Source organism: Phodopus roborovskii, unplaced genomic scaffold, assembly GCF_943737965.1.
Source record: "Phodopus roborovskii unplaced genomic scaffold, PHOROB, whole genome shotgun sequence".
NCBI lineage: Eukaryota > Metazoa > Chordata > Mammalia > Rodentia > Cricetidae > Phodopus > Phodopus roborovskii.
This window is the reverse complement of record NW_026126418.1, coordinates 76,104,873-76,249,051: the sequence shown is the minus strand read 5'-3', so window position 1 is coordinate 76,249,051 and position 144,179 is coordinate 76,104,873. Positions and strand designations below refer to the sequence as shown.

Sequence of the window (144,179 nt, the reverse complement as noted above, 5' to 3'; positions counted from 1 at the left end):
TGCTTTGATCATGTTTATGACTGCCCTTTTAAAGTCTGTGTGCTGAATTGTATTGGTAATTGTATTGGAGAACATTTCTATACACTAGAGGGTGCAAGAAGACTACAGTGTTGTTCTTTGCTATTATTATCGTTTTTCTGACATGACCTGGTCATGTGGGTTTCTTTCATTAGCTGTATGTCTGCTAAGAGATTCTTCCTTGCCTCTGTTGAGTGGAAATTCAGGTTTGTTTTTGTTGTACAAGCTGGTTTGATTTTAGTTAGATAGAGTTGATAAGTCAATCCTTCACATACTCAGCGTTGATTGTTTTTTATTGGAAAGTCAGGGGTGATTCTAATTCAATGGTAACCAAGGAAACGTAGAGTTGTGACATGTGACTATGTTGGCCTGGGCTGGTGCACAACCTGAACTACACCTGGCGGTGTGGGCACTGGGAGACAGAGGAGTAAGGAAGATTCTGCACAACCTGACTAGGTTCCCTGAGAGTACAGGGACAGCATGGGAGGAGGGCTAGGGTATGGGCAACTCACCAAGCTAGATTGGTGCTTGAGATACAAGACCAAACAAACCCTGGAATATAGGAACAACGGGGTGACAAGGAGGGACACTCAGAGAACAAGCCCTCTGCATTTCTTTTCATCCCAACTGGGACCCAAGAAGCACATGAAAATGAACACTAGATGGCACAAAATAGAAAGTAACTGATTGTCACTTCTGAGATGTTGTTATCCTGGCGATAATGAACTTGAATGTTACTGACTAATGCCTTCCGTGTGGTGATTCTGCTCTCCCACATATCCCCATTCTCCTTCGTTCCAGCAAAGCTGGTCAAATTCTTTTTCTCTATCCCCACTTCCAACTTGTCACCATCTGAAAAGTCACCAATGCACCAAGGCTGCTACTCTGTTGAAGGAGTCTCTACACCACACTCAATTCTTAGTCACAGATACACAGGGCAGGGCTTTCACACCTCACTTTAAATCTACTCTCCCTGGAATGCTAGACTCATCTACTGTGGTGTGGACCTGAATGGCAGTCACCATGCAACAACATTAAAAAATACTATTTCCACGTCGGGTGGTAGTACACACCTTTAATCCCAGCACTTGGGAGGCAGAGGCAGGTGGGTTCCAGGACAGCCAGAGGTACACAGAGAAACCCTGTCTCAAAAAAACTACGGGGGGGAGGGGGTTTCCTTGTCCCACTAAATATCCTTTTACTGGGTCCTAGTCATTAGAAATATTTTGGGGCACAGAAATAAGCTCTGTCACTAAATTATCCACCAGTTCACATTAGACTATGGTGTCCATCTTGTCTCAGTTATAGTGTCGAAAGTCTCAAATCCCAAATAAGCAGTATCTAGAGCAAAACTGCTCTACAGTAGACCTAGATCCTCCTGTCCCCATGTAAACTCAGACCAGGGGGCTGGAGAGATGGCTTAGGAGTTATGAGCACTGGCTGCTACTCCAGAGGAACCAGGTTCAGTTCCCAGAACCTCAGAGGCTTCTCATAATCCTGCTACTCCAGTTCCAGGGGAATCTGACACCCCCTTCTGGTCTCTGCAGGTACTGCATGCATGTGGTGCACAGACATTGCTGGCAAAACACCCACACACATAAAATACTAAAATTATTTTTAAAAATTTAAACTCAAACCAGGCTTTTGACATATAAATAAAAACATTTTAAATAATTTAAAAATTAATGTATATTCATTGTAAAATAAGGTTTCATTATATTTTCATACATAGATACTGTGTGTTTTTCTCACAGCTCTCTTTCCCAAATAGTCCCTGCCTATTGGTCCTTTTGCTTTTTCCAAAATGAATCCCCTTTCTCCTTTTAAATATGTGTATTCAGTACGGACTAATTTTTAAAGTTCTCATTTTCTGTCATTACTATTTCCAAACTTGATATTGATTTGTTTATTCATTTGTTCACTTGCTTAAATAGGAGTATGTTCTATAAGTCACAGCACTATACAAGACATTAATACATGCATAGACAGATGCATGTATTTAAATCTAAGTTATGCATATGAAAGGAAAAGAGATACTCATCTTTCTGGTTCTGGCCTATTTCACTTATCACGGTGGATGATCTCCAGTTCTATCTTCCTAAAATAACATAATCCGGTTTTCCTTTGTGGCCAGGTAAACTCATTATATATTATGTGTACCATATTTTCTCCATCTGTGCATATATAGATGGGCATATAGGCTGATCTCACAGTGGCTGCTGTGAATTCTGCTACTATAAACACAGATATGCAGGAGTCTCTGTGTGTACTTTTGATTTCCCCAGATATACACCTAGAAGTTTTATAGTTGGGTCTATTTTTAATTACTTTTTTTTCTTTTTTGGTTTTTTGAGACAGGGTTTCTCTGTGTAACAGACTGTCCTGGAACTCTATTTGTAGACCAGGCTGGCCTTGAACTCACAGAGACGAGACTGACTCTACCTCCAGAGTGCTGGGATTAAAGAAGTGCACCACCACCGATGGCTTTTTTACTTTTTAACTTGAATTTTGTATAGGGTGAAGTGTAAGGATTCAGGCATTATTTTGGCCTGCCCCCGTTACCTGGCAGAATGCACTCAGGCAGTACTCTGGTCAGCCCAGGGTTCCATGAGTACTAGTCTGCCTGCAGGTGTAAAGGACCCCTTTAAAAGCCAGACCCACCCACTTACGCTCTCTTGCTCTCTTTCAGGCTCTTCTCTCTCCCTACTCTTTTCTCTTCCTGCTCTCCCTGCTCTCTCCTTGCTGCTGTTCCCCTGGGGCAAACAGGACTTTTCCTGTCTCCCTCTTCTCTTCTGTCTTCTCTCCATCTCTGTCTCTTTACCTCTTTTCTCTTTCCTCCCCCCTTTTCTAATGAAACTTCTCACTTAAGCTCTGTCTGCCTGGTGTGTTTGTCGTCCGCCTCAGTCACTCTCGCTGCCATGGAATCTGCCATGATCCCCCACGTGGGAGCCCCTTCAAACTTCATGCTAACAGAGAGTCTTCTACACATGGACAGCATGTTTTCCTAGTACCATTTGTGGGAAAGGCTGCCTTCCAATGCATATTTTTGTTTTTATAATCAGACGGCTATAGCTGTGTGGGTTGATTTCGGCGTCTTCTGCTCTGTCTCACTAGTCTACATATCTTCGTTCCAGTACTGCACTGCTTTTGCTACGGTTCTGTAAGATAAATTTGAAATCAGGTAACTGATGTCTTCAACTTTGCTCTTTCCCAGTAGGATCAATTTGGCTAAGTTTGGGACCTTTTGCACTTCTCTATGAATTTTAAGGTTATTTTTTCCAGTTCTGTGAAAAAAAAACATTGGAATTTTGATGAAGTTTGTGTTATATCTCTAGAACACTTTTAGCGCTGTGCCCATTTTCATAGTACAGAAATGCAACTCCAACATCATGAGAGGTCTTTCCACCTTCTGTCTTCCTCAGACTCTTTCTTCAGGGTTTTAAAGTCTGTGTTACAGAAAGCTTTTACCTCCCTGCTAAGTTTATTCAAAGCCTTTTCTCTTTCCCTGATTATTTCATGTTCTTTTTCCTTTGAGCTAGCATCTGCAAAATGATACAATCCAATCCATCATTCCTGAATGGTTAAATCTCACTACTATAGTTTGCCCTTAACCTTGATTATCGTCAGTGGGATATCCAGTTATCCTCAGAGAGTTTTCCTACTCTCACTTTTCAACAGCAACCTGTTTTTCTTTTAACTGACCAGATCAATCTCCCTACAAACCACAATTCAGTGAGATTCTGGTGGGGTGGGGGAATAGAAAATATGAATGAAGTAAGTTACTTTCTCTTCAACTACTTAACAGTGGACCTGTGTTATGGTAGGGAAGCACCACACATTAATAATTCAAACATATTCACCAATTCTGTAACTGAGTTTTCAGTAGACTGTACAACTATCAGGCTAGCTGGTTTTGGATGATGGGTGTACATGATCAGATTAATGGTTTCCATAGCTCAGAAATTTTAGTTATATTCTCTTGATAGATGTTCACCTTGTTCAGAAGCTTTGTAAATAGAATGGCAGTGGACAGGGATTTGTGGCTGTACTTGCATAAACACAACTGAGCTATAAAAGTGAATTTATACTTAATGGCTTGTCTGTTACATACATACATACATACATACATACATACATACATATATATATATATATATATATATTCCCATGGAGGGAAGGATGCACTACTCAATCTATCAGCAAAGGATTGCCTAGTCTCCTTGATAAATGGTGCTACACATCGGAAACTCAAAGTTTAGATTCTGCTCTTAGTAATTTAGCCACTCGACAGCACCAACAGACACATTAACTCAATAGGGGGAGTCCATGTTGTTGAGTTTGTGCTTCTGTCTTAGCTAGGGTTCTCTATTGCTGTGAAGAGACATCCTGACCATGGCAACTCTTATAAAGAAAATGTTTAATTGGGGTGTCAGCTTACAGTTCAGAGGTTCACTCATTATCATTTTGGGGAGCATGGCAGCATGCAGGCAGAGGTGGTGCTGGAGCTGAGAGTCCTAATCTTGCAGGCAACAGAAAGTTAACTGACTGTCATACTGAGGGAAGCTTGAGCAAAAGAGACCTCAAAAGCCCACCCCAACAATGACACACTTCCTACAACACTTTCTAGTAGTGCCACTCCCTTTGGAGGCCATTTTCTGATGGGAGAGGTCATTCTATATATATGCTTCTCATACTGGTTAATGAATAAAGCACGGATGGCCAATAGGAAAGGAGATAGGAGGGACTAGGAGACAAGGAGGAAAGAGGAAGTAGGAAGGAGAGTCAAGATGGTGAGTCTGGAGAAAGCAGAATGCCGGCCGGCTCCCCGGTAAGAGAAATACATAGATCAGCAGAAATGGGTTAATAATTAAGACAGAGCTAGCCAATAAGAAACTAGTAACAGGCCAACAGATTATATCAAATACAGAGTCTCGGTGTGTTACTTGGGGCTGGTGCGGCAGTGGACAAGACTAGGTGGCGGGCAGAAAAACCATACTCCTTACAATTTTCTTTCAAACCACCACAGCTTCTATTCCTGCCATTGTGGACATTTTTGTGCACAGACCCACTAAACACTAGTGTGTGGAAAGATGAAGAATGACAGCCACAGGACAAGCCATCTTGTCCATCTCTATTCCAAGGCCTCTCCCAGGTTATCTGTGCTTGGTTAAGTATTCATGCTAGTTCCTTTGTGCTCATTTCTGAAAGATCCATCCAAGAATCTCTTCTTCAAGCTCCCTTGTGTCTTTCAAATATGTTCAAGTTTGTGACTAATGACTAAAGATCTGACTCCCGTAGTAAATGCATCCCTGTGTCACAGGCCACCTCAGCTTCCTGGCCATGGTGACAGCAATATACTCTGCTTGAGGTCCTAAGTCCTATTTTCTAGGACTTGTCTTGACTATTCCTCTTCAATGGCATCCCCAAGTGAATATGCTTGTGAATGAATGTAGAGAGCCACCGGTGCCATTCCTGAAGATGGCGCCGGTTTCCTGTCCATAAGCCAGCAAGGCGCGGATGCGCGATCCACGTCATGGGGTGACCGTTACGAGCACTGCGGGCTGCACCTGTCAGTAATGGACATGACTCCTCTGAGCATATATAAGCAGAGCCCTTTTTCCTCCTCGGGGTCTTCCCTCAACTTGCTGTAATGAGCCGCGCAATAAACATAGCTGCAGAAGAATCCTGTTGTTGAGCGTCGTTCTTGCAGGCAAGGCGAAAGCGCTTGACAAATAAAGTTCAAACTTTTATTCTTCCTTCAATGTGTTATACGGTGCTCCTCATAACACTGTTAAGTAGAAGGTAGGAAAAGACCACAAGGCAGCAAAAGTATATGCTACAGCCAGTAGGTGCCAGAACAATGCACATATTCATGTAAAACCTTGTGTCTTCTGGACTCACTTGAGTCTGAACTTACAAATAATTTCCGTTTGATGATAGATAGCTGTTGTACATGTCCAGCTTTGGCACAACATTTAATGTATTGCCCAAACAATTATTGTTCATAATAGGCAGTGACAGTAACCATTTAGAATCCCATCCTAATCATTCCATTTCTAGCAGGGCACAACAGAGCAAGCTATGAACTTCTCAAAAGGAGAATCAAGGTTTTATCAGTAGAAATAGGCATAGTTGCAAGTTCAGATATTTGTTCAGTAATTTTTCTGTTAAGTCTTGCTTAAAGAAGCCATGCAACATTCTTAACCACTGACACTTTGGGCACCACTGGACAGAATTAGAGTGGCCTAGTGACTCACAACATCCCTGCAGAGACTTCTCTTGCCCCTGGGCAATTCTCAGAAGTAGCAATCAGATGTGCCATGGTATAGATGAGTCAGACTAGTGCTTATGAACAGGCTTTTTGTTGTTCCTAATGAAGGAACCTCAGGACTGACATTCTGGGGATCCTGAACTAGGAAAAGATTCCACTTTACTTTTTGATAGTGTGACAGGACATGAATGGCTGCTACCTTGTCATCTGTGTTTGAACATAAAATAGCACATTTTGTTACTCAGGAACATTTTTAGGCTTGTATTATGGTAAGAAAGTGTGTGTGGGTCCAGTCTACAAAAGGGGGCAGAGTTGAATTGAGTCTTCCCTACCTTTCTTGTCTACATGGAGGGCTTTACCAAAAACTCCCTTTCCACTTTCAATATTTCTGATGAGAACTTATTGGATAGATGTCAGTCTAGAAACAGAACTACAGAAGCAAAGGCCTATTATGTGTTATGGGTTTTGACTGAAGCCATTAGTTCATTGTAGCATTAATGAAGGAAGTAGCATTATGGGTGGAGAAATGAGAGAAACTGGAAAGGTCAGGTAGGGATGTACAGTGGGGTTTATGTGTTATGCTAGGAACATGGACAGCATTCTGTGGGATGAGGGAATGTAGTGATGAGTTTCTACAGGCTGTGGATTGAATTGCATCTCTCATCACAGTTTTTACAGAATATAACAATGGCCTGAAACAAATGCTATTTGGGGATTATACCTATGGCAGAATTAAGACAATATTAATCACAAATCATCAACAATTTGAGTGATCAAAGAGTGTTTCTCCCAAAATGTTTATCTCCCAGATAAAGATGCCAGGTTAAACATAACAATACAATATCACTGCTTCTGAAACCCCACTAAAACACAGTAAGTGGATTTTTAAATCCCACAAACCTATCAGCACACAAAGAGGAGATAGTAGCAAAATTTTAGAAGTCATCCTCAAGGAAAATGACTTGTAATACTATTGGAAAAGCCAAGATCTGAAATGACATACACTAAAGATTTTTATAAAGATGTCCTCCAGGCTGACCTGTAGTCCTCAAAGTGTCTAAGGTAGAGAAAAAGACAGACCAAAGAGCTGGCATAGGTTGGAGACTAGGGAGACATGATAACAGGTGCAGTGCAAGTTTCTAAAACAGAAAAAGAACATCAGTGGGGAACCGGTGACATCCAAATGAAGTCTGGCTTACTTAACAGCGGCATTTGCCATCCTTTCTTAGTTTTGATAAATATGCCATGATTGTGTACAATGTCAATTATGAGAGAAGACCTGGTGAAAAGTATATGGGGACTATCTGTTCAAATCTTAAGACTCTTTTGTAAACAGAATAATTTCAAGATTAAGCTTTAAAGGTACAAGCATTGTTGAAAGAAGAGAGAGAGAGAGAGCTCAAGTTTCCCTCTCACTCAGGGCACTTCCTGGAACTGATGATCTCCAGAGCACAGACAGACAGACAGAAACAGGTGTGAGTGGCTGTGGTCCTGGGAAACAAGAACACGAGCTGAGTATGTACGCACACTTTGGTGAAGCTGACCTTAGAGGTATTTGCCGGTGCTGCACATGCTGTATGGCCCTACACGTCAGAGAGGAAGAGAATACAAGAGGGTCTCCACCAGTCTCCCCCCAGCAGCCAGGGCTAATAGAAATTGCATCTTTGCTCTTAACTTAAAATTCCACTTGTTTATTGATGATATTTCAGAAAGCCACAGACTCTTTCATGCCTACTAAACTATTCCTGCCATTTTGCCACAATCACTCATTAGAGAAGTCTTGTATCAATTCCTTGAGATTTTTCTATATAAAGTTGTGTTGTCTGTGATTTTGTTTTCTTCCTTCTCAAACTGAATGCCTTCATTTTCCTTTCTGCATTAGTTACTTTTTTTTTTTTTTTTGTCATAGTGACTTGACAGAAACTACTTAAAGAAGGGGAGATCTACATTGGGTTCCTGGAGACACAGCCCATTACCACAGGGAAAACATGACTCCTGCATTGGTTTAGTCTATGGAGGCAGGACATGGACAGCAGACAGGGAGCAGAAAGTTGGAGGAGTGAGGCCTCCAGTCCACTATGCACAAAGTGCATGGCTTATCTCAATTGCACCCTGTCTGTGTGTGAGCCTAACTTGTCCACATCTTTATTTTGCTTACTTTTGAGACAGGCCTGGAACACAGGCACAGTGTGCTTGAGGATGACTTTGAATTCCTGATCCTCTGCTCCCAAATTCTGGGACTGAGGCAGGCCTGACTTTTGTCCAAACTTCAGACATGTCATTCTTCTTTCCCTGACAAACATTCTCCTACTTCACCTTTTATTTCTCCCTCCTCACTCCAATCCTTGTTGGAGGTGGTAGGAACCACTACACCAAAGCCTGGCTATTAGGCTATCTTGAAATTTCCTTCACCAAACACATTAGCCCATTCCTGTAGAACTCATCGTAACACATGAACTTCAAGCCTCTAGAACAATGGATATCAACCTGCGCATTGCAACCTCCTTGTGGAGCTAGAACTGTAAGGATGAAAAAAAAAAATACAGCCTAACTCTCCAATGACCCCAGGAAGCTAGAAGTTTAAACCTTAAATTCCAAACCTGGTTCCCTGGCAGCAACTAGGCAAAAGGTCACACATTCTTTGCTGTCTACGACAGGGCCTGTGAGTACAGTGAGCTTTGTCACCCCACCGGGGAGCCCAAGCAAGTGCAGACCCCTGGGGCTATAGAAAACTGATTGGTCTATAAAATGCACCAAATGGTTGGATGGTTTAAATTGATTGGTCTGCACCAAGTGGGCTCTGGATGCTATGAGATGATTGGTTTATGATGCGCAGGCTTTGTTGTAACCCTATAAAAACTACCTCAATTCTGTACTCAGGGTTCTCAATCCTCTACCCCTGCATGGCGCATGACTGTGGACCCCAGTGCACTTGGAATATAAAAGACCTCATGCTTTTACATCAAGACCACTTCTCGTGAGTGATTTGGGGTGTCACCTTTCCTGAGTCGTGGTGTGAGGGTCCATGCTCTGCGGGTCTTTCATTTGGTGCATTGGCCAGGAAACTGTGACCACCCCTCTCACCCAAGAACCAACTTGGAGGGATGGGGATCCCCTCTGATGTGTGTGTATGTTTGTGTGTCAGCCGGCGTCTCTGTTCTGAGTATCTGTTTTCTGGTGTCTGTATTCTGGAACGTGTGTTTTCGGTTTCGGTTTGCAGCTGTCCTCTTTGGCCATAAGGACCAGAGGACCATGATCAGAAGACGTGCTAGGAGAGTCACAATCTGTTGTCCTGGAGGAATCCCCAGGGGAGAGAGAATAGGAGGCCTGGGGATGCCCAGTTGTTAGCTTCCATCTGTGGGTCGATAGGACTGAGCTCTGTTGTTGAAGCGGAGGCTTCCTCCGCGGCCGTTTGATTCTTTTGCCTGATGGTGGAAGACATACGGGTCACCTGTGTCTGGATCTGTTAGTTTCTGTGTCGTGCATTTTCATTCTGTGTGTCTTTGGTGTCTGTCTGTAGTTTTATCATAGGACTGACTGATGGACGACTCCCCTTAGTTTAACTCTTGACCACTGGACTGAAGTTTTGGATGAGACTGTGAGTGCATATGTCCCCTGCCCCCTGGAGTGTGCTGCCACCGCCACCCAGGCTACCAGGGCTGAGCTTCAATGGAGCAGCCATGGGCTGGGGCGGCAGGGGTGGAGCCATGCCGGAATGGACGGGCTGGGTTATGACCCAGCCCCTGTGCACGTTTGGCCCCAAAGTGTCAGGTGGCCAGATTGCAGCCTCCAGTGCTGGCCCTTCTCCTCAGATCTTTGTAAGTGGAAAACTAACCACCCCCTTTTCTCAGAGGATCCCCAAGGCCTTACGGGGTTGGTGGAGTCCCTTATGTTCTCTCACCACCTATTGAGATGATTGTCACCAGCTGCTGCTAGAAAAAAATTGTTCCTGGGGCCCATGGGCAGCCCTCACAGCCCTCACAGCTGAAAAAACAAGATTGTCATGCAGGATTCCCCTTGACACCCCAGTTGGGACTTCAACACCGCTGAAGGTAGGGAGAGCTTAAAAAAAATCTATCGCCAGGCTCTGGTGGCAGGTCTCTGAGGTGCCGCGAGACAGCCCACCAATTTGGCTAAGGTAAAGAGAGCATTCCTTTTGACCCTACCTCAGAAGCCCAGAGAGCTTTCATGACTCTGGCCTTTATAGGGCAATCAGCTCTGGATATTAGAAAGAAATTCCAGAGACTGGAAGGGTTACAAAAAGCTGAGAGAAAGAAAAGGAACAGAGAAAAGAAAAGGAGAAAGAAGAGAGAGAGGACAGGCGTGACAGAAGACAGGAAAAAAATTTGAAAATCTTGGCCGCAGTGGTTAAAAGAAGAAATGGGAGAGAGAGAGAGAGAGAGAGAGAGAGAGAGAGAGAGAGAGAGAGAGAGAGAGAGAGAAATTTAAAAAAATTTAGAACAGGCCCTAGACAGTCTGAAAACCTGGGCAACAAGACCCCACTCGATAAGGACCAATGTGCATATTGTAAAGAAAGAGGGCATTGGGCAAAGGACGGCCCGAAGAAGAAAAATAAGGGATCGAAGGTATTAGCCCTGGGGGAAGATGAAGATTAAAAACAGGGTTCATACCCCCTCCCCGAGCCCAGGGTAACTTTGAAAGTGGATGGGAGACCAGTTAAAATAGGTGCCACAGGGCAACGGCAGTATTCATGGACTACCTGAAGAGCAGTGGACCTTGGCGTGGGCCGGGTATCCCACTCATTCCTGGTTATCCCAGAATGCCCTTACCCTCTGTTAGGAAGAGACATCCTGACACAAGTAGGAGCCCAGATTCATTTTGACTCTGAACAGCCATCAGTAACCAATAAACAGGGAAGGAGCTTGATCCTGTAGCCACTGGATGGTCTGGCTCTCTAAAAGCTATGGTGGCCATGGCTGTACTGGTCAAAGATGCTGAAAAGTTGACTTTGGGGCAGAAAGTAACTATAATAGCCCCCCCCCCATGCACTGGAGAGCATTGTCCGGCAGCCCCCAGACCGATGGAGACTGGGGTTCGCAACACAGGCAGTAGGTATGCTTTTGCAACTGCACATGTGCAAGGGGCTATCTGTAAACAAAAGGGGCTGCCTCAACTGTGGTGGCTAAAAATTACTGCAAAAAAATTTTCCAGATTTAAAATACCTAAGGTAGTAAGATCAGACAATGGTCCAGGTTTTGTTGCCCAGGTAAGTCAGTAACTGGCCAAGACATTGGGAGTTGATTGGAAATTACATTGTGCACACAGACCCCAAAGCTCAGGGCAGGTAAAAAGGATAAATAAAACCATTAAAGAGACCCTCACTAAATTGACCGCAGAGACTTGCATTAATGACTGGATAGCTCTCCTACCCTCTGTGCTTTTCAGGGTTAAAAACATCCCTGGACCATTTGGGCTGACCCCCTATAAATGGCTCTATGGGGGGGCACTCCACTGGTGGAAATTGCCTCTGTACATAGTGCTGATGTGCTGTTTCCCAAGCCTCTATTTGCTAGGCTTAAACTAGGTGCTCAGACAGCAAGCATGGAAGCAGATCAGGGAGGTCTACTTGGCGGAAGGAGACTTGGAAGTTCCACATCACTTCCAAGTTGGAGATTTAGTCTACGTTAGATGTCACCACACAGGAAATCTTGAAACTCCGTGAAAAGGCCCACTTTGTGGCCATTCCAGAATATGTCCTATTCTCCTGGACCCACCCCCACACACCAAATATTTACCATTCTTAACACTAACAAATTACAGTTATGAAGTAGCAACAAAAATAACTTTATGGTTGGGAATCACAACAACATGAACTGTATTAAAGGGCCACAGCTTTAGAAAGGTTGAGAACCACTGCTCTAGAATAAGAAAGGCAAATTTCTGGTGCTTAAGTCTGTGAGACTTTGTTATAGAAACTCTAACAACTAATATGTGCAAAATAGAATACTAGATCAATAAGGACAGGAATGGTTGTTATTTTGTTTATTGATACACTGTGAACACGTAGATAGATCTTCAATAAGCATTGGCTAAGTGAACTTACAAAGCAAATTAGTAAGAGTGGTCCTTAGACAAATCTATTAAATACCAACAATGCTATCATAGTAATGGCCCACCAAATAAGCTCCTAAAGCTGGACTCTGGTGTCTTACCACATACTGTGATGTAACAGATCTGCGGCCACACCCCAAATGAACAAAATCCCCCAGTGCCGACTCACGTCCTGGAGCAATTTCCTGAGACAAAGAAAAGACAAAAAAGTCTTACTGTAATGCAGTGAATTAGAACTAACTCACCCAGAGAAATATGTCAGATTTGCCTTCTTGGACAGAATGACACAAACATGCTGCTTGTTATTCCTGTTTCTGCAAGGAGTTTAATTGGTTGAGAGCATCAGTGGAAATGAGCACAGCCTGGATCAGCAGTTTAAAGTCCTCGATAATTAAGAACTTCCCCTTCTTTCTGAAGCATTTCTTACAAGCACAGGAAAAAGACTGATTCAATTTCCTTAGGATTCATTCAATTATGAATTCATAGCACAACTTCCAACCCCATCTCCAAGTCCTAATGTTATCATTATCATTGTGATCAATCAGTATTTAATTAGGTGACCTGAATATGCTAATCAATTACCAGCAACATAAAAAGAAAAAGCAATGAATATCTATGTATATATATTCATATATATTCTTTTTAGCCACAAATGTCCTTTTCTTTTTTTCTTTTGTAGAGTCAGTGAGGGAGAGCAGGAGACGCACACAACCTGAGGGTGAATCTGGTTCAGCTCATCTATTGAAGATGAAAGCACTTTTAAACTCTATAGTTGCACATAGGAGTAAATTGGAGTAAGGAGGCATGTGAGCTGGGGTGTGGCTTGAGATCAGGGGTTGAGGAAGCTAGCATTGACTGGTGCCTAACAAAGGACAAGAGGGACCAGTCATATGTTAACGAAAGGGCCTCAAGTTCCTCTTGCCAGAGTTAAGAATTTGTCTCCATTTTAGCAAGCAGGAACTTTCTTTAAGCTCCTGGTGGAATGGGAACTTGTTTAAATGCCTGACTTTGGGGCGGGGGACTTTTGTGGGGGAGCGAACATAAAATATTGAAGTTTCTTGTGTGGCTTAGTTTATCCAACTAGCTAAGACTGTGGGGCTCAGAACAGCTTGGGCACCCTGCTTCCATGGCAAGCTTAATAAAAACCAGCTAAAATTGGGCCCGAGATTCATTTTACTGGCAGGTAGCACTGGGCTCCAGGAAAAGACCCAGAGAGGGCCCAGAGAGGGCCAGCATCTAAGGAGATTTCAAACATCCCAACCTTTAGATAAGATTAGGTAAGACCACCAGACTTCCCTGAGCCCTATATGCACCTATGCACCTATCCCTTTCACCAGACCCAGACAAATGTCAGCCAGTCAGGGTCTTAAGCCTTTGATCTGGCCATGCTGGGATCCTACCCTCCCTCTCCACCAGCAACAGAGCTGCTTTTCCCAGTCTGCTGTTCCACTCTAAACTTCATAGATGTCCCGTGGGAGGAGCCACAGTGGAGATGTGAGCTGCTGCGAGCCGGGAACACACCTGTTCTCCCTCAGAGCATCTTAAGGGCTAACCTTCAGTGAGGTATGTGGGCACCATTTGTCTATGGGATTTGATCCCATATTCTAGAGTTTTATTCTTCAGCTGCTGCTACCCCTCTGCCCTACATTACCATCCAGGTGGGCACACGTGTGCTTGCGGCAGCCTGTGAGCCCACAGCTTCCCGTCTTCCTGCAGAGATTCAGATTTTATTACAACAGCCCACCCTCAGTACAAATCAATGGCCAAAATTGGCAAATGGTTTCTCACAAATTGGTAACTGCTACTGCCACAAACAAATGATCCCCAAATGTCTTATACCTAAACTTGCTTTGCTACACTTCTAAAGTCCCTTACCTCTATGGCTTTACCCTCCCCCCACCAAAACAAAAACAAAAACTTTTATCTCTATGATTTCTTTACACTCTGTTCTATACCTTAAAATTATACTGCCAACTCTTGTCTCAGGAATTTTATAAATTGCTCATCTGGCATGGTTTAAAATTTATATAATTTGTAACAAACTTTCCCTTGGAAAGTTTTTGTCAATTTTGTATGTATGTATTCATCTGTACATGTAAGGCGTTTTGCACACATAGAGCCACACAAAATTATGTCAGGCTCAATTAAATGTACAAATGTATGTGGCCATTGCATGTTTGTTTCTGACTGGTTTTGGATGTGTGCGTTTACTGTGTTCTGTATGTCTTGGTGATGAAGGGACCAGACCCTCATCCAGCCCCCTACTTTAGCAGCCAGGACAGGCTGCAGAAAAGACCCAGCAAGATGCAGGCCTCTGACTCAGCACATGTTGCTGAGTTTCCGGCCTTCTGACCTTGCCGGATCTGCTCTAGTTACTAGGAAGTCAGATTCCTTCCGTGTGGCAAGAAACCAATTAGAAGTTAACTCCCTGGCTCTGGATGTGCTTTAAGATAGCAGTGACCTACAGAGCATAGCAACCGCCCTGGGAGGGCCTGTAGGTCATAGCAACCAGTTTGACCAATCAACTCGGGATAGATCATCCAAGCCTGGAAGTGCACTATTTCTTACCCCTAGACTCTCCCCTTGCTCTGCCCCGATAAATTCCCTACCTCTCAGGCCCTCCAGGTCCTTCTCACTCTACCAACCATGTCTGATGGACAGAGGAATCGAGTTAATGAGTTAACTTGTTAAATTTAATTAAAGACTTTTTGCTTTTGCCTCAGAACGGGTCTCTTAGTGATTCGGGGGTTCAGAATTTGGGCACAAAATTAATAGTTCAGCTGCTACTGTTGCAACTATCCACCTAAGCTCAGAATTTGCCTCTGGGCTTTCTGGCCACTGAATTTGAAGTAATAACAGAGATTCATATGTCATTTGGGTGTAAATAATATTAAAGTTGTTAAAAATCTGTAACAAAATGTTAACTTAAAACTGGTAACCCTGAATTGGAGCTATTCTGGGAAATAACACGAGTTTCCCACTATCTTAACTAAAGTGGGCAGTCACCAACTTGACTAGGATTGAGGGAAAACATGTGACTTTGTCACCAACTTGATTAAAGGATACCAGCCACATGGAGCAGGCCTACCAAGGCGGCAACAACAGTTCTCCAAGATATTTTGGATTAGGGTGGATTTTTGTATGGTATCTCCTGTCCTGATCTGAAAACAAGGTTTATAAAAGATAGTATTTAAATAATGCTGGTTTAATGCGGTATTAAAACTATAGCTCTGTGGGTTCATGTGGTAACATATCACTTATGATTTATTAAAGCCACTGGAGATCAAATAGCAAAGCAGTTATACTAGTTAGCCATAGAGGCCAGGCAGAGGTGGCACATACCTTTAATCCCACAACTCAGGAGACAAAGGTAGGTGGATCTTTCTGAGTTCAAAGCCACCCAAGGCTACACAAGATTGAATCTGTCTAAAAGAGAAACAGAGCTCACATCTCTGATGCCAGGACTCATGAGAGGTGTCCTAAAGAGAAGCAGATCTCACACAAAAGTGATCTCAGCACTTGGGATCCCACACCATTAATCCCAGCACTAGAGAGGTATAAAAGGAAGAAGCAAAGGGTCTCATGGGGAGATTTAATTTCCAGGCAGAGACAGCTATTGCCTCTGAGGATTCGTGGAGACAGGATCACCTATTTTGGTCTGAGGTAGAAGTTAAGAGCTAGTGGCTGCTTTGCTTTTCTGATCTTCAGCTTAAAACCCAATATCTATCTCTATATTTTTAATTTTTCCTGTTACAACATTCCTCTCATCCATTTTTCATACCAAATACAATTTCCCCTCCCCTCTCTTCTCTTCATTCTCCCAACTCCTGTCCACCCCTCTCCCCCTCTACTACTCTTCTGTCTGTATTCAGAAAGGGGCAGGCCTCCCATGGGCCCAAACAAAGCATGGCATACCAAGTTGAGGCAGGACCAAGCCCACACACTCCCCTACACCCCTGTGCCAAGACTGGGCAAGGCACTCCCCATGGGGAATATAAGGATTCAGGCATTATGCTGGCCTGCCCCTGTCACCTGGCAGAATGCACTCAGGCAGTACCCTGGTCAGCTCTGTGTTCCATGGAGTGTGTAGGCAGGTACAAAGGACCCCTTTAAAGGACAGACCCTGTCCACTTAGTGGTCCTTTTGCCTGCTCACCTCTTTCTGCTATTTCTCTTTCCCATGCTCCTCCCTTTCCGGCTGTTCCCCTGGGGCAGACAGGACTTTTCCTGTCTCCCTCTTCTCTCCTGTCCTCTCTCTGTGTCTGTGTCTCTTTACCTCTATTCTCTTCCCCCTTCCATCTCTGTTCCTGGTTGGCCAACACCTACCCCTCCCTTCACTCTCTTTCCCAATAAACTCCTTGTGGGTTTGTTGAGTTTTGTGGTTCATGTTTCATTGCCCACAGCTGCAGTAAAACAACAGCAGAGAACAGGTTTCCAAAAGCCAGGTCCTGTCTCCTGTCAGGAGCCCTACAAAGAGATCAAGCTACACAACTGTCACCAACTCTTGGTTCATTGATTCTTTGTATTGTTCTGTTTTTTGTTTTTCTAATTTATTTCATCCCTGAGTTTATTTCCTGCCATCTACTCCTCCTGGGTGAGTTTGTTTCCTTTTGTTCTAGAGTTTTTAGGTGGGCTGTTAAGACATTAGTGTGAGATTTTCTAAATTCTTTATATAGGCATTTAGTGCTGTGAACTTTCCTCTCAGCGCTGCTTTCATTTTGTCCCATAAGTTTGGGTATGATGTGCTGTCATTTTCAGTGAGTTCTAGGAAGGCTTTAATTTCCTTGACCCAGTGGTAATTCACTTGAATGTTGTTCAGTTTCCATGAGTTTGTAGCTTTCTGTAGTTGTTGAATTCTAACTTTATCCCAAGGTGATCCAATAAGAAACAGGGGGTTATTCTGATATTTTTTTAATCTATTGAGATTTGCTTTGCGACCAAGCAAGTATGTGGTCCATTTTAGAGAAGGTTCCATGAGGCGCTGAAAAGAAAGTATATTCTTTTGTGTTTGGGTGAAATGTTCTGTAGATGTCCGTTGAGTCCATTTGAATCATAGCATATGTTAGTTTCCTTATTTCTCTGTTAAGTTTCTGTCTGGCAGAACTGTCCATTAGTGAGAGTGGGTTGTTAATGTCTCCCAGTATTGGTGTGTGAGGTTGGATGTGTGATTTAAGCTTTAGTATTGTTTCTTTTACAAATGTAAATGCCCTTGTATTTGAGGCATAAATGTTCAGAGTTGAGACTTTATCTTGGATTTTTCCTGTGATGAATATGAAATGTCCTTCATCGCTTTTGATTAACTTTATTTTGAAGTCTTTTTTGTTAGGTATTAGGATAGCTACATCAGCTTGCTTCTTAGGTCCATTTGATTGGAAAATCTTTTCCCAAAACTTTACTATGAGGTAACACCTGTCTTTGAAGTTGAGGTGTGTTGACAAAAGTTTCTGTCCCTCCAGGTCCCACCACCCTTTAGAACCAAATAAACACACAGATACAATATTAATTATAAAACTGTTGGCCGATGGCTAGGGCTTCTTACTGACTAGCTCTCTCTTAATTATTAACCGATAACTACCAATCTATGTATTTCTTATCTTTTCTTACATGGCTTTCTTTATCTTATCAAAGAACGCCTTGGACATCCTATCTTCCTGGTTCTCTACATGGCATCTCTTCCTGGGCCTCTCTCTCCTCTCTCCCCAGCATTCTCCTCATCTCCTAGTCCTGCTTCTTCCTGACTCTACTAGCCAATCGGCATTTTATTCATCAACAAATATGAGAAACATATATACAGAAGAACATCCCCCCTCATCTCCTCTTTTCTGTCTAAACAAAAAGAAAGGTTTTAACTTTAACATAATAAAATTACATATAATAAAACAGTTACCAAGTAAGAGCTATAGTTAACAATATTTAGTCCATTAACATTTAGCAAAATTTAAAGAAAATATTCTATCTTCTTTCCTATCTTTGTGAGTCTAAAGTTTTATATGCAGCTTATCTTTTATTATAACTAAGGAAACCCATAACAATAATTATCTGTCTTCAACTCCATCAAAGACCTCAGAAGGATGATATATAAGCTCTAGAATTGACATTTTACTGCCTGAACAATCACCTAATGTTCTTCTGTAATGTTGGAGCATCCATCTTCAGCCCATAGGGCATGGTGTATCTGACAGACTTGTCAGTGAAGCAGGAAATTTGAAACTGTCCACCTGTATTGGCAGTTTGTCAGTCATTTTTCTCTGTGACCTGCAGAATGTCTGGCAGACTCTTCTGTGAAGTAGGAATCCTGAAGGACTGTCCCATCTTGCTTTGGCAAATTCAGCAGTCACTTTCCTGTGGGTCCTATATGTCCAGTTTAGACAACATATATTCAAACAGTCCAGGCAAGAGCAGTTTCTTGCCCAAGTGGCTAGTCTTACCATGTTGAAGACAAATTCCATAACGAGTTTCTTCGATGCCCATCTTCCTCTCTGAAATAATTGGTGTTGCCAGGAGCAATTGTGAAATGTCATGAAAACCCTAAAACATATTAAATGCCATATTTGATAGGTCTTTGACAGGTTTGAAGAGTATCTGTCCATTTGAAATATATATCTAGAAAATCTAACCAATATAACTATAAATTTTGACTGTTATAGGTGACTACAGTCTGTATTTAATTATACATTACATTCTTAAAAGAGCCGTATAAACATAATACCCAAACAAGAGGAGTACATAGTACCTATAACAAACTGAACTTAAATTTGTATTAATAAATCAAAATCCATACCAATGTAAAGTATTCGTTTCTATATCATATTCCCTTTTTTTTCTTTAAAAAGAGATTGACTGTGATCATTAACCATTTATAAGCAATCCCATTTAAATGAAAACAAACATTTATAATCAATATTTGGGAATTTGGGCATTGTTATCTCCAAACTGCTTCCTGCTTTTGGAGGCACTGTCAATACCATGGGATTCTGAGAAAACCCAGAACCCCGCCCAATCAAATCTGGCTGAGGCTACATTGTTTCAGTTGTTTTGGATGTTGGATCACCTGGATCACAGTTTCAGGGAGTCTTGCTTAAGCAAACCATACTAGTCTGGAAGGAATCCACAGCTTTTCATTTTCTGCGGAAACTAAAACAAAATCTATTTCACAAAGTAAAATAGCCTTAGACTTAAATTCTGAAGTCAATTCATTTTCAAAATGTATAGGTTGGATTAATTCAGCAGCTTTTATAATAAAATATCTGTTAGCAGTTGTTGCTCCTTCCCCAGCAAACAATTTAAAGACAACACAATAACACAGAGTATCCAGACTCTCTGTGTATTTTCCATCTTAACATGGTGTTTTAAAAATTATTACTCTGTTTCTTTTACTTTTATTTTTCCTTTTTTGAGATAGAGTTTCCTTTGTGTAACTTTGGCTGCCCTTGAACTAACTCTGTACACCAGACTGGCCTTGAAATAACAGAGATCTGCTTGCGTCTGCCTCCCTAGGGCTGGGATTAAGGCATGGGCCACCACACCCAGCTACCCTATTTCTTTTTTAACCACTTTATTCTTTTTCTCTCCCAAGTCTTTGTATCTTTTTATACACACTATGAACCCTTTAGAGGTTTTTCTTCATCTGAATCTGTCTGTACTGTATATCTCTATCTTTTTCTGGCCATGTGTCTTTTATCTGCTAAACAGCATTGCTAAACTAAAATTAAAGTGGACATTTTAGCTGCTGTCTTTCCCACATGGCAGGGGTACATTTACTGCCAGCATTGGGAGCCATGCTCACCACCTCAACTCTTAAACCTTTTTTGTCTGTGTGAGTAAAAGCTAAATCTGCTATGCAGCATGCTGTGCAGCTTGGAGATGTGGTCACTGCTGCCGCCTGTGGCTTGCACACACCATTTACTTGTTTGGCAGCAGGCGTTGTAAAAGAGCCCTTCACTTTTTGGCACCAATGCTGAGTCAGAAAGCCTCCTGTAAAGGAGCCTTGAGTCTCTGCTTGTCTCTAGCAAAACAGAGCCCACCCAAGAAAATGCTGCTGCCTAGAAGTTTGACTTTGTTCTTGTTCTTTTTTTTTTTTTTTTTTTTTTTATCCCTCTTAAAGCTTTTGTCAGGTTTTATGTGGAAATTCTTGAAACCCACATTGGTGACACCATTTTGTTAATGAAAGTTTCTGTCCCTCCAGGCCCCACCACCCATCAGCCCCAAATAAACACACAGATGCTATATTAATTATAAAACTGTTGGCCAATGGCTAGAGGTTTTTACTGTCTAGATCTCTCTTAATCATTAATTCATAAATAAATATATATATATATATATATATATATATATATATATATATATATATAAAATTTCTACATGGCCTTACCCTATCAGAGAACACCTGGAGCATCCTAGAGATATGTTTCTTCTATGAAGCAGAAGGATGGGTCTTGTTTTCATACCCATTCTGTTAGCCTATGTCTTTCTATATACAATTTGAGTCTATAGATATTAAGGGATATTAATGATCAGGGATTGCTAATTCCTGGTTGGGGGAGGTGTTTGTTTGTTTGTTTTTTGTTTTTGTTGGTGGTGGTAGGGTTGTGTGTTTCTTTTTTTGGGTTTTACTGATGTGAGATTCTCTATTACCTGTGTTTTCATGGGTGCAGCTAATTTTCTTGGGTTGGAATTTTCTGTAGGGCTGGAATTATGGATAGGTATTGTTTCAGTCGGTTTTGTCATGGAATATCTTGCTTCCTCCATCTATTTTGCTGGGTATAGTAATCTGAACTGGCATCTGTGGTCTCTTAGTGTCTGCAAAACATCTGTCCAAGACCTTCTGGCCTTTAGAGCCTCCAATGAGAAGTCTGGTATAATTCTGACAAGTCTGCCTTTATAAGTTACTTGCAGCCAGACTTTGTAACATAAATCCACTTGGTATTGATTTTAGAGACACTTAATTGCTTATACTTTTCAAACTTGGTTTTGAGTTCTACAAATTATGCCCTTTGCCTTCATTCTTGAAATAAAAAGGCACTTTAGTTGGATAGTACCAGAACACACAGTTGAAAGATCTTAGACTTCTCTAAAAGAAAATTTTAGAGTTTCTCAGAAAGTTTAAATAAATCAGATATTTTTAAGAAACAGTTTGTAAAATGCTTAAATTTATAAGGCTATAGGGTATATTAAGTTTGTTAGACATTTTATAGGAATTCCTTTGTTAATCTATGATCTTGATAAATAGGTAAATAAAAACTAAAACTCAGGACCATATTTAAACATCAGAGATTGAGGTATTCCTATCTTATCAGCAAGATGATGACCTAAGTAGTCTGGCAAAGGATCTCTCCTTACCTGAGTTCTAGTCAGGCTTACAGAGATCAATTTAGGAATGCATGCCTAACCTCCTTGCTTTTACTAATATTGCTAAGCCATAGCTAGTTTGGTAAACTAAGGTCTGTAATGGTAAAGTATTAAAGGGTCAGGAAATTTCCAGTCTCTTTGTGGACTGTATTTTGAGTTGAAAGTCTTAACTTGATATTAAAAGAACATTAATTCAGAAATTGTTATTTTCTAAGCTCAAACTTAGCAGGGATAAAGCTATAAAATCCTAATCTCACAAGACAGAAGTTTATAGTCACCTCATAAAGGATCAAATTCTTGATATGTTCAGATTTAGCTTTTCATATATGTTCTCAAAGTTAAGCCTAAAACAAATTAGAAAGAAACCTTTGTCCAGTTTAGATATACTTAACAGGTAATGGTCCTCAAATGATTTATAGATCGGAGAGTATGGCATTTGAAATATTTAATAAAAAATCTTTTGTAAAAGACATTCCAGCTTCTGGCAGCACCCCTATCTCCTCCAAAGAAGATGTTGGACACAGAAAAACTTCTACCTGGAGCTTGCTGTAAATGGGACAAAGCCAGCTACTGGGTGGCCTTTAACCTCAACTGCTGCCAAGACCCTGTCCAGAGTGTGGATGACCAGGACACTGTGTAATTGATTGCCCGGCTTTGCCTAGACAAGGTAGGCTAGTCCCCCCCAAATTCCTACTCCACAAGAAGGTCTTCCAGATCTTCTGGGCATGGCAGTCAAAGCCTGATGCTGCCCTGGGACCTCTGTACCCAATGATCATGGAGGAACCTGAGGTAGCGGTCTAAGTAGCCAGTAAGTCTCTGTCATTTCTTATAGATCCAGAAGCTTGCATATTCTGAGACCAACATCATTTTTAGAGAGAGGAGTCCACATTCAGCTGGCTGGGGCAGAGCATAGAGTTTCCTGACCAACTCAGAGAGAGACAGAAGGACACATGAAGAAGCAAGAGGGACCTAGGGTTGCACAGTCCTATTGATCTGGGAAGTGGAGAGAGGAAGATCCTGTCTCGGTCATCCTGTGGATTTCTCAGGCTTATTCCCTAATATTTACTCCCAAGGTTTTGTTTTGTTTTTTAATAAAATGATAAAAGAAATCACTGTATCTGGTATCCAATGTATGGCCTTAGATAGTTTCAAAACATCTCAGAGCTGCCACTGCCTCAGCAGCAATTTCTCAGCAGAGGGCTCAGTCCCCTTCCATGCTGTGTCCCAACCATGCAGGGTTTCTCTTACTCATTTCCCTACGTTAGTTCTTCAGACAGCTCACCCCACCCCCCTCATGGCATGGCACTTGAGCAGTCACATTGGCCTCCAGCTCAGGCATACAGTTAGCATGACTGGTGCAGGGCACCCCACTACCATCACCACAGGTGTCCCCTGGCACAGAGCTCCTCTGTGCCTGATTGGTTCTCACATCCCCAGTTCTGAGCCAGAGCCCTTGGCTGCTCTTACACTTGGCTCCGCCTTTTATAACAGCTGTGCCTACATGCCCTGCTGGCACAGGCGAACGTCATTACTGCTGTTAATTAGCCATCCCCACAAAGCTCCACCTATCCTGTCGTCGTTAGCAGATCTAGTGAGACACTTGGGAATTCTTAAGAGGGAAATTAGGTTTGGGGGGAGGGGGCTCTTACCTATGTAAGTAGAAATATCACAATGCAGGAAGTAAATGGAAAAAATAAATGAGGGGATAAATAACTTAGCTGGAATTGACATAATGCCAATCACAATTATTATCAGGTTGGTAATTCATATTTTAATCTTTAAAAGGTAGTTTGATAACTGTGCCAAATATCATAATTTGGCTGATAAGACACAAGCTTTAGACGTACTTATTATTGATAAGATATAAGCTTCGGAAAGAATTGCTGCTGATAAGATATAAGCCTTAAAAAGACCTAACAACAAAAATAAGGAAAATATTCAAACATAAAGGAATTTAGAGCAGAACCTACCACAACATTGCATTACGAAATTGAAGAGGAGTAGCCTAAGGTTATTAGAAAAATCAAGGTTAATTTATCCAGCTCCCACACAAGAATGACTACCAGGTGACAGGCATCACCAAGGCAATGCAGAAGTTAACTGGAATCCTGCCAAAATATTAGATTTGAAGAGATTTAAGGAAGCAATAGTTTCATATGGTATGCAGTCCCCTGTTATGAGCAGTTTTTCCCTCCAGCCTCCAGGGGGCTGAACTAGGCCCTCCAAATGTGGGAGGCAGTTGCAAAACTTGAACTATCAGAAGGGCCCCTGGCAGTAGGACCACAATACAAACCTGGTACATGAGCTAGCTTGTTAGAGCCCATTCCCTTATGGTAGGATGCTGTGCTCAGTGGCAGTAGGACCATGATATAATCTCAGTATTTGAGCTAGCTTGTTAGCCCATTCCCTATGATGGGATGCTATGCTCAGCCTTAATGCATGGGAGAGGGGCCTGGCCCTGCCCTAAGCTATTGTGTCAGACTTTGTTGACTCCTCCTGGGAGCTCTTACCCAAGAAAAGCAGTGGACTGCAGGTGGGCTGGAGGGGAGGGGAGGGGAGGGGACATAAGAGGAGGGGTGGGAGGGAGAACTGTGGTTGGAATGTAAAATGAAATTTAAAAGAATAAATAAATTATTTAAAAAAGAAGTCTGGTAAAAGGAGAATGTTAATAGATTTAAGGTGATTCAGCCAATAGACTTTTTACACCCTGGAATTCCCTTGCCTTCTTTATTACCTAAAGGATGATCTATTATGGTGATTGATTTAAAAGACTGTTTCTTCATTATACCTTTACAAGAACAGGATAGAGAAAATTTTCCCTTCATGGTACCTACTTATAATAATTGCCAGTCTGTTATAAAATTATCAGTGGAAAATTCTTCCACAAGGGATATACAATAGTCATTGAAAATAATTCATAATCCATTTCCTCAATCTATAATTTATCATTATATGAATGATATTTTACTGGCTGATTCAGATGCAGGCACCTTAGGGAAAAAAAGTGTTTGAAGAAGTAAAGAAAATTTTACCTTATTGGGGATTACAAATTGTTCCTGAAAATAAAAAAATTACCTAGGATATAAGATAGGTTTACAAAATATTCAACCACAAAAAGGACAAATCAGGAGAGATCAATTATGAACTCTTAATGATTTTCAAAAATTGAAGGGAAATATTAACTGGTTACATCCCACAATTGGACAGACAACTCAAGAGAATTAAGGAATCTATTTCAAACCTTAAAAGCTGCTAAGGAGTTAGATGGTCCAAAAGAATTATCAGCTGAGGCTGAGAGGATTGGCTTTGGTAGAGAGGAAATGATGGGCTGTACACATGGGTCGCTCGGATCCAGAGCTGGATTGTATTCTGGTTATTTTATCTTCTCCACATTCTCACGTGGGAATTCTAATGCAGAGAGAAGATAATGTTTTAGAATGGATATTTCTGCCACACAAACACATCAAAAAAATTAAAGACCTATGAAGAAAATGTTTCTGAATTTATTTTGAAAGGAAAGTTGAAACTGTCAATTAACAGGAATTGAATCAGAAGAAATTGTGGTAACTTTTACTAACACTGACATTGCTTCATTATGGACACAAAATGAACATTTGGCAAAGAGCTCACAGCAATATTTTGGGAGAGATTAGCAACAAATACCCCCAAAGCAAGAGACTTCAATTTATAAAGAGAACTAATTGGATCCGTCCTTACTTTGTGTGGGGAACACCAATTTCTGGAGCTCCTATATTTTACACTGATGCAAACAAATCAGGAAAGGCAGGTTAAAAGTCAGGAAATATAGGTAAAGTGGCTCAAAGCCCTTACGATTCTGCTCAAAAATCAAAATTATATGCTATTCTCATGGTATTATTAGATTTTCCAGAACCTTTTAATATAGTTACTGATTCTCAATATACAGAAAGACTTGTTTTACATAAAGAAATCACTGAACTTATTTCAGATGATTTAAAATTAAATTCATTATTTATTCAATTACAAGAAAAATCAGAAACAGACATCTCTTGTATATAACACATATACAAGATCCCATACAAGTCTACCAGGCCCTCTAGCACAACGTAATGATGAAATAGATTAGCGATTTGTAGGAAATGTGCTAGAAGCCTCAGAATTTCATAAGAAACATCATGTCAATAGCAAAGGTTTAAAGAAAGAATTTTCTATCACTTGGCAACAAGCCAAGGAAATTACAATTGAATGTCCTACTTGCTCTTTGTATAACCAAACTCTACTACTTGCAGGAAGTAACCCAAAAGGTACTCAAAGAAATGAAACTTGGCAAATGGAGGTGTTTCATATTATGGAATTTGGAAAATTAAAGTATGTGCATCCTACCATAGAGATGTAGGATTTCAATGAGCAAATGCTCTGAGTTCTGTAAAGTATGATTCTGTAATCACACATTTATGAAGTTCTGAATATCATGGGATAACTACACAAATTAAGACTGATGCTGCTCCATCATGTGTCTCTAGTAAAATGAAACTACTTTTTTGCATATTACAATATAAAGCACATCACAGGTGTACCACACAATTGTATAGGACAAGTAGATATAGAAAGGTCTAATCATACTTTAAAAGATATGCTTAATAAACAGAAGGGTGTAATAAAGATCCCCAGAAACAGATTGCACAATGCCTTATTAACTTTAAATGTTTAAATACTAATGAGAAAGAAATGACAGATGATGACATTGGATAGAAAAAAAAAACTGTTGTATTAAGTCATTCTGTATACTTTAAAGATGCGTTGACCTCAAAAATGAAACCAGGATATGTGTTATGTTGGGGACGAGGTTTTACTTTTGTTTCCACAGAAGAAAAGCTATGGACCCCGTCAAGATTGATAAAGATTATAGTTGAACAGGAGAGATCTCTTGCTTAGAAGTGATAGTTCATTAAACTGCATGGTCATTGAATTAACTTATAAGACTAATAAATGTCTTTCATTTGATCAGACATAACCTATCAAAAAGGGACACTCCCAAAGTTAGAGTTGAGGGAGAGCTTTGTTTGGTCTTCCTGGAGAATAAAACATCTGACTGAGGAATCTGAAGAAGGGAGAATCATCCAGAGAAAATGCCCCAAGAATAGGAGTAAATTGGCCTAATGGTATAAATCTTTCAAAATGTTTGTTTCTAGTGTTCTCAAAAGACATGTTAAGCATATGGTCTGTATGTAGTCCCAACTTTAAAAATTAAAGTTGGCTTTGGAGTTGGAGTATGGCTCTCTCCTTTAACTAGCATGCTTGTTAAAGAAAAATTCAAAGTCTCTGTCTCATGTCAGAGGAACTACTAGAAAATAACCAAAAATCTAGGGACTATTATATTGTCTCTAATCTCACCTCTCTTGGGTTTATTTTGACATTTTAAAACTTTTCTTAAGGTATAAATGTTAGCTCAAAATTTATGAGATTAATATATGTGTATATATATATATATATATTTAAACTTTCTGTTGTGATATTAATGGTCATATAGAATACTAAATAATTCTAGATCTAGGCTTTATCTAGCTTCCTGTATGTGATATCAGGCTTAAGTCTGAAGCAGATAATTTGGAATTAAGCCTGTGTGTCCCAAGTGTATTGAAATAAATTATGGTCCTTTAACCTCTCCGAGATGTCATATGACATTTGAAATGTTTAAGTTTGCTGCAATAAACCATGAACATTCCTAACAGCAATCTTTGGAAGTCTCCAAAAAGAATATGGGGCCCCACAAAGATGATTTCTACCTAGATTTCTATAATGCCACTAAGCTGACAAACACCATCCAAAGATCAGCTTTGGACTACAAACTGCTCTGAACAATTTCAAAGCAGTTAGCTAAGATGGTCCATCTTGATAGACTATTCAGACAGGACTTCAAATAAGCCTTGTATTTAACCATTATCTTCATTTTCTCAGTGTTCCATAAAGATACCATAACCCCAGACAACAGACAGTAATTTTAAGAACACAACACCCATATTCCCAAAAGATGGGGTAGATGGTTTTTGGTCGGTAGGTAGGTAGGTTATGGATGTTTATCATTGTTTAAGGGTTCTGTTGCAAGTTGTTATTGGTCATGGTCAAGGAAGAAACTAAGCAAGGGAGGCTGGATTCAAGGAAAGAAAAAAAGGGTATAGGAATATAGGATAAAAGGGCAGATTCTGAATCTACTTTAAACTTAAATGCAACTATTCATATCAAATATTTTACATTGGTATGAATTCTTGTATATTGATACAAATTTAAGGTTGTTTTTGTTAGAACATACTTTATACATGTTTAAGATAGTTTTGTATATTGATACAAATTTAAGGTTATTTTTGTTGTACTGTATTATATGTTTCTATGTCTTGTCTAATGTATTTTACCTATGCAGCTCATTCAAAATGTTAAGTTCTACTCCTTGAAAGCTATTTAGGATAATAAAGAAATAGTAGTTATTCATCTATACCAATCCAATTAAAAGTCATGTTAGTTATATTTTCAAGGTCAATCAATCTATCTATTTTAAATAGATAAATGATCCCCCAAACACATCAGAGATTTGCAGAATATGGCACTTTAATGTTTTAATAACTAGGCTTTTCATGATAGTGAGACATGTCTGTTCCTGGCAGCACAAATTTACTCCAAAAGAGGATGATAGGCATGGAAACTCTCCATACAGAGTTTGCTTTCATCTGTGGCAAAGTTAGTCTCTGAGTGAAGAAACTGTCCTCGCCTCCACTGCTAACATGTGCTGTCCAAGTTGGAGGAGCAGGACGCAAAAGAAGGCGACTGCTGAGTCCTTGCTATGACAAGGTTAGGCAGTCCTTCAAAATTCCTGTTTCATGGTAGGGCAAAAATGGATGTCCAACATTGCAGAGGAAGCTTGGGTATTTGATGACTAGGTTAGCAATAGCTTTGTCAGTTTAACAACTCCTTCCCCAAAAGGTTACAAACAACTTGGCAGTTCATTAGTCAGGTTTGCTTTGTTCACAGGCCTCATAAAAAGGATAAACATGTTTTAGGTGTAACTTTCCACTAAAGAAACACAGAAAATGATTTAAGTGTGATAAATGCAACTTGTAAAGGTACAACTAAATGACTTAAAGTATGTAAAGATGTTTTGGACTTCTGCTCCCTTTCCATGCGGTTGTTACACTGGGATTTCAGCAGTTCAGAGATTTAGCCCTGATGAATGGAGTTCTGAGAAGCTGACAAGAGCAATGAATACTCACTATTCAGTCATAAGCTCAAGATCTTAAACTTCCTTTGGTTGTCTTCTAAGAATAGACTTAAAGCTGTGTTTCATCAGGCTAAAACCAGGCTCTCTAGACAAAGGGAAAATGTTCATTCCTTTTAACCCAAACCCACTGTCTTTGCTATGACACCAAGGTATGAATCTGTTCCAGTTATTTTATAGACATCTGCATGTTTCTGGGGAAAGAGTGCTGCTATCGTATCAACAAACCTGGCCTGGCGTAAACCACTATTGAGTCATTCTACAAACTATCTGACAAACTCCACCAGTACAACCAGGGCACATCCCTGTTCCACTCTTTCTGGCAGTCTTCATTCTTCCCATGGCTAGCCCCATTCATATGGCTGGTGGCAATAATCTGTACTCTCTTCTAGCACCTTCCGTCTCCGCTTCCTCTAGGAACAGATCCATGAGATCTCCAGGGTGGCAGTTAACCAAATGCTTCTTTACCCATGCCTCCTGCTGAGCACTAGCCCACTGACTCTCAACACCCCCTTCCCACCTTGTTCCATGCCAACAGAAAGTAGCCAGATTTGAATTGGTGTGCATTAACCCTAAAAGGTTGGGATGTTTGGTTGATACCTCCAGCCTGCCCTTACACTGTCTGGGAAGCACCATTCCCCCCCTCTCTCTCTCCAAACTCTGCCTGCCTAGAGAGCCTCTGGACAAAGGGAAGACACCAAAAGGCCCAGTTCTGCATTCTTGGTGGCTACTGCAGTTTCCTCCCCTGAAGTTGCCAACCACCCAAGTCCCCTCTAAAGCTCTGAGCTTTTGGCCACATGTGGGCACAAACCCAGCTTATGGCAAATACGACATCACCTTTGCCCTACAACCTATATAATCTCTTTGCTTTAGTTCAGATAGGTAGACTGTCTGGCTTTGAACCCTGGGACTGGAGAATTCACCCAGGAGTTGCTTTGCTCAAATAAACCTGTTGTTATACTTTTTCAATTTGGCATGATCTGGCTTATGTATCTGCAGAGAGATTTACTTTGGAAGCAGAAAACCTATTACATACTACTGTGAACCCGAGTAGATGTTAGGAACTTATAAATCTTGATTATCAAATATCAAGCATATGTTACTTATCTAAACTTTCTAGCAGCTTGGTGTTAACTTGGATAGGAGTAGACAGAGTTATCATGCTAAATGGTTCCACAGTGGCAGGGATTTTGTTCAAATAATCATTTTGTTTATTTAGAGAAGCTGCCATCATACCCATTTTCATCCTTCACCAGAGGGAAAGGCATAAGGGAACTCCTAGAGTATATAGTGAGATTCATTAAAAACCAAAGTTAAAAGGTACTGGAGAACTGTAATCTGAACTGTAACCAAGCAACAATGGTCCATGCCAAAAAAGGGCAGAGTAACCAAAATGTCTGGATTATAGGGAAAGGCAGATGGGGGTAGGAAAGCCCAGGCCCTGGGCTGGGAAAGTTTAGGGTAGGCGGTGGGGTATGCCAAACATTCCCTATAACAGGTAGAAACTGAAAGATGCTGGGAGAACCTGGAAGCTAGGTCTGCTTTGATATGCTAGATAGGCACCTCAGTTGCCTGAATTTGAGACTGAACAAAATACACATAATTAAAAATAATTTTTTTAAAATTCATCAAAATCATAAAGGGGGCTGAAGACTATATCTTTGCAGAGGACTGGGTTCAGTTCCCAGTGCTCACATGCTGGTTTATGACCAGCTCTAGATCCAAGGCATCTAACACCTCTTCCTGAACCCTACAGGCACCAAGGCATGCATGTAGTACATAGGCATCCAAAGCCAAACACTAACATATAAAATTAGGGGGGATTCTAGGCAGGATTTCTTTGTAGCTTTGGAGGCTGTCCTGCAACTCATTCTGTAGATCAGGCTGGCCTCAAACTCACAGAGATTCACCTGCCTCTGCCTCCCAAATGCTTGGATTAAAGGTGTGTGCCACCATTGCCCAGTCATATAAATCATATAATAATAATCTTATAATAATAGATTTATTAGAGGTGATAAAATTGCAAGCATTTTCTTTTCTACTTAACCATAACTTACCTGAGTTTCCATTTTTAAAGCCTCAAGTTTGTAAAAATAAGTTCTTAATTGCTCTCAATAATGAAAACTCAGGATCAGATATAGAGGAAAATGCTGAGAGATTACAGAGAAAAAGGAGCCAGCCAAAGCCACCATTACCTCCTTAGTATCTCAGGGTTCAAGAGAGCAAGTTCCTGTTTCCTCCCGCTTACATAATCTCTCCACCCAGCCTTCTGACTTCCTATCTGCCTATACAGACCTCCAGACCTGTATAGTTAGCTGGTGGCAAGATCCATCCTCTGATCTTCAGACAAGCTTTATTTGTGCAAGCAAGGTATCACCACATGCCCCCCTTTTTTTGTCTAATTTTTAAAAAAAGTTATAACTAATATAAGAAAAACTATATATAACAAGTATATACAATATATACAGGCATGCCAAGTGGTGGTGGCACACACCTTTAATCCCAGCACTTGGGAGGCAGAAACAGGTAGATCTCTGTGAGTTTGAGACCAGCCTGGCCTGGTCTACAAGAGCAAGTTCCAGGACAGCCTCCAAAGCCACATAGAAACCCTGTCTCAAAAAAAAAGGGGGAAAAAAACCCAAACAATATATACAGGCACTAACTATATTAACAATGTCTAGTCCATTAGCATTTGACAAATTCAGAGAAAATATTCTATTATCTATTCCTTCTTGATGAGTTCAAAGTCTTGCACCTAATTCACATTCTCTATCCTAATTCCCATTATCACATTATTATCCTTTAATGTCTTTCGAAACTATTATACTTACCACATCTTTAGTGGGATTCTTTACTGAGTCTGGAAAACAAGGAAAACTATAACTATACTATCTAGTCTCCAACTCCCTCAAGAAACCAAGAAGGAAATAATATTAACTGAGTACGCAGGAAGTACAAGCAAATGACTTCCAAAAGATGTGAGAAATGACAGAAATAGCTGGCTGCCTGGACAGTCACCCAAGGTTGCTCTGCAATATTGGGGCATCCATCTTTAGCCTATAGGTCTAACAGACTTCTGTGAAGCAGGATAATCTGAAGAACTGTCCCTCCTTGTCCTGGCAAGGTTTGCAGTCACCCTTTTGGTGTCCTCTTTGTCCAATTTGGACAACATAACTGTCAGCCGTTGAGGCAAGGGCACTTTCTTGCCCAGTAGCTTACCTTTGCCACTAAGAAAATAAACTCCATTTTTCTTTGATGCCCATCATCTTCTCTGACTTATATTGGTGCTGCCAGGAGCAGGCACATCTCATTGTCATTAAAAAAAACCCTAAGTTATTAAAACATGTTGAAAGTCATATTCTGTAGATCTCTGAAGTGTTTGAAGATGACCTGTCTTTCTAAAATAACTGTTTGATCTTGTAAACATACCTAATGTGACTACAAGTTTGATTGTAATAGTTGATTAATTACTGAACTACATTTCCTTATTATCCTATATAGCTGATAATAATAACTGATGGGGGATGTCCTTCTGGATGCTGTAGAAATACCTTATATTGGTATGGATTTTGGTTTATTGATACAAATTGGTTTATTGATACAAATTTTGTTTTATGTACTACTCTTGTTTAGGTATTGTGTTTATACAACTCTTTTAAAAATGTAACGTATAATTAAATACAGATTACAGATAGTCACCTAAAATAGTCAAAACTTGTAGTTATGTTAGTTAGGTTTTCTAGATATACAGAAATATGTTTCAAATGGGTAGTTATTCATCAAAACCTTTCAAAGACTTACAGAATATGACATTTAAAATGGTTTATCAGGATTTTTCATGACAATGAGATACAACCATTCCTGGCAACACCAATTACATCAGAGGGGAAGATGGGCATCAAAGAAACTCATTATGGAGTTTGTGTTTAATTTGACAAAACTGGCCTGTTAGGCAAAGAACTGCCCTTGTCTTGCCTGCTGACAATAAGCACACTGTCTAAACCGGACAAGCAGGTTACAAAGGAAATTGACTGCTGAACTTGCCAAGAGACAGGATGGTCCTTCAGGTTTCCTGCTTTACAGAAGAAAGCAACTGATGAACTTTGCCAACATAAGACAGAACAGATCTTCAAATTTCCTACTGCATTAAAAAGTCTGCCAGACACTTTTGGGTGACTGTCCAGACAGTGAGATGTCTCTGTTAATTTTAGTAATATTATCTTTCTGAGGTCTTTGGTGGAGTTGAAGACAGATAGTTATGGTTATTGTTTTCATAAGTTATGATAAAAGATAAGTTAGAAATAAAACTTAGATTCACAAAGATAGATTTTCTTTAAATTTTGCCAAATTATAATGGACTAAATGTTGTTAACTGTAGGTAGCTCTTGTTTGATAACTATTTTATTATATATAATTTTACTATGTTAAAGTTAAAACCTTCTTTTTTATTTAGACAGAAAAGAGATGATGGGGATGTCTTTCTGTATTCTGTGTATGTTTCTCTTATTAGTTGATGAATAAAGCTGTTTCAGCCAATGGACAGGCAGGATGTAGCCAGGTAGGAAGTATAGGAAGGGCTACCAGAGCAGGAGAATTCTGGGAAGAGGAACACATAGAAGCAGTCATGAGGGAGACATCATGTAGCTACTGGGAACATAGGACACCAGGCAATCTTCAACAAGCCAAGACCATGTGGAGATACATGGATTAATAGAAATAGGTTAATAATTAAGAGAGAGTTAGCCAATAGAAAGCCTGAGTCATCAGCCAACCAGTTCGTAATTAATATAAGCCTTTGTGTATTTATTTGGGACTAAATGGCTGTGGGACAGAAACTTCCATCTACACACAACACTTTGTCTTTGCTTCAGTGGTCCACAGCATCACTGGGATCTAAACTCCCATTCTTATGACTGGGAAGCAAGCCACCTCTCCAGTCCTCTTAGGAAATTCTTACTTCTAATCATCCTGGAAATTTTAAAAGGAGATATTTGTGGTGTGTGTGTGTGTGTGTGTGTGTGTGTGTGTGTGTGTGTGTGTGCGCGCGTGCGTGCGCATGTGCATATGTGATTTGCTTGTGTGTATGTAAGTGCTTTGCATGTGAGCCTGCTCTTCTCGGAGGCCTAAAGAGAGCAGATACATCCCTTGGAGCTGAAGTTACAGGTGGCTGTGAACTGCCCAGTATGGGTGCTGAGAACTTAACTCAGGTCCTCTGAAAGGACAGGAAGTACTCCTAACCACTGAACCCCTTAAAATCTATTTTTAAAGTCTATTTAAACCAGGCATTCACAGAGAATTTGTGATGGTCAAATTACAACAGTATTACTGGTAAGTGTCAGTCAAAATATTTAACTCAGATTTAGAAACTCTCATCTATTCCCAAAAGTTTGTTCTTCATCTGGGACCCAGAATTAATGCTAGAACTGATGCAACCTGAATTAAGTGCCAGCAAATGTTTACCAAAAGCCTCTGTCCCAAAGGGCGGTGCTTCAGAAATGACGCTGGCTGGGATTGCCTTGAGAGTTCAGTTTCATAGCAGGAGCAATACAGACAAATACACTTTGAAATGCCATTTTCCTTTCCAGTAAAAAACTGTGAAACCTAAATACCTTATCACAATATGCAAGGTGGTTTAATTTCTTATTTGCTCTGCTTCCCTGAGAAACACAGCACCTACAGGAAGTTCATGCCTCTGGGCCTTACTTATGGTAGAATGGAAAAATAAATGAAGCTATGGATTTTATCAAGGATGATTCCAAGAGAACAGACCATTAAACTACTATAGCTCCTTCCTTGTCTACTAAACAGCTTATCTGTAAAAGGCTAGTAATGTTATTACATGAGCTGTGACACCATCCCCAGGACTATAAACAGTTCTTTGCAAGTATGTGATCTATTTTATGGGAAGTCAATTCGGAAGAGCTGAATCACAAGGTTTAAAAGTCTAGAACTTTCACCCTCAAGCAAAGATAGTCTTGATCCCTCTCAACTGTTACGTGTTTCTGTTTTCTTCAGGACAACAACAGCTGTAAGGAACATTTATCATTTCATGAAAGAAAAGCCATTGCACAGCATCTGAACTTACACAGCCAACACTGATTACAGTGAAAAAAGAAAGTGTTTCCAAGAGGAAGATCCAGGCAGATGAAATAGCTCTGCATCTGTATAGCTATGGTAATAGGAAATACCTGTGTGGTAAAATGGCATATCTATATACTTTTTTATTTATGTCAGGATTAATTTCCTGTTTTGAGACTACACCTAAATATGACAACTACAGCAGTGGCGTGAGTAGAGGGCCCTTCTGACCTCTGTTTTTCAGTTTCCTGTGTTTTTTCAAAATAAAATGATTTTAAAAGTTTATTTTTGTGTACCTTGACATTTCCCTGAACACTTTGCATTAGGACCAACCAAAGAGAATAAAATGGCAGTGGTTTTTCATTTTTGGTTTTGGTTTTTCAAGATAGAGTTTCTCTGTAGCTTTAGAGCCTGTCCTAAAACTCTACTTATAGACCAAGCTGGCCTCGAACTCACAGAGATCTGCTCTCCTCTGCCTCCCGAGTGCTGGGATTAAAGGCGCGCACCGAACCCCAAGGGAGGCAACTGGAGGCTGGGGGTGTTCTGGCAAAAGGTTCTTCCACAGCCTAGACACTGTAAACATGTAATATTGGAATGCAGGCCTTTCTCACGAACAAAAATGCAGAATTCCCAGGGTTGGCTCTTTGTCAGGGGGCGCCCAAGGGCCACATCAGTATTTATAAAAGCCGTCATGTTCTGTTAACCAAAGTGGATTCTCTGTGCTGTTGCTCTGCAACCCCCTAGCTTGTTTATTTGTGGCATAATATAAACTTCTAGCTTGTTTATTTGTGGCATAATATAAACTTCACGAGATAGACCCCTTCCCCTCAGCACCCTGCTACACCAGGGGGCTCATTTCTCCTCGCTGGTGCCTGCGACCGCAGGCGGCTTTGGTTTAGAATCGCTCCTAGACAATGCCCTGTCCCGGAATCTTTTCCGATCATCCCTCTAGAAGCTGAGACCAGATCTTGGCGAGGTCCGAAGCGTTCCAGCCTCCTAGACGCGGCCTCGCAGACACCGCCCTTTAGGCCACGCCCCTCGGGCCACGCCCATTAGCGCGAGCTGGGGGGGAAGCGCGGAGGGGCGTGTCCTCTCCATTCCCGGGCGCCTATTGGGAGGTTGCCCGGCGGAAGGCGGGGCTATCCCGGAGCTCAAGCCTGGTGGTTGTTAACGGCTTTTGGTCTCTGGCTTTTGGCACTGACATGGTGAAGAGCGACTCCGACTCAAGCAATATGTCTGAGAAACGACATTCCCAACACGGAGGACCTCAGCGGCTCCCCGAGTCCTTCAGGGGTGAGTCCCTCCTCCCTGGCACAGCCGCCCTGAGCCCGCCCTGGGTACTAGCCCCCCAGCCTGCGGCGAGAACCCCACTGACAGCTGGGTTCCGAAAGGCGCTTCTCCCTGCACTGTGTGCACGTCTCAGAGCCGCCTCTTCTCCTTTACCCCTGGGTTCTCGGGCTGCTGGATGATGATTTCGGGGTGCTGGGGTGAAACTTGTATGACAGCCAAGAGGGCGCACCGTTGGCATTGCGTGTATCCATTGCTCAGGACCCTAGCAGGCAGGGGCTCACTTACCCTTTGGGTTCTGGATGACACGCCAGGTGCCTGCCCTTCCTTATCTCCCGCCATGAACGAAGACCAGGGCAGTCTCTGGCAATCACGATGGTAGAGGCGACTCTCCCGCGGGTTCAGCCTCGCTTATTCTCCTTTCTTTACTGCCCCAGCGCCTCATAAGGGAAGCCGTCCCGCCAAGCTTCCATCATCTACCCATAGGTGATCCCCACACCTCTGGACCAGGGAAGAACTCCCACCTGCTTCCCTCCGTCCCCAGCTTCGGGAAACTAATAAGTTTTATGGGAAAGAGGTAGGCGTGTACGCAGAAGAAAGGAAGACTCTGGCTTTCCTTCCGTTTTCTGCCTTATTCTAGCCTCTTTTGTCTTAGAGATCTCGCCTTCCAGGTAAATAACCCACCTTCCAGGCAAATAACCCGGTGCCCACCACCCTACCGAGTCTTTCCTTCCTAGTCTTGAAGACAAGAACTGTAAAAAGGCCCCATCCTGTTCCCTGTGAAGAAATTAGTCCTTGAGCAAACTACCTATTTGAGCCTTTAAATTGGCTAACTCCTTGGGGTCGGAAATGCCCTGTAAGATGATAAACCTCGCAGGAGTTCTGCTATCCTCTCAGGAGCTTTACTGATCCAAAGAAATTATTTCTGAAGGTGGAATTTCAGTGAGGACTACACAGTGGAAGAGATTTAGGGGGCTGGGTGGGCTTTTTCAGCAGCCATTCTTGCAGATTGTTTGCAAAGCTAGCCCCTAAGCCAGGAACACCTCCCTTGATTCTCAGGAGTATCACAAGAATTTCAGGGTCTCCAGAGTGTAGGAGTAGAGCACCCAGCAAAAGTTCCTGGGTTCCATTCTCAGTATGGGTATGTGAATCTTTCTCTATGCTCTCCCTCCCAAGTTGGGAGTATAATAAAATTAAAGAGAATAATAGCAAAAACCCCACACTTAATAGGCTAAGCCAAGCCCAGACAAAAGTGTGTGTATTCTGTGAGACTCAGAAGTGGGAAATGGATTTGGAGCAGCATCCTGCGAACAAACATGATCTCTGTGCTCAAAGATTGCTCCATTTTCTTGGTCACAGTGCATTTTGGGTTTTAGTTGTAAATCCCTTTTCTTGGTTCTACATTTAGCTGTTTTAGACAGAAATCTTTTAGAACTGGGTGAAAATGAATGTGCTCTTTCTGAAGTATGTATACAAATGAAATTTTGCTTGGTTTCTGTCATTTTTTTTATCTTAAAACCTTTACATTGTGTGTGTGTGTGTTTGCCTTGTGGAGGTCGGAAGAGTCAATCTCCTTCAGACATGCAAAGTCCAGGGGTCAGATCCAGACTATCCTTGCTGACAAGCTAGCACTTTGCATGCTGAGGCATCCCTTCTTCCAACTTTCTAGTTTGTTTGTTTTTAATGGTACTCCTCAGAGATTTAACATTAGGAAGAAATCTGTCACTATAACATATTAGAGTTTCTCAAATGTATGTCACATGCCACATCACTAAATGCTTTAAAAACATCCAATTACAGGAAATGTCTTTATTCCCCATCATTCAGTAAGGAAACTCAGATAAAATTACAGATAGTCCAAAAAATTCAGAACCAAGTTTCCAACCCAGGCTCTGACTTTCCGAGCCATTTTCCTGATCCTACAGCTCGCAATCCATAAAGCAGGTACCATCGAATTTATAGTCTGGTCCAACTTGAGAACTTCACTGAGTGTAAGAGACAATAAACAAAGGAAGCCCAGAGGAGCCAAGCGTGAGTAGTCAGGACCTCTTGGATAAAGTCACTCCAAAGAATGGCTCCTGATGGAAGCAATGGAATTACAGAGCCCCAACTCTACCTCATTGTACCTTTGTAGAGAATTTGTTCTGGAGTGACAAATGTCCAAAGCTAGGAGGAATGAAGGAAGTTTACCTAAAGCCAGTGAGTTCGGTTTCCAATGGAACAGTGTAGGGGATTGCAGAGATGTTGTAATGAAGAGCCTTGTCAACAAGATAAGTCCCTTAGGGAGGATCTCTTGAAAATAAGCAGAATCATGGGACTGGTGTGTTTATTTCAGTTGTTACAGTTGATCAGATTGGGGACAACTGCGTAACTTCAATAATTGACCCAAATTAAACCATCAGAGGTAATAAATGAACTCAAACTGAAGACCAAAACTACAGAAGCTGTTGTGTATATGTTGTTTATGATAGTAAATTTCAGTGTTCCTGAACAGTGTAAGTTTTACACTATAAAAGATAGAGTAACTGACTATCTAGTCTGCTTTGGAAAATGTAAAGTGTTGGTAAAGTGATGCAGAGTGTTTGAAAGATGAGTTTTTAAAGAGGTCACAGAAAAGCAATTTCCTGTAAGCTGTTTTAACCACATAGCAGGAACTTCATAGAGGCCTGTACATACTTCTGACATAATGTTTATTGAATGGTATTGTAATTTATCAGTTGGGTTCATCTGGTACCCTCTCATTTTTAGCCTCACTGTAAGAACTCAGTATGAGTCAGGTGTGGTTGCACACACCTTTAATCTCACCACTCAGGAGGCAGGGGCAGGTGGATCTCTATGAGTTGGAGGCCAGCCTGACCTACAGACTGAGTTCTAGGAGAGCTAAAGTTACACAGAGAAACCCTGGCTGTGGGGGAAGAACTCAGTATGAAGTAGTTGAACAAAATGTTTGCTGAAAAAAAGGGGGGGAGTGGAAAGGGCTAAATCATGTTATCAAGTGTTGATGGACAGCTTCTTTTATTGTTCATTGATTTTAGGATATTATATATTCTTACTATAGACAGACTACTTATCTAGGTTTGTGTTAACAATAAAGGAACTATAATTGGCAAGAAAATATATTGTACCTAGTAAGGAGCCTCACTCATGAAAACAAGTTGAGGATCAAGAAGAAAAAGGTATGCACCAGTGCATTACACAATAGTTCCTTCTTTTTCTGGCTCTCATCTGCATTCTGGGACTACTAAAGAAACCTGAACCTCAGGCTTTGCTATTTTAGTAGGTGGAGCCTTGAAAATACAACCAAGAAAATGCCTTCAGGTATGAGACAGTAAGAATGGTGCTCACTGGAGTGAGCACTTATGGGAAGATGGAGTGGTGAAAGGAAGTGAGTGCATTAGAGTGAGAAGGCTGGGCTATGGGTACCGCACCATCACTACCTGGGTCACTCAGGCAAGTTCCTCAAGTTGCAGAGTCATCATTCAGCTAGGCATACCCTCACTTCCCTGTCTCCCAGGATTATCAAATAAGAAGATAGATGTGCTTGAAGCACTAGGGGAATCAGGAATGCTAGCACGAAGGGCCAGTATTCAAAGAGAGATGGAAAATGTGTTTTCCACTCAGAAGGCTGAGAGAGAGGTGGCTAAAAGCTTGATGGCTTTTGCACTATCCGTGTGGCAGAGACCACACCAGATCCCCCAGGCCTTACCATGAACTTGTTTTTCTCAGTCAGTCTACTGGCCCCGTCTTTATGGACTATGTCACATGTATTTTACAAAGAACTTTGATGTCTTAAGCTTTATTGTCACACAGAATTGAGTTAATTATCATCAGGAAATTTTCTTCACCAAATTAAAAGTTTGAGCCAACACTGGCTACTAAGTTGAGCTAACCAAACTGCCTTCTTATCTCTCATGGATCAATCCTCTGCTGGCCATGGTTGTCACAGAGACACCCCCCCCGACCCAGATATATATGAATTTTCTTTTGAAATTTTAAAAATTATTACGGCAGTACTTCATGGAGAAATAAAAGAATAAAGAGATTAATGACAGCTGTCTCACAGAAATACACTCATTCCCCATTCAATTTACATTTAGGGGAAAGTATAAGAGGTATATTACAGATGGCCTGACAAAGTTTAAAACTAATTTACTGCCCCATATATGATCTGTTCCTCTCCCCTGAGATAGAATCCCCAAGCAGATTGTTAGTTTTGATATTTTCTCCATGGTATGTAGGTCCCAGAAGGCAATCCACCCAGTAAAACACTTATTCCTTATAAGCTATTAAATAGTGGCCTTAAAGTGCCAAGTATTTTATATATTTTCTCATTTGGTCTTTGTAACACTGTGAAATTCTGCTCTTTCTGATAAGAAAATGGAGTGGTAGGATTGGAATCAGGCACTAAATTGGCAACACCTTACATGTATATTAGCAATTCATCTGAGGAAAGAATTAGGAGTCTAATGATAAAGTGTCCTAGGCTTTTAATTTCCATCTTAAATTAACATAATGTTTCACTCCAAAGAGTTTTTTTTTTTTTTTTTTTTTTTTTTTTTTTTGAGACAGAGTCTCTACTGTAGTCCTGACTGTTCTGGAACCCTGTAGGTCTGACAGACTCACCTCCTACTCACAGAGATCCACCTGCCTCTGCCTCCTGAGCACTGGTTAAAGGCATGGCCACCATGCTGGGCAAAGATTCACGAGAGTTTCGTTACTATGGATATTTTTAAGATGTCTAAATAAAAGAGCTTTGAGGAGAAGGAACCACAATAAAAGGAGTGTGCCTGTCCTGTCAGTGTGAATCAGTGCTGCCCTCTTTTGCTGAAGGCCCTTGTGTTTCTCCACAGGGGTCATGCTTAGCCCTTCTTGAGAGGAAAACATCTGTGACCTGTTTTGTTTTGTTTTTGTTTTTGTTTTTTTAAGAATAATCACTAGAGGAAAGCAGCTGATGATTCCTTTAGGACAGAATGGCCTAAAGCTGGCATGAGGCCTCAGACTGGTTCATGTAAGAGGTTCCCTTTCTCTTCCCAGAAAAGAATGCAATTGCTTCACTCAGTCACCGACTCTTCTTTGGTGTCTCTCTTACTCCACAGCCACTTCCAGGGACATCAGCCTACTAGCTCTCTTTTTAGGTGAACAGCCTTTTGGGATTTTTTTAGGTTTTTAAATTTTGTTTGATGTGCATGAGTGTTTTGTCTACATGTATCTGTGTGTACTACATGTGTGCCAGGTGCGTGTTATGGCAGATCCCCTGAAACTGGGTTATGGATGATTGTGAGCTGCCATATGGGTGCTGGGAACCAAATGCAGGTCCTCTACCTGAGCAATAGGAGCCCTCTCTTCAGCCTCTGTAAATAGCTTTTATGTTTAAAAACATCCCTTCATTTTTATGCATTTTAAAGGGTGAATGTTTTGCTACATATGAAAGTCAGATTTTTGTGTACATAGTGGGTTTTGTTGGAATGCAACCATGATCCTTACACATACCTGTGTGCTGTGCTGCCCATGGCTATTTTTATATTGCCATGGTAGACTGGAGCATTTGTTCAGACTCTGTGGGCTACAAAGCCTGTTTCCTCTTTGCCCCTCTCAAGGAAAAGCTTGCTAAATTCTAACAGTCTGCTGTGGAATGCTGGTGTTTAAAAAGGAGGAACAAGAGGTCAGTTGTATCTTAAATATAAATGCTTTAAGAAGAAAATAAAAATTTGCCAAGACTTTCACTGACCATTTACTCCTAAAAAACAGTGCTAGTCGACACAAATAGCATGTGTTTTTAAGGTAAAATTCTCAGAGTCCTATCTGTCTCTACCCAGACATTACTGTTTATGATACTTTACAACATAAAGTGTTTCACCCACATTCTGGGTAAGGAAAGGGAAAGAATTGCCTCTAAGTACTGCAACTCAGATGGTTTCAGCAACTCTTCAGCCCATCCCTCTCCCTTTGCTCAGTGCTGCACGTGATGGAGTCCTAATCTTAGATATGAGACAGGTCTCTGGCCTTTCTCAGCAGACAAGTGCAATGCATTTTGAACTTTAGAGTAATTAGATCTCAGTGGTGAATGGGATTCATTACTCCCAAGGACTTTTAGTCATACCAGCTCCAGTTCATCTTAAAATAACCCAGCTGGCACACGATGGATAGCAGCATACACTTCTCTGAACATTGGTCTAAGAGCTTACAGGGGAGGTACTTCTACTTTCCCTATGGCCAGGTAACAGCAGTTACTGTATAACTGTACCTTTTCTTCTTTCTTTTTTCTTTCTTTCTTTCTTTCTTTCTTTCTTTTTTTTTTTTTTTTGAGACAGGGTTTCTCTGTGTAGCTCTGTAGACCAGGCTGACCTCAAACTCAGAGAAATCCACCTGCCTCTGTCTCTGCCTCCCAAGTGCTGGGAACAAAGGTGTGCGCCACCACCCCTAACTTGTACCTCTTTATATTTTGGTTTGGTTTTATATTAGTTTCTTGAGGTAAATTCAATCTGAATAATAATAAATTTAAATGTATAGATATATGTTATCTTAGGTCCTTTTTGAAATAGTTTAATTTATTATCATTATTATTAGTGGTTAGATACAGGGCTTCTCTGTGTAGCTTTGGCTGCCCTGGAACTTGCTCTGTAGACCAGGCTGGCCTTGATCTCAGAGCTCTGCCTCTGTCTCCCAAGTGCTAAGATTAAAGTTGTGCACCACTACACCTGGCTCATTTAAAAGTTTATTTTTAATGCAGTTTTCAGGAAAGTTTCACAGTGAAAAAAGAATGCATAAAGGCATGGCAAAGCAAAGTTTACAACCAAGTATGGTGGGATCCTGATCTTTCAAAGCCTTCCCCCAGTGAAGCATTGACAAGTATTTAAGGGAAAACATCTCAAGAATGATGGTTGCATGTTACTTGTCATTTACCTCAGAAGCTGACAGGAGACAACCCAAAACTAGTAACTCTGAGGGAATGAGGCTCATGGTGGGTAACTGAGAGTTTTTCTTACTTGCCCAACAATTATGACTGACTTAGATTCATTTATGAGCCCAGCAGAACCTCACCTCCAAGAAATGTAGTTTATACACCTTGTAGCCAGATGGGAGAGACTCTTGGTGGTTTCACTGAAAAGGGAGTAAGAACATATATGTAATGGTGCTGGCACAGAGCTGCTTCAGTATTTGTAGCCATGCTTTAGATATGGATAAGACCTTGTGAAAAGTTCCTGCATCCTGGTAAGCCTCTCTGCCAATGCAGCAATCCAAATCAGACCAAATGAAACCAAATTAGAAAGAGTCCACATTTAATGGATACAATGCTCCCAGATGGCCTTCCAGCCCCCCCCCCAACCCAGGGAAGAGATGGGAAAAGAAAACAAGAAAAACCACAAGCCTATTTTCTGGGGGGCAGTTTAAATACCCTGTGGGAGTAGTCTTCAGCATCTCTGGGGGAGGGATTATCATTTACTGGGCTTCTGAGATGCCTCAGGGTTTGGAAGGAGATGGGGAAGGGGGAATTGGGTTGAAGCTTCCACTCTTTGGGTGTCTGGATGCCAGGAGCTGGGGTGAAGCCTCACCCATTACATCGTGTCCAGTTTCCAGAGCACACACCTAACTCCCTGGTCTTCATCTCTGATGCCATGTACTTATCTGAGCTTTGAAGAATCTCAGTGTAATGATGCGAACTGCATTTTTTTTTTGTATTAACTTGTAGAACTATTTAATTTTTTAAAAAAATGTGTTTCTCTGTGTGTGCATTCATGCATGCCCTAGCACCATAGCACACATGCCACACTACCAGTATGACAGCATGTGTGTGGTGGACAGAGGACAATTTGCAAGAATCAGTCCTCTTTCACCATGTGGCTTCCAAGGATCAAACTCAAGTTTCCCCATTTTGGAAGCAAGCACCTTTACCTGTTGAGCCATCAGTAGCATAACAACTTTGATTTTTTTTTTTTGAGGCTAATAAAGATGTAAAAGAACAATAGCTAGAGGCGGGAAATATGCTACTAACTTTATTTATTTGAATTTTAAAATATAGTGTGAGCCAGGAAAGAGGTTGGGAGGATGTATTGAAATACTCACTGCTTCTGGGTTTAAAGTAATTTCCCCCTCCTTTTTATATACTTTCTACATGGTTTTGCAGCAGGGTGTATGTGTATTACATCTGTAATCAGACAAAAGCACTATTTATTTGCAGAAGAGGGAGGAAGACCAAGTACAATGATATTCATGGAAGCATTGTTTTTAATAGCAAGAAACCAGACACAGCCTTTTTACTAATCAGGAAATGGGCGGTGGTGCGTGAGTCAGGGCAAGAGTATGCAGAAGCAATTTGTATAAAGACACTGTAATGGGATTATGTGCCTGTGTCGTGGTTTTCGTCATGAGTCACGCTGCTCCATGAACCAGAATACCCATTCTCTCTCTCTCTCTCTCTCTTTCTCTCTCTCTCTCTCTCTCTCTCTCTCTCTCTCTCTCTCTCTCTCTCTCTCTCTCTCTCTCTCTCTCTCTCTCTCTCTCTCTCTCCCCTCTCTGCCTTTTTGTTGGCATTTTCCTTGCTGACAGGAAGATGATGATGGCTGTGACCTACCCACTCCACTCCACTCTGGCCTCCATCTTGATGTGTCGCTCTCCTTCTTTATGTTTGTAAAGCTTCCCAGCAGACACTGTGCCTTTATTTCCCACCTGGTTTGTAACTCTCTTTATTCCTCGCTATCTCTTTAGAAGCTGAGCATTCTTTGTTTTTGTTATTTCACATCACAAGTCAAAATAAATAAGTAGCATTTGAAAAGTGTTTGCTTGGTAAAGTGAGAAATGAGTAGGTACTCATATTTCAGGACTGTGTGAGAATTAGACAGGAAACCCAGGTAAAGCAGCCAGCAAAATGGCAAGCACAGAAAGGTGGGGCTTAAGTGACGGTGCCCATAACAGGCTGTATGGTTTTGTTTCAACAGATAACCCCAAGGCAGAACTGGGACCTTGTGGATGGATTTTGGTGGCTTTCTCATTCTTGTTCGTACTGATAACCTTCCCCATATCAATATGGATTTGCATAAAGGTAAAGAGCATTTCTCCCACTTCTGGAACAGGGCCAGCTCCTACCTCCACTTGATCTATGGGTCAGATGGGGATACCACACTGGCCTGTGGTTCTTTTTCTTCCATCTGTCTTTTGGAAAACATGTTCTGCTGATGAATTATAGTCGATACTAAAACTCCATTCCCTCACTATTCACTCAGTCCTTGCCACAGGCAAAGTGAGGATTACCATGCAACAGTTTTCTCTGTCAAGATGTGAGACCAGCCACTACAGCTAGGATGGCAGGGCTGGGCAGTATCACCCAGCACCATTGCCGAGTTTCCTCACTTGTAAAACTGGGGAGAACAGCATTCATGCTTAGGGTGATGGTAGGGATTAAGGGAATGCCTGATTCCACATACTGACTGCAGAGCCTGGCATGGAGCCAACACTGCCCAGCACAGTGCTTTCCTACAAAGTCACTGATCCATACCAAATAACTGTCATTTGCATATTTCTGAAATAACAAATATGCTGCCTGCATTTTCTGACCAATTTTATTGTAATTAATGGACTCAGAAGAAGAGCTATAAGCTTTTCTGAGCAAACAAAACATAAATGAACAGCATGGATGCTGATGGCCAGGAGTGAGCCTGGTGATGGATTTCCCCTACTTTGCCCTGATCCCTAGTGTTCCATAACCAGTGTGCTTGTTCTGTGTTTGGGGCAGGGGCTTTAGGCTGGCCTTGAACTCACTTTGTAGTGCAGGTGGTCCCATACTCATACTCATCACCCTCCAGCTTCTACTTATAGAGCCCTGGGATTAGAGGCATGTGTCACAACTTCCAGTGTCTATTGCTTTTATGAGAAGTATAAAAGAAGGTGTATAATAAATAAACACTGTGTTTGGAAAGAGCAAACACCAGATGGTTGTTTATGGACACTATCAGGAAATGGAGAAAATGCCAGGAGGCTGTGAACCTGATCACAGCAGAGACACATTAAAGACGATGTGCCCATAAATGTGTATGCTCATCACAGTGACTTCATTCCTGTGTTTATTCCAGATTGTAAAGGAATATGAACGAGTCATCATCTTCAGACTGGGTCGAATTTTGCAAGGAGGCGCCAAAGGACCTGGTCAGTACTAGGTTTCCGTCTGGAAACTAAAGTGTTGTGGGTTTTTAAAAACCTATTTGTATATATGTGGCTGGGGGAAGGGTGGCTATCTGCACATGAGTGCTGGTGCCCACAGAGGCCAGATGTATGGGATCCCTGTATCTGGAATTACAGAATTTGGGAGGCACCCGGAGTGGGTGATGGGGATCAAGCACTGGTCTTCTGGAAGACCATTAAGTGCTTGTAACTGCTGAGCCCTCTCCACTCTAGGAGACTGGAATGTCTTACTGATGTGAGGCCCCAGTGAGGCTTGCTGCAGAAGCTGTGTAGCAGTCAGTGGCCCTGGACAGTCTGGGTGCTGCCCCACCCTTCCCATTACTATCTGCTTAGAGCGATTAGGCTATCATTGGCCTTGGCCATAGCTGTGGGAGCTGGGCATGAGCATCCCAACCCAGGAAAAACTTAATTGCTCAGATGCTGAGCTTGCAGGAGTATATTGCCATGCTCAGAGAACAGAAGACAGTTCTTTTATCAAAGGGCTTGCTGTCCAACAACTGGACACCAACAAAGAATCAGATAGCTATGCCCTGCATTTAGCGATCTCATACAGCAACCACAGAACCCTGAAAGAAAGTTCACAGAAGACACAGAGAAGAGTGACTGACCTGAAGTAATAGATAGGCAAAGCTTTCCCATCATTTGTTATTTGTTTTATTTTTATTAGTTTAAAATTATAAGTTACCCAGGCGTGGTGGTGCATGCCTTTGATCCAAGCACTTGACAGGCAGAGGCAGGTAGATCTCTGAGTTCAAGACCAGCCTGGTCTACAGAACAAGTTTCAGGACAACCAGGCTACACAAGGAAACCTCTATTAAAAAAACCTAAAAATAAAAAATAAATAAAATTATATGTGGATGAGTGCAGGTGCCTTTGGAATCCAGAAGAGAGTGGGAGCCCTTGGAGCTGGAGTTACAGGCAGTTGTGAGCTGTCTATAGGGTCCCAGGAACTGAACTTGGGTAATTTGGAAAGAACAGTAAGCACTCTTGACCACTGAACCATCTCAGCCCCTCTGGTTTTTTTCTTTTTTGTTTTCCTTTTCTTTCTGATGCAGTATCCCACAGCCTGACTGAAACTCACTGTGTACCCTAAGCTGGCTTCAAACTCTCAGCATCCTCCTGCCTCAGCCTTCTGAGTATTGTAACTATCTGCATGCACAACTGTGGCTGGCCTGTGTGATTGTTGAGGCATACAGAAGTGTCAGCCACAGAGAGGTATCCCTATATGCAGAGCCATGAAGGGAGAGAATAGCAGAGTAAGGTGCTGTGGGAACTTGCGTGCCCGATGAGGGTGCACGCCTGAAGATAGGGAACGAGACTAGAGAGGCAGGGTGAGTCCTGTGAGACCCTAAGTTCTTAGGTGAGAAGTGAGCAAGAGGTGAAACAGCAGTCGGGACTGTGTCCCTTAGAACCCGTCAAGAGCAAGCTGAAGCTAATGGTGTCTCTCTGATGCTGTGTGTTTTACAGGCTTGTTTTTTATCCTGCCATGCACTGACAGCTTCATCAAAGTGGACATGAGGACCATCTCCTTCGATATTCCACCTCAGGAGGTGAGCAGTTCTCACTGCGGCTGAGGGCCACACACATACATACACATACACAAACACACACACACAGACACTCACACACACAAACACACACTCACACAGACATGCACACTCACACAGACTCACACACAGTCACACAGACACTCTCATACACACACACACTCACTCACGCACAGACACACACACTCACACACAGAGATATACACTCACACAGTCAGACACACACTCACACGCTCACACAGACACACACACTCACACACAGATACACACTCACCCACACAGACACACTCACACACACACTCACACAGACTCACATACAGACACACACATTCATAGACACTCATTCACACATACACACTCACACTCACACACAGGCATTCTCACACTCACTCATACACACTCATACACACACACTCACAGACACACTCACAGACCCTCACTCACACAGACACACACACTCACAGACACACTCACACAGACCCTTACTCACACACATACTCACACACGCAGACACACACTCACACAGACACACGCACTCATACACTCACACACTCACACCCCCCCCCCCCCCCCCCACCCCCCCCCCCCCCCCCCCCCCACAGACACACAGCTTCCTGACCCTGGGAGGCCAGAGCTGGCAGCCCTGACTGCCTTATTTTTTCCCAGCTCTCTGACCTTTAAGCAGGTCCTGAAATTCTCTGTGTCTCCATGTCCTCAACTGTGAAATGGAGGTTGTAGTGGTGAGACCTACTTAGTGGGGTGTTGTAAGGAGTGAGTGAGATACTGCATGGGAACCGTTTAGCACAGTACCTGAGGCTGAAGTGCTATGTGCACTTGCTGCTGTTATTAGAAACTCAGAGTGATGCTCAAGGACACTGAGTTAGCATCATTGTTGTTCTGACCACAACTCTCTTCCATAGGTTTCTAACAGAAAAAAAAAATCAATCTAGCTCAGCATTCTTAGGGGCTTCATTTTTATTCCAGATAAATTGGTTAGAAGCCAAAGAATTAGAAACTGCTCATTTGGCATTTTAGGAATCTCTGTGGTCATTTCATGCCTTTTCAGTCTCCTTCACAAACAGCTCACAGCTGACATTCGAAGCCTGTTTCTGGAAGGATGCAGTCACAGTCAGACATCCTTGAAGCCCCACTCTTGGGATTCTCTGTTGCTTCCCCCTCAGCTCAGGGCTCACTGCACTGGACATCAGCTCCGTCATGACCGTTTGGTACCCATATGTTAGGAGACAGGAACCCCCAGGGGCCAGCTGTGGGTGCAGGAAGAGCAGTGTTCCCTGGGCATGGGCTGGGTACTCAGCATGATGTTGGAGCCTAGATTTCTCTTACATAAATCACAAAATCCAGAATGGGAACCTTACTGGTACTGATCCAAGCATTTGGTACAGGTGGACTTCTCAGCCCACACATCTCCAGATTCTCTGCATGTTTTCCTGTCACTCAGGAAGATGGGCTCCCCAGAGCCCCTTGGAGGGCTGGGAATTGTGTGGCATTTTCTTGTGTAAACACTGCAGGCATCTGGCATGGGGGCATCTGGCATGTCGCTATGAGCTTCTGCCTTTTGCTGCTCCCTTTCCCCTGTAAGCTGCCAAACCCAAAGTGGATTGGAACTTGGCAAGCAACTCTTTCTCATGCCCTGTGATCTTGCTGCAAAGGGAGATAAACACTGCCCACAGTAAACTGAGCAGAGACACCGCAGCTCCGAATGCAGCTGTGGCAGCCACAATGGCAAAATCTGTGAGTGACATTCATTTTCCCATCATGGTATGAGCAGTTGTCACACAAGATGGTGTTTCCCTGTCACTCAGGAAGATGGGCTCTCCAGAGCCCCTTGGAGAGCTGGGAATTGTGTGGCATTTTCTTGTGTAAACACTGCAGGCATCTGGCAAGGGGCCATCATGGTATGAGCGGTTGTCACACAAGAGGCTCCCCTCTTCTCCAACTTAGAGGTATTTTTAGATTACTAAATAACTAAAGAAGGTTGCTTCCTGGCAGAGCTATGAGGCTGTTTAGCTGTTGCTATTACTTTCCATTGACATAGCTGGGGTCAGCTTCCTTCATGACACCTCCTCCCTTGATCATCATAAAAATATGGATTGGAGGCAACAGATGAGGGGCTGCCAGGTCACATGGCTTACAGCCAGATATGGCCCACCCCACTGGACCCCACTCTTGCATGGCTCATCACTCATTTTCTACGATGTCATTTCAGTTCATCTCTCATTTAGGGACCCTCTGCCATGTGTCAGTCACACTGTCTGATAGAGAAACAAAGAGAAACTGCCCCCAAGAAACTCACAGTCACCCGGTGGTGGCACATGCCTATAATCCCAGCACTTGGAGGCAGAGACAGGAGGATCTCTGTGACTTCAAGGACAGCCTGGTCTACAGAGTGAGTGCCAGGACAGCCAGGGCTACACAGAAATATTGTCTCAAAAGGACAACAACAACAAAAAAAGGAGAAACAGAGGCATCCATGCACCCTACTCAGAGCGTCCCTCCACAGACGTCCCTCCACAGACGTCCAGGGGATGTGAACAGGAGGTGTGCCTGACCATGAGAGTCAGGAAGTCCACTGAGAAGACATTGAGTGGTGGGAAGAAGTGGGCCAGAACAATGCCAGCCATGAGTGGAATCTCCAAATTGTTATGTGATTGAATGAATCTGTGAAGTGGAACAAATATTATTAAATCTCTATGGATATCATTAACCTTTTGATGCCTTGCTCCAGAGAATCAGCTATTGCCTGAGGGTTAATAGAAGGGTGTTTGTAGGGACAATAGACAAGCTGTGGCTAGTGTATGATTGCCTTTTTCCTCCTGTAGGTCCTCACGAAGGATTCAGTGACAATCAGTGTGGATGGTGTGGTCTATTACCGTGTTCAGAATGCAACCCTGGCAGTGGCAAATATCACCAATGCAGATTCAGCAACTCGCCTTTTGGCACAAACCACACTGAGGAATGCCCTGGGCACCAAGAACCTGTCTCAGATCCTGTCTGACAGGGAGGAGATTGCACACCACATGCAGGTGAGGAAGGCATCCATGCCCGGAGAGAAAACCAAGCTGAGTCCATGACCCTCGAGGGAGTTGACTCACCAGACAGGGGTGGATGCCATTTTCTTTTTTAGGTTTTCAGACATTATAGAAATGTTTTCAGACAAACACCCATGGGTTCATGGCACTCAGGTGCATGCTATTTTTTAATTCCTTTCAGTGTTTTATTTTTCCTGGAATCCATATGATCCTCATCATAGATCATAACAGTTTGGAGGTTATGCTGCAAGAATACTGTAAAGCTCTGGCCTGTGGACAAATCTATCAATCCCTGCATAACCTCCATGCTTTCCAGCCTTGACTGGGAGTAGATATTACAATAGTAAGACTGGCTTGTTCAAAAAGGATACCGTGCTATCAGTGTGAATTCTTGCCTTTCACAGATGCTTCATTGCTGTTAAGTCTGTGGCTTGTTTTGGTTGAGGAGACTGTCCCTACAGCTCAGAGTGCCCTGTAACCTGCTCGCTGGTCTAGGTTGGCCTTGCAGTTCTGCTTAGCATTACTGCCACCTCCCAGCTAAAGACAGATGGCCTGTGTGATGCCATTACAACCTCATGAAATAGCAAGTGTGGTTCATTCCTGCCCTTCTAAAGAGGGGCATGAAGCAGGGCTTACATGCTGCCACATTAACTCGGGTAGGCAGACTACTAATACAGGAATCTTAGACAATAGTGTTTCCCTGGAATACAGTTCAACTGTTCACTTATGTATTACCCATACTACTCTTGACCTATGAGGGCAGGGCACAATAATTGCCGTGGAGATTGCAAATAAACAGTTCCTTTATGGCCCCTTAAAAGTTTGCCAACACCTGCATTAGCTCATTAGTAATAGAATCGGGGCAGTTTCTTGCTCTCCAGCCCCTGCTTCAGCCTTCCAGATGTGTGTTTCTCTGCCACTGGCATGAAACCGTATGGGCATCACACACCAGCGAACGCAGCTGCTCTTGGCATCTGGACAGGAGCGTTGGTGCCTCACTTGCTGTCTCTTCTCCTTCCAGAGTACACTGGATGATGCCACTGATGACTGGGGAATAAAGGTGGAGCGTGTGGAGATTAAGGATGTGAAACTCCCAGTCCAGCTCCAGAGAGCCATGGCTGCAGAGGCAGAAGCCGCCCGGGAGGCAAGAGCCAAGGTAATATTTCCTATTTATTTAGGTTCTGTTCTGTTTCATTTTAGTTTGATTTCCTTTTTAAATTCCATAGTAATAAAACATTCTCATTGGAAAAGAGTAAAACATCCCTGAATGTTTAGTATAGAAGCTCTTTCTGTCATTTCAAATCCCATTTCCTCAGAGGCTACTACTCTAAATGTGTGTGTATGTGTGTGTGTACATGTGTGCATTCCTGTATGTGTGTATGCAAGTGCATCATGAACGTGTGTGTGTCTGTGAGAGTGTGTGCGTGCGTGCATGCCTGCGTGTATGCCTGCGTGAATGGGTGTGTGTGTGTGTGTGTGTGTGTGTGTGTGTGTGTGTGTGTGTGCGTGCATTTTGAGACAAGGCCTCTCTGAACCTGGACCTCACCATCTGGCAAGCAGGACCCTAGGACCCACCTGCCTCTGCTCCTCCTCCGGTACTGAAGTTACAGAGGTGTGCCACCACGCCTTGCATTTATGTGAGTGCTGGGGAATCCAAACTCTGGTTCTCATGGCTGCAGAAAGCACTTTATCTTATGAGCTATCTCACAGTTCTATACTTGCGTTTTATTTAACCCGGTTGCTGGGTTATTGGCACAAGTTGTCCCTATACCTTGGCCTTATCACTTAGGTCTCACGGGAATATTGGCCTGTTATGGTTGTATCATTGTCAGGATTGTGAGTGAGCCGTATGCTTTATTTCCTCAGTTCATTAACAAAGGCAGATTGACATTCAGAGTACAGACCAGTCGCCTCGTCTTGCTGCCGCCGCCCCTCACTTGTTCTCAGTGTTTTCACTCCCTCTTTCCCAGGGACCCTTTCCTTCATACTGCCTCTCCTTTTTCCTGTTCCCACAGTTCCCTCTCTTTCTGTGTCTTCCCTTTCTTTTCATTTAATCTTGCCTTTGTCTTAAGCCTACATGAGTGACCCTTCTAATAGAGCTGAGGAAATGTTTGTTAAGCTAACCTCAAAAAGAAATGTATCTTTTAAGAAGATAATGTATCAAAATATGAATGTATCTCACCAAACCCAAAGACTGAAATAGAGGCAGGCCTCTCCAGAGATGGACCAGGCTTCCTCTCACTGTAAGTAGCCCATGGTGGAGGATGTCTCACTCCCAAGTTCACAGTATTCCTAAGGGGACAGTAAAGGACAAAAGCTTCCTGTGTAGAAGGGGGTTCTCTCTGGCACAACAGGGTGGCGGCCACACCCCAGCATGACCACACAGCCCTCCCTGTGAACACTGAGATCAGTTTTCATAGGAGGGTTTGCTGTGCCTTTGACATGTCTCCTAAACACAGGAGCAAGCCAGTTTCTCATCACTAGAAAGCAGTAGAGTGCCCTGTCCATCTCATAGGATACAGATTCAGCCACAGACTGGCCATTATAATTTCTTAGCCAGCCTGTACCAAATAGTGGAGTAGCCTATTAACATGCTGCCTCAGCCAGAGTCTTCATGTCTTTTGGGGATGTTCATGGATACTCATTACATTGAAGAACTCTCAAGTGCTTTCTTGTAAAAAAAAAACCATCGCTTTCAGGGACTAAAACACATAAATAAAATTGTACATACAGTGTTATTAAGTTTCCTTTACCATCCAGTTATTTGAAAATTATGAGTTGCTTTTACCTTATTATCTGTCATTAGCTAAAAGCCCACTTTTATAACATGTAGAAAAATAATTTCTTGTCCACAGAATATTGGACTTAAAGGGCCCAAAGGTGACAATGCCTTGCCCCCAACCTGTGCCTTCTATTCCCATGTCAGTAATTAGCAGCAGCACTGTTCCCCTGAGCTTAGACTTGGTATCAGAGCCCTTTGGTGGTGCTCTAGATAACAACCCCCAACTGCTTGGAGTTGGGCCTCAAAATGAAACTTGTTTGCCACCTTAGTCAGTGAAAGCTGAAACCCAGAAGAGCAGAGTGATTTCCTCAAGGTCCTGCAGTTGATTAGTGATGGGAACTCTCTACTCCCCTCCTACCCTTCCTGCCTCCCCTGGGCCTCCCACAGCATTCTCAACAATGCCTGTCCTCCTTCATAAAGAGGAGCAAAGATAAAGGAGTTAGAACTCTGGCTGCCATGCTCTCCCTTGGGTGAGGCTATCAGGTTAGCCTGACAACTGTGACATGAACCTGTCCTCAAGGTTGGGGTTTACACAGTGGGCCTACTTCTGAAAAGTATGCCACTGACATAAATAACTCTGTAGTAGCTATGATCTTGCTTACCCTCAAGATCTCATGGCAGGCAGAAGGCACCACCTCTTCAGTAGCAGGTTCCAGAAGAGAGAGCTCAGATGTGAGAGGACTCATAGACACAGACTGTAGAATGAAAGCCCCCAAGTTAATTAGCCACAGGGAAATTCATATTCAAGTCACAGGCAGATGCCACTCTAGATATCCATCAGGATGGCTTGGAAACACAGCAAGGGAGGAGGAGCTGGTACCCTCGTGTTCTGCTGTGGGAATGAATGCCTGTTGGTACCATCACTCTGGAAGGCAGTATAACTGGATGTTTGCAGGGCCTGCTGCCAGAAGCTCCACTCCTTGGTGTATATCTTACAGATGCACGCTCATGTTTACCAGGGGTGTGCCACAGTGACACTTCACCCCAACCTGGAAATGTTCCAAACATCCATCCTGAGTCAGATGGATAAAGACATGGTTCACAGGCAGTAACCATGTGGAGCAAAAATGAACATGGAGCTGCTCCCAAACATAATTTGAGAGAAGGAAGCCACTCAAAGGTATCCACACAGAAAGACACACAACAACAGATTCTCCAGCCCTGTTACTAAATGCCAACTAAATCTTGCTTTAAAGTGTGTGGACCATGGGTTCCGTCTCCAGCACAGCAGGACAAATGATAACAATTAATGTGGGGTGTGAACATGAAGGGCTGATTTACATGGAATTGCTGCACATTTGGCCAGAGACCACATCACACTCCCAGAGCTTGCTTTGCTCTGAGGTGCTGTCTACACAGTGTTCTTGTCTATATCTAGACAAAGCCTGCAGTGTCATGGTCCTGTCTTTGGTAGCTTTCTCAGAGTAGCTTTTTGATGAACTAAATGTGTGCCCATCATAGTGGGTCTGACTTCCTGGTTTATTGATTGGAGGTGAGAAGTGGAATATCTGTGGTCCATGTCCAGAGTAAAATGTGCCTAATTGGATGCATGAGATGACATGGAAGAGAGTCTGACCTCCCACTCATAGTGGGGTGTATTTATGCTTTCTCCAGGGGTTGCCTCAGAACCCCCTTGCCCAGTTCTCTGAGTGTATGTGAGACTCATCTCATAGTCCAAGGTGGGACATGGTGTTTTGTCTCAGTAAACTGAAGGTTTAATCCTATAAATTAGATAATTTCTTCAGAGAGTATAGCATTTGGTACCCTCTATCATTTAATGATACCATTCATGCAAATGGAATTTGGGAACTTGGGACTCAGATGCTGACTTCTCCCCTTCCATACCCATCACTGAGTTTGAAGCCAGATTGGTCAACATAGTGAGTACCAAGCCAGCCAGAGCTACATAGTGAGACCCTGTCCCAAAAACGGAAAAGGAAAAACAGAACGCATATGTATTTACCAGGTCTGGGCTTGCTCCTCACTGTTCTTCTCTAACAGTCAGCACTTGATTCCCCTGCTCTGTCTGTCTGCCATCACAATGATGCCAGGAAATGCTGTCCCATTTCTAGAGGAGTGGATTACCTACTTTTCTATTGCTGTGCTGATACACCACGACCAAGCAATGTGTTTAGGATGGGCTGGAATGAAGGCTTCCTGTAGGTCTGAAGAGGGCTTTGAAATGTTTCAGACTTTCTCCTAAATGAGTCCTCTCCTAGATATGCTCCTCTGAGCACAGTGTGAGGGGCTGCTTATATGTGTGTGGATGGTTAGTCCCCGTTACTATAGAGCTAATAAACTTAGCTTATATACGTAGATGGAGCTTCTGTTTGTTGGCATGCACTTCCTATCATGCACACAACTTAGTGTGCTAAAACTCATGCTGCCATGTTTTATCAAACAAGATCTGTTAGGTTTTGGTTCATATAAGTCTTTCCTTTCTTTGATTTCCACCTGACAGTCAGTCTGTCAGTCGCTTGCCCCTTTGCTGTAGACTATTCAAAGCCATGTTCAATGGGAGACAGGCGGTAGTAAAAGAGAGTGTCTTGACCAGCCACATCTTAAGCAATTCAGTTTCAGGAGAAGGAATGTCTGGCCCAGAGTGTCCTGTCTGCTGCTGGATGCAAAGACTGCTGGGTGGCACCATGCTATTTGCCAACTCACCTTTTTTCCCCTCTGTAGGTGATTGCAGCTGAGGGGGAAATGAATGCGTCCAGAGCCTTGAAAGAAGCTTCCATCGTTATCACTGAGTCTCCTGCTGCCCTTCAGCTCCGGTACCTTCAAACACTGACCACTATCGCTGCAGAGAAAAACTCCACCATTGTCTTCCCTCTGCCCATCGATATGTTGCAGGGTCTCATGAACTCTAAACAGAACAAGTAGTGCTGTAGAACTGTGCTGAACCCCTGCCAGGGTAAAGTGGGGACCAAATTAGCCTTTCACTTGCAGGGAGATTAGCGGAAGCTTGACTTGACTGTCCCCGTTTCTGTATGTAGAGTGAGGGTCTCTTAGAAGGGACAGGAGTCCTAAGAGCAGCTGAGAGACCCACTTTGAAGCTATGAGCTCAGTAGTAGAGTACTTGCTTAGCATGCCCAAGGCTCTGAATTTCACTGGCTTGTAAATACTGAGAGAAATGGTGATTTATGTATGATAGATAACCTTTCTCTTTACCTACAACTGCCTTTATTCTGTGGTAGGCTGGAGCCCTCTTCTAACTTTAAGTCATTCCAAGGCCTATGTGAGCAGTCAAGCCAGGGCAAGGGACACAGCCTAGACATGCCACCCACCCCACTGGGTAAATGCTCTGCACAGTGAAGACTTCTGTCACCCCTCTTCTCTGGGCCACCTGTGCCTTCCCTTCAGGGAATCTTAAAAGAAGGATATTTCCCCAGTGTCCATCCACCTGACCTAAGCTGTGTTTTGGAATAACCCTATCCTCTTTTGTGACCCTGTCAAAACCTGAGAAAATGGTCAGAGTCAAGGAAGAGACTTGGCTGGCCACCCCGGGACCGTGCTTCCCCACTGTGGGGTCCTTTTGAAAATAGAATGTGCAGTTTTTACAAACCCTTTGAGCCGCCCCCCCCCACCGCCACTTGATGATCCCTTTCTGTGTTGCCTTTAAAAGCAGCTAAATTCTTGTCACAGAAGTGCTTTTTCTCACTCTTTCCTATTTCATGTATCAGGTTTTTAAATCATTTTGATTTTTTAAAAATAACTTTCTACGTTCTATAAATAATGGTTATATGCCCATTTGAATAGCTTTAAGTACCGAAGCACTTTTTAAAAAGTCTTAAGACAACCATTATATTTTTCTCTCTGCACACTATTAACTGTTATATACTGTGAAATAGTGTGATTAGTAATCCCACTTAAGTAGTTTAAGGAATTCCTAGCACATGGAGCATCTCATCCCTGATCTTGGGCAGACACCCATGCTGAGCTCTCAGTGCAGAGGGAGCATACTTGTGTTTGACTAGGTTTTTTGTTTTTGTTGTTTTCATACAAAACACTGATGACTGATGCCAGTAGAGGAAGTGGTCAGTCCCTCTGAACCATAATTTCTGACTGTGACATCTTTCCCTTGGTCTGGAAAGCTTGGTGAGGACTTTTGCAGCATCTTTGAGGCTCTTGATTCACCCGGGGAAGCCTGAAGCATGGCTACCTGTGGTGGGAGCAGCTCTGTTCTCTTCTCCTAGCTGTGTATGTCAGGCCCACGTGGAGCCCGCCTCCCTCCCTTCCCTCCCTCCCTCCCTCCTACCCACCCACCCTGATTCTGAGCTGTTTTCTGAGGTGTATGGAGCATTTCCACCCAGTACTCAAGTTGCATTTGCATTTTGAACTTAAAATGGTGGCTTCATCTGTTTGGAGAAGGGACGCGCCCTGCACTAATGCCCAAGAAACCCCCGTGTCCTGGTGAAAACACTTTCTCAGAGGTGGAAAATGTATTATACACTTGTCTAAATTTCTCCCTCCAGACACCAACTGGCCTTTTCTTCTGTGCCTAGTGAATTAGTAGCCCTGTATGCTGAAGTTCAGTCACACTGAGGGGTGGAGAAAATCTAGCTATGGGAAGTGGTGATGGTGTGAGGGTTTTCCTAAGTCCTCACCTTCAGCTGTGTACAATAAAGTGTGTACCCTGTAATGTTTTCCTCTGTGAGAGTCTCGTTTCCCTCTGCACTGTTGCTTTGAAGAAGTTCATTTGACTTTGCATTTACACTTGAGGGACCCTTAAACATTAACTTCAGTTTTAGGTTCTCAAACCTTACTGATTTAGGGCAAAGAGAGTTGTTGATTGACCATTTGTAACACGTTCAAACCACAGGCCTGAATAGAAAACATAAAATACAAAACACATGGTTAATGTGCTTGCAAGTACATTGTTTCTTGTGAGTCCCCACACTGTCTATTTCCCCATACCTGGCCACCACCTGTGAGTCCCCACACTGTCTTCTCATGCCTGGCCACCACCTTTTAGTGGTAAACCTTTATTTCTTCCCAGCACTTAAAACAGGGAGGCTGTTAATTGGCTACAGAAGGCGGGGTTCTCCACTAAGCTGTGCTTCTTAGCATCGGGTTTTCTTACCACTTAAATGGAGTTTGAATCCTGTTTGTAAGATCACAGAAGGCCTCATAGGACTCTACAGATTCCCAGCTCAAAAATCATGCAACTGAGGGTTTCTCCCCTGCACCAGTCTGCACCACAACCTTGGATGGTTCTATCTGCTGTGCTTTTGGGGGTGTGTTAAAAGCTACAGAGCATCTTTGAAAAGGGCACACATAGGGGATCACACAAACTTGTGTATTTAAGGAGGGGAACACCAATCCAGCTACCGTGTCTCTGGGGACATCAGAACTCCTGGACAACCTTATTCCTATATCATAACTCTACAAATACCCAGTTACCTAAAACAGCTTTGCACCAGCTAAAGATTACAGTCAGGGAACAGTCATTTTATCCAGTGCCAAGTGCTGTGTGCAGCGCAGCAGGCTGCCATCTTTCACTTGAATTCATAATCCTACCTGGTGTGTGGACCAGGTCAAGGGGAATCTCTGGATTCATCAGGACTATTTGCCTCTTACAATAATGCCCATGACATCAAGTGTAGAGCAGCTCCAGGCTCAGATGAGGCTCAGATTTGTCTAAAGGGGGCACTAAAAAGATGCATGCAGCTGTTTTTGGATCTGCCCTGTAACCAGAAGGGTTCTGTGAGAGAAGGCTGAAAGCCATGGTTAAAACTGAGGTTCTAGGAATCTAGAGACTTAGCACTCATAACAGAAGTTGAGGATCTTCCCTAAAGGGAAGGGTTCTGGGGGGAGGGAAACTAAGGTGGCTCAGTGAGGTGGCACCTGAGTTCAAGTCGCAGGACACACATGGTGGAGAGAATCAACTCCCACAGGTTGTCCTCTGATCTCCACAGATCTGCCGTGCAATGCACCCACACATACAAAACAAGGTATAATATTTTTTTAAAGATTGTTGCATAAGGGACTAGAGCAATAACTCTTGCAAAGAAAGCTGGGCTCCCTTCCAACAACCACATAGTTAGGGGGTATTCACCACAGATGACTACTCAGGCACAGCTTATAACCAGCTGAAAGTCTTTAGTCTAGCTTTCTGGGACAGGTATTTGGGGCCCAGATGTGTCCCTGAGTGTCCAGAGCATGAGTTTTCTGGAGGCCAAAACCACGTTCAGGCAGCCTGCTCAGGCTTTGGGGAGCAGGCTTTGCAAAAACAAGCAATTGGACAGAAGCTGTAACAGTTAGTTCAAGGAGGTTCTGTACAAGCAGGCAGCTAGCTTGTACACTAAGATGACTTAGCCGGGATATCCTGACCTTGGGTTCCTAGACTAGAGCTGGGTAATGTCCATAGGCTTCTCCATCAAGGACACCAAATTCTAGTTAAAGCTGAAATGGCCTCAGCAAGAATACAAGATGGAGGAACCTCTGCACTGTTTGATCTGTTATGATGAAAGACCCACAGAGTGCGTGGACCCTCACGCCCTGACTCAGGAAAGGTGGCCCCCCAAATCACTCACGAGAAGCAGTCTTGATGCAAAAGCATGAGGTCTTTTATATTCCAGTGCACTGGAGTTCACAGCCATACTCCACGTGGGGTAGAGGACTGGGAACCCTGGGTATAGGGTTCAGACAGCTTTTATAGGGTTACAACAAAGCCCGCACATCATAAACCAATCATCTCACAGCATCCAGTGTGTACCAATTAATTTGAACTATCCAAGCCTGCACTTAGCCCAGGAAGTCTGCTTTTGCCTGGGCTTCTGCATGGGATGACAAGGCTCATTTCCTGTGTTCACTCACTCACAGGTGCTATCCTAAACAGCCCTGTCATAAACAGTCAAGAATGTGACCTTTTGCCTACTCACTGCTAGAGGACAGGGTCTGGGGAAAGTTAAGCTAAATTTTTCCATCCTTACAATGACAGACTCTCACACCAGCAGCAACTCAGTTCTAGGGGACTCAACTCTGACTTCCTTAGGTACAGGCACACATGTGGTTCACATATGTACATACAAATGCTCAACAATGCAAGTAAACAAATCCTTAAGGTTTTTCTGGGGGAGAGAGAAACAGGCTGGAAATTGAACCCTCTGGGAATGACTGACTATACACCACAAAGAATAGGAGTTTACTGTTAAGCTTTTTATTCTTAACATCTGACCCCCCAAAAAAGTCAACAAAATAGCCATCCACTGTGTCAACTTGCCTTCTCCTCCTCCTCAGAACCCCTGCCTTGTTCTCTGGGATCCCACTAAGAATGCTCAGGAGAGGAAAAATTCACCCAGCAGCCAGATGGACCTCACTGACTATGATCTCACCAGGAATGGACATGAGGGTTCCTGAGAACCGAAGAAAGGGTTTCCTGTGGTCTTGGAAGCAGCTCATTCTCTTTCTCTCCAGGGAAAACATTTACAATCAACAAATTTGTCCTTCCCTCAGCTTGCTGATCCTTAGTTGAGAGCCAAAATGCCTGTAGACACTTCATTACCTTGGTGATGCCCAAAGCCAACAGAGCCGGTGGGGAACCTAGACCTGTAGCGGCTTGAGTCAGACACCAAAGCCCCTAGACTCTGGATTCTCACAGATGCTCCTGAGGCAACTTGATTCAGGCTGGTTCTTCATCCACTTCAAACCAGCACAGGGTAGGCTTACTCCCACAATGCACTAGGCTTTGTACATGTAATTTTCCACCACTTAGCAGGAATTCTATCCCAGATAGAGAGCCAACTCTGCAGGAGACCATCGAAGTTCAACTCGATGAACCGAATGGGTTTACTGGGGTCACTAACAGGGGCAGAAATGACTCGGAGACCAATGCATCACCAATGCTCACCCTAGCATAGGTGACAGGAAAGCTGGGAACCTGGAGCTCACAGAGCTGACCACCTAACAGGTGGGAGAGTTGTCTGTTCCAGGCTTGGAATATTGAGCATCTCTGGGGCAGCCTGGCTTCTCTGAGCATGTCTCCCAGCAAACCTGAACAGCTTACATGAACTTGGGCAGGGAGAGACCTAATGGATCTGGTCAGCTTCAGGGACTTTCTGCAACTTTTGTGTTGTCTACTTCTGGAGCTTAATGGGTGGAGCTTCCTGAGTTTCCCTCCAAGATGAGCTGTTTTATCTCTGGGAGAAAACTGTTCCCAGGCCCTAGGAGCAGTCTCCCCTTCTGCTAAGTGTTTTCAGGGTGTTATCCCTGCTGAGTCAATTGTTTTACTACCAAGAGGCACCCTTTGGAAGTAAGCAAGACAGGCATAGAATCAAGTCCAACTCCTTGGCACAGTGTCAAGGCTCCTGCCCACCCCCAGCTGCTCTGCCACATGCCTGCCCCATGCACCACTCTCCCAACAGCACCCACCCACCTTTGTCTCTGCTAGACCCCTGCTATGATGACCTGCCTCCACCCCACCCTGCTATGATGACCTGACTCCACCCTACCCATCTCCTCTTCCACTTGGAGAATTCCTCCTCTGTTGCCCTCATCGCTCTGGCAATGACTCAGAGTCTCTGGAGACAGAGCCCCATGGGAGCCATGCCTCTAAAAAGCTCCCTAGACAGTTTCTGGGCCCAGCCAGAGCTGGGAACAACAGTGTAAATACAACTCTCACAGGCTTCCTGGCATCCAAACCTCACCCTGGGCTCTGTTCTGTAGCCCACATACAGAAGCTCCATTCTGTAACATGAAGTGGCATGGACCAAGACGGGAAAAGGTGGCCAAAAGAATCCAGAAGGAAGGAGGGGAAGGCACAGCCCTGTCCTCGAGTCCCTTGCACTGGCCGGGCACCTCCAGGAAGAAAAGCTTCTGAAGCAGTTCATGGGAGTGCCCAAGAGGGAGATTTGATGTTCTGAACACCAGCAGAGATTCATGCCTAGAGGGACCACACTGGACACCAAGGAATACCTACCTCCCCTGTGTTCCAAAGGCTACAAACTGGGGCAGGTCCAGGAGCTTCTCTGGCTATGGCAGTTGCCAAGGCAGAGATCTCACGAAGAGAGTTTTGAGTAATAGAATGAACAGAAGGGACCACCTGTAGAAAACTGGTAGAGGCAGACACCACAGGAGATGTCTCTAGACAACACACCTTGTCCACTTCCTACTCTGTCCAGGCCAAGTCTCCTCCTAATGACAGTACGCAGGATCAGGGAGGCAAAACTCACACGCTCTTAAGAGAGATACAACTCATTTGACAGCTGGCTCAGAACACAAAGAAAATATTTTTGTGCCCTACATTCACAACAGCATTGTACACAACAGTCAAAAGGTGGAATAATCCCACCACCCATGGTGGATGAATGGACAAATGACATATGTATATATGACAGATTAGTATTCACCCATCATTGTAGACCAAAGGTTGCTTTTAAAAGCCTAATTTTAAGTTAAATAAGCAAAAAAAAAAAAAAAGACAATAAATATTGCATGACTCCTCTTAGGTGTGAGGCCGAAAGAAAAATAGAGATTTCCCAGGGTGATGGAAAAAGAGAAGGGGGGATTATTAGTTAATAATAAGCACTTAGAAGCAAGGGGTAGTAGTGCATGCCTTTAATCCCAGCATGTGGGAAGCAGAGGCAGGTAAATCACTTTGAGTTTAAGGCCAACCTGGTCTTCAGGGCTAGTTCTAGGTCAGCCAGGACTACACAATGAAACCCTGTCTTGAAAAAAAAAGTATTATTATAACTTATTATTATTAAGCATTTAGGTTGAGGGTTATAAATATGTTTGCACTGGGCTGGAGAGACATCGAGGACCCAGGTTAGATTCCCAGCATTCACAAGGCAGCTCCTAAGTATCTATAACCCAGTTCCAGAAGTTAGATTTCCTTTCTCTCACCTGCTCAGACACTACACACACGATGCACAAATATACACACAGGCAAACATGTTTACATATAAAATTAAACACCTTTCAAAAATGTTTTTAAAGTTTAGGTACAGGTAGTGGTTGGTTACAGCTTACATCACATTATATATCTGTGTAAGACACTGAATTGTGTGTCTCAGACTGATTAAAATTACTCTGTCAAACACAGCTTACTATCCAAAAAAATAAAAAATAAACAAAAACCAAAAAACTGGACTTTGTGGTACATGCCTAGAATCTCAGCCTCAGGAAGGCTAAGGATATTTGTAACTCAAATAAAACCTGGACAATGTAGTGAGACCCTTTCTCAAAGTAAAATAGAACAGGGTTGGGGGGGGTGAAGCTGCTCAAAGGGTAAAGGCACCTACAGCTCAAGCCTGGTGACCTGAGTTCCATCCCGAGAACCCACATATTGTAGGCGAGAAAGTTATGCTCTGACACACTCATACACACATACAGAGAGAGAAAGAGAGAGAGAGCAGGAGAGGGGGAGAATGAGTTGGGAGTGTAGCATTTGTCTAACTTGCACAGGATCTGGGATTCAATACTGAAAAATGAAACAAAAGCAGACCATCCCATGGAATTAAAACAAAACAAACACTGCAGGACTAAACGGTGAGCAGGACACTTCCACATGGCCTCTTTCTTTCCTGCCCTCTCTTGGTCAGCCTGACTCTGGGTTCCAGCTTCCCATTTTTGGTTTGTTTTTGTCTACTAGATAGGAGCCAGGGTCATGTGGGAAAAGGGAACCTCAGCCTGTATTGGAGGGCCTGTGGAGACATTTTCCTGACTGGGGAGCAAGCTGGTAAGCAGCACCCTCCATGGCCTCTTCTTCCATTCCTGCCTCCAGGTTCCTGCCTGGACCTCCGGTCCTGACCACCAGGACAGACTATAAGCTAGAAGTGAAAGAAGCCACTTCCTCCCTCATTGCTTTTGGTCAGGGTTTTTTATCACAACAATAGAAGCAAACCAGGCCACTCCCCAGTAGTGTGCCCTCAGCTTCTCAAGGTCCAAGGTGCACACACGGGTGGGTGAAGTTCATCTGCTGGCTCACAGCCCACGAGCACCTACCTGGGCACCTCAGAATCACCAGGGTTAGGGGCAGGTTCAGAGACTACGACTGTTGAGTGGGTAGGGCCATGGAATGAGGAAAACAGTGACACACACACACCTTGGGAGAACGCACTTCAAAGGGCTTTATTGAATTTAATTTCCAAAGCAGGGATACTTGAGGCAATTTTGTAAAGACCCTGACTTTTCCCAGGGCTGGTTTTGGCTACTGTAAAAAAAAACAAACACACACACATACACTCAACATAGTTTTCCAGCTTGCCATATGATCTCTTTGGGAGGTGGACAATTCTCAAAGGCACTGACTGGTGACATTGGTGGCTCTGGTCCTTTACTCAGGCAGACAGCTCAGCCAAGGCCCTGTCCAAGGGATCCACGGACCAGTAGTTGTCATCCCAGCCGAGGAACCAGCCCACAAAGGATGGAGGCTCAAAGCCCTGCTTCACAACAGTGATGGGGGTCCGCCTGTCCCGATTAGCCGGGTCTGTCTCAATGTACCGTTTAGCTGCAGACACACATGGAAAAGAAACCCAAGGACTCTTAGTGTTACCTCCTCAAGAGAGCAGGAACTGCCGGAGACCGTGGTCTCAGGCTACCAACCACCACCATGCAAAGACCTTACATGGACTGCGCCAACACAGGAAGAACAGGGACTTCCACCTAAATTCCTGCTTCACAAAGTTCCCTGCCCATCCTTAGTGTATCATTTTCCCCTGGTGGTGAAGAGATTAAATAAAGAAACTAGTCTTGGAGTTCAGCCTCTAGATTAGCTACCAAGATTCTGCTTTCCCACATAGGGACCTTAACACGGGAGTCCCTGGGCATGCTGGGAATTGGACATGGGCTGGCCTCTGTCCCTTCCTTCCCCCCCAGGAAACCCTCAGGCATTCTGAGGGGACACATTTATCTCTTCACCCCTGCTATAGCTTAGACCCGGAATGTCCCTCAAAGCCCTGGTCCTCAGCCTAGGGGCAGTGAGAACTCTAAGAGGTGGTGTCCTCTGCTCCTTGAGGCATGCCCTTGAGAGTGACAAGACACTCCACCCTTTCATCTCCCTCTCAAAGTCCCTATGGCCTTACTCTGTACACACTCCCCACCTCAATGCCTCACCACAGGCTCAAAGTCACCACAGTCAATAGACCTGGGCCGAAACTTACAAAATAAACCTTCATTATGAACTGATTGCCTCAGGTAGTCACAAGAAGCCACTGGAACAATACCCCAAGCAGGGCTCCAGAAGGTCAGAATATGAGCACAAAGTCCCCATCCCCATGGATGCTAACTTCTAGAACAGTACCAGAAGCTGCTCCCACCTACCCACAGCCAGAGACCCCACCCACAGCCAGAGACCCCAGCCCCCAAGGGTCCTCACCAGAGGCCAAGGCTTCTGTCTTTTCCTCTTCCAGTGAGTCCTTTCCAACCCAGACAAAGACCTGGAGGTGAGAGGTGAAATGAAAATCACATGAGAGGCGCTAGTGACAGTCACTGCCAGATAAAGAACAAGGGTGCAGGTGGCCTGGGTGTCAGAAAAAGACAGTGGCCTGAAAACATGTTTGCCATTAACATGTGTCGGTCTAGAATAACACCGTGTTTGAATGTATGATAGCATAAGAGTCTGGGTTTCCAACTTCTCCTAAATCAAAAGTGTTGGGGGATATTTGGTCATACTGAGAACTTCAAGTTAGCGTTTTAATGAAATAAAATTGACCTTGGGTCAGGAGGCTGAGTTACCAACTAGTTGACAGAAAGTAACCATAGAGTTTCAGAGGGCATCTGGAAGGGAGAGATGAAAGCAGGAGGGCGGGATTCTGAGTGGCACAGCTTTTTTATTTTGGCAGAGCAAAAAGACAGGCTTTCCAGGAGAGGCCAGCAAGGAGAGAAGATTAGCTAGTGGATACTTAACCTCTCTAAGCTGGCAGATTTTTTACCCCAGCCTTTGAATCTCAAGTCTTATTTATAAATAGATAGAGCTACCTCTACCTGGGGGAACAGGCTCCCACCAGGCTGCCAGAGAGGCAGGACAATGACTGCAGAGTTGTAATTGCTGGCTGAAATAGGTGTAGATTAAGTCACGGCCACAGTGCTAAAGATAAAACAACACAGGAGGATCTGGAAGCTGGAATGAAGCTGAGAGGTGGGCCTCTTCGGTGGGCAGGTCCAATTTGCTGCAGGCCACGCCATTTCCCATGTCTCCTCACCGCAGCCTGCTTCCTTCACTCATAATCATTGCAATGTAAGGGCAGAGTTGGAAAACCCAAATGGGTAGACAGACAGGTGTTCTTACTCATCCAACAAATGCATGCTAAAGGCGACCCATCTCTGCATCTTGACTAACACGCGTCTAAAGCATGATTTAAAAAGCCCATGTCACTGTGAGCCTTATTATAACAAGTTTGGTCATAAAGTCATAAAAACCTACTTTGCTCATTTTTACATATCATATATTTTTTAAATCGTGTGTGTGTGTGTGTGTGTGTGTGTGTGTGTGTGTGTGTGTGTGTGTGTGCCACAGTGCACATGTGAGGCTCAAAGGACAACCTTGGATGTGGGCCCTCACCTTACGCTTTGTTTGAGGTCAGATCTTTTTGTTGTTCATAGTGTTGTAACCAGACCAGCTGGCCTGTGAGCTTCTGATGAGCCTGTCTGATTCCTCATCCCCATGTCACCTCAGGAGCTTGGGATTGAGGACACACCTGATCACTCTCAGCTTTTCCTTGAGTTCTGGGGACCTGAACTCAGGTCCTTATGCTTGTGTGGCAAGTGCCTTACCTACTGGGACATCTTCTCAGCTCTGCCATCTATTTTTTAAGCATCTATCAAGATAATCACATTCAAGAGCAATTGCCATTTATCAATGACAATGGATTTTGTCAAATGCCTTAGACAAGAAAACTCCAGGCTTGATAACTTTTCATTATTTACAAAGTGCTCCTAACAGAACCGGAAAACCCTCTGAGTCAGGGCTGGCTCTGAGCCCATTTGGCTTGTCTCGGGATTCCCAGCACTTAACATTTTCCCTGGAAGATGATGATGCTAAGGGATACTGGCCAAGGGACTGTCAAGGAGATGCAGGTGAGGTCACCAAAGGCTCAGTCAAGGATGGCAGCCAGATGGCTCAAGCTATAACACTGATCCTCCCACTGAGCTGCCCAAAACTGCCCCAGGGAAGAAAGACAGGCTTGGGCCTTTGTGCCCAGGCATTCTACAGCCTGGAGGACGCTTGGAGCAGGCACCTGATAGGAGTTATTAAGTTGATGTTCCCATGGGAACAGACCCAGAGGGAGCAGAGGAGATCAACTTGATGCAATACTTCATTCCCAGCATTTCCACAGAGCACTGTTCATATGTGCAACTGATACTGGGTGAATGAATGAGTGAGTGAGTGAGTGAGTGAGTGAGTGAGTGAGTGAGTGAGTGAGTGAATAAGTGAATGTCATCCCTGCTGGGTCTTTCACAGAAGCTACCCTAACAGAAGACATGAGTGAGCCCAGTGCTGGGGAGTGACAAGCCTTAATGCACTGGGAAGCTTATACCTGCACATGCCATACTGCTAAGTTCAGCTTTCTTTACACAGACTTAACACACTCCCCTGAGGCTAAGGGGAGAAGGGGGCGATGCAGGTTTATGTGACCTGGGTTTCTAAGGCACTTTACAGTTTCCAATGGCCATGACCTGCCAGGCATAATCCAGCACTTCCATCTCACATCTGAGGGGATGGCAGCTCAGCGAGAAGGGCCATTCAGGGCCTCCCTGGAAATACCTCTCCCTCTACTTTCGCCTTCTCCTTCTCTCTTTCACTCACCTGGTCCCAGGTGTCCAGGAGCATGACATCATCTGTAGCCAGGTCTTCCTGCATAAGTTCACCAGGAACCTCTTCGATCTGAGAAGGGTCAGAGGAGGTCAAGGAAGAAGCATCAGCTCCCAGGATGAGTACACAGAACTGGCCACGCCTTCAGGGCCCTTCCCCTGAACTGGGCCATCAGACTGTTTCTCCAAGCTCTGAGGTTTGTTGAACCCTCAAACCCACCTACTTCCCTAGGCACAAGCAGAGGTGTCGCCTCCAGACTCACCACAAAGCGCCCAATCCTGTTGGAGCAGGCAAAGAGGCGAGGAGGATGGGCATCCATCTTCTTGTCCTTCAGTCTTGGGGATGTGCGGTAGACAGTCTTTCCGCCTAGAGCCTCCCAGAAGCCATCTATGAGGGGAGATCACATCAGTTGACAAGGGAAACCATGGCCCATGAGCACATCTCACCAGACCAGCTGGCTACTCTCTACTTTAAGATTCCCAGGGGCTCAAGACAGAAGGGAAGAGAAAGACCCAGAGAGGGCAAGCTGACATGAGAGACATGGCAGAGACAACAGCCCTGCAGGATGGGCTAATTATCTCCACCCAGAACATAGAGGCCCAGACATAGCAATTCACCTAATTCACACAGCCTGGGAATAGGAAAGCCAGGATGCAAATCTTTTCTAATTCCAATTTTCATTCTTTCTACAATACTTGCCATTTCCTCATGTCCACTCATTCCCACCAGTCACATTTCAAGTATTTAAAAGCCACAGTGAGCATCAGCCACCAACCTGAGGCTGTAAGGCACAGAACATCTATCCTAATAGCAGTTTCTCTTGGGCAGAGAGGCTGCAGACCAAGCTACCCTTCACTGCTTTCATGGGACGCCAAGAAAAAGGGGGTGGGTTCTGAACGGCAACAGAAAAGACAGTGAGGGCTAATGCCTTCCTCTCTGTAGTTCTAAAGGTGAGGAGAACCCCTCTGTCATCACCTCCTGAGGACTTCTTGGACCATCCATGCCAAGTTCTCCTTCCTTCAGTGTCCGGGGTTACCCTGTCATTGGCCATCATGCTCATTTAATCCTCCTGCTCCCTTTTAACACACTCGAGGGTGAAGGTACCAGAGAAGGGCATGGAGGGAAATGCATGGCCCCAGCTCTTACCTGGCTCACTGCCTTCCTCCACCCGCACAGGCTGGGCTCGCAGCACCCTCAGCAGCTCCTGAGCCCCTGTCTTCTCTGCCTCACTGGCTCCAGCACCCACCCACAGGTAGGCAGCCGAGGGGGTTTTCAGCACAAAGGCATCATTGGAGTTCAGAGCACCAGCCTTCGGCATCACCTGGAGGCAGGTGGGGCAGGCAGGCAGCACTCATCAGGAACAAGGAAACACAACCCAGCCCTCCTGACAGCCCAGGGACCCTGCAGCAGACAGACTTCTTCCCCTCAGGGACTGAGGGCACAGACTTGGACACTGAGCGCTCAGGCTAACGCCCACACTTCTTGGATGCATTGTGATGAGTAAGAATGATCTGGAATTTGAGGCTGTGTTAACAGAAGGTGGTAACTCTCCACAGTGTGACTCTCCACAGTGCAGAGACCATTGTGGTCTGCTACACTGGAATCATAAACACGGTCCAGACTGCATAGGATGAGTTATAGAGAATGTAGTGAGCTGCCTATGGCAGGAAGTGTATAAGGAACCCTGACAGAGCACAGGACTGCCAGGGCAAGATGCCCTGGAAATCTGCTCCCTCATCCCACCCAGGCCCATCAATCCTGGAGGTCTACTCAATGGGCCTAGAAGACATCAGGAGGGCAATCCTGCCCATGTTCTGGGACCTGGTGGTACCTCAACGGCCCTGGTAGCTCCAGAGCTGCTGGCTCGGACTTGGAAGAGGCGGGTGCTGGCAGGAGTTGTCTGGCCACCATCTCGGGAGGTGCCACCCTTGTAGATGATCATGGGCTTCCCGCCAAACAAGCTCATGAGATGCGCAGGCTCCTTGCCTTGGACCACTCGGCTCTGGCAGTGAGAGGAGAAAATCAGCTTTGTTTCCTTTCCTTTATAATAATTTATTTATTTTATATGCATCAATGTTTTGTCTGCATGTATATCTGTTGAGAGTATTGGGGTCCCTGGAACTAGAGTTACAGACAGTTGTGAGATGCCTTGTGGGTGCAGGATCTCTGGAAGAGCAACAAGTGCTCTCAATTGCTGAGCCATCTCTCCAATCCCAAAACAGCTTTTCTATGTGGCCCTGGGCCGTTCCCTCCAAAAAGGCTACCACATCTGACTATGGCAACACTGTGACTTGGCAGCATTAGCACACTGAGTAGGGCAAGCTGGAGATGATGTCACTGCCAAGGTCTCTGGTTGCTGTCTTGGCTGTTTTTCCATCCTCCACCTCTGTGAAGTCTTGCCCTGCAGCCCTGAGTCTGGTCCAAGAACCAGGGAAGCCCAAGTTTGCAAATATGGCCTTAAAAGGAAGGACAGATTGCTTGGGTACATTCTTTCAGAATACTGATGTCAGTCCTAGACAAGGGAGAGGATGGAGGGATGCAAAAAGCCTTCCAGAGCTGGAGACACTGCTGTGCCCCATATAGACCCAACCTCCCAACTCTCCCCCACCCTAGCCTGTCTTCTTACTTAGACCTAAACACAGCACGTGGGATTCCTTGTCCTAAATGTGCCCTGCAGGAGCCAACTGGATCACCCCTGCTACACAGCCAAGGGAAGGTATAAAGACAATACCCAGCAAAGGCAGTGTCTATATATCTGGATGCAGACATTAAGCCTAGTACATAGAAAACCCTGCATAAATATTTGTTACATGGCTAGGTCCATAGATAGACAGACGAATGAGTGGGTGGGTGCATGGGTACATGGATGGATGGATGATGAGTGGGCAGATGAGTGAATGAATAATTAGGAAGGTAAGTAAGCAGATAGACCAAGTCCTGGCTGAAGCCCTAAGAGGCACTGCTCTGGCTCACCTGAACAGGAGTTCCTCCCAGCTCCTCATCCAGCTGGGCAGTCAAGATGGCAGATGCAGCAACCTCGTCTTGGGTAGACTGGGCACCTTGCCTAGAAGAGGGAGAGAGACTCAGCACTAGTTTGTGTAGAGCCCTGGGTCTCTTCCTTGCCCTGAGCTCCAGGAACCCATGAGCCTCCTTGCTGTAGGGATGGAACTGGGATGTAGACGAACAGGGACTGTGGGAGAACCAGACAACAGCCTCACCAACCTGCCCATCCCTAGCTCAGCAGACTGTCTTCTTATTTAGGTCCTAGCATAATAGGTAGATTTCTTCGACCTAAATGTGCCTGTGGAGAATTCCCTGGGTCATCCCCTGATGAACAGCCATGAGAGAGTACTTAGACTCCAAAGCAAAATGTACAAAAGTGGTCAGAGCATATCCCTGTATACAAAAACAGGTCAGAAACAGTAGGAATGACACATGTGCCATCTGTAGTAAAAGACACCAGACATAGCCTCATGGGGACATGTGTAAAAGACTGCCTGGATGTTCACGGAAAGATGTATGGTAACTACCCTAAGAGGGGAGGGTTAGGGAGACTCGAGGTCCCCTGCCTCCATTTTTTGCCAAGTCAGGGCCTTGCATGATTATACCTGGCATACATAGTAAATCAAAAAGCCTTCTTAAGAATTTTATATCAGCCAAGCATGATGGCTCACATCTTTAATCCCAGTATTCAGTAATCCCAGTGGATCTCTGAATTCAAGGCCAGACTGGTCTACAGAGTGAGTTCCAGGCAACGTGGTTACATGGAGAAACCCTGTCTCAGCTACTTGGGAGGTTGAGGCAGGAGGATTACAAGTTCAAGGCCAGTATGGGCAAATTACTGAGACTCTGCTTCAAAATAAAAGGCAAAAAGGGTGCCAGGCTTATAGATCAGTGGTAGTGGCTTGCCTAGTATGTCCAAGATCTGGGCTCACTCTCCATCCTCCTCCATGCCCCCCCAACAGTGTGTGTATTATCTAGTTTGTAAATACAGCTGCTTTAAAAGTATGGGGTTGAAATACATGATACCTGAGCATCCCTTTTCAGGGGTTTATGGTCATCAAGGAAAAGGATAGACTGTGTCACAGGCCCCAGAGGACTGAGGGGACACAAGGAAGAAACACCATGTGGGATCATAGGCTCTAAAGATGTACCATAGGGTCTTGGGTTAGTGCCTGGGCCAGAAAAGACACAGGAATGGAGAGATGGTGATACTGGAGTAGATGCAGACAAGTGCCCAGCCCTGAATCTGTCTGACACACAGCTGCTAGTGCTGTGAAGTGAAACAGGCAGGGCAGCTCATGTGTGAGAATTGGCCAGATAACTGAACTTTTATTTCTGTAACTTTTCAGTGGGTCTAAGATTATTTCAAAATGAAAACTTTAACATAGAAAACATTCAACAACTAATAGATACTAGTCTGAAATGTCTAGCATAGGAACACCATTCTCTTCCTTCCTTCCTTCCTTCCTTCCTTCCTTCCTTTCTTCCTTTCTGATGGGAGATGTCATTCTGTAAATATGTTTCTCTTATTGTTTAATGAATAAAGTCCTGTTGGCCAATAGGGAAGCAAGATAGGCAGGACTAGAAGACAAGGGGGATTCTAGGAGAGGAAGGAGGAGATTCAAAATGTAGGACCAAGAGAGCAGAGGTCCTGACTCTTTCCCTGGTAAGGCAAGACCACGTGGAAATGCTTAGATTAATAGAAATGGGTTAATATTTAAGACAGAGCTAGCCAATAAAAAATGCTAGTAACAGGCCAACAGCTTTATATCTAATACAGCGTCTCTGTGTGTTATTTGGGGCTGACACGGCTGTGGGACGAGGCTGGCAGGAAAACTACTTATAACATCTTTCTTTCTTCCTATCCCTCCCTCCTTTCCTTCCTTCCTTTCAACATGGCTTCACTGTGTAGCCCTGGCTGTACTGGAACTCGATCTGTAGACCAGGCTGGCTGGCCTTGAGTCATGGATATCCACCTGCCTCTGCCTCCTGAGTGCTGGTATTAACAGTATGAGCTGACGACATTTTCTTAATACTTGTTTTTTTTCAGTGCTAGGGGAGTGACCCAAAGCTATCTGCATCTATGAAAGTGCTCTGCTACTCCTGACCACAAATGCAAATTTTAAGTCTAATAAAATTAAATACCATTTTATAAGCTATCAGACCAAAATCCATGGTTTAACAACATAGTCTGCTGAAGTGGAGCCAGATAAACAGGGACTCTTACATGTAGCTAGCAGGAATACAGGAATTTGAACCTATCAAAACAACAGGTCCAGTCAGTTGACTCTGATCTGGCAATCTGTCTCTGGGAACTCACCATAGAGAGACATCTGTAAACATCTAACTGTTTGCTAACAGTTATTAATCTTGATGGTGCTGATGAGAGCAGGTGACTAGCACACAAGTATGCATGGGTGTGGGGAGCTTGTTGATAAATGGCAGTATAGCAACCCAAAGGCATGGTACAGTTATTAGACATGCACACCTACATCAGGAGGCTGTCAAGGAGCCTTCCAAGAAGGCTGTAAAAGGCAAGCCATATCCTTCAGTAATTATGCAAAAAAGGATAAATAAAAACTGCCAAACTGGTGACTGAGTCAACAAGGGCACTGGTAGGATGAAAAGTTCAGAAATGACACCTTTAGACTCCGCCTTGGTTTTGGAGCAATGTGATATTTAAATTAAAAACAATTATTTAAATAATTATTGTAATTGACATATATATCAATACTACATATTTATGTACTACAGAATAATCTGTAATTGCTACAATGAAAGCCTCTGAAAGGATAAACCGGTGTTAGGATCTGGCATTGATTGACAGGAGTTGCTGGGTTGATGTGTCTCTCTGTCCCTAAGATGGCATGTCATATTCTGATGGCAAGCTTAGAGTGACTCTGGGTGAAAATGGGCCCCAGCAGGCCTCTCTAATCCAGACTCCCTCAGGTCAACTCACTCTCTTCCTCTCACCATATTCAGGCACAGTCAAAGCCACACACTCCGACTGACACTGAGCAGACAGACCAGGTCCCTTACCAGTTGTAGATGATCTGTCCCTGGCGGCCACCATGACGATAATTGTACAGAATGATGTAGCTGTCACCTCCATAGAACTGCCCGTATGTGGCAGGGTCCACTGGTACCTTATTGGAGCCTTCAATTCTCCAGATCTGCAGGGGTAGAGTTGGGGTCAGACACCGCAGTGTGCCCTGTCACCTCAGGCTAGCTGGAGACCCCAGCAAAGTGGATAGTGCAGATAACAGGACAAGATTTCACAGGTGCATGGTGCCATTTAGGTCCAAGCAAAGTTAAGTACTTTGCCTCACTCACAGCTGTTGAGAGGCATGGTGGAACCACGATCCAAAGTTTCCTGCTCTTCTCACCACATTTTGGATAGCCCTGTGCTTCCCTGAGAGGCCCCCTCAAGATAGCACTAGATTAGAAAGCTGAGCCAGGCCTGAGTCAAAACTAAGCCCCAGCCCTTGAGAAGTCATATAACTTCACACATTGTCACCTCTCAGAGCCTCAGTTTTCACATGTGAAACGTGACCGTGGTGACAACAGTTAAAGCAGGTCTTTGAAGCCTTAAATTCTAGTCATGAAGATGCCTTAAATTCTAGTCATGAAGATGGCATGATGTCCTGTGCCACAAGCTGGCTGTCCGCTGTTAGCAATGGGACTGTCATTACATCTCCAACATTTCCACTCTCCCCATAGTTACAGAATCACTAGGATAGCTAGTGACCTCAGAATGACCCCTGCAGGCGGGTCTGTGCAGAGATCCAGTGACAGGACCTTAGCCATCAAGAGACCCTGCAGTGACACCTGGTGGTAAAGTAGAGACTCTGCTCAACCCCATTTTACAAGTGAGCAAGTGAGGAGGCGCAGAGAGGTTGACTCAGCCAGGCTCAACTCTTTGTCCACTGAATACTTTCACCGCCTCCTCCCCAAACCTAGAGCAACAAAAAATAATATCCAGGACAGTAATGATGCCATACAAAGATGACCCTGTAGTATGCCTCTTTGAAAAACAATGGACGGCGGCCTGAAACCAACTCTGGGTCCTAAACTTCTCTGAACACACCTCCACCTGCACCAGTCCCAGATGCCTCCTCACCTCTCCCCTAAAGCATCACTGCCACCCTCTCAGATGTGTCTGCCTCCTACCTATTCTTACACTGTGTCTAAAGCGTGGGACCAAATCTGCCATACACCCACAAAAAAGACAAGACAAAAAGACCCAAAGTACTTGATTATTGCCACACCCCATGAATGGCATCAGCACCAAATTTCGATAAGCCCTGTCCTCTTCAACAGTGGGTCACACCTGGGATGTGCCCCCTATACCCACCCCAGCAGTAAATCCTAACTACTGTGAGATCCACACCCACAAAATCTTCCTTTCAGCTCTGGGAACAACAGATTTCAAGATTCTTTTGTGGCTGTGGTCACTCCCACCCCTTCCCATCCAAGCACTCCTAGGGAAAAGGATGGGGCCGGGAACCTGGCAAAGAGCCTGGCACATAGTAGGTACTCAGGGGATGTTTGTTGCCAGCAAACAAAGGAAACAAAACAAGGATCTCACCCACAAAAACTGTGTTGGAGAACATAAAAGAAACATCCTCGGGGAAGCCGAGGGTGAGGACATGAAGCATGGGCGCCTGGGAGGAAGGGAGACAGGAGAAGAGAGATCCAGCCAAAGCTGGCCCAGGCACAGCACCCAGAAACTGCTTTTGATAAAAAGCACTGGCTCCTGCCTGTGACCAGGGCAACTGAAGCCATAAGGACGTCCAGGCTTCCGTTCGGCGTGGGTCTCCCTTACTCTTGAGTCATCAGCTCTGCTTGTTACTCCCTCAAGGGTATCTTGCTGACCTACCTTACCTGCCTTTGAGGCTGAAGGCAGAGATGGTCACTGCTGGGAACTACGTCACTGCAAGAACAGCTTTCTCATCCACCCGAGATGATGCTGATTATTCAAGAGGGAGGGGCAGCACCCTGGAGTCTAACCGGCCTTAAAAATAGAGACCTCCTTGCAAGCCAGATCCTAGGTGAGTAACCAGGCCACAATTTGACCAGGGTTGCTTATTTACACACACCTCCAGGCCCAACTCTCCCTCTATTTAAATGTAAAGCTCATGTCCATGCTGTGAAGATGGACTTGGGGATCATGAGGGCCCTTTTCTAGTTATCAATGTGGTTACGTTGATAAAATCTCCATCTGCCCTTCACCATCCAGGTGACTGAGGAATTCCAGGCCTGTGGAATCTGGCAGAGCCAGGCTGTCACTCTAAAACTGTGGTTCCAATACCTGTTTCTGGCCAGTGCCATCATCATCCATGCCATGCTGGGCGGCCATGGCGGTGGAGGTATGCAGTGTTGCAGCATCAAATGGCACCCGCTCCACATTGGCAATGTGGCTGGAGAGGTAGGCCAGGCCAGGGCCATCTGTCTGGTCTGGGTCCCTCCAGTTCTTAAAGAACTGTTTGAACAGCGGGGTCTCACCACCCTCTGGGAGGACTGAAACCTAGGAAGGGAGAAGAGGAGAAGGGTATAGCAAGGCTGCCTCGCATGGCTCTTAGGGCACCTCAAGTGTCCATCCAGTCCCCAAAAGGTCCACCACTGAACCTGCCTCTCCCTGGTCTCAGACCCTCACCTGGGTCTGCCTGGGGTACTCCATCTTCGTGATGAAGTCAGAGGCCGTTTTAAGGGCAGCCTTGCGTTCCTCCATGTTGGCCTGCTTGCCTGCCAGAAATCAAAGGACATCATCAGCAGTTGTGGCGGTCTGAATGAAAATGGTCCCCATGGGTTCATAGGGAGTGGTGCTATTGGGAGGCGTGGCCTTGTTGGAGTAGGTGTGGCTTTGTTGGAGGAAGTGTGTTACTGGGGGTGGGCTTTGAGGTTTCTGATGCTCAAGCCAGGCCAGTGTCACTCTCTCTTCCTAATGCCTGCAGATCAGGATGTAGAACTCTTAGCTGTCTCTCCAGCACCATGTAAGCCTGCATGCTGCCATGCTGCCTGCCATGATGATAATGGACTAAATCTCTGAACTGTAAGCCAGCCCCAATTAAATGTTTCTATAGAATAGTTGTGGTGGTCATGGCATCTCTTCACAGCAATAGAAACCCTTATTAAGACAACAGCTCAGAGGTCCCAGGAAAGGGACAGTCAACCTACCTCCCCACTCTCCTTAAAGTTATACCATAGCTAGGGAGGACTACCCCAAGAGCTGAGGGCTTCTAGTTCCTTCCCTGAGGCCCTGGCCAATAACTGCAACCATGACAACCACTGTGGTCCACTTACTGAACATATATAACTGCACAAAGATTATTTTATTTAATCCATAGGACAGCCTTAAATCATAGAGGTGTGTTCCCCTCACATATAAAGAAATGGGCCTCTCAGAGAGGTCACACGAAGTTGGCCTGCTGCTCCCTAGCAAGGATATACACTTGATAGGGAGTCTCCTTTCAAGGTAACATGCTCCTCCCTCCACACAGTGGGGCCTCTGCTCCAGCCCTCTAGACCCTCGAGGAATCAGGTGAGGCCCTGGCCAGTCCATGCCCAGATCCCTCAGGGACAGCCAGCCCAGGCTCAGGGAGCTTCTCAAGTTCTTGCTGTCTCCACCCGCACCTCCCTCCCCCTTCCCAGCACCAGTCTCAATGCATCGGAGGAAGGGGTCGGGGAAACAACTGGGCCCAGGAGACTCACAGGAGACACTCCATCCACAGAGATTTCCCATCCCCGGGGAGAGAAAGCCTCACAATAACATACTGCTTACCCTTCAGCACGCTGGGCCCAGGACCCACAAAGCTACACCTTTTAAAGATACATAAATTTTACATGGTGTCTATTAACTTCTCAAAGACTGGCCCTGTCACACACTTGGCAAATCTTCATCTGGGCCTAAACTGGGCCTCAGGCTCAGCTAAGTGCAAAGCCAGACATTAGCTTAGGAAACTGATTGTTCTGTACCGTCCCAGCCACCACCGGCCAGCACTGTTTTCCCTGGGGCTGAGATCCTGGAAGCCTCTCAAGACCAATGGAACCTGGGCAACTGTCCCGTACCTTTCCAGACAAAGATTTTCCCATCTCGGCCATGATCCAGGATGAAGCAGTCCTCAGATCTCAAGGCACCCTGGGCGAATGGGTTCTCATCAGCCACGAGAGAGACTGACATACTGCCTGCACCGTTGGAGACCTGTGGGATGAGAGGGCAGCACCATGTGAACACTCGAGGCAGCCAGCGGGGCAGACCAATGTCCAGGCCCATCCAGCTCTGCAGCACAGTCAAGCATGTAAGTTAGCCCATGACATGGATGCCACACCTGGAATAGGAAGGTGGGTAAACGGAGGCAAGGCATGTAGCTCTGCTTGCCCGGTATGCACAAAGCCTGGGGTTCTAGCCCCCCAGCACCACACACACCAGATGTGGTGGTGCACACTTGCAATCCTAGAACTCAGGAGGTAGAGGCAGGAAGATCAGGCAGACATTCAAGGTAATCCTCGGTGGGTTCAAGGCCAGCTGGGATACACAAGACCTTGTCCCAGTAAAAGGTGTAGAGCCTCAGATAAGTTGTAGAGTTTGCTGAAAAGCGTTTGAAATCGTGAATCAGGGAGAAGAAAAATGACAAGAGCCAAACATGATGGGCCACTCTTGACTGTGCTTGGAACAAACTTGGAGAATCAGAACAACGCACTGGCCCCATATCAGTTGTTCGATGCCAAGTATGCCTGCTTACATTAGAATGCTAAGGAAAAGCAGGAGGAGGGTATCCAGACTATCTCTGCAATATCCCTATAAATCTAAGACATTCTAGAATAGAGTTCTTTAAAAACAAGATGTCCACTAGTCAAATTTCACAAGACTGGCTGAGTAAGCAGAGGCTACCGAAGGAGATTTGGGAGCTGGGGATTGCCACATAGCAAAGTCCATGAGCCTCACCCCATGGGCTAAAATGACAGGGAAGGGGCGAAGGCTGGCAGCAGTCTGATGATGTGCACAAGCCAAGGCCCTGGGTTGGGCCCCAGCACCGAAAACTACATCCAAAAACTCACAGGAAGATATCAGAAATGTTAGCCACGACCTTCACCCTACCCCAGTCCTAAGATGCTTTCTCATCCCCCTCTCCCGGCCTAGGCTCCCAGAAATCCTACAAAATTCTGCAAAGATAACCCTTTCTCTGGGCACAGTGGTGCCCACCTGTAATGCCAGGATTTAGATGCTGAGGCATGAGGATCAAGGCTAGCCTTGGCTACACAGAAAGACAAGATCCTGTCAAACAAATAACAATAACAAAAACCTCAGACCCAAACCAAAACAACAAAATTTTGTTTCTTTTTGCAGGGAGGGGCCAGGAGCCAAGTATTACATGGTCTAGCAGAGCACCCTCTTATTCTCTGGCTTCAGGAAAACAACAAACAGTCCCTTGGACCTGGGACCCTGGACATCAGTCCCCCACCCAGGGCAGCTGAGGGCGGTGGGGCTTCCTGCCTCCCCAGCCTGATCCTGTTTGGTTCGGGAAATATTACCCCTGGGGCTCACCTTGTAGAGCTTGGCTAGCTTTCGGTTGGCTGCATCCTCCTTGGCTGTGTCCTCAGTACCTGCAGGCAGACTTGGTTTGGGGCCCAGGACCTGGAGAAGGTGTCAGGAGGGATGGAAGGGTGACCAAGAGCATGGAGGCCTCTGAGAGCTCCCAGCAGGCCAGGCTACATGGACAGAACCTGCCTGGCTCTGATATCTCCATGACGTGCCTGCCAATGCCCCTCCCTCTTGGTGCCCCACCTCCAGGCTGGACCTTCCCTCAGTCATCTGCTTTGCATTGGAGCCCACTACAAACTGCCAAACACCTTCTAGTCAGGGGCTCTCGCTCTCCACTCTCCTTTCACAGCAAGAGGCGCTGAGAGCTAGAGGGACAAGCTTACTTATTGCCTCAAACAGCTTCTAAGAAGCTGTCAGCATTGGAACCTCAACTACCATCACTTTTTTTTAAGTGACCACTGTCCCTGATGTCTGGAATCTTTTTCTTTCTCCTCATAAAATCCTTTTGCTCTTTGCAAAAATCAAAACTAGATGCCCCCAGCGAGTGAGAGCATAGTGGCACAGGGCAGACATTTCCCCCCTCCATTTCCTGGGGAACCTCCCCTCCCCTCCATCAAAGCAAAGCAGCTGACAACCCCATCATACTAGTGAGCAGTAAATAAACAGGAATGTCAGAGAAGGCTGGGACAGCAGGGTCTCAATAGTTCCAGATAGCCCTCAAGAAATCTCCTTCCTATCCTGCTCCTTTGGAAGGACTGGGTCCTCCTCGCTGGAGGGTGTGACATGCACTCCCAGCATACACCCCTCCCTGAGACTGCAGCTTAGCTCTCATGGGAGTTAGAGTTGCAGGGAGCCATCTTCCTACTCCCTAAATGTTCAGGCCAGGTAGAAAATAAAATAAGGTCTTCAGGGGCAGGGAAGGGGCCTTACTAAATAACTCTTCTTAAAGGTAGGAGTAGCCTGCCCCCCTCAGTCACCCCTCCCAACCCCACAGATACCTGGAGCATAGCTTCTGGCTCTGCACCCTCTTCAGACACATGTACTTGGGCACGGCCACTTCTCTCGTTGTCCCGGATGCCCTTGGACACCTGTGTGGCCTTCAGCCTTTCAAATTTGTTGCTGCTGGAACCACACCACTGATAGATATTCTGTAAGACAGAGACCCCAGGAGGTCAGGGTCCAGCCCTTGCACATCCTGCCTGGAAGGACAGTAATGTGCAGACTGTGACCATGTACAAGCTCCCCTTGGCCTGTGCTTGCCCAGGTAAGGGCCAGCAGAGCACGTGCACATGCGCACGCACGTACGAGCGCTCGCGCGCGCGCGCACACACGCGCACACACGCGCACACACACACACACACACACACACACACACACACCAAGGACAATGGAGTGATCTTTGCATTCCAGGATTGCTGGCTGCTGTGGGTTGCATATAATTTGCTCCTCTGAAGTTCATGTTAAAGTTTGATGGCCCACTGTGGCTGTGTTAGAATTAACATTTTTCATGTAGGTTCAGTCTTTCCTGCTGCAGCACAGGTCACCTTTGTCTCTCAACTTTTTTGCACAGGGCCATTTGCCTGTCGACACTGGCCATTTTGTAAAGCAGCCTGTGCGTCTAAACCAAGCGTCTGCTATAGAGACCCCTGCTGGTGGGAAGCAAAATTGCAGGCACTGTTTACAGCTCCCACAACATCCAGGACCTACACCCTGCCTGTGTGCTAGTTAGTTTTTATTGTCAACTTGACACAACCTAGAGTCACCTGGGAAGAGGGGACCTCAGCTGAGGAATGCCAAAATCAGACTGGCCTGTGGCCATGTCAGTGAGTGACTGTTTTGATTGGTGATTGATGGGGGAGGCCCCTGCTCACTATGGGGAGCAGCACTCCTCCATGGGCTCTACTGCAGTTCTTGCTTGAGTCCCAGCCCTGATTCCCTCAATGGTGGACTATGACATGGAAGTGTAAGCTGAAACAACAGCAACAGAAAGCCAACTAGAACACCTAGTGGGCCAGCAATCCTATTCTAAGCCACATACCCACCAAACTGCAAGTACACGCCTGAAAAGACCTGTACTAGAATGTTCAGAGACGCCCAAACCAGAAACCACCCAAGTACACATGACAATGCGGTAATAAAGCAACAGAGTACCTAAGGAGTTGACCTTCACTAAGCAAGGAGCGAGCGAGCTATACAGAAAGGCAACAACATGGAGGCGTCTCAGAAACATAAGGCTGAAAGGAATTCAACACAAAAGAGGAAGGTCCCTTGCACATAATTTCAGAAAAGTGCAACATGAGCCTATTGTGTCAAGAGAGTTCCAGATGAGGGCTGCCCTCAGGCATTAGGGACTAGGAGGGAAAATTCCATGCCTTCCAGGGATCTACAGTTAGATGGGAGTTGAACGGTACATTCACTGGATAAAATGCATAGAACAGCAGTCAGGATTACAACATGCCATGCCATCTTACTTCAACAAAAAACTACACTGAGGCTGAAGAGATGGCTCAGCAGTGGGTTCGAACCCCAGGACCCACATGGCAGCTCACAGCCATCTGCAATTCCAGTTGCAAAGGATCCAACTCCCTCTTCTGGCCTCTCTAGACACCAGGCACACACACATGCAATACACAGACATACATGCAGACAAAAAAACGTTACGCATAAAAAAATATTAAGACATTTTTTAAAAGCCTCTGCTAAATCAAGATAGGACATTATACCACAGGTACAATGTACAGAAGTTTTGGGGTGTAATGTCTGGCTATGACCATTTGCAGGTTTGTGCTCATATGGAGCTATGAGTCAAGTATGTAGGAAGCATCACCCATTCACCAGTTAGTGGGCCTGGGAATGTGCACCACACACTGTCACATACCAGGAACATATGCAACCAATGACGCATATGTGGACACACTATGGGTCCAAGTCTGCATGTCTGTCTGGGCACTCACCACAGTGTTAGTAAGAGCCTACAGCTTCTGCCCATAACTGCCATGTGCTTAGAAATGAGTGTCTGTATTTTAAAAGGTATATGGCTGTGTGTGTCGAGAGATATCAGGGAATTTGCATATCAAAAACATTGGGTAAATGATGGGGACGCCCTGAGATCTATGCATACACACATGACATGCTTGGGTTCATCCATGGGAACCTAAGAGTACCAGACTCATCCATACTGGGTCAGTCTGCCTGACTCCCGGCCTTCTGGACCCTGTGATGTGTCCCTTGAGTGTTCACGTAGCCATTCATGAGTACTTCCCCTTCCCCAGAGCTCACCAAGTTTGCCACAGTGGCTCTGGAAAAGGGCAGGCAAGACTCACGTTTCCCAGGTCCAGAATGAAGCAGTCACCATTGTTGAAGCTATCCCAGGACACAGGCACCTCAGTGGCACGGACTACACGGCGTCCTTTGACCTGGAAGAGCCTCTGTACCACCACCTCATTGGGTACCACATGCTTGAATCCAGATGCCACGCCTCCTTTCTGTCAGATCAAGGGGACAGTGTTAGTCCAGGGGAAAAGGTCCAATGACATAGATCCAGAGGTGACACAGAACTGAGGAGGGGATTATGGCCCACAGATGCTCAGCTAACCCAGGACTTTGACTGTGACTATGTCTCATACTGAGGCATTCTTTCCTGAGGTTCAGAAAATAACATTTGCCCAAGACCACATAGTAAGTATTAGATACCCTACATACTGCATCCCACTGAATCTTACACTTCACCCAAAGGATCCCTGGAGCTGCTTCCCTGCATCAAAGACTGCAAACATAGCTCTCTCAAAACTAGCATTCCCCAAAGGGCACTCTGTGGCAACCTGCTCAAGCTATCTTCAAGGAAAAGGATCCATGATAAAAACAGGAACGCTCCTTACTCACTGACCCTGCCTTTCGCAAGTGCACATGATGAACACGCAAAGGCTCCTATGGGAAACACACCTGTTTGCCTTCTGTTTCACACAGCCCCTCCCTAGTTCACCACTTTGCCCCTTCTCACCCCCTGCTCCAGTACCTGTTCTGAAAAGCACACGTTGCCAAGTGCTAACCCACTCATCTCCGTGTTCCCCACCCGCCCAGGCTCTCCGAAGCCCCTCCTGGACTTCCCTAGCCCACATCATCCATCTCTTCCCTCCTGTGGTGTTGAGTCCACTTGGGCCTTCAGAGGCAGGCAGTGGGAAGAGACAGCCGTCCACCACAGCGCCGGATGACTTTGGATAATCTCTTTCCCTCTCAGTCTCAAGCCTCCCCTCCACCCTTCAGCCACCACCAAATTCTTAAGGAAATTGCCCACGGGCTTCCCTGCCACAGCTGCCGTATGCCCTTGGTTCAGTAGGAAGCCAAAAGAAACTGGCTGTGATTTCTCCAGCTCCAGGAACTCACCAGCTCTCAACTGTACACTCATTTTGCTCAGCCTAACCAAAAGCCCAGAAAAGTGTGCTCAGCAAGCCTGTGGCACAGTCTAGGCTTACCACCTGCTAAAGGACTTCTTCCTATTGTACATACCATACGGGTGGAAGCTCAAAGGCTTCTATAGGTCCTTAGACCGCCCCAGCCACAACCCTGCCTGCCCACCTCGCTGCAGTGCTAGGCCTGACACTAGACATACAAACTTGATAGAGGCAGCCACTTCAAACTAGAATTCTGTTATGCACAGTAACAGTAAATGCTATGGAGGTGTAATCACACCCACTATGCCACACATGTCACACGGATCTCATCGGTGAGGACAGCAGAACCCACACATGAAGAGACTTTCCCAAGCTCTCACAGTGAGATGAATGGCAGAGCCATAATCAAAACGCAGTGTGTCCGAATCTACAAACCCAACATCAGGTCTTTTTAGAGCCAAGGTCTCAAGGGTCACACATCTAGTACATGCAGATTCCCGTTGCTTGGGCTGGAGCGCCCTCTGGTGTCCCTTCTTGGTATGGATGTAAGTCCTATTCAAAATGCTGGGCTCTGACTGACTCACTGAGTGCTCTCACACTCCCAAGAGCACTCTGGCAGAGGTATGGATGCCACTAGGTATGAATGACCTCACTGTGCAGCAGGGCCATATCCATAGTTTCCACTCGTGACGTTGGAAGTCCACAAGTCACTATCAGGCCAGAAACTTTTCCCATCATAGAAAGAATAAATCTAAGGTCTGAGGGGGCCCAAGGTGGCCATGATGACTGAGATCCAAGACTGTGAGTGGGGGCTAGAGGAGGTACCAGGTGGGGCAGACACTTGGGCAATATTCTCTATCACTCTGTGCTCACTCCACAGTCACCCACAGAAACCCAGGACACCATGACTGAGCAAGAGTGAGACTGGGCACTAGCTGTCCATGCAGGACTCACACGCCTCTAAGGTAGGACAGTCACTGCATCAATTCTTGGGCAAGGCATGGCAGTAAAGCGGGACTAAGCATGCATCTGGGCTCCCCCTCCAGCTGGCTGCACAGCTGGTTTTCAGCCTCATGTTCAGCCTTCTAGGAAGCAGCCTCACTGCCCATCAGCCCTGAAAGTCTGTGGGCCCAGGACTTCACTCAGCTGGATAACAGGAACGGGGATCCAAGCTTTTCCAAATAAGTGGGTACCAAAAGGACCTGTTTTACTGGCTCCTCAGACACAAGGAAGTGTGGGAACAAGAGAGACTGCCTGCTTGCTTTGTACACTCGGAAATATATTTACTTGTTCGAGCATGCCTTTTGTTCGGCTGTTTTAAAAAAATAACTCTTTGGCTGAGCAGTGGTGGCACACACCTTTATTTCCAGCACTCGGGAGGCAGTGGCAGGTGGGTCACTCTGAGTTCTGGGACAGCCTGGTCTACAGAATGGCTTCCAGGACAGCCAGGGCTACACAGAAAAACCTTGTCTGGAAAAAACAAAAAACAAACAACCCCCCCCAAAAAAAAAAACTCTTTGAAAGAAAAGAGGGTTGCTTTGTGCCATAAATCTCTGTCATCAGGAATTCTCCTTATCAGTCCCCACCCACCCACCCCACACACACACCTACCTGCATGTTAGGCAAACACTCTACCACCAGGCTGCATCTTGGCCTTTTTTTTTACTTCTTACTTTGAGAAAACATTGATAAATTACCCATGTTGGCACTGAACTTGAAATTCTCCTGCCTCGGTTTCCCAAGTAGCTGGGATTACAGCTCTGTGCTGCCAAACACAGCTTCTCTTTCTTTACAGTTTTAAAATGAAAGAACATCTGGTTTCTCATGCTTGTGGGCCTGAGTACCCTGATGCACTCTAGTCACAGTCGCTGACCCAGGAAATGACACTTGGAAAGATACACACACTTGCACACACACACACACACTCACACACACACACACACACACATATATATATACTTACACACATATACACATATACTCACACACACACATATACACATGTAAACACACATACACCCCCCCACATACATACATAACTGCACACACATACATATACACCCACATACACCCACAAACACACAAACTAAATAAAGCAAGTTCTCAGAAGACACCAGTGGATATACAAAGGAAAGGATGGAAATTCTTAGAATTTTTCTATTACTGTTTTTAAAGGATTGATTATTGCCATTCATCTAATCTTTGGGTGTCAAAAGAATAGCATCAAATTCTTCTAACAAAATCCCACATGGTAAGCTGCTTAAAGAGCCATTTTCCGAATAAAGACACGAGGTTCGCAGACAGGTTTGTGAAAAGAACCAAAGTAACCCAATGCCACTGGTTTGTGCCTTCCGGGATGGGGTCCCAGGACAGTCCCTCTGAGAGCTGCTCCTCTGAGAGCTGCTTCTAGTCTATGTTAAGCTTGCCTTATTCAGCCAGTGAAAAGCGGGGTGAGGGGGGACACGACACTAAAATGTCTATAAAAAAAATAAACAACTAAAAACCTTCTTGCTGAGGCTGGCCCTACCCATCCACTACCTACAGCCCTTTCCTAGGACAAGGCACAGCAGATGTCTGGTTCCCAGCTCCCAGTGGTCCAGGCTCCCAGGCCAGATTCTCTTTAAGCAAGTGACTTAAAATAACTCAGCCCTTGAAGGGGGCGTCCGGTCCCAGGGATAGTGGGTGAAGATGAAAGCAGGGAGGCGGGCAGGAAGATGAGCATCAAAGGGGCCGGAATGATTGGGGTGACAGAACAATAAGGCCAGCTCTTCCCGGCAGCTCTGTCCCCTCTCTGGCCCTTCTCTGATCCAGGGCAGAAGTAGCTCCTGGAGGCTTTCAGAGAAACAAGTCTTGTGTAACAATCCTGGCTCCTCGGCATCTATAATAGATGAGGCAGGGAGGCTGAGGACCTTGGTCTGGGGCTGCCAAGTGCGGGGGCGGCCTGAGGGCCTGCAGGAGGCGGTAAACAGGACAGGCTTTAGGACTCACGTCCTCCAGGCATCAGTTTCTTTCGTGAATGAAGCCTCAAATCTGAGCCCTGATTGGGATCTGCCTCTCAAGTGTTCCTTAGAGCATGGTCAAGAACATTCCAGAAAATCGTTTGATACAGGAGAGGCTAGTGAGGTATCAGGGGATTAGCCCCATAGAGTTAAGATGGAAGGTCAGGGACTCTGGAAACATCCACTCTGGATGAGCTCTCGGCTGTGCTAGACTCTTCACACTTCAGTCAGAATCTCATTCAATCACTCACAGCTGTGCGACCTTGGGCAGGAAGCTTCACTCTGCCCTTCATTTTCCTCATTTATAAAATGCAGCCAGCACCAGCAACTGCCTCATGGCACGAAATAAACTTAGTAAAAGGCATAGCAAAGTCCACGGCAAGAGATGGAAGAACACTCTACTAGCTTATAGGTCCATTCCACAGAACCTCAGTTTTCTCATCCATAAAATGGGAATACAACCACCACCCTCCCAGCAATGGTGAGAACGAGATATGATCCAATAGAAAAGCCTCACTATATTGTACGTATGGCTCCAAACCTGGGTCACCCATAGCCTGCTCTGCAATGTCCTCTGGCCTGGCAATCTGCCCTTGTGTTCATGACAACTTATCACATTTATATCTGCTCAGCTTTTCCCAAAACAACAGGTAACTGAGGCAGACGGACAACTGTGTCCCCTCTCTTCCCTCCTACATTAAGTCTCTGAAGACTGCCAGTCCTCCCAAGTCCTTAGAAAGGAAGCCATCTGCCCCCCACCCCACCCTGGAACCCAGTGTTCGGTGCAGAGCCTGACAGACTGAGGGGAGCCCAGGCTGGGCTTCCACCACTTGTCATGTGACCCTCCTGAGCCTCAGATCTTCTCCTGGGGATACCTTCCAGGATAAAACAAGGTCACACAAGTTTCCAGTACCACACCTGCATCGTGACAGCCACAGTGGGTGCTGACACAGGCCTGCCTTTCTTCTCTCCTTCCTCCCCTTTATTATTTAGACAAGGCCTCCTGAGGCTCAGCCTGGCTGTGGACTTACTCTCTAGCAGAGCTTGAAGCTGTCTGCTGAGTGAATGACAACCGAGAGGCTATGCTGGTCCTTCTGCAACAGGACTCAGCTTCCTACCTCTCTTTCCTTGGGATTTCGAGGACCCTGGGGATGGCAGGAGGAGGGCTGAGCAGGAGCTCAGCCACAGTAACCCAGAAAACGGGGCTGGGTACATGCCAGGAAAGCCAGCCCAGTCCCACCCATCCGGAGCTGCTGGTCCAGGACACACCCTCCCTTGTTATCTAAGTCTCTCAGATACTCTTCCATCACTCAATCCCTGTCCCTCATCTGGGAGTGAGACAGACACTTCTGCATCAACAAAGACGACTCTGAGAGCAGAGAGTGGTAGAGGCATGGGTAGGGCACATGTCCTGCCTAGAACCCAGTCGTGGGAGACAGGTTGGTTTAGTGGAAACAATACTGGGACATTGATAGGAAGTCTGGGCTCTGGTCTTAGCTCCAGTTAACTCACTGTGTGGCCCTCCTGGTCCAGCTTTTCAACCTTTCTGTACTTTAGTTGCCCTCGTCCCCATAAAATGAGAGATCTAGACTCATCTGGTTCATATAATTTATAATCCCCTCTCTACCCTAAACAAAAAGAACTGAGCTTAAATCCTTCCAGGAACCAAGCTGAGGGACATTTCCTAACTACCTCTGCACCAAACCCTCTCCCTGGGACTGTAGGGCAGGTACAACTGGCTCTCCAGCAACCAGAGAGGCAAGGCAGGTTCTGGGTGTCAGGGGCTGCAGGAGGTTGCACAGCATATTGGGGTATAGTTTCCAGGGTTCCAGCTTGGCTTTGCTCCTGTCTGGCCAGAAGCTTAGGAACAAACTGGTACAGGCATGTAAAAGTCCAAGTTCAAGGGGAAAGTGGGGCAGTGTGAATAAAGGAGACTCAAATACCTACCGTAAGGCCCTTTCAGAAAAGCCCTAACAGGTGCGGGGCTGGGACTTGGCACAAGCCCCTCAGGGGGCTGTGAGGAGGCCACCCATGGGCTCCCTGTGACGTGGGCAGGAAACGTGGCGAGGATTGTAAGGCAGGGAAACAAAGGTCAGAGAGGGAGTTTGGTTTGTCCAAGGCCTCCACACTGGGAAGAGAGGCCATGGTTCAAACCCACAGCTGAGACTCCAGAGCCTAACACTTGGCCTGTGTGTCCACCACTCCACAAGGCTGGCCAGGGCTGGCAGACTGCGAGCCCTGGCCAGCCAAATAAAGTCAACACCAACCCACCTTGTACTTCAGTCCAGACTTGAAGTAGCCGAGGAAGGTGGATGACTCAAAGCCCTGGACCTCACGGTGCTGCACAGCCCGGCCATTCAGATAGTCATCCAGCTGCACAGTAAAGATGGCGGCAGCCCCACTCTCGTCCTGGCTGCACTCGTTGCCTAGGGAACATCAGGGTAGCATAAGACTAGATAGTCTCAGCCCTTTGGGAAGGGGGCATCCAGAGCCAACGGCTCTACTCTGCCCTGACTGTAGAAATTGAGAAAGTCCCTTTCTGCATTCCAAGAGTCTCAGTTACTCCATCTGTATAATGGGGTAACCCTAAAACAAACAGATGAGAGCCAACGATAGACACTGTGAAGAGAAAAGGAGGGAGTGATTGGAGCTCAGCCAAGGAAGTGCAGGGGTATCCAGCGTCCCCATGTCACCTAGAATAACTTGTTTTACATCTTGTGAGGTAGCTTGCCTATAAGCATGTTCACACTATAAAAAACACTAGTGAGTTGTGAGAGGCAGACCACAGGTCAGGGGGCAGAGCTGGGATCTGAACCTGGCCAGGCTGGCTGTAGGGTATAGTGGCATGTAACCACTAACCAAAGCCTGACATACACAACACTCAGTTCAAAGTCCAGGTACATCCATGCTTTGGGGGCTCAGAGGTGTGGTGGGGCTGAGCAGGAGCACTCACTCACCCAGCCAATAGTGGAGGTCATACTGTAGATTCCCATTCCTCAACTGCACTGTCTTTAGGATGACATATGCATCGCCTGTGAAGAAGTCTCCATAGAGGTTGGGGGGCACAGGTACCAGGTCAAACTTCTCCACACGCCAGATCTGCAGGCCAGGCTCCTTCCCTGCCTTGAGGAATTCAGGATGCTCCACCACCATGGTGCTGGGCTGCAGAGAGACAGAGTCCAGCCTGAGCAGGGGAGCAGGTCTCAGCAGGGAGAGATCCCAGGCATGAGGGAGGGCAGGTTCTAGCACCAGGAGGATCTCACTTGAGCCTCCTGTCGCCCATGGTGGAGAGTCAGCCCCTTTCTGGGAGTTAAGTGTGCCCTAATCCTTAGCTCTGGCCCGCAGCAGTCTCTTACTTCTCAGTGTTTATTGTTAGGGAGGAGGCAGAGAGCTCCCCTCCCTTTAGGTTGCCAATTGCTAAGGCGCAGGGAGGCTGTCTTTCTGGGACCCTGATGGGGGAAAACACAGAGGGATGTCCCTGGGCTCCAAGAGCACCCGTGTGTGGGTAGACTCTCCCAGATGGCAGTGGCACCTCTCCTGGTCCCCAGAGACTCTGCTTGCCTTCTTCTGGCACCTTCTTTCTGCCCCTACTCTGCAAATGGGAAAACCAAGAATCCAAAAGGAAGAAGGGGGCCTGACCCCAAATTGTGTGGCCTGTTTGCTTTTGCTCTTTGGAAGAGAGAGGATCACCCCAGGGCCTTCCATCTTCTGTCATACCCCAAGAAAGGATTGGCTTAGTGGGCCCAAGTGGCCTCCTGCGCTCTCTGCCTCCTCCCTCCTGCCCCACCCCAGAACCCACCCATTCCCACATCTTGGAAAAAGGGGAAAGATGGAGCCTGAAGTCTGCAGGAACCTGTTAGAAGAAGGAGATAAGGGTGGGAAAGGCTGTCAGGCATGCTCTTGGGGGGGGGGGGATGGGACAGAAGGTTAGGTTGGCGCCTAAGGATGGAAGTCAGCAGGTCACCTCAGCCAGAGGGAGGTTTGCTAGGAACAAAAATCGGGCGGGAGAAGTTAGGACAGACGGAGAAGTCAGACTGCTTGAGGAGAATAGAGGACATGAAGGGGAAACAAGAGGTGAAGGGGTGGGGGAGGGGAGGGGAAGAGAGGACAACAGTCACGTCTATAGGTATTCATGGGGGAAACGGCGGGACGGGTGGGAGTGGGGGGCACAGACATCAAGTGAGGAATCTGACTGAGAAGAGGACCATCACGGAGAGACATAGGGCAGAGAGGACAATTAGACATAGTAAAGAAGGTGGGATCTGAATGAGTAGTGAAGGAAAGACCCTGCCAAGATGAGGTTAGCCTGCGGGGAGGGAAACAGCCTTGGCCCGGGGCCCCCACCCTCGCCCCCAGGAGCCCCGAAGCAGCAAGACATACTTACAAAGCAACAAAACAGTTTTTCCATTCTACACCTGAATTACTCCCCTTTTCCTAGCGCTGTATCTGCAAGAACTTACAATAGAGAATTACTCGGGGAGCTGCAGTGACCCCAGGGCACTCACCCGCGCCCCAGACACCCGACCTGGGGGCGCCCTCACTCCGGCCTCGCCCTGCAACCTGGTGGCAGCACGGGATGGCGACGGTGCGCACAGTGCCAGGATCAGCGCGCAGAGCAGCGAGAGGTACGGAGCCATGGCGACGGTGAGGACCCAGGCTGCGGCCGCGGCCCCGCGGTCGCCCCAACCTTTAAGTAGCGAGCTGCCCCATCCCGCCCCAGCTGGGGACCGCCCCGCAGGGAGGGCCTTGTGGCCCGCGGGGGAGGCGGGGATCTGCCCTGGATCTCGGAGACATCTGGGTTCTCACACCGACCCGAACGGGTGCGGTCGCCCCTTGGACCCTAGTTTCGAAGCGGGAGATCAGGCATGTGGTCTAACATACAGCAGGCGCTAACTCGTGAGACCTGTTTTTTCTGTGACCCATGCAAGCCCCTCTTGTTGATGCAATGAGCAGGTCCAGCAAAAACTACACAAACAAAACAAAATAGCAAACAGCAAAAAAAACACCTTGCACGATCTAACCGATTGTGGCACCTTCTACTCAAAAGATCATTGGAGCATCCTTTTCAGAGTAAACACTCTAAAGAGAGTCCATTTTACTGAGGGGGAAACCGAGCAGAATAGTTCAGGTTTGGCTTAAACCCATTGAAAGGACAGCTAATACAGTACTATCAACCCACTGTCTGGGTCTGAACATCTGGGCTACAAGCAGAGGAGTAGAACTCTTAACGCCTGGTTCCACTTTTCTCAAAATGGTGTTTCTTTGTTCTTTCAAGAACATTTTTGTTTTTTAAAAGTTTTTTTGGTTTGTTTATTTGTTTGTTTTTGCAACTCTTAGTCACTTCATTGTACAAAGTTGTTGCCTGTTGACTGGATGCACTTGCTTCTGCTGGGGGTGACACTTTTATCTACCCCTCTTAGCTGATGACACCTCCATTTCCTTCTGTAACCTTGATTTTCTATTACAAGCCCTCTCTCCTCTCCTCCTGGAGAGCCAGGATTTGAGCCCTTCCCCACTCCTCTGCTCATCAGGAAGTTGGGGATCTAGGCTGGACTCCTGCATACTGTGCCTCAGTCTCCTACTCAGCATAAAGGTTGCAGAGGATTAGCTCAGGCCTTTTCAGATAGCCTGGTCTGCGGGTGATAACACTCACTCACCCCAGCTCCGTTTGGAGCCTGAAGTGAATGATTTCTTATCCCATAGGACTGAACTTCGCCCTCTCCCACCCCAATTTCTTCCCACTTAAGGGGATGTAGGGGAAGCCTAAAGGGACAGAGAGGGCAGCTGGGACTGAACAGCATCCCGGAAGGAACAGTGTATGAGCAAAAGACAGGCCATGCACAGTGAATAACAAGGGGTAGAGGTGGGGGGTGGGGTGAAACTGGAAAGGAAGGTGGGTTCCCCAAGGCCTTTGTGCACTCCTAAAAACTCCGGATTTTATCAGGTCCTATAGAAGCCTTGAGTTCTCTGGGCTCCATGGTCTAGGAAGCCCTCAGGCCTGTGGAGCCTGTAGTGGGCTGCCCTGGACTCAACTCAGAGTTGATTAAAATCCACACTACTCAAATAAACATTCTTAGCTGGGTGGTGGTGGCACATGCCTTTAATCCCAGCTCTTGGAAGGTAGAGACAGGCAGATCTCAGTGAGCTCAAGGCCAGCCTGGTCTACAAAGTGAGTTGTAGGACAGCTAGGACTGTAACACAGAGAAACTTGTCTCAGAAAAACCAAATAAATAAATGAATAAATAAATAAATAAATGGACAATTGATTGTGCATATTTGAAGTGCACAATACAACATCCCCTACAGAATTGCTTGCAATAGACAAGGATATTCATTGAAGCATTGTTTGAAAAGAATTGGAAAGGACCCAAAATATCCTGGGGAAGTAAGTGATGGAGCTGGCACACAATGAACCACAATGCAGCTGAGGGGCAGGGTATGAGTTAGTGCCAATTGTGCCTGGTGGCACATAGTAGGCACTCAGTAGGCATGGAGAGACCTCCAGGTGCAAGAAGCAAATTTCACAATGATGGCTATAGAGCAGCTATTTTCTTCTTTCTATAAGGGTGTAGTTGAGGCACAAACCCTTGCAAACTCAGTAAATGTCAAATAGTTAAAGCCCTATGAATCTTGGAAGTGATGAAGAGAGAGGTTTCACTCTGGACACTGACAAGGCTGCCCAAGGCTGGAGGGAATGCTCAAACCACTGTGATTGGCACAGGAACCTTTCAGGATGATGGACATTTTTTAAGTCTACACCACCATGATGATCATACAACCAGTTCATACCACTGAAAAACCACAGAACTATATACTTCAGTGAGATAAGTGTGTGTGCCAACAAACTACTTACTGGGACACTCAATACAAAAGAGCTTAAAGCATAAGATCTAAAATGTGCCAAGAGTATATCCAACAGAGTCACTGGTTTTGTTTATTTGTTTATGAACTGTAATCTAGAAAGAATGTTCTAGAAACATGTGCAAAGGGTTACTTGCTCCTTAGCCGACTTGGGAAATGACAAGGAACCTAAGCCAGCAGCTGAGCTGGCTAAGCAGCCCCCTCGGGAGCCCTGTGGCCCCAGTTTGCCCAGTTGGTGATTAACAGAGGGCCATTATAGCTTGGCCTCGACCCCTGGGGTCAGTGACCACCAGCCCACAGTCCCTGGCCCCAGGTTAATGATCACAGAGGTGGTGTAGCTTTGCTGGCCATGTGGCTATGGAGTTTGAGCCACAGTGACCAAGGCCCAGCCTCTGCCTTCTGGGTCCCTGAAGCCTAGAAACTCTCACTCCAAGGCATCAGTGAATGGAGACTGGAAGGAGTAACTTTATTCTGTTCCCTGCCTGGAAGAGGCTTGAGTTCAAGTGAAGGTGAAAGGTGGGTGCCCCAGTGTTAGGGAAGGCTCTGCCACAGACTTCCTGGATGACTGGGGACAACTTACAGTCCCTCTCTGGGTCTCAGTATCTGTGTAGAAGGCAAGGCCTTGCCTCTCTGACTCTAAGGCCCAGCATTCCCAGGTCCTGGCTGCACCATCCTGCTCAGAACCTTCTGAGCTTCAAGGTTCCATCTGCAAAATGAGAACACTGGACCAGATCACCTTAACAGGTCCTTCTGAATCAGACCACCTAGGACCCCTGATGAGAGAGGGAGGCTCTGAAATCAATAACAGCTTTCACCTCACCTCGGGATCCAGCGAGGAATCAAGCCTTGCTGCTGCTCTGCAAGGCCCCGAAGCCCCTCACTGTAGAGCACAGGCAGTGGAGACTATGATGGGGTGACCCCGGCTCCCTCTGTTCCTGACTTCAGGGGAGCAAGTGGGTACAGAGTGCAAAAGAAAGGAAGACACACCGATGATAGAGAAACTGAGACTCAGTCCACTCGTGGAAGGAGGCATTGCTGAGGTTCAAACCCTTAATGGGGCTCCTGGGCTCCAGTTCTGTCTGGGAGCAGAAGACCTGGCCCCACCTCACCTGGGCAGGGAGCAGCAACCCTGTGCAGGAAAAGGGTTGCTGTGGCTAAACCAGTCCAAGCCCATGCCAGCCAGGCAGGCAGAAGTCTCTAGAGCAGCTGGCACCAGCGCATCTCCTAGGCCGGGGTAAGAGGAGGTTCCAGAAAAGCCCTTGAACCCTCCAGATGTTTGATATCATTACCCAGGACAACCACATGTCTGAGAAGATCTCAGACCATGGCCACTGGGTGGAGAAAGACTGTGGTACCTCCATTTCAAACTTGGGTCTGGGATGCTTACTCTGACTTGAACGAACCCTGCTTATCATCAGTTTGTCTGATATGCTCATGTCCTAGTCCCTGCTCTTTGCTGTGCCTTGGGACTCCCTTGATCGCCCATCTTGGCTGTTTATGAGTCCTGCCCAGTGCCCCCTACACACCAGGAACCCACCCTCTCAGTATCTGCCCCAGGACTGTGTCACACAGCTCATGTCCCTCTGTGGACCCTCCCTCCTTGTGGCTGAAGCCCATAACCATCTCTTGACCCATTCTTCTCTCTCTGACTAACTTAGTCACTCTCCAGATCTCTGTGGGCTGCCTAGGGTGGCTACCGGATGAGATTTTTCACCCTCACCCTTGGCTACAGTGTACAAAAAGGCCTTGGCGGGCTGGGAAGGCACCTCCCTGTTCTGTTCCCTCACCCCAGATATTGTAGCTCTTGATCTCCCAGGCACTGGAAGAGTTCCCTCTTTCTCCCAGAGTTTGTTTGCTTTTGGCCCACTGCTGTGCTCTGCTCCCCGGGGAGCCCCCACCCTTCTGGCCTAGGATTTTGCCTGGAGGGACATGATCAGTAAACAGAGAAAGCTATTATGAAACCCAGTGACACCAAATAGGGCCCACACAAGTTCTGGCAAGCCCTGTGGACTTGAATGTAATCAATGCCTCAGTTTCCTCCTTTTTAAAATGGAATGGAGTTTAAAATGCCAGGCTCCTGGAATAGCAGGAGACTCCAAGGCCTGATACACAGCATCTCCCAAAGGGTCCCTGGATGGCCTGCTATCTTCCCTCAGAGGCCTGAACCCAGCACATCCATACCTACCAAATGAAAGCAGCCTGCAGCAGTAGTAAGACTACAAATTTCAAATGGGTCTCGGGCTGGGGTTGGACTGTGCAATCTGGAGTGGATTATTTCCCTTCCGGGGCCTCCAGGCACTCATTTATAAATAGGGTCAGTAATACCCAAGCAGAAGAAGGTGATGTCCACAGCCTAGACTTAGAACTCAGGTCTGTGGGCAACCAGATCAGAACCAAGGCCTGATTCTCATGGACATGGCCAGCTGGGCCTCTGACCTGTCCAAGTCTATTGTGGGTGTGGACAGCTATTGGGAAGATGGCCAGTGGGGCTTGGTTGAATCTATCCCAGGGACTGCAGCCACTGACCCTCTCCCAGCTCCCAGGGCCAGCCCCACCTAGTGTTGTGAGGACATTCAGAGGAAGAGGCTGGCCCTACCACCTCCTGGCTCTGCCCTGGAAGCAACAGGATTTGGCCATGTGTAAAGTCCAGACCTCTTCCACCAGGACTCACTTGGAGCGATTGGTCTCTCTTGCCCTGAGGCAGACGCTCTAGCCCTGGAAGTTTGGGAATGCAAAGAACTGAGTCTCAGCCCCTCACCACCCCCAAGTTATGTAGGAGCCCCTGAGAAGCCCAGACACAAACACAGATCAACAACAGGGTGAAGGGGCCCAAGCACAAGCTTGGTGACTTGGGACAGGATGGGCTGGAAACCTGGGTGGGGTGCAACAGAGGCAGGGTCTGGAGTGCCCCAGCCAGAGCAGGAAGGGACCAGAGATGCTGCTGGAGTTGGATTTGGGTTCCCACTAGCAAAACGGAGGGATTATGATCTACCCCCTAACTAGCTGAGTGGCTCTGAGCAAGTCACCTTGGTGCTCAGAGCCTCAGGTTTCTCGTCTGTTCCCATGAAGGTTGTAAGAATTTAATAAGGAACAGCTGTTAAACCTGCAGAGGACCTCAGTTTGGTTTGCAGCACCCACATCAATGGCTCACAACCACCTGTAACTCCTGTCCCAGAGAATTTGATGCCTTCTGTAGTTACCTGCACTGACAATATTAACAGAGAGAGAGAGAGAGAGAGAGAGAGAGAGAGAGAGAGAGAGAGAGACCACTTAAAAGTGAAAAAGAGTAAACCTTAAAGAACTGTAGCCAGGCAGTGGTAGTGCATGCATGCCTTTAATCCCAGCACTCAGAAGGCAGAGGCAGGAGGATCTCTTTGAGTTCAAGACCAGCCTGGTCTGCGAGTTCCAGGACAGGCTCCAAAGCTACAGAGAAACCCTGTCTCGAAAAACCAAACAATAAAAAGAATTGTAAGTGGGTGAAGCACACTGAGGCTCAGTGTGGCCTGATACAGGTGATGTCTGTAAAGAAAAAGCTTTGATTTTTGCTGGGTCAGTTGCTTGGGTAAGTTTCCATCTCTCTGAGTCTAATTTTCTTGTGTGTAAATTAGAGGCCAAAGGGACTTCCCTGCCAAGTATGATGGTGTGTACCTGTAAAGCCGGAGACAGAAGCAACTTTGAAGCCGGATTTGCATAATCAGTTTCAGCTCACCCAGGGCTAGGTAGCAAGACCGGATCTCAAAGCAAACAATAAAGTGTGTGAAGTGTGTGTGTGTGTGTGTGTGTGTGTGTGTGTTTGTGAGAGACAGAGGCAGAGAGAGACAGACAGACAGACAGACAGACAGACAGACAGACAGACAGACAGGGTTTTCATAAAATAAATGTTCAAAATTACTGAGACATCTGTATTCCCATGATCATAGCAGCACTGTCCACAACAGTTAAAACATGGAAGCAAGACAGCTGTTTATTAAGGAACAAGTACACAGTCAGCAAATACTCATACAGAGAGGCAGGAACCTTTAAAAAGATTGTACCCTGCTACCAGGGTGAACCTCAAGGACACTATGCCAGTCACAAAACAGTAAATACTGTGAGTCCATCTCTACCAATTTCTGAGACAAATCAGATTTATAGGAATATACAGTGAAGTAATGGTTGTAAGGGGTCTGGAAAGGTGAAGCTATTGTCCCAAGAGGGCAGAGCTTCAGTCTGATGAGCTAACCTGCCTCCATCTTGGGTGTTAAAGCCATCTTATAGTAAAGGCAAACTAGGTTCCTTCAGGTTTATGATTAAATCTCTGTTTCTCAAGGATTAGGCTATGCCCCACATGTAACCTTACCTACAAATGGTTCTGTACTGCTTGTTCTAGGAAACTGCAACCGTATCTTTGTTTCAAAAAGTTCTAGCCATCTTGCAACCCTACCTTTGTTTCAAAAGGTTGCTATGACTACCTGTAGTTATGGCTACCTTGTTAGGACCACCTTACACTCATGTCCTTGTTTCAGGAGGTCTTATGACTAACTTGTTATGCTTATGTTCTGCTCATGTAACTCTGCCAACTTTTGCCCTCCAAATCCTCCATGCCCTAGGCTATAAAAACTTTATCTTCCTTATGTCCAGTGCTGATCTCTTGAACCCTGATTTTAGGGAGAGGCAGCTCATGTACATGAATAAAAAAAGCTTGCATCAATTAATTGCTTGCTTTAATTAATTTGGCAATGATGATTTGGACCAGTCGTCTTTCTCCTCACATCTTTGGGATTAACAGTTCTGCAAAATGGACAGTTCTGGGGAAGTGGAGTGATGACATACGATGTACTTATCACCACGGGACCGTGTGTTTAAAATGTCTTCGATGCTAAGTCTCATGTTATGTCTACCTTGCCACAATAAAAACAACTTGGAAGCATCTGCTGGCCTCTTTCTGAGAGACAATGGGCTATCCAATAGGGATGCAGTCAAAGGGACTCATGTAGCAAGAGTGCCCAGCTCTTCTCCAGGATTGTTCAGGCCTTGGGACTCAGATACAGAAAAAGAAAAGGTGAGCACTGAATCTGGCCAAGTTCATTCTTCACCAGGATCCAACAGCTGGGTTCCCCAGGCCAACCTTCACAGGATACAGTGACTGGGCCAGATGGTGTCCTGCTAAAGGCTCCATATGAAGCCCTTCTAATCCCATACTCTCTGCAGCTAATCACCCCCACAGTTTCCTCTGTGTTGGGCTCTGGCCACTGCATGAGCTGATGGCCTAAATGCCCCATGGCAGCCTGAAGGCAGAGGTCCCAGAGAGGACAAAGGGGCAGGCGTGGGGAAGAGGTAGGAGATGATAGGCCATGTTCAGGGAGGGATGTGAAGGAGCTCAGGGGACAGGGCAAGTGGTCCTTTTCTACAATGATCCAATTTTATTTTCTGTAAAGCAGAGTGACATTGCTACCCTGCTGAATGTCTGGCAGGACAAAGGCCTCTGACTCTGAGTGTGCTACTCAGATGGTCCCTAGCATCCCTGGTGTCCAACGATAGCCCTTCACCTCAGTCTTTAAGCATCCGCAGCTCACTTGCTCCATACCCTCCCTTGACCTCTATTTAGTTTTCACATTCAAAGCAAAGGACAGCTGGGTGGTTCCAACCAAGGCCAGAGACAGGGTGGTGGCTAGTCCAAGGGAAGGTGACTGTCTTGGGAAGGGCTTTGGCCTACACTTGAAGAGCCAGCCTTCCTATGTTACCTGGAGAATCTCTTTCCCCTATGAACTTGCTCCTCTGTCCACTCAAAAGAACACAGACCTCAACATTCACAAACTGAGTGTGACAAGAAACTTAGCCACTCTAAACTTCACTGTCATTGCTCATAGAAAAGCCATACATCTACTATTAAATTTTAAAAATTCCAGAAAAACTTCAAAGGAGAGATGAAGGCCAGGGGCTAGCAAGGAGCAGAGAGGAAGAACTCATAAGAGCTCATGTTCAGTAGGTCTGTGGCTACCACTGCTCTAGACCCCCTCCATGACCCTAGTACAGACAGAACTCTAAGGCTTGGCCCTCTAAGCTCTGGCCCATGTGCCCTAAGTATCATAGCTCAGAGACCACCCGGACATCCTCTGCCATCTAACCTAGTCTCTGTATGACTTCAGCTCCCTGCCCCAGGAACCCTGGGGACTAGCTATGTGGCCTTGATCCTGCCACTCCTGTTCAAAAGAAACAGAATAAAATTATACTGAGAGGGCTCAAGAAACTGTTGCCTACAACCAGCAGCCTCCTCCTCGACACCGCCCCCCCCCCCCGTCCCAGCAGCTGTTAGCAATCTACTCCCAGGCCCCCAAAGTGATGTAGCTCTCTCTCCCCAAAGGCCTGGAGGCAGTCTCTCTGAAGCCAGCAAAGCAGCCAGGAAGCCAAGAAGAAGGAGAACGGGGAGAGGAAAATTACTGGTGCTGGTCCCAGCCAGTGCTTGAGGGGGCGATCTGGCTTGGAGAGAGGGGGAGCTGGGGGCCTGGCAGGCTCTTCCTGAACCATGGGCTTGGCCCCATGCCTTGACCCCTGTCTGAGCTAAAGGGATAGCGAGCGTATTTGCAGCCCCAGTACTCCTCTGGAACATGCCTACTCTTTGGCATCCAGAAGAGGGAGGAAACAGGCAGGCCTTTGTGAGGTAGAAAAAGGAAAAGGCTCCTGACTGCTTGCTAGGCCCCAAGTCCTACGTGTTGGAATCCACGGGGCCTAGGAACCATAACTGCCAGAGCTCAAGTACCAAGGTCTTTGGACCACGTCAGTGCTCTTATATGCTGTACCACACCCACTGTCACATATACACCATGTGACTACATCACACATCAGGCCTGTGTTCCTCAGACCTTGTGCTTAGGGACCACTCTGTAGCTTTATTTACGGTGCTCCTGCCTTTTGTCATGGATCACTCACTGATACACTCCGCTATGCACTGCTGTCTATATCCACTTGACCAAGTTTCAGCCCTTGGAAATACATGCCATATCCTTGTTTTGGACCAATAAATGATGATCCTCACCTCGGGGATACTCACAGCCTAAGGTGCAGGGCAATACGATGTCATATTTAAGGACACCCTCCCCAGCCTCTGTCATCATGTAATCTTGCCAAAGCAACTTGTCCCGTTGGTGCCTTGCCTCCTTCTTCAGCTCCAGAATGTTAGGACAGTAACATTAAAGTACATAACATACTGGTGTGCATCCCAGCACTTGACATACTAGGATAGTGCTTTGAAATGCTGCCTGAGTCTATGTGCCAAGCACCAAGGCCCACACACCCTTTATCTGCTGTGCATGAGGCACTGCATGCTGGAGAAATCTAGCAGACTGCAAAGAGAGTGCGCTGATCCCTTCTCATAGAAGGAATCCTAGGCTCAGAGCAGGATGAAAGAGGGGCTAGACACAGATGCTCAAAAGGGGAGGCTAGACATAGATGCTGATGGGGGGTGGGTAGATACAGACCCTGATTACTGATTAGCTGTGGGCAGCAGAGGAGAGACTGCAAGCAGGCAATACAAGGGATCTTTCTAGAATAGTGAAAATGTTCTTGCCAGATGTGGTGGTGCATGCCATTAACCCCAGCACTCAGGAAACAGAGGCAGGTAGAGTTCTACGAGTTCAAGGCCAGCCTGGTCTACAGAGCAGGTTTCTGGGAAGCCAGGGCTACATAGGGATGCTGTCTCAAAAAAAAAAAAAAAAAAAAAAAAAAAAGAAGGAAGAGAGGGAGGGAAAGAAAAGTCTCTTAAACTTGAGTGTGGAGATGGTTATATAACCCCACATTCAATAAGAATCAGAGTTCATGAAAATGGGGGATTATATATAGAAACTCTATATAAATTTAACCAACTATGTGAATTATATTTCAGGACTGTTGCGTGAACAGAAGCCCTTGTGTTTAGCTGGGGACCAGGAGCTACCGTGACACTTGGAGTAAATGCAAAGTCTCCCTCCAACTACCTGAAGCCCAGCTGAGAGTGGCCTGGAGCCACTGATAGCAGATGGTGGCTGTGAACATCTCCACACACAGAGGCAGGCAAGCATAACCATTGGGAGAACTTGGAAACAGTACCAACTCCCAAGCCCAGCCCAAGCCTTGGAATGTGTAGATTTGGGTGGGGTCCAGAAACTCAATTCTAAGGATCAGCTACCAATGGCAAAACCATAGGTGGGGAAACTGAGGCTAAGCAGGCGAGGTGGCCCGTTGGGTCTGGATGATCAGGACAGCTGGGACTAACTGGGCCCTTTCCTGTTTTTGTTTTCTTCTCTCCTTTCCCTGTGCCTCCCTCCCAGGGTGGGCCTCCCCCTGCCATCAGCTGTGACTCAGAGCTCTGAGTCATCCTGTGGCACCACAGAAGGAACTTCTTAAGAAAAACAATCCCTAACACGGAGCTCCCTAGATCTTGGGAACAGGATAGGCCCAGTGGGCTGGGAGGAGGAGAGAGAGAAAGGTCAGGGCAGTGTGGGAGGCCAGGGCTCCCCAAACCTGACTGTCTCAGCCACTAACGTGTCCAGTGCACTATAAAAGAGCCCCAGTGCCCTTACCTGCAAATAAAACCTTCTGTACATGGAAACTCCATGTGTAGCAGGCATCACAACAAGAAGTGTGTATGTGTGTATACAGATGTGTATGCAGATGTGTGTATGTGCAGATGTGTGTATATATGTGTATACAGATGTGTGTGTCTATGTGCAGACATATGTGTGTGTGTACAGGTGTGTGTGTCTGCAGGTATGTGTGCAGATGTGTATACAAGTGTGTGTGTGCAGGTATGTGTGCGTGTGTTTGTGTGTCTGCAAGTGTGTGTACAGATGTGTGCACCTGTTACTCTCTCCCTTGCTCCTTTAAAAAAGCACTCACATGTGCTGGGGAGATAGTGCAGTGGTTAAGAGCACTGGCTGCTCTTGCAGATCACCTCGGTTCAGCTCCCAGCACTAAATGGCAGCTCACAAACATCCATAACTCCAGTTGCAGGGGATCCAAAGCCCTCTTCCGGCCTCTTTAGCACCAGGCACGCATATAGTGCTGAAGAGGTGTAGGCAAAACATATAGAATAAAAATAAATACATCTTAATTTTTATTCTTATTTTTTAAGACTTATTTACTTTTATGTTTACAGGTTTTCTGCCTGTGTATGTCTCTGCACCAAAAGCATGTAGGCCAGAAAAGGGCATCAAAACACGCAAGGAGCCTAACTGGTAGCTAAATTGTGGCCTTGCCTGAAAAGGCTTCAGAGAGCCCCTCAATTCCCTGCTACTCACCATTCCCCCTAAGGCTTCTTCCTCAGCCATGGCTGGACAGAGAAGAAGGGATAAGGCCTCTTGACATAGGCCAGGCTAATCACAAGGGCCTATAAATAGGACCCTGTGGCTTGGCCTGGAATAGCTATGCCAGGCCCAAGTCCACAGGCATCACAGCACAGACAGCTCTTCTCCCTGAAAGTTAGCCACTTCTTCAGGAAGACAGAGGATTTGAGCAAAGAGCCTCACCTGCCTTGTGGGGTACCAGACCTGGGCCTAAGCTCTTTTTCTGCCTCTTCCTTCCATTGCTTCTGTCTGGGACTCAGTTTCCCAAAGTGCAAACTAGGGAGGTTGGTGTGTGCCCTTGGGACCTTTAGCCAGGATGCTCTTGGTCTGTCTGTGGCACCCTAGCCTCTCAAATACCTATTTCATTGTGTCCTGCCCCAATCAACTTAGGAATTGTATTTTATCGTTGTTTTTTTTTTTAATCATTATTTCAGTGCTGGGAACCAATCCCAGGCAGGTACTCTATTGTCTAAGCCACATCCACAGCCCCTGTGGCACATTTCAAATTAAATACTGTTGCTGTTGTTATTGTTATCTAGGATTTTTGAGGACCTAGCCACCCTGAGGGCTAAGTGCAATGGATGAAGAGTAGAACAAGTCCTAACCAGCCCCCATGCCTGGCCTGGGCCAAATACCAGTGCAATAGGCATTTCCAACCCTGCCCGACAAAATCCTCCCAGTGACCCCTGTGAGCACTGCTGGGACCATCGTGTTTCTGGTTCAGATGGCAAAGTTACAAAGAAGATTCCCCACGGGACAGCTTGTGACCTGGGCAGAGCTTTTAACCTTACAGGAAAGGCTCCTTAGCCATACCATGTACATGCATATGCTACAGCCCTTCCTTCCCAGTTCACTGTCACTCACCACCCAAGCCCTGCTTCATGGATGCAGAACACAAAGCTGAGAGGGACTAGGGCAGGCTCTCTTACTCCTAGAGTCCAGGGCTGCAGTGGTCTGACTCAAGTCAGCCTAGCTGGACAGTGGGAACAGAACCTGACAAGAGCAAAGAACAGAGACAGATAGGTAGGATATTCCTCTGTGTGTGTGTGTGTGTGTGTGTGTGTGTGTGTGCGCGCACACGCACACGCGCATGTGTGCATATGTGCCTGCCTGCCTGCCTGCCTGCCTGTGGGTGTATATCTATGTGTCTGTCTGTTGGTCTATGTCTGTGTCTATGTATATGTATGTATGACTATGTGTGTCTATGTATGTCTGTATGTCTGTATGTATGTCTGTGTGCCTTTGTGTATATGATTGTGTGCCTGTGTTTATGTCTGTGTGTCTGCCTATATGTGTGACTGTGTGTGTATGTGTATGTATCTGTGTGTTTGTGTGTCTGTGTGTATGTCTGTGTATCTGAGTCTGTGTGTCTGTGTCTGTATGTATGTGTGTGTATGTCTGTGTGTCTATTTGTGTGTCTGTCTGTGTGTATGTGTGTGTATGTCTGTGTGTCTGTGTGTATGTCTGTGTGTATGTTTGTGTGTCTGTGTGTATGTGTGTGTATGTCTGTGTGTCTGTCTGTATGTCTGTGTGTATGTCTGTATGTCTGTCTGTGTGTATGTGTGTGTATGTCTGTGTGTCTATTTGTGTGTCTGTCTGTGTGTATGTGTGTGTATGTCTGTGTGTCTGTCTGTATGTGTGTATGTCTGTGTGTATGTCTGTGTGTATGTCTGTCTGTGTGTATGTCTGTGTGTATGTCTGTATGTCTGTGTGTATGTTTGTGTGTCTGTCTGTATGTCTGTGTGTATGTGTGTGTATGTCTGTGTGTCTGTGTGTATGTCTGTGTGTATGTCTGTATGTCTGTCTGTGTGTATGTGTGTGTATGTCTGTGTGTCTGTCTGTGTGTGTGTGTGTGTGTATGTTTGTGTATCTGTGTGTATGTCTGTGTGCATGTGTGTGTCTGTTTCATGAAGGAAAGTGACAGGGCTTCACTGGTAACACACATTCTCTCCTACGAGATGCCAGCATTGCCCTCGCTGACCCACCTTCCTCTCTGCCTGCTCTGAAACACCATCAATCAAATCACTCCTCTCTGAAGGCCCCTCCAGACACCCCCTCACCTCCTGCCACTCTCACCCCAGTCTCCAGACATGACTCGCCAGTCCTCAGGCACACAGGTGACTGGCTTTTTGCACATAATCCTTTTGCCTAGAATAACCAACTCCCCATCATAGCCCAGGGCTCATCTCATGGGAGGGAAAAGCTGACTGGCCCCATGGGTGTCTTCGAAAACATCTGGGTATCATCCACCGTTGTCTCCCTCAGGGATTACAGTGGCTCTCCTCTCCAAATTCACCACCTGCTCCAGTGCAGAAGTCAACAAGGATTGGCTGGGAAAGGGCAGGAGTTGGAGGCAAAAAGCCAAGAGAATCCTGGGAAAGCACACATTTCCTAGGACTTCTCAACACCAGGTCTCACATGAAGCATCAGGGCACTCCAGTGAGGAAAACCCTAACACAGCACCATGCAGGGTCATTAGGTGTGTGTGCATGCTTGTGTGTGTGTGTGTGTGTGTGTGTGTGAGAGAGAGAGAGAGAGAGAGAGAGAGAGAGAGAGAGAGAGAGAGAGAGTAATGGTTCCATTATTGACATCTTCCAAGTCTCCCACTGGAACACTCCTAGCAGCCTCCAGTAGCCTAGAGTAAAATCTGCAGTCAAGGGCAGCATGGTCTGGAAGCAACCATCTAACAAGACCCAGGAGGTATGGAAAGGTTTTACTATTTGCTCCTTTTCCAACCCCCAGCTCAGAGCCTAGATATCTGTCACATGATTCTGTGAATGAATGGATTCCAGAATCTGCTGACAAATAAAGCCCTGTGCAAAGTCAGAACAGGTGTGGTGGGGCAGCTCAGGAAGCAGACAGAACAGCCTGGTTCTGGTAGCAAGGGAGAGAGTGTTCTAGATGGAGAAGAGTCAGTGCGCCAGAGACTTGGGACAAGGATGTCTGAGGATATGATGAGATGACATCTGTAGGCCCAGAAGCTGTGTGCAGTGGATGTTTGGGAAAAGCAGGCTTCCAGCTTCTTTTGGCAAGCCAATGGTGACATCGTGGGCTGGCCATTGACGCCATAGGCTGGAGGGCACTTTCCTCTCTCCTCACACAATTAGAAGTTCTCTTTTGTTCAGGCTGAAACTCTCACAGTGACCCTCCTGGCTTTCCAGCTCACACAGACATCCACAGGCCTGTCAGATCCCCATCACCACCTTGTTAGACGAGAGGACCAAATGCACCAGCCTTACAGGAGGAAAAGCCCAGGACCCATTTGTGAGGGACTCTGGTTCTCCTGGCTTGTAGCCCAGCACTCTGCACTCTACCCAGCCTCCCCGTGCAGAGCTCCTCAGGCCAGCCAGGTGGGGATGACTCATCCACCCTCCCATGACTCATGCTCCTCAGGTGCCTCCAAAGGTCAACAAGCAGGGGACTTGGTGGCCTCAACCCAACTTCTTCCACCTCTCCACAACCTGCAGGGAGAGCTCCAACCTCTCCTCCTGGAGGGAAGCTACCCCATCACAGAGCTCCCAGAGGGCTTGAGGACACAGCAATCGGGAAGCACAGCCTGCATGGGAGCAGGAACGGGGCACTCAGCCTGCCTCAGCCTGCCTTCTGCTTGGTGAGGAGGAACAGATGAGGCAATGAATAAACAGTACAGCCACCAGGAGAAAACCTTTCAATCCACAAAGGCTGTTCAGACTTCTGCTCAGAAATCATCTGGGCAGACAGTGTTTCTGTGTTGTTCTACCTACCTTACAGAGTTGTGCAAGAAGAGAGTCACTCCGTCAGTAGATACTGTAACAGCTGCTGAGGCACTGGAAAATGACAGCTGGTGGTACCTGGAAGGGGCCCAGGAATCTCAGGGTCAATGTCTGAGGTCACATGGGTAAATCTCCCCTACCCTCATATCTACCAACAAGATGCCCACACCTGCTGCTGGAGGGTTGACCAGCCAAAAGTGAGCCTCAGGATGCCAGGCTATGAGCTCCTTGGAGTGCTTCACTCTGAGACTGTGGCCCAGTAAGACCTGGCAAACACCACCTCCATAGTATGTTAGAAGAGGGGCTGAACAACCATCCTATCCTAAGCCCAGACCAATAATGTGTTGTACAGCTGAGCCTTCTGGCTCCTGCCTTCCAGGGACAACCTGGAACTTCAATCCTATACATCTCTACCCAAAGTCCCAGTCAGCTCCTTGTGGGCAGCAGCTCAGAAGGCTAGCTCCTGCCCACTCTGGAAGATCTTGCTAACCTAGCCAGCTTCTTCCAGCCAAGGGCAGAGTCAGAACCCCAGAACAATGGGGCTTCACAGGCTCCTGAGATAAGGGCATAGCAAGCCCTTTCTTTTTTTCTTGTCTGTGTGTGTGTGTGTGGGGGGGTTCAATACAAGGTTTCTCTATGTAGTCCTGGCTGTACTAGAACTCACTCTGTAGACTAGGCTGGCCTCAAACTCACAAAAATCCACCTGCCTCAGCCTCCCCAGTGCTGGAATTAAAGGCGTGCACAACCACCGCCCATCTAACAATCCCCTTCTTAACCATAGTAAATGGCCCAGACATTACTGATGGTTTCTGCAGTGTCTGTCAGTAGGTGACATAGTAGTGGACCTGGAGTCATGGGCTGAGAGGTCAGAGGTCACCTTTATCTCCGTCTGGGGAACTAGAGTCAAATGGCACCTCTGTGGACCGTCCTCAAATATCTTGCGGAAAATCCCTACTTCCTTGAGGCCAAAGCACACTGTGCGAGTGGGGGGTGTTTTTAAAAAGGACAGACAACTAGGCACATTCTATTAGCTCCTGTTCTCACCTGTTCCCCCGGGGGTGGGGGCTGAATTTGTTCCCAAGTGTACCTCCTTCATCACACTTCCCATTCAGTGAAGAGTACCCCCAGACACCATCTGCCATCCACACAAAGGTCCAGGCACCACCCCTCACAAGCTCCAACTCCCAATTACTTCCTGCCAGATCAGCCTTTGTACCCCAGAGCACACTTCTGCCCCCCCCAGTCACCTCAGGTGGACAGTCATCTCTGACTCACTCACAGTGCAAACCTCCTCAGAGCAGGCCAGACCACATCACTGGGTTGCTCAGACGCTGCTCTGGCCCCATACAGCCCAAAGACAAAGCCCAGAACCCTTTATCTACTTTTCAATGCCTATTCTCTGTGGTCTGTCATGGCCAACCACTTGAACTACAGTTCTTATCCATTGCCATCCCCCATCAGTGTGTTCCATCCCTTGCATCCTCTGTATAAGTTTTGTATATACTGTTTCCTTGAATCCCCTCAGCCACCAGGTTCTCTGCCATACCAAACTGAAGCAGTCTTGTTCTGTATTGGTCTCTCCCAGGAAACTAACATCTGTTTATGTTACCCCAGACCCTGTCCCCCTGCAGCTCCAGATGCTCCTGGAAGAAGCCACATGACGCTTGCACACATGACTGACACAAGCACATTCCGACAGAGCTTGCTCACAGTACAGATGCTGCCATCTATGGGCAAGAAAAACACTACACTCTCCCTGAGATGGACACCAGCTTTCAGCGTTTACAACCACCCCCAGCTACGGCTGAGTTTGTGGGTTCCCCTTCTGGAAAGGCTACAGCAACTCAAAAAACAAGATCTGTGAGCTGATGATACTATTAGCTAGGTCTCCACCCACACACTTCCAACAGAATAAGAAAGGGTTTCTGTTGCAGCCCCCAGCAGACCAGTTACAGGCGGCTGGTTCTGAGTCTGCCTCACTACCTCAGAGCTTAGGGAGGAGGCAGCTCCCAAGAGTCAGGGCTGTCCACCAAGAAAAGGCTAGCCTCTGGGCAGCAAGCTCACCGACAGTCAGTGTGCAAGCCATCGGGGATCTCCATCTAGGCTGCTAAGAGGGAGCACTCTGCCTTGTGGGTGGTGGAGGCTGCCACAGCAGCTCTTCTCATCCCCTGTCAAGTCACCAGGAGGACTTTTGGACTTGATGTCCAGTTACACCAAGGATTCAAATGGCCACCTCCAGTGACAAGTTGTCATTTTCTGTATGCCTACAAGCTATCAGACTCTGCAGGCAACATAGTAAGTCTACTAGGCAGTTACCATGGCGCTCATCTTTTCAAACGAGACCCCAGGCTCAGAGAGGTGAAGGAAGATACCATAGATCAAGTCACAGCCAGGCAGCTCTCACCAAGCCAGACTGCTGCTCTTGGGTCTAGCTTTTACTCAGCATCAAGCTGTAAACAAGGCTATGCCTCCTGCTCACTTGAAGAAAGACTGGACGCTTTGGTTGCTCAGCTTACAGAGGGCTACAGGCTACATGATCTGAGCCTTGGCAGGCCACTACTATCTCTTGTTTTTTTATTGTTGTTTTCCCTACCTTTCTTCTTTCTGTTTTTTTATTTTGTTTATTTATTGGTTTACAGATTCTTAGCTAAGGGACATACAAAAATAGATTGAGTGCCCCCAGCAAGTGGGCCACTGACATATTTACTGAGAATAGTATTTATTGCCTTAAGTGTAAAACCTTCACATTGCAGACCTTTCAACTGCTCTCTCCCTTCAGAGCTTCACTGAGTCAGCCTCTCCACCTCTCCAGGACTTGGCAGGAAACTATTTCAACAATGGCTCACTTTATACAGGTGTGCACCACCACACCCACTGTATACAGGTGTGCACCACCACACCCACTGTATACAGGTGTGCACCACCACACCCACTGTATACAGGTGTGCACCACCACACCCACTGTATACAGGTGTGCACCACCACACCCACTGTATACAGGTGTGCACCACCACACCCACTTTAGGTGTGCACCCCCCCCCCCCCCCCCCCCCCCCCCCGCCCACCACACCCACTTTACACCCACTTTATACAGGTGTGCACCACCACACCCACTGTATACAGGTATGCACCACTGCACCACCTTAGCATGCTGGGAATAAAACTCAGGGCTTCATGCATGTTAGATAAGCTAGATAACCTAGATAAGCAGCCATTGTTGGTTTAGAATCTTCCAATTCAGTGTGACCCCTGGACTGGCACATCACCATCAGCTGGGAGCTCATTAGAATGCAGATTTCAGGCCCCAAACCAGCACTAAGGAATCATCACCTACATTTTCACTGAATCCCTGGGTGATTATGAACATGGTAAGTCTGGGAGATTCTTCAGAACATCATTTCTATCTATTTCAAATCATTAGAAGTCTAAAGGCATCGTCCCTGGTGTCACCTCCCTGTTCTCAAAACTGCAGCAAACTCTAGGATGCAAAGTGGACAGACCAGGCCTTCACTTGATCTTAAGATTTGATCCTAGCCAGGTAGGGAAGCTGACTTGGGAGGAGAGGAGAAGGCAGTATTCCCATTTCACAGAGGAGTGCGAGCCAAGTTAGAGAACTCACCCAAGCTCAGCAGCCAAGATGCACTAAGGCCAAGTTCCCCGATCTTCCCAGGCCTTGGGTTGAACAGTAGCTGAAATAATTCTGATTTAGATGTGTACTTTTGAAATGTCACAAGTGACAGCACTCAGGGAGCTAGGTGGGTGTTTGTGGAAACATGCTCGCGGTCTCGGCATGGGAACCCCTGGCCTGTAGAGAAAAGGTGGAGTAGACAGTTCCTGGGACCCATCTCTACAGGTCAGATGGGGAACTTGTTGGGTGAGAAGGCAGGCAAGAGTGGCACCTGCAGAGTCACCACAGACAGGCTCAGGGTTGGGAGCACAAAGGCTGGTGCTACTGTCCCAAGTGTGAAGCCAGAGAGTAGCTAGGACTGGGCACTGTCAGAGATGTTGTGGTGGTGAGGAAACAGGCCTCCAGAGTTGCCAGGACTTCTCCTAAAGCCAAGAATCTTTCCCTCTAGCTGCTAACAATGCAGTGTAACAGAGGCCTAGGAATTGGGATTCTTCCAGGAAAATTCCATGTGGACAGTGAAGATGGGCACCTATAGGAACCCTGATGTCAAGAGAAACTCTGCTACTATGCATATTTCCTAGCTTTATTTTTCCTCTGCATTTTGCCACTTTGCTAGGAACCAGGTGGAGATGGACTGGAGGACCCACCTCAGTTTTGAGCAAAACCACAAATAAATTAATTTTCCATCCGTCTATAGACTGTTATTTTTCTCATAATGCGGGGGACCTTTAGGACCCATGGGTGGGCCTAATGGCAGGATAGTCAGTCCTATAGTTCTCTGTAGTGTGAAAACACAATATAGGAACATTAAGATGTGGAAATTATCAGTTCCCTAAAAAATACTATGCTCTATTTTACACAGGCGGTCATTACAAAAAGGATTCAGCTTGGGGATTTGATGGGTAGGCCTCTAGCACATCGTGTTTCCCACGCTGAATCCCATGAGCCTCCTGTGGGAGTGCGGAATAGATGCAGCGAAGCCAGGAGAGGCAGGGTTGCCGGAGACGCAGAGTGCTCGTTTAAATTTGAACTGCAGATATGCATTGGTTTTTCTTTATAAGGATGCCCTAAATATTGCAGGAAGGATAGTAATACTAAATAATTACTCATTCTTTATCTGAAATCCTAATTTAGCTAGCATCCTGTTCTCTTAGTTGCTAAATATGGCCGCCCTAAAGGCAGAGTCTGAGATTTCACATTTCTGAAAGGCTCCCAAATGCAGCCCTGCTGCATCTAAAATATCACTTTCCACTCTCAAAATGGAATTTTATGCAACCACAAATTCTACAAGTTTTTAAAAAGACCATTTAAAGAGTCAGGAAGGCAGTCCCCTGCTTCTAAAGGAGTGTTCTAGAACAAAGTGTTCTCATGACTTTGTGGAGAAACAGTCCAGGAAAGTGCAAAGGGGACAGGGCCTAGGCTAGCCTATGAAAAACCCACTCTGAAACACACAACTCAACTGGCTCCCACTTCCTGACCTGAAGTTCAAGAAGCCAATAACATGTGACCATACAAAGACAACAGCCCTCACCCTTCTGCTCCAGCTCCAGGGTGCTTTGAATTGATGAGAAAACATCAATTCTGAGAGTCTTAATGATCTACATTGGGGAAGCATTATGTCAGCACATCTCAGTACCCTAAGGGGCTGGGGCTGGGGCACAAGGCAGAGTGCTTGTCCAGCACGAACAATTGGGCACTGTGGTACATGACTGTAATCCTAGCACTTGTAATGAAGGTAGGTGTGTAGGGACATCCTCAGCTGCTACATAATGACTTCAAGGCCAGCCTGGGCTATAGGAAACCTGGTCCAAACAACAAACTAACAAAAATGAATGGAGCTAGTGTTGAAATCTGAACTTTATCATTGAAGAAACCAAAGCACAGAGGTGGTCCGTTCAAGGTCTGAACCGCAAGTGCAAAGAAAACCTTTGCAGAGAGATGATCCACTACGGGTCCAAATTGCAAGCGCAAAGTAGAAACTGGAAAGACAGACATGTCCCTTCTGCTTATTGGCTGAGAACCTCAACTCCACCCTTTTCTGATACTGGACTATGCAAAAAGATTTGCTGAGAGACTGAGTTAATTCTGAGGTTTTAGGAAAATGGTCTATAGACAGCTAGACTTCTGATAGCCAGCTACAGTGCTCCTTCAAAAATTTGGTTTCCCCACCAATGGTAGTAGTACACAGGAACACTCATGAACACTTCTGAATAACAATTTGGCAAAATGTAGCGAAAGCTATCAAATGTCTCACAACTGAACCAGGAACACCATTTGTAATAATTAAGGAAGAACACAAGGGCAAGAGGTGGCTCAGGGGATCCAGGCAATTGCTCTCAAGCCTGGTGTGTGTGTGTGTGTGTGTGTGTGTGTGTGTGTGTGTGTGTGTGTCCACCGATGGAGAACACATTCCATAAATCTGCCTAGTGTCCCCTGCCTTGGTATACTCGAGTACACACACACATACAAAGAAATGTAAATAAAACATTTAAAAGAACATATAAAAACATTACTCACTAGGGTGTTCAGCATGGTATTGTTTATGAACAGCCAAAATGTGTGATGTTAGATGACTGTTAAGTGAAAGTATCTGCTGGTCTACCAAGGGTGAAATAATAGTGATAAAAGTTAAGTTAGCATTCATGACTTTTATAATTTACAAAAAACAGGGCTGGGAGTACGAAGCCCTGAGTTTGATACCTAACACCAGAAAGAGAAAGAAAAAGAAAAGCTTAAAAATAAATTAAATATACTATTGTTGTAGAATATTAGTTTAGGATGTGTTACATTCGTTTATGCACCGGAACATTTGTTTAATGATGCAAAGATGGGTTGTGTTTTTTTATGTTGCATTTGTTTAATTCTGTAAAGCTGTGTTACTTTGCCTGCCTAAAATACCTGATTCATCTAATAAATAGCTGAATGGCCAATAGCTAGACAGGAGAGAGAAATAGGTGGGGCTGGCAGGCAGAGGGAATAAATAGGACGAATCTAGAGAAGAGGGAGGAGTGAGAAAGGGAGGCAGAGGAGGACACCAGGGCCAGCACACAGACACATGCCAGTCAGGGAGTAAAAACTAAGTATATATTATTCTATCATTTTAATCTTCTGGCCCGTAAGAATAAGACTTTATATAGAATCAACACACACTGGCCTAACTAGGTACAGTTTAAAGAATCCTTCATGAGAAAGTATTTGTTATCATATTGAGAAAAAAAGCAAAAGAACAGAATATTATACACACAGTATGACCATCATGTGGTGTTGAAATGTTAGGAAGTGGAGGCCCGAGAGACTGCTCTTCCTGAAGACCTGAGTCCAGTTCACAGCACCTATGCCAGGTAGCTCCACGTCTGTCAAGACAGCTCCAAATCAGACGCCTCTGCAAGCACTCACACTAACCTGTTCACACCCCCATGCAGAAACACTTGCATACACATAAAAGCAATAAAATAAAAACTTTCCAAAAAGAAAATGCCAGCTGGGCAGTGGTGGCGCACGCCTTTAATCCTAGCACTCAGGAGGCAGAGGCAGGCAGATCTCTGTGAGTTCAAGGTCAGCCTGGTCTACAGAGGGAGGACAGCCAGGACACAGAGAAACCCTGACTCAAAACACAGAGAAAATGCCCAGGAAAAAAAAAACATACCCAAAAATCAGTAATGATCACTTGGGTGCCAGTTATGGATAGATTTTGTTGTTGTTTTTAATTCTTTAAAAACTTTCATTTTCCAAATTTTCTATTACAAGCTCCTGTTACCATGAGGAAGAAAGGTCCTCTGAAGAGGTAATGCATAAATGCCACCAAGCCACTCCCCAAGTTTAACTAGTATTTACTGAGTATTCACAAGGGTCAAGCCCAGCCACAGCCTCTAAGTAGGGAAAGCAAGGGCCCCACCCTGGAGGCTGGCACACATGGAATATGTATCCTTTGCTTGATATGTACTTGACCCAAATGATAAATCTGTTGAGGTCAGAACGTAACAAGACACTGCTTGCTTAACCAATTTAGCAAAATGAAAGAATTCACCACCACCACCATTACCACCACCACCACTGGCCTGGCCCCTCATCAGAATTCCGTACCAGGCTCCACGGCTCAAACCCTTTCTGGATTCCTCTTAGGAAAGCCAGTTTCAGGGAGACTTTCATAATCAGGAAAAATCAAGTAACAAAACAAAATAGAAAACAAACCAGATGTAGTGGCACATGTCTTTAATCCCAGGCCTTGGGAAGCAGAAGCTGGTGGATCTCTGTGAGTCTGTGGCCAGCGTGGTCTACAGAGTTCATTCCAGGCCAGCCAGGGCTATATAGTGACACCCAATTCCCATTCTTTATATCAAGCATTGAGTGCTGAATGTGCCAAGGCACCATGAAGAGATAACAATGGGTGGCACTAGCTACAGAGTACAAGACCTGAGAAGGGACGTCCCGGCAAGGAGACTCGGTGGTCCAGGCCTCAGTTTCTTCATCTGAAAAGTGAGTGGGCTACATAAGGACAACTTCAGGGTTAGTGTAAGGAGAAAGTTAAGCCATTTCACTCCTCTAGGGAAGGTCTCAGTTTGCTTATCTGCAAAATAGAGTCCATATTTCTTCCTTCCTAAGACTATTTAAACAGTAAAGAATGAAGGTAAACTGGAGATCAAGGGATAGTGTCTGGGAGTAAAACCCCACTCTCAGTTTCCTGTCTGCAAAATGGGACAATTGTTTCTGCTCAAATTCTTGTAGACTCTGTCCAAATTCAAGTAGGGCCACAGAACATCTGTATCCCACTGAATCTGGCTCATCTGCCACTTCTAGGCAAGAAGATACCATGTCCGTATGCCAAGCACAAAGCCCTCTGACTCAGAAGCCATCCAGGCCGGGCAAGCCTGATGTATGCCGCCCACCCTATGGTGTGCAATGGACACTGGAGTCCATTAAAAAAGCATGCAGGAGCCAAATCCTACCCTTCATCTTGTCAGTGGCACAGATGGGACCCCAACTCCAGCCTTTAGCTGCCTAGCCTCACCCACCACACCCACTGCTTTTCTTTCCCCTACCCTGCAATTGCCCCTGTGGTCCCAGGCAGGGCAGGAGCAAGTAGACACATCTCAAGAAGAGGGGGAGGGGAAGCCAGCGCCAGCGGCAGCAGCAGGAACTAAGCCTGCCTGTGGTCTCCAACTTCACAAACCACACCAGGCTGAAATATGACACACACTCATTCAGCTGAAAGGGAAGAGATATTTTTACTTAACATCCCTCAGCTGCCTAAACATTGCTCTCCCCTCCCTGACACCATTACCATACATAACTCCTTGTCTTTGCTTCAGCTCACATTTTCTTAGGAGGTACTTTTCCCAGACTTTTGGGATGTCTAAGAGTTTGTCAAATAGTAGAAAGGAAGGACCAATTCTGGCCAGGCGCCCAGCTAACAAAAGACCTTGCCCGCTTCCAGGAGCCTTAATTTCCTAAAATAGATGGGAGACTGAGCCACACTCTGGGAACCTGTTGATGGTAAAGAACATATGTGCTTGCCAGATGATGATGGAGCACGCCTTTAATCCCAGCACTGGGGAGGCAGAGGCAGGTGGATCTGTGAGTTAGATGAGACCAGCCTCATCTACAAGAGCTGGTTCCAGGACAGCCTCCAAAGCCACAGAAAAATCCTGTCTTGAAAAACCAAAAAATAAAAAAAAAAAAAGTACTTACAAATAACTGTGAAGCCCCTCCAGTTTTCCCTGAGCTGTCCTAGCACCCATGGAAAAGCCAGGTGCTTGCACAGGCACATGTCTGTACCTCCAGTGCTGAGCGAGGAAAGAACAGAGACAGGTAGGGCCCTGAGGCTCACTGGCCAGTCAGTCCAGCTGAACTGTTAAGCTCCAGGTTCATTGAGAGACTCTCAAAAAAAAAAAAAAATTAGTGGAGGGTCTGGTGAGATGGCTGGGCAGAGCAAGTACTTCCTACAGATGCCTGACGACCTGAGTTTGGCCCCCAGACCCTAGGTAAAGGTAGAAGAGAAGACTGACTCTGCTAAGTTATTCTCAGGCTGCCACATGTGCACCCCAGAATGCTCACCCACACATATGCATCACACATACACACAGTAATAATAAAATAAAGCAAATAAAAGCTTTCATAAAAATATAAAAAAGGCCAACCTGATCTACAGAGTGAGTTCCAGGACAGCCTCCAAAGCAACACAAAGAAACCCTGTCTCAAAAAACCAAAATCAATAAATAAAGTGAAGAGTGATAGATGCCTGAAACTGACCTTTGGCCTCTACACATGCACACACACACACACACACACACACACACACACGCACACGCACACATGCACACACACGCACACATGCACACACACACACACACGCACACACACACGCACACACACACCATATATAAAAGAACTAAGAACGCAGCCCCACGCCTAAGCTAGCACTTGTAATTTCTCTTACATTCTCTCTCCCTCTAGCCTATCATTTCTGGTCAGCAAATATTCAACAGCTGTGGGCCCAGGCCAGAAGCATTTCCTTGAAGAAAACCAAAGATCAGTGTTTCATCAAAGCACTACAGGCTAGAATGATAACATCTCTATGGCCAGACACATGTCATCTAAGAGCCAAACTACCCACACAGAGTCAGGAGTAGCCAGAGGGCCCCAGAGCAGGGAGTGCTCCCTCCCAGGCACAGTGCTCACTGGGACAGTCCACCTCGAAGGAAAAAGGAGGATAATCAAGACAAACGAGCCTGTACCTCATTTTGAACCTACAGCAATAGTCTTTTTATTTTAAAACTATTTTTTTAAAGGAGAAAATACACAACACTAAATAACAGCATCTACCAAGTAGCTGTGTCCCATCTGTTTTCAGGTAAAATTTACCAGGGTTTCCAGGACCGCTGTTGGACCTGACTGCTGACCATGAGACTCATCCTCAGGGCCCTCCCTGCCTCTAATAGGGACCTTCCCCATGCATCCCCATGGCAACCACTGGGTCAATGAGTTCTTGGTCACAAACCTTCCCTGGCATCTTAAGCCTGTGTAGTAAAGTCTAAGTCCCTATTTTACCCTGTTCCATCTTCACTCACAGTCCCAATTCCAGCACTCCAACCTTGCCCCATCCTCCAGTCTACATGACTGCACAGAAAACCTCAGTATCTTTACACAAACTGTCCCTGCTTCTTGAAATAGCTCTTTTCCTGGTCACTCTTCTTCTGGCAAACTATACTCACTTCCAAGGCCTGGTTCACCCAACTGAACTAGTCACCCCCTCTTACTATGCTGAAGTAACTGAGTATGGTCTAGATATGTCAAGGTGGGAAGAACACAGAGCACTGTCCTCCTTAGGGCTCCTGGGTCCCTCCATGGTCAGGACATATCAGGTTAGGAGGGAAGGAAACTGACTGACAGGCAAGCCTGCCTGCTTCCCCTGGCTCTTGTGAGGCCCTCATAAAAAGACTGGAAAATTGTGAAATAAATTCCCTCCCCTGATTCACACGGAAACCTTTGCTGCTGGGTAATTTACACAAGTGCCAAACCAAGCTCCCATGGCTGCTTATGATTTCCCTGGTATTTATAAATAGGGAGGCCAAGGAAAGGAAGACAGTCTCAAAGAAGGACGCCACCGGTGCCCTGTCCCCATCCTTCTTCCTCTTTCTTTTCAAGTCTCTCAAGGAATACCAGCCAGCACCCCAACTATGGGGAAGGGAGACCTCTGGCCAGCACCTTAAGGTCCCACAAGAGGAGTCAGTAAGAGTAGGCTGGTGCCCGTGCCCTGCCACTGCCCCCCTGTGTGACGATGGCCCCCTTGGGTCGTGCAACTCCACGGGGGGGGGTCAGTATAAATTGACTCAGAGGTCTTGGTGCCCTGGTCAGAATCACATCCCTGGGGAACAGGATGGACAGGATTAAGTCTTTGAGAAGTCCCACAGACCAAACAAAGGCAGAGGCTACACCTTCCACAAATGCTTCTAACCCCAGGAATGCCTGTGAAAAGATCCTCCCTGCTCTGCGGAGACTCTACAGGGGTGAGTGTCTGGGCTGAGGACAACCTACAGTCCGATCCCCTGCTTGCCCGCACCCCAGCTCTCAGACCGGGGGCTTCCCTGGCAGACCCAGCAAGCCCATGAGTCCTGGACCATGGGGAAGTTGCTATAATAAAGTTGAGGGACGGTGGGCTTGAAAAGTGGTGGAGACCCTGAGACAAGGGGCTTCTAATCACTCAGGAAGGCGTGGACGTTCGGTCAGAAGTTTCTTCTCCAGGCTGGAAGGGGATGCAACACTGCAAGGCGGGAAATAAAAGAGCTAAATGCCTTCAGGACAGTCATGAAGGTGTCAGGCACGTTCAAGGAGGAACTTTCTAACAGTTTTGGGCCCTGAAGGAGGAAGGTATTGCTCAGGAGTGAAGGCTCCGCTGCACGGACTCCTCGCCCCTCACCCGGCCACTGTTCAAACCATGCGTGGGCAGTCACCTCTCGCGGAGTCTGACACCCCCAAAGCAACGATGACTCGGGCCCAGTTCCCCGTACCCGCGGGGCGGGTCGAGGTGAGGTCCGGTGCCTGCAGCACTGAGGATCTAGGCGTGGCGCAAAGGACCGTTCCTCTTTACCTCTAGCTCCCAGCCACCCTTCTCGGTCCCCAGGAGAGAGGCAAGATGAGCGAGCACGTCCTTCTCCCGCGATGCCCACGCGTGGGCCGAACTCCAGGCTCGGGTGCACACGGGAAGGAGAGGAGATTCAGCTCGATCCACCCCCAAAGCCCGGAACCCCGGCGGCCCGCCTCCTTACCTTCAGCGGCGCTGGCGACAGCGACTGCTCAGTCCAGCTGTGTGCCCAGCTGATTCCCGGAGTCGGGGCGGGGTGCGCTGCGTGAGAGGCCTAATGGGCAGGGCGCGTACCGGAGCCGCCCTCCAGGCGGGGCAGGCTGCGGGGAGGAGCACAGCTGGGAGGATGAAGACTGGCTCCAGGCTAGCATTCATCCTTTCTCCGACTAAAGTTAATCAAGAGCTCTGCGGTCCCCCGGAGGAAGCTGAAGATGGGAAGATGGAGGGCAGTTCTGAAGGGGCCTAAGGTAGTGAAGAGCAAACTCAGGGGCTCAACAGGACGAGGCTGGGAGCAAAGAGTGGGTAATCTGCGGTGCAAAGCTAAAGCAGTCCCGGGAGGTCCTTAAGAGGCAAAGCCCTCCGACTGGGAAATAGCTGCCTGCTGGAAGAGGCTGGTGATGATGTGCAGTCTCCAGCAGCTTGCCCTACTGAAGAGAATGAAGGAGAATCTCTTCTAAAGTCACCCAGAAGTAAGGAAGGAGAAATGCCAAGGCAACCCCATCCTAAAATATGAACTGTAGCTAGGTAGGTGTGAGAGTCAGAAGGCCTGGGCTGGAATGCCTGATGTGTCCAGCCCGGGGACACTGGACAATGAGCTATGAACTTGGCACATCTAAGGCAGCAGCTTGTCAGATGGGCCTCTCATGGTGGGCAGGGACACGACTCCGACTCTGAGAAAAGATGCTTAGCACAATGGCAGCCACAGAGGATCATCCCTCATAAACAGATGTTCACATTAGTGCAAAAGCAAATCTTCCCTCAAGGCACTGGTCGGGAACTTGAGTGGAAGGGCACTTCCATGTAAGTGTGAGAATTGACTACTCCCCACTGCATCAGACACCACTTGAGCACTTATAAAGGAATAGGATGAAGGATGCTATGAGCATGGCTTCCCTTTGGAAGAAGTCACACACCACACAGGGAATGGCACCAAATGACGATGTCCGTTCCAGTCTGACAGTAGCTCATGTTCACCAGAGTAAAGCTCCCTCCAACACAAAGTGAAATGTTCTGAGATTTAGTAATTACTGGGTGCCAAGACTGGTATTTTAGTAGCAGAGAAAGAAGAACTCAGAATTTCCTAGTTTGCTCTTTCATTGAGTGCAGTCAAGAAAGCCACAAGGCCTGGAGAATCCCAAGCTGGCTAGTTCTCCACCTACTCTCTCAGGACACTCTATGTCACCAACTTTCACCCTCCCTTTCTTGTCTCCCAAGGGAAGCACTATGATGTATGGTTTTCAGAAGAGATGACTGAGCCACAGAAAGGGTGGGCTCTCTGGGTCTGGTCTTCTGTGAACACGGCTTGGCTGTGGCTTATATTGTGCCCACACAAGGGGAAGCCCACACCCCTTCTATAGAGCCAATGGGATGGAAGGCAAAAGCACAAGCTGCTTGGCTTTTGGCTGACTCTGAGCCTGGGCATAACTAACACATTACTTCCAAAGCCAACAATGGGAGAGGAACCTTAAATTTGTGTCCCCCTCAAGCTGAAGGGCATCTTGTTGCGATAGAAGAAACATGAGACCATTTGTTCAAGCCCTCATGTTAGAGAGGGGGAAACAAGTCAAGAAAGCGAAGAGCTTGTTCCTGTAACTCTCAGCTGGAAAGTACAGAGCTATCACCTAAAATTAATTATAAGGGTAAAGCTACAATGATCGATGCTCGCAGAGAAGGGCCAAGCACGTTCCTGCTCCTTCGCTTCCTGATATTCACAGATGCTCAGGGAATATCCTAGTGCTCTTTCTGGTCAGGTCTGTTTTGCTTTGCAGGGTTCTGTAAGTCCCCTTCGGCTCTGTGTCCCATCCCATTTCTTTTCTGGACTCCATGAATCCCAGTATGAGTCAGGTCTGTTTGTCCTGGATCCTCACCTGAATGTGGAAGAAAGAATCTTGATGTAGTCTTTTGACAGAATACCTCCCCATCCTCAAAATGAGGATGAGAGAGATGAAGGCCTCACAGGACATTCAGTAGACAATCTCAGAGGTGCCTGCTTCCTTCTCAAGAATGTCTCACCCACAGATTCCTCTCACTAGGAAACCACACATACTTTATCCTTCCCATACCCTCCTCTTTTTCAACATATTTCAGCCAGAGTAGCAGGTTCATGCTCCCCAAGCCTGGCTTTTCATACCCTCACCTGTGGGTGCAGGGATGCAGTTCCAGGGGTTGGTGGCAAGGGGCTATATCTTAACAGAGAGAATGCTTGCTTTGCATGTACAAGGCCCTGTGTTCAATCCCCAGCATTTCATATAGCAGGCATGGTGCTACATAACTGTAATCCTGACACTTAGGAGACAGAGGCATGAGGATCCACTGAACTAACAGTTTCAGGCCAGCCTGGGCTACATGAGATGCTGTCTTAAAAGAAATTCTTTATTAATTAAAAACTGAGGGAATTCTGATAGAGAAAACCAGTTTTACCAGGCAGAAGGTGAGGCATCTTTGGAAGGATGGAGGAGAAAGAATGGATGTGAGAAAATGGAGCCAGCTTTTCTGCAAGAGTGTAGAGCAGGCCGGTGGGAGATGCGGGCAGAAATAGATGGGAGGCAGAAAGGGAATCTGCTCTGCTCCACCTGCTTCCCTTCAAGGGTGGCTAGGGCCGGCTCACACCAGCACACACATAAATCTTGGGAATGTTTTAAAGCCAATTTAAACACAACTTACATAAATAACAATTCATGTGGACTCATAATTAAGTAAATTACATTGGAAATTCATTCTCAAAGCATGATTTCCAAATTACTTTTACCATAGTTCATCACTGGCTAGAATTTTAAGGTCATTTTAGCTATATTTCCATGTGGTAAAAATGCTACATGTAATTGGGTACTATTTCACGTCTCTTTCCAGTTCTACCTTCCTGATATCATGCTGGTACCAGAAATCAGTCAAGGTAGAAATCTTTACAGGAATAAGCAAAAGCCTTAAGTCAGAGTTTCCAACCCTTCAGTCCCTGAGAGCCTTCCTTCTAACACCAGCCCAGCCCAGCACTGCATAGCCCAGCCCAGCCCAGCCCAGCACTGCACAGCACAGCACAGCCCAGCACAGCCCAGCACAGCACAGTACAGCCCAGCACAGCACTGCACAGCACAGCACAGCCCAGCACAGCCCAGCACTGCACAGCCCAGCACTGCACAGCCCAGCACTGCACAGCACAGCACTGCACAGCACAGTACAGCCCAGCCCAGCACTGCACAGCACAGCCCAGCCCAGCCCAGCCCAGCACAGCACAGCCCAGCACAGCACAGCCCAGCACAGCACTGCACAGCACAGCACAGCCCAGCCCAGCCCAGCACAGCCCAGCCCAGCACAGCCCAGCACAGCACTGCACAGCACAGCACAGCCCAGCACAGCACAGCACAGCACAACCCAGCCCAGCCCAGCACAGCCCAGCACAGCACAACCCAGCACAGCCCAGCACAGCCCAGCACAGCCCAGCACTGCACAGCCCAGCACTGCACAGCACAGCACTGCACAGCCCAGCCCAGCACAGCCCAGCACAGCCCAGCACAGCACAGCCCAGCACAGCCCAGCACAGCACAGCCCAGCACTGCAAAGCCCAGCACAGCCCAGCACAGCCCAGCACAGCTCAGCACAGCACAGCCCAGCACAGCCCAGCCCAGCACAGCCCAGCCCAGCACAGCCCAGCATAGCACAGTACAGCCCAGCACAGCCCAGCACAGCCCAGCCCAGCCCAGCACTGCACAGCATAGCACAGCACAGCCCAGCACAGCCCAGCCCAGCCCAGCACAGCCCAGCACAGCACAGCACAGCACAGCACAGCACAGCACAGCACAGCACAGCACAGCACATACCCCACCCTGCCTCACCCTGCCCCGCCCCGCCCTCGCCTGCCTACTCTCTGATGTCACATGTCATTCCACTGGGACTCAGTGGAAGGGGAAAATATGTCTGCTTGATTTTCAACTATAGCCCCACTGTCAAATAGTGTCCAGCACAGAGCAAGGGCTGAACAACATTTTCAGTGGATTAATTAGTGAAGGAGATGCATTTGGTCAGACACAGAGACTGGAACATATTATGGGTCTTGAGAGAGGGTTGAAAGAACCGCCAGCCAAAATGTTTTGAGTGTCCTGGGCAGGAATGTGTTTGTACCATTGTTTTGTTTTAGTTTGGTTTGACTTGGTTTGAGTGCTGGGGAGGTTGAACCTGGCACACCTCAGCTATGTGCTAAGTGCCTGTGAACTAGACCCAGTTACAGGCAACCCCTGCCAACTATGAGACCCATAGTTAATGGGTTTCCAGACCACTTGATTCTGTAATTGTGTTTAAATGCCATTGTGATTCTGCACATCTGACATCAGCAAGGCCCACTGATTCTGTGGCAAGTCATCCCCACCCCACCCCTCTCAAGTCACATTTGTCAAGGAAGGACCCAAAGCGCCAGATAATATTCTTTCATTCTGCCAGGCCTGACACTGCTGCTCCCAGAAGGTCCTATGACATTCACAATAATAATGGCATGAGAAGCACAATTACAACTGCCACAGAATGGGATTTGAACCCAGATTTTTCCTTAGTACGATTCTTTTCTGTGGTCAACGTGAAAGGCAATTTCGGATCAAGGTCCTATACAGTATCAACAATTATTTCATCTGGGGGACTCAAGGGATGGATCTAAGATCACTTGCTCCTCTTGAAGAAAACCCAAATGTAACAACAGTTCAGCTCAGCACCACTCTGACTCCCACTTTCCAGATGGAGAAACCGAGGCTCAGCACAGGGGAGGCCTCTTATCTCTGCTGCACACCTGTGCCCAAATTCTGAACCTCAAATCACCAAGATACTGGTTTCTATGCAAAGCCAAAGAGTCTTTTATTGTTTAACGAATTAAATGTTTTAACTCAGGCCCTTCATCCATTCATCATGGCTGTTGGAATGAGAAGAACCTCAAGGGGCCTTGAGGCAGGGAATTTATTAGGGTGTGTAAGGGGAGTGTCTAGAAGTACACAACAGTCTCAGGATTGGTGCACTTCCAGGCTTGGGCAACCTGTCCTGTGTTGATTGGTTAACTGGTTGCTATGGCCTATAGGCCCTCCCAAGGCGGTTGCTATGCTCTGCATGTCACTGTTCCACCATTATTACAGTAAAGCGGTTCAGAGCCCGATGGCTAACTTCTGATTGCTTCCTTGCCACTTGGAGGGTATGCGACCTCCTAGTGACTGGCAGGACAGGCAAGGTCAGGAAGTTCAGCACATTTTGCTGAGTCTTTTCTGTAGCCTGTTATGGCTGCTAAAGCAGGGGGCTGGGTGAAGGATGGTCCCTTCACTGGGAAATGGCCAAGTTGGAACAGAAGCCAGTATCTTGGCAATCAGGGAACATGGAGTGCCACAAAAGTCATACCACATAACAGACCTCATGTAGGAGATTTACTGGAGAGGAAGGATGCAAAATGACTGCCTTTGAGAGGGATGGAGACAGCTGTGGAACAGGTTGTGAGAGTGGCCTTTATAGGGGATATGGATCATGTGCATATGGAAAATATGCTGTCAGACTGGCTGCTAGTGATGGTGGGGCTCGTTGGCACTGAGTCATTGAGGGTGGGGAGGAATGTGGCTCCCGAATGTGGGCAAAGGGCTTTTGGAGGTTCTCAGTACACCCAATACATACACTCACCCTCTGAAACTCTTCCTTCTTTTTTATTTACTTACTTATTTTTCTTATTTTACATGTCGATCCAGTTCCTCTCCCCCCTCCCGCCCTCCCATGCCTCCCCACCACCCTTCCATCCCATTCCCCCCCATTCCACAGGGAGGGTGATGCCTTCCAGGAGGGGTCATCTAAATCTGTCAAGTCATTTGGAGTAGGGACTAGGCCCTCCCTCCTGCCTCTAGGTTAAGGGAGTATCCCTCCATGGGGAATGTGCTCCCAAAGTCCTTTCATGCACCAGGAATTCATCCTGAATCCACAGTCTGAGGTCCCTTAGACTGCCCAGGCCTTCTAACTGAGATCCGTGTTCAGGGGGTCTGGAATCTCTTCCTTCTAATAAGTGGCTTTAATCATGGTGTTTTGTCACAGCAATAGAAAAATAACCAAGCTGGGCAGTGGTGGGGCACACCATCTTTGATCTTAGTGCTCAGGAGGCAGAGTCAGGCAGATCTCTGTGAGCTCCAGGCCAGAGCCCTTATAAAGAGAAACCCTGTCTCAAAAAAAAAAAAAAAAAAAAAAAAAAAAAAAAAAAAAAAAAAAGAAAAGTAACTGCCACAGAAAGGGAGAGAGAGAGAAAGAGAGGGGCATGGGGCCCTGCTGGCCTCACAGCCCACTTTTGCCTGCCAGGGATTTAGCAGGAAGAGCAGCCTTTGTTCTGATGAATCAGGCCAGCTGTCTGTGAAAGGCCAGCCCTGCTCTTCTGGGTGCTGCAGACCAGAAGGCATTAGGCTGTCCGTGCAGGTCACCAGTGGGAGGAGGGGCGGTGCTTTGTATACAGGACTGTACCATTGACAGACTTAAATTATCAGCATACAGAACAATGGGCTTTTCAGATGTGGCAACCTGTCTTAGGGTTGAAACACAATCAGCTGGCAATACACTTCCTTCTTTGGGATTAAAAAAAAAAAAACTTTGAAAAAATAAAACTCAGCAGAACCCCTGACAGGGCTGAGGTTGAGATTTTAGTCAAGGAAACTAAAGGCTAAGCAAAGTTGGTGCTTGTCACAGAAGCCGGAGGGCCTGAGTTCCAGCTCCAGCTCTCCAAGAAGCCCCAGGGTGCCTGTAACTCCAGGGCTGGGGAGGGGACCAGAGAATCCTTCCTGGGGCCTGCTGGACAGACAGGTAAACCCCAGAAGAGAGTGACCCTGTCTCAAAAACAAAAAAAAAAGTGGAGCCAGACTTGGAGTTGTGCACCTTTAACCTGAACACTCAGGAGGCCGGTGGATCTCTGTGAGTTCAAGGCCAGCCTGGTCAACAGAGCGCATTCCAGAGCAGCCAGGGCTACACAGTGAGATCCTGTCTCAAATAAAAGTGCATGAGTGTGCATGTGTGTGTGTAGTGACTGAGGAAGACACTTCAGATTGACTTATTTTCTATATACATACGCGCACACACACCCCAATACACATATACATGCAAACAAATACATAAGACAATCTTGTACAGTTCAGAAGCTGAGGCTGCATACTCACTAGTTTGAGGCCAGCCTGAGCAACAGAGAGAAGACAGTGTTAAAAAAGACAGGCACAAGTTAATATGCCCCTCCTCTTCTGTCATCTTCAGGGGCTTTCTTCTGCTACCTCTCTCTCTCTCTCTCTCTCTCTCTCTCCCTCTTGGAGCACTGTTCCCTTCCCTCAGCATTATTCAGCAGAAAATGGACCCCGCCCTTTTTTTTGTTTTGTTTTGTTTTTGTTTTGTTTTGTTTTTCCAGACAGGGTTTCTCTATGTAGTAGTCCTGGCTATCCTGGAACTCACTCTGTAGATCAGGCTGGCCTGGAACTCACAAAGATCTGCCTGCCTCTGCCTCCCGAGTGCTAAGACTAAAAGTGTGTGCCACCACCAAGCTTGGAAGAAAACAAGCATTTTACTTCTTTACTCAAAATAATCTTGGTGAGCCAGCTGTCCTGCCTTGTCCTTTCAGGTGACCTGTGTGTGATCAGACACTCATTTCTCTGAGCCCACCCCATCCATCTGCCCATCTTATCTCCAAACTGAGACTCTGGAAGTGACTACTCAGAGAGCTCACACCTGGCCCTGGTACCAGGCATGGCCAGCTCTTGGCTGTGATCACTATCCCAGCACTAGCTTCCAGCCTCACATGTCTTGGCCTGAGCAAGCCAGGCAGTGATTGCATAGCCATCGTCTGTAGCTGAAACAGCAGTAGAATCAGGTGCAGTCGGGGTGCAGACAATAAAATAACAGGTTCCCAAGAAGCATGCTGCTTTGGTTTTCCTGCTGAGTGGCCCCATTGCAGGTCCAGGTCACTCAGCAGGGGACCCAAAGCCATATGTGGCTTCCCATATAGCCATTCTCCAAAATCCCAGCTGTCTAAGAACCCTATATAGAAATTTGTTGGTGCAATCCATCACTCCCCTTACAGACTCTGGCTTCCTGTTGTTTTCTGATGTCTTCCACATTCATCCCTTGAAGTAAAGTACCCCAAAAGGATTTAAATTTTAAAATATTATTTTATTGTGGCAGACTGGAGAGCTGGCTCTATCCCCAACCTGGGCAGAGTGGGAAATCTGGCCCTGGGTGGGTTCAGGAGAGTGGGCAGGCTGACCAACTCGGTTATCACCCCAGGCCCTGGGGCTTTGAGTTGGCCCACCTCATCTATGAGCTGCTGGAGCACATAAAGGGGCTGGTCCTGCAGACCCAAAGCTTCAGGACCTCCACAACAAAGGGCAACAGCAGGATATCCAAGAGGACTCCTGATAAGGATCCAGTAGTGATAGTGTAGCAGAACCAGAGGCCTCAAACCAGTTCGATGACTGCTTGCAATGAGCATTTGCAAGTAAAGATATTTAGACTAAGAGTATACCAGGTGACACAATGCAGTTTCCATGGCCAGATTTTTGTTTGTTTGTTTGTTTTGCTGTCTTTTGGTGAGGAGGTTACAAGGGCAGAAGGGCAGATATGGAGGGACAGAGAAATGAGTGGGTTTGAGGCGCATGATGTAAAATTCACAAAGGATCAATAAAAAATTATCTTATTATGTGTATGCATGTTTTGCCTGCATGCATTGCTGATTCCCACAGAGGTCAGAAGAGGGCATTAGATCCCCTGAAATTGGAGTTAGATAGTTGTGAGCCACCATGTAGGTGTAGAGAATCAAACCTGGGTCCTCTGGAAAAGCACCAGTGCTCTTAACCACAGAGCCCTCTCTCCAGGCTCTGTGATTTGCCTTTTAAAGCATACAGCTTAATCATGACATAAAATACAACTGGTGGTGTGATCTGGCCTTACAGGGACTTGTGAAGGACTCCAGGAATTTGACATGTCCAGGACCAGGAGTGGGTGGGGTTGGTAAGCATTGCAGTTATCACCGCCCAGACAGACCAGTTCCCACTGCGCTGCCTGGCACAGTGATCACAGGGGATCTGGCCTCTCTGTCTCTCCAGCCTGATCTTGTTCCTTCCTGCCACAACTCTGTAACCGTAGCTGCTGAATCACTCACTTGCTAGCTTACTGAAAACCCCCTGAACCCTCCCTCTCCCCTCCCCTCTCCTGTCCTCTCCTCTCTTCCTCTCCCTCCATTCCTCTCTCTCTCTCTTTCTCTCTCTCTCTCTCCTTTCCTCCCCCACCCTACTTACTATAACATGCCTCCCACTAAACTTCTCATCTTTCCAGACTAGGAGGCTTCCTCTGGCGGGACCCCTTAGGAAGCTTTCTCTCACTTCTCCAAGGTGTATTATATTAGCTGTTCTCTGTGTTCCTAGGGCCTTCAACACCTCTCTATCCTGTAGAACTGGGTTCTTCTATCCCGTTATTAATGTCTGTAATGACTTACCTGCCTGTGTCTCCTCCACTGGCCTGTGAGCTCCCTGAACGAAAAACACCTAGGAAAGCACTGTGTCCTGGCTGAAACGGCTCTCAGGGACACATTCACGGAAAGGAATTAACAAGTTCAGGGGTATCACGTGTTCTAATACACCTCAAGAGCCTGGATGCACCAGTGAGTCCATCATGGGCAGGAACTCATTCAGTGTTCTCTCAGTGCCGGTACAGAACTCAGGACATATGGATGAACGGACAGACCCACCAATCAGTGGATGAAATGTCAAGCTGGAAGAACTAAATGAATGCAGGATATTAAAAATAATCAAATAAAAACAATTTCAAAAAACCCACTGAGACAATCAATGGATAATTGCTGCTCACTACTGGAAGTGAGTTTAACACTTCTGCTTTGATTACAATTGCTTGTACTGCTGGATGAAGGGAGGATGATGTCTACTGGAGTTGGTCCTTTCACCACAGAAACCTAATGATTGTAGTAACCTTTGATGACTAGGCAAGACATTGCTATCATTTACATTAGTTAGTAACACAGGGATAGCTTCTCCAAACGTCTGCTCCTTAATCCTAGATTTACATCTGATATCACCCTTCAGTTTTTCCAAGTTTTATATTTAAAGAAATATGCTGCCTGTTTAGGTGTCTTCAGCATAGTCTTTAGCTTTAAGTAGTCATATGTCCCCAAGCTACCAAGACTCAGAGCACAGCATCTGATATAAGCCTGTCATCAACCATGATCGTTAAACATAGGGCTGCCCTAGAATGTTCTGCATGGGAAGACAGCACTCCCACAGACAGATCACATAGCTGTGATCATTACATTTAGGTAATGGTACACACAGTTGTTGGTTGTTGTTTTACCTCCCTGTTGCATTATTTAACACTTTCCCATCCCCCACATTCTTTGTATCCCTCTGAATAAGTCACTCTGACAATGCCCCAGAGTTCCGACAGTTCTGGGATTAGAGGAACTGGCTGTTCATTCATCCCAGCCTGGGAGAAGGCAGGCAGTGGGATCACACACCCCTCCAGAGTACCGGCTCCAGAAATTCCCTGTCATCATTGGCCCTCAGTTTTCTCATCTGAAAACTACAAATTACAATCTGTTATGCAGCAGGTCTATCAGACAGAGGGTTTGGGCTTTTGCTTTGTTTTAAAGCACATATAACTTTTTTAAAATCACATTATTTACTTATTTATTATTTATCCAGAGACTCACATGTCTTGGGTCACATGTTTTCCCTTCCACCACAAGCATCCAGGGCATGGTGCTTGTCAGGCTTGCTGGCAAGCACCTTTTTACCAGCTGAGGCATCTTACCAGCCCCACATATAATGTTTAACCCAGTGCCTGACACACAGTCAGCTGTGCTAGAGGCATGATTATTGCTGTCCATTGTTGATTCTCATGGGATTTGTCTTATGCCAGGGTTATTCAGTCCTTACCATCATTATCTGAAGACTTTGTATTCCTTAACTCCCAAGTGATTCTGCAGAATCCATCCTTGGGCACAACTGTCTATCTTTTCTTCAGATTAGGATTTCCCTCTTCTGCGGCTGGAGAGATGGTTCAGTGGTTAAGAGCACTGACTGATTACTCCAGAGGACCCCGGGTCAGTTCCCAGCACCCACATGGCAGCTCACAACTGTCTGTACCTCTAAGATCTGATACTTTCACACAGACATAAATGTAGGCAAAACACTAACTCACATAGCATTTACAAAAAAATCCCTCTTCAGATTAAATTTCCAAGACTTCCCATCTGCTTTATTTTGTGTGAACTCCTGAATATTAAGGCTGACCTCCCCCAACTAATAAAGCCTCTTTGACCCCTGAATATAGAGAAATATCCTCTATAGCAGTGTTTTTCAACCTTCCTGATAATGCAAGCCTTTAATACAGTTCCTCATGTTGTGACCCCATCCATAACATTATTTTCTTTGCTACTTCGTCCCTGTAATTTTGCCACTATTATGAGTCTTACTGTCAGTGTCAGTATTTCCCAATAGTCTTAGACAGTGCCACCAGCTGGGGACCGAGGGTTCAAGCACAGAGCCCATAGGGGATATTTCACATTCAATGAAGCCATCAATTCTTCTGTTAAATAAAAAAAGATGCTGAAAAAGAAGGGAGTTTGGGGGACTGCAGTCAGAATGGGGGCTGAGGGTACAGTGCAGAAGGGTCACACCCTGAGAGCTGACCCGAAGTAGATCAGCTGAGACAGGTGACTGACTGTCTCAGAGTAGGGCCTTGGGGGACTCTGAGCACCAAGAGGCAGGCTAGACCCAACACAGCCTTATATCACTCTATCAGCACTGACAATTCATCAGCCAAATGCTGCTCAGGCAGGGACAGGCCTCCCAACAAGCAACCTACTACTTCAGGCATTACCATCCTATATAAGGGTTCCCAGACTAAACCCAAAGCAAGAAAATGAGGCCCTGGGCCCAGTGAGGCGGCAACAAGATAATTAGATGCCTGTGCTCAGTGCAGGGAAGGGGAGCAGCAAAGTGGGAGACAAATGTAATCTCAAATGCTGGCTGGGTGGGACAGTGCCTAGTGACATTGCCACTGCTGGTGTGTGGGCGCAATCTGGAAGAGTATCACAGTGAGTCTGAAAATGTTACCTGCTCATACTCATCAAGGCTCACACATACTCACACAAGTCACAGGCTGGAATTCTAACGGCCTTGTAATGGTACTTGGAAGTGGAGCCTTTGGAGGTAATTTGACTCTGAGCTGTCTGTCTGTCCATCATATGAATGTATAGTGAGAACTCAGCACCCTGTGTCCCTGAAAGGGATCCTCCTCAGGATGCAGTCATGCTGGGCCACCCAGAGTTGGTCTCACCAGAACTGGGGGAATGAATCTCTGTTGCTTATTTGCCCCAGTGTGTATAGCCTGTTATACCACTCCATGCTGACCAAGTCAAGCCAGTCTCTACCTCTGGAGTAAATTACAAAGCCAGGTGTGTGTCCGGCAAAGCTAAGGTATCCTATAGTAACCAATAAACTCCAAGTTCTAGTTCTCCAAGTTCCATATAACACAAGTTTAGTTCTTGCCCATGGTACTGAACCCAGATTGATAGAGGGGCTGCCACCTTGCAGTTGACCACTGGCATCCCTTTTTGGTCTTCAGAGCAAGACAAGAAAGCAAAGGTACAGTCTATACTTGCTCCTTCATGCTCAATCCAGGAATGGATGTGGAAGATGCCTGTTTACAGCTCATTGGTGAAACTAATCAGGCGGTTCCCCGAAGGGTAGGAAGCTGGGGAAACACACAGATTGGGGCAGGAAGTTCTCTGTTTTCTGTGGCACTTAAATCATTTTAATCTAACTTTATCATTTGATCAGCATTTGGGAGATAATGCTGCCATGTAGCTTACAGCTTTTACCTCTCCTCCTGCATGCCCTGCTTCCTCCAAATCTGGCTGCGGACTCCCCCTTCTTCCTAGAGCCCTCTCTGTCCAGAAGGGCAGCCTATACCTCCTGTCTAGCTATTGGCCATTTAGCTTTTTATCAAATATCTCACAAGCCTGGTCTACATAGTGAGTTCCAGGACAGCCAGGACTACACAGAGAAACCCTGTCTCAAAAACAAAACAAAACATAAAAAACAAAACCACAACCTTTTAATCTGTCTTGGGAGTCCTGCAGTCTCATGTCCCAGCTCTGCACATATGTCTTGAGAGCCGTCCTCGGTGTGTGCTGGTTCTGATGTATATTCTGCCTCTTTCTACCTTCTCCATCCACTGCATTTCTACTTCTTTAAGCCCAGTTTGGATGCTGTCTTGTCCATTTTGATCCTTCTAGGTAAAATTAATTAACTGGTACTACTGGCAGATGACACACAAGGTCTTATTCATCTCCATTTGTTACTTACTACCAACCAGCCCTGGGACTCATGCCAGTAAATGTTTCACCGGACTTGATCAATTTGTCATTCAAGTTTGGATAACAATTTTAAGATAATTGCAGGTGGGTCTTTAAGAAAATGAACATAAGCTTTATGTATGACGTACCTCAGTTTCAAAGTCTCTTTTATAACACAGGCAGGAACAATAAACAAGGGAACTGCTTAGAGAGTAAATTTCATGAATACAAAGGTACTTCCATCAGATGCAGTCCCTGGTGTGTGGGTTTTGAAATGTTATCTGTCGCTAAAGCTATTAGTATTCCCTTGGGTTGGATAAACCAACCAAAGCCAGAGCAGCAAGGGACCCAGAGCAGCATCTCATCCCAGCCTCGGGATAAGGCAGAATCTGTTTCTCGCTAGGCCTACACTTTATTATTCTCACTCAACAAGCTTAGGTTTTCTTCTGCTCAGAAAACAACCACTTGAGCCATAGCCAATTCCCCAGGTTCCAATTCCTTTCAAAATGGTAGCCGTATCCTTTGTTCTGGTTTCAAGGTTCCAGAGAAAGTCTGTGCTCAGTGCCTGGGTGCTAAGCCATTTTCTAGGTGCTAAGGCAAGCCCCCAGCTGTACCTGTGGCCACTACAACTGATTTTGCTTTTATGAAGAACTAAACTCCAGAGATCAGGGAGAGGGATTAAAAAAAAAAAGCAATAACTGTTTATAGAAATCACAAACTATTCTTGAGAAAATAGCTTCAGAAAGAGATATGTAACTGGCCAGGTGTTGGTGTTGCATGCCTTTAATCCCAGCACTTGGGAGGCAGAGGCAGGTGAATCTCTGTGAGTTTGAGGCCAGCCTGGTCTACAGAGCTAGTTCCAGAACAGGCTCCAAAGCAATACAGAGGAACCCTGTCTGGAAAAACAAAACAAAAAGAGATATGTAATGTTAACACTTTCTATCAAACAATGGAAGTTAAGGACACAATTTGAGAAGGACTTTCCATTCCCTTGCCATCCCCTTACACACCTGCATGGGCCTCCACACAGTCCATTTGGTTCTATCTTATAACCCCTTCAATGAAACTCCCTCCTCACAGACCTCTTTTCTCAGACAGTAGTTTTATCACTTTTGGTATAGACTGGCAACATCCTCCTGTCTTGACTCTTCTATCTCATCTTGCCTTTATCATCTACCCCACAGTAGCCTCCAAATGACCCTTCTTACAAACATAATTCTATCACTTCCTTGGGCCAAGCTCCTCTATGGCAGCAAGCCTCCTGGCACAGCTTTTAAGGCCCTCCTTGATGGGACCAGCCTCCTCTGCTCTCACCAGGGTCTCCCACAGTCTGCTCCCTGCCACCAGTCTTCTGCAGTGTCTGCCTTCTCTATTCCCTCTCCCCGGATGCCCTTCCCATCTCATCATCTCTGCCTGCTCACTCTTCAAGCTCTGGTTAAACATCCTTTCTCCTCTATGGTCTCCACATAGCATCCATTTAGATCTGGATACGACGATTCCCCTGCTGTGTTCTGTCTTGAATCTGAGCTCATAGCCTAACAGACATCAGGAATTGGGGGATGCTATTGGAGGGGTGGAGGAGGAGGGATGAGAAGAGAAAAAAGGAAGGGAAGAGAAGGGATCTGAAGAAAGAGAGCAGGAGAGGCAAGAAGGAAGGAAAGAGGGAGAGAAACAAGCAGAGACCGAGGAAGGGAGGGAGAGAGGGAGCGAGTTTGGTTAACAAAGTCTCTTGGTTTCTCTTTGAAACCCAGTCCTTTCCTTCATAAAACAACACCTCTCTGTTTAATTAGAAGGCTTTGGGGATGGACTGAAAAAGAGACTGTGGAGGTGTTTAGTTTGTTTCTATGCAAATGTTAGTTATTGTGAGCTGGCCACTGTTTAGCATGTATTCTCCAAACAGCCTAGGTTGTTATTAGTTACTTAAGCCCAGTCAAACATTTTCAATTGGCTTCTCTCTCAAACTTCTGGGTGAGTTTAACTGAAAATGGCTAAGGGCTAGTGGTACATCTTAGCAAGGAGCACTCACCTGGCATTTGCAATGCCTGGATTCAGTTCCCAGCACCACCGTGTGCCTGGCCACGGAGGCTTGAAGCTGACATTACAAGATGCAATGATGAAAAGCTTCTGTAACTCACTTCCTATCTGTGTGGAGTGGGGCTTTCCCAATACAGTGTAACCAAGGCAGAAAGCACACAGAAATTAGAAATGCATATGCCTCAGGCTAGAGCTACCAGCCTTCCTTGTTTGGCAGGCCAGGTTAAAGACTATTTTGAGAAATGGAACCACTCAGACCACTTGTAGAATGGCACTGGGCAAGGGCAGTAGAAGCTTTACAGTGGGCCCATTAGTTAGTGGACTAAGATCTGAGCTTCTCAGGACTGTCCAGCTCTTTAGTATCCATAGATTCACAGGACAGAAAATCTTGTCTGGTTTTTTAAAAACTAGTTCTGAGCTAAATAAATCAAAGAGCAAGAACCAGAGGGGGAGCTTTCTGTTCTTTCCCACCACCCATCCCCACAGACTACAGTTTTGCCCACTGGAAACAGATCTTATTAGCCCAGGGATGATACTAGTAAAACCTTTAAGCAAAGGTTAGCACAGCCATGGATATTTACCTTTGGTCAGTCTCCTGCCTCTACAGGTCTAGAAATACTCTCTTTGGTCCTATCCCTTCCCTAAAAGCCATTGTTCCTGGACAAAGCATTTTCAGCCATTGCTTTAAGCTATCTTTCACTGAGGTTCCCCTAGAGATATGTCCTCCATGTGATAATAAACTTGCTTGTTTCTCTTGTGAATGGGCTTTGTCACATGGGCCTGAGGGTGAATTTACTTTTCTTTTTCAACACTTAATCCACCATGACTTGGGTGGATAGCAAACAGTCTGTGTTAATGGAAAGCAAATGGATTAGCAAATTTCCTATGCCCATAATTCCATGTACAAGACTTTCTCAAAAAGGCATATCACAGGGCCAGAGGACAGACTGTTGATTGCCAGGGGCTGGTGAAGAAATGCCTTGATTGGGAACTGTGCTGTGATGACACTGTTCTGTGGATTATGGCGTACTTCCTCCATCACATGGCTGTTAAAACTCACCTAATTGTACATTCAAATTTTATTTATTTTTATCTATGTGTATGCATGCACATGTTTATACCTATGTGCACCATGTATGTGGCTATGTGGACCATTGTATGTACAAGTGTCTGATATGGTCAGAAGAGGGCATCAAATCTCTTGGAGCTGGAATTACAGGCTGCTGTGAGCTGCCTGGTGTGGGTGCTGAAAACTGAGCCTGAATCCTCTGCAAGAACAGTAAGTGCTCTTACCCGCTAAGCCACCTCTTGAGACTAAATTGTATATTTAAAAGAGCAAATTTTGCTGTATATAAATCACACCTCAGTAAGCCTACCAGTAAAAGTAAAATAATAAAGAGGTAGGTATAGTGGGGCACGTGCCTATATTCTCAGCTACTTAAAAGCTGACAGATTAAGAGGATTACAAGTTTGAGGCCAGCCTGGGGACTTAGAGAGCCTTGGTTTCAAAATTAAGGAAAAGTGGGGGTGGGAAAGGGGAAGGTAGAGACAGAGACATCGTCGGCACAGTGGGTTAGTGGTAGAGCTCTTGCTTAACTTAAGGCCTTGGGCTCAGTCTCCAGTACCACCCAAAACAGACAAAAGAAGCCGGGCAGTGGTAGCACATACCTTTAGTCCCAGCACTTGGGAGGCAGAGGCAGGTGGGTCTCTGAATTCAAGGTCAGCCTGGTGTACAGAGTGAGTTCCAGGACAGCTAGGGCTGAGAAACCCTGTCTCAACACCCCCCCTCAAAAAAAAAGAAAGAAAGAAAAAGAAAGACAAGAGAGAAAGAAGGGGGGTAGGGGGGGAGAAAGGAGAGGAGGGCCGGAAGAAGAGGAAGGAAGGAAGGAGAGGGAGGGGAGGGAAGGGGAGGATTACACAGGTAATTTGCTAAACCCCCTCTAATATGGTAATTACCAGTCACAACAGGTTCCTAAACCCTAGTTCATAGAACCTATATTAGCTTATAAGGCCACAGGGAGTTTTGCTGATATGAATTAAGAATGTTGACATGGAAGGGGCTCCTGGGTGATACAGGTTGTCCTCTACCCACGGTATTACAGCTATCCTTAGAAATAAGGGTGGAAAGAGATTTTACCACGGAGGAGAAGGCAATGTGAGGACAGACATTTGAAGATCCAGGCTTGCCAATCTTGGAGATAGATGAGAGAGGAGCCATGTACCCAGAAATGTTGGCAACAAAACTCTACAAGCTACAAATTTTGAGGGACATGTTCTCTTCCAGATCCATCAGAGGGAAAATAGAGCAGTGAGACTTCTGACCTCCGGAACCTTGAATTGCTTGCATTTGTGGAAATGTGTTATGTAGCAATAAAAGGTGAGTGTGCCTTTTCTCAGGAGGGACTGTAGTGTTTTGAGGCTGGATGTGGTCGGGTCCCTACCTGTAACCCCAGCCCTCAGTTCAGGGCCAATGTGGGCTTCATGGAGAGTTCAAAGCTAGAGATTCCATCTTTAAAAACGGAGAGGGCAGAGCGAACAAACACATTTATCTATCTATCTATCTATCTATCTATCTATCTATCATCTATCTATCATCTATCTATCTACCTACCTATCTTTATTTATTCATTCATTGATTTATTTATTTGACAAAGTCTCACTAGGTAGCGCTACCTGGCTGGAATTCTACTTTGAGGATGAGGCTGACCTAGATATCACAGCCTCCACCTCTGAGCTCTGGGATTAAAGGTGGTCGAAGGGATGCCTGCTACTTTTAAGAATGAGGAAATTTTTCCCAGAGGCCTTGAAGCACAGGGTCCTCATATCTCATGTGCCCGGTCCTAAACCAACCACTTAGAATAGCAATCAAGCTTCCTTAGCTGGGCAGTGGTGGCACACACCATTAGTCCCCAGTGCTGGGGTGGCAGAGGCAGTCCTGAACTACAGAAAGCATTACAGACAGTCAGAGCTACTACACACATTGAAATCCTGTCTAAAACAAACAAACAAAAAACAGGCTTCCTTGCCCTTGTAGAAAACTGGACCGTTGTGTCTGGGGCCCCTAGTCACAGACCCTGAACTATATCAGGATTGTAAGAAGGGAGAAGAAAGGACCACTTAGGGGCTGGCAATCAACTACCTCTAAAGTTATTTGCAGGAGAAAATGTAGTTTCTCGAGTTAGCCAATGTTTTATCTGAATGGAGAAACGTTTGAGGGGAGCCATCAGCTCAGTTTCCCAGATTTATCCCCTTTTTCCCTCTCTTTGCAGGAGAGACAGAGTCCCCACGGTTAAATTGTATTATTATTTGCAGCCAGTGACTTGATAGTGGTAGAACTTTTTGTTTCCATGAGCTATTCAGTTTCAGGGATAGAATGGGAACCACCTGTGGGAACTGAGCAGCCAAGAGAAGCCACTTTCCTGCTTCCATGTGCCTGGGACTTTCCCTCAGCGTGGCACTTTCCAGATGACTAAATGATCCTTTAGTAAGAGCCATACTTAGAGGCATAGTTGCCCCTGATTTGGAAGTCTTTTGCAAATTAATTCTTATGTGCAGCCAACATCGACACTTTCTTCACCTGACCCCTCATTCCTGCACCTCCCATCCCCCCAAAACTATGGTTTTGGGCATAGATCCTAATTTCTCTTCTTTGGAAGGAATTGACCACCACCTCCGCGACCCCCCCACCCATCCCCAGCCCCCAAGCTCACCCCCCCAACCCTCGATTGCATGCTCACATTCACACACACACACACACACACACACACACACTCCCTCTCTCTCTCCATTAGGTGCTAGGAAGATTGTCATTGATGCCACTTCCATACTCCAAAGACGCCCTGGTTCCCCCATAGGCCAGCCAAACAACCTCTTTCAAGGATGCATGTCTTGAGGGGCAATGATGGGCAGAAGGTAATGGTACTGCCAAGCCTGATGACCTGGGTTCAATCCACATGGTGGAAAGAGAGAAATGACTTCACACATACTGTGGTACACCAACAAACACACAATGAAAATACACACTAAATAAGTAAGTAAGTAAATAAATAAATAAAATGTAATTAGAGAAGTAAAAGAGAATGTGTGCTTTGAGACACCCCCGTAGCTGACCAGAAGACATGGTAGCACAATCTTCTAGGAGATGCTTGGCAACATTTGCCTGGGGCTGCCCTGTTTCTGTCTTGTTCAAGGGCTTATTTCAGTATTACAGGTACAGATTCCTAAACAAAGGATTACACTAAGGACACTCGGTAAGGTTGAGCATTTAAAGACAGTTGGGCAGGGTGTAACAGCACTTGGCTTTCCTCACATTGTTTAGCAGGCAGAGGCAGGTGGATCTCTGTATGTTCAAGGCCAGCCTGGTCTACATACAGAGTTGCGGGACGGCCAGGGCTACACAGAAAGAGCAACAATAGCAAAAATAGACATTTATGAAGAAAGAGTCATCGCACTCAAGAATGGGAAAAAGCGTTTGACCATAAGGCTATTTACTCTGCATAGGTTACTTGACCCTTGCATTTACTCTGTCTGCATTTGCCTCTCTCATTTGCATCCCACAGGTTCTGCTTGTGCATGCTCTGTTGCGTGGAGCCTAAGCAGAGAGGCATGTCCAGTCTCCTGTCAACTGGCTGTTTTTCTTCTCTCCTTCCTTTCCCTCTCTTCATTTATTTGCAGTAGGTATGGGTGAGTGTGGGTATGCAAGTGCCTCTGCACACATATGGTGGTCAGAGGTTTTTCAAGTCTGCTGCCGCACAGTGTAAGTAGGCTTCCAGTCATTTTTCTTGCCTTGTCTCCCTCCCATTAGGAGTGCTGGGATTACAGATGTGAGCCACCACATCTGGAGGCTTTTCATGGGATCTTCCTGGTTCCCAACTGGCTTCTTCCACATATTCTGGCTTGCTCTAGTATCTACCCTCTGACACACTGTGGGGGCAACTGCTTGCTTGCTCTTGCCTGGGTCGAGCAAAACTCTCTGCTTTTCCCTTTTCCCCAGACACAGCAGGGAGGCAGACATTGGCAAGAGCCACTCAGCAGCTCCCTTACCCAAAGTGGCAGGAGTTAGAGTCCGTGCATGGCAAGCATCTTGCAGCCCCCTTTTCAAGTAGGCATGGTGAGGAGAGACTCAAGGGCCAATGGAATGCAGCAGGAAGGACATGCTTCCTCAGGAGAAAGTACCATTTGTTCTCTTCATCCCTTCCTCCACCCCATGGCCTCAAGGCTGATGTCATATAGAGCAGAGTAAAAAGAAAACCAGTGTCCTTGGCATGCTGGGCCAGTGTTCCAGCCTGGACTGCTTGCCCAGGCTTTTTTGAGAGAAAAAAACTCCCGGCTTGTTTAAATCTCTACTGTCGGGGGTTTTCTGTTGTTTGATTTAACCAAACTGAATCTTTGGCAAGACAATTGGTTCAGGAACCAAGAAATAGAACTGCCCAGAGTAACACCAAATAACCCACCTGCCAAAGTGAGTCTGCTACCTTAGGACTCTGGACTGTGATGGCCCCCAGTTTGGGGGCTTCTTTTGTTAACCTATTAAGGTGTGGCAAGCCCCCCCCCCAGTTTAATGGTTTAACATGCTTCTTCTTGTGCTCTCTCTGCTTTTGGCTGGGGTCACTGGGTGATCCTAGTTTTGAGTCTCTGATAAGGTTGCAGTCTGGTTTCAGCTTGGTTCAGAGGTATGACTGAGCTGCACATTACAGGTGGCTTCTACATGCGTGCAGTTTCCCAGTGCTTTTCTTGGGGTCTGTGTCCTCAACAGGACCTTACAGCTCGTGTGTGTGTGTGTGTGTGTGTGTGTGTGTGTGTGTTGGGCTCCAGGGGGTGGGGGGTTTGGGGACGGTGGGGGAGGGGCAATGTTCAGGGCTCTGGGAGGAAGAGGAAGTTGCCTGCTTTGTCAACTCAGAGCCAACCAAACTCCTTTTCCACCCCCAGAGTGTTGGTTACTAAGTCTCAGGTGAACTCACAATCAGGCAAGAGGAAACAAAGCAACAAAGCTAACCTCTCAACATGAAGAAATAAGTAAGTTTACTATCCTCCTTAGCTCCACCACAAAGCCCTTCAGAGAAAAAGCCATGGTTGAGGTGTCATCTGGCTACTTTGTCTCCTAGGGTCACAAAACACCAAAACTGGAGACTGTATTGGTTACTTTTCTGTTGTTGTGACCAAAACACCAGGAGCAAAGCAATTTATAAAGAGTTAATTGTAACTTTCAGTTCCATAGGGATCAGGATGGGAGGCGAGGCAGAGTGGCTGAAGCTGGGAGCCTCAAGCCCAAGTCTCAAAAGACAAGCTGGAAGAAAGCAGGGACAAAACTGGAGTTGGGGGGGCTTTTAACCCTCCTCAAAGCCGGCCCCTAGGCTTTTAACCCTGCTGGTCAGGGTTCATTCCCAGGGATTCACATGAAGATGGAGGGAGAAAAACTGAATGCACACCTGGCTTCTACACGTGCTCTGTGGCCCAGGCATGCCTCTTACCGCGCACGCACGCGCGCACACACACACACACACACACACACTCACAAATTTACAAATTTAGAGGAAAAAGCAAAGTGGATAGATAGCTCCTAGATTTGAGTGTTTAGTCTTTCCAAGACTAAACTTGTCATTGCTCTGTGAAATCCAGGCCTATGCAGTTTTCCAGTCAGGTCCACAGATGGACACCGCCTGTCTGTCACCTGCCAGGATGCACTCAGGCAGTACTCTGGTCAGCCCAGGGTTCCATGAGTTCTTAGTCTGCATGCAGATACAAAGGACCCCTTAAAAAAGACAGACCCTGCCCACTTACGCTCTCTTTGCCCACTCCTCTCTTTCCATTCTCTTCGCTTTCTGGCTCCTCTTTCCCGCTGTTCCCCTGGGGCAGACAGGACTTTTCCTGTCTCCCTCTTCTCTTCTGTCCTCTCTCTGTCTCTGTGTCTCTTTACCTCATTTCTCTTTCCTCCCCCAACTTCTCTTTCTAACAAAACTTCTCACTAAGCTCTGTCTGCCTGTCATGTTTGTCCCTCTGCCAAGGTTCCCCTTAAGCTTTATTGTAACACCTCCTCTTCCTATGCCTTGGTTTAAGATGACAAAATGGGCCACATTGCATCAAAGTTATTGAACACACACAACTAAGTTGAAAGACTAGATCATGTGTTGTATTCTTACCACAACAAATAAAATAGCAATATTAGAGTCTGCTCCTAAACTACCCAAGAACAAAATGAAGTTCATGGCTGAGGGAACAAGACTTGTTCAAAGTCCCCAGAGCTGACACTACCTTCCAGGTCCAGGTCCATTTCCTTCCACCCATCTTTGAATCACAGGGCTTTCTCAGGCTTTATCTTACTCTGCGGTTCCAGGACTCTCACATGCTGATCACAACAAAAGCCCTGCGAGGTCTAGGTTTTCATTGGCACTCCTCTGTGGCAAACTTTCTTGTCGGACCATCTTTTGTAGGACCATCAGCTCCCCAAAAGGATATGGAGGCATAGTAATTATTAAAGTTAGGCCTTAGCTTATAGCTTAGGCTTTTTTCCAAATAGCACTTGTAACTTAGATTAACCTGTCTCTTTTAATCTACATTCTACCACCTGGCTTGGTCACCTCTGCTCTGTACCTTATGTCTGACTTCTTCAGCGTCTAGATTCCTTGTCTTCTTATTCTCCCTGGAAATCCTGTCTATCCTCTCTTGCCTAGCCGCTGGTCATTCAGCCCTTTATTAAACCAATCAGAAGGAGCCTTTGGTAGAAACACATCTTTATAGGGTACACAAATATTCCACAACACTCCTCCCCTCAGCCCCTCAAATTCAAATGATCTTTAAGTTCCCAGTGGATGAGGTTCTTGGAGAGTTCACCTGAAGACCAGGCCGGGGCCTCCAAGCACACCAGCATGGGAGTGCACACCAGCCCCCGTGCACTACTTTAAGAACTAGACTCGAGACCATCAGGCCTCAGCCCTCAAACTTGGTGAGTCTCTGTCCTGAAGCTACTCTAAAACCTGCTAGGCTTTCAATGTTGACAGAAGGTAGCTTTTGTTTATTGGGTGCTTAATTTGTGGCAATGACTACACTAAGCCCTTCCTTTGAATGACTCTATTTTAATCCATGAGGTGGGTATGATTATCCTGTTTCACAGTTGGAAGCCTGGAGCTCATCAAGGAAAAGTGACTTATACCCAGAGACACAAAGGAAGAATCTGCCCCAGTGTGTAAGGAAAGCAGGCTTCTCCCTGCTTCTAAAATCCATTCTTATCACCACATTACAGATTCTTCAGTGAACATAATATGTGGGGAACCCCAGAGCAAAGTTAGCATCTTAACAGCCGTCTTTCCTACTGCTCTCTTAGTTACTAACATACTGGTTATTTTCCATTCTCCTGTTAAGCATATGGTGCAGCCTGACCCTGAAAGAGTCCCAGATGCAGGCTTATAACATAGCAACTTATCTTATAGCAGGACACCTGCATCCTGCTTGTAAGGACATTCTGCCTCCCTCACATCCTCCCTTTGGCCCATTCCCTCGTTTCTCCACTACTTAAACCCTGTGGTTATATTCATTAAACGGGACTTGACCAGAACACTGTCTTGTCTCCATCTCTCAAGTCTCTTGTCCCCTCATTCTCACTCCCTCCCTCAGTTCAGTTGGTTGGTCATAGTTTATCTGGCTTTGGGGTCAGTCCCCCATGTCTTGACAATGTTCCTTCTGCACCACAAGTTACTTTCCTGAAGACATGTGACTTTAAATGTACAATATTTGAGCCCCCACCATTGTGAAGACACACGGCATTTCCTCTCTGTCCCCTTTATTCCTCCTTTAGAAGAGCAAAGATAAGTCTGGAACATCTTGTAATGGAAAACAAGAAGCTGCTGAGGGCTTTTGGAGCTGGGTGAAAGCACACAGGTACCAACTCAGAGCAGCTTCCACAAGT

The 144,179-nt window shown here is 46.0% G+C and overlaps 2 protein-coding genes across 4 annotated transcripts; one reads left to right on the top strand and one right to left on the bottom strand.

Annotated features, from left to right (window-relative positions):
- The first annotated feature begins 36,172 nt into the window (after positions 1 to 36,172).
- On the top strand, positions 36,173 to 58,516 carry Stom (stomatin). Its single transcript, XM_051185318.1, has 7 exons — positions 36,173 to 36,325; positions 45,256 to 45,359; positions 46,387 to 46,459; positions 47,963 to 48,045; positions 50,883 to 51,086; positions 52,114 to 52,248; positions 56,557 to 58,516. The coding sequence occupies exons 1-7, from the start codon at positions 36,235 to 36,237 to the stop codon at positions 56,755 to 56,757; spliced, it is 891 nt and encodes a 296-aa protein (XP_051041275.1). The 5' UTR covers positions 36,173 to 36,234; the 3' UTR covers positions 56,758 to 58,516.
- Positions 58,517 to 64,922: 6,406 nt separating this feature from the next.
- Gsn (gelsolin) lies at positions 64,923 to 119,915 on the bottom strand. Of its 3 annotated transcripts, none has more exons than XM_051185302.1 (17): positions 119,870 to 119,915; positions 90,522 to 90,726; positions 89,836 to 89,990; positions 83,498 to 83,659; positions 81,173 to 81,322; positions 80,178 to 80,267; positions 78,701 to 78,833; positions 77,289 to 77,377; positions 76,944 to 77,159; positions 74,672 to 74,805; positions 71,603 to 71,693; positions 70,461 to 70,631; positions 69,776 to 69,950; positions 68,892 to 69,016; positions 68,624 to 68,701; positions 66,194 to 66,254; positions 64,923 to 65,326 (listed from the first exon to the last, which is right to left on the bottom strand). In XM_051185302.1, exons 2-17 carry the CDS (start codon positions 90,715 to 90,717, stop codon positions 65,157 to 65,159), a joined length of 2,196 nt encoding a protein of 731 aa, XP_051041259.1. In that variant the 5' UTR covers positions 90,718 to 90,726; positions 119,870 to 119,915; the 3' UTR covers positions 64,923 to 65,156. The 3 variants fall into 3 exon arrangements, with proteins under 3 accessions (XP_051041259.1, XP_051041256.1, XP_051041257.1); XM_051185299.1 differs by lacking the exon at positions 119,870 to 119,915 and adding an exon at positions 92,070 to 92,238; XM_051185300.1 differs by lacking the exon at positions 119,870 to 119,915 and adding an exon at positions 91,949 to 92,009.
- Positions 119,916 to 144,179: the final 24,264 nt, after the last annotated feature.

Coding starts and splice junctions, on each gene's coding strand:
- Gsn (XM_051185299.1), bottom strand. CDS start 92,201: ATGGCTCCGTACCTCTCGCTGCTCTGCGCGCTGATCCTGGCACTGTGC. Junction 77,378..78,700: donor GAAAATCTTTGTCTGGAAAG/GTACGGGACAGT, acceptor GATTTCTGGCAG/GCAAGCAGGCCAACATGGAG. Junction 68,702..68,891: donor ACAGGATTGGGCGCTTTGTG/GTGAGTCTGGAG, acceptor GACCCTTCTCAG/ATCGAAGAGGTTCCTGGTGA.
- Stom (XM_051185318.1), top strand. CDS start 36,235: ATGGTGAAGAGCGACTCCGACTCAAGCAATATGTCTGAGAAACGACAT. Junction 45,360..46,386: donor CAATATGGATTTGCATAAAG/GTAAAGAGCATT, acceptor TGTTTATTCCAG/ATTGTAAAGGAATATGAACG. Junction 46,460..47,962: donor AGGAGGCGCCAAAGGACCTG/GTCAGTACTAGG, acceptor TGTGTTTTACAG/GCTTGTTTTTTATCCTGCCA.